The sequence below is a fragment of the Clarias gariepinus genome, chromosome 5 (assembly GCF_024256425.1).
Source record: "Clarias gariepinus isolate MV-2021 ecotype Netherlands chromosome 5, CGAR_prim_01v2, whole genome shotgun sequence".
Classification (NCBI taxonomy): domain Eukaryota; kingdom Metazoa; phylum Chordata; class Actinopteri; order Siluriformes; family Clariidae; genus Clarias; species Clarias gariepinus.
The window spans coordinates 17,867,192-18,010,302 of NC_071104.1; the positions used below are offsets into that span (position 1 = coordinate 17,867,192).

A 143,111-nucleotide genomic window follows, 5' to 3' on the forward strand; every position below is an offset into this window, starting at 1 on the left:
TCACACACAGACCAAACGGGGATTTATTTTTTTATTATTTAATTGATTATGGTGGCACGGCAGCTTAGTGGTTTACACTGTCGCCTTGCACCTCCAGGTCCGATTCCCGACTCAGGTCTTTGTGTGCATGAAGTGTGTATGTTCTCACTGTACTTGATGGGTTTTACTCCGGTTTCCTTCTTCTTTTTAGTCTTTCGACTGTTCCCTTACAGGGGTCGCCACAGCAAATCATCTGCCTCCATCTAACCCTATCCTCTGCATCCTCTTCTCTCACACCAATTAACTTCATGTCCACTCTCACTACATAAATAAATCTCCTTCTTCTTCTTCCTCTAGACCTCCAACCTTAACATCCTTCTACCGATATATTCATATTTTCTTTTCTGAACATGTCCAAACCAACTCAATCTGGCCTCTCTGACTTTATCTCCAAAACATCTAACAGGGGTCGTCCCTCTGATGGACTTGTACTTGATCCTATACATCCATACTCCAATTTCCTCCCACGGTCCAAAAGCAAACAGATTGGGATTCCATGATTGTCCTGTAATGTGTGAATGAGCGTGTGTGCAGTTCCAGGGTGTACCCCATTTCTCCTGGGATGGGCTCTAGACCCCCCACAACCCTGGATGCTGGATAAAGTGGTATCATCCTTGTGAAATATCACATTCACAAAGTTAAATGAATGTAATGAGTCCATAATCAAATTTTGGTTTGTTTTTATAATGAATTAAACTGTTACAGGAGACACTTGGCAATAAAAGGCAATAAAAACTTGCAATTTATTTCACTGTTCTAATTCGCCAGTGTAAATACTTGTAGTTCAATGTATTGTCTTTGTTTTGTATTGTTTATGTGGTTGCCTGACTGTCGAAGGAAAAAGTATAAATTAATAAATATATAACGGTTGACATGACATGCCAGTCTCGAGCTCGTCGCACAGCGTCTAGCAAAGCGGAGGACCAAGCAAGTTTGTCCCTTAACGTCTGCCGTACTTTACTCAGCGCGTGCGGGTTGCAAACATGATGGTTAGCATGTAATGCTGCTGTGGGCTAATATATTCTCCTCATACTGTAGTACGGTAAGTCATACTGCGCGTTTATAATACGGAGCGTCAGTAATTTTACACTAAATTAGCTCTGTATGTATTATAAATAAATACGCAGAGCTGGGTGAGAGTGAGGAGAAGAGAACAGAAGTGTTACTGAAGTGTGTGTGTGTGTAGAGTTCCCTGTAGGTGCTTCCCTCCGTCATGAGTGACCGTGATGATGAAGATGATGATGTGCCTCAGCTCTCGGCTGCGGCTCTGGCGGCTCTGCAGGAGTTTTACGCGGAGAGTGAAGCAGGACACTCGGCACTGAGACACAGCTACACTGTGGGCGCCGTGCAGGAGGACTGGGTGAGTGAGACTGCAGGCGCTTCACTTGTCCTGCTACTCCTTACACAGTGTTTTACATCCAGAGCTTCATTTTACTGAAAAATAATAGGGAATAAATTAACCTTGAAACATATAATTCCAGGTTTATATATTGTCATCTCTCAATTGTGACTTTATCCCAGGACATCTCAATAATATTAATAATTATTTAGAATTTAATAATTTAGAATTGTGTTTAACTGTAAATGCAAACCGTATATACACACTCTCATATACACACTCTCCTTACCAGCCTGTTGTTTTAGCCTTCACATTAAGATTTGGATTAAGTGCTAAACACTGGAGATTATGTAAGATAGTTGTGCATGAATGAATGCCCAGAAACTTTAGTGACAAGAGGCCATGTCCACACGTAGCCGTGTATTTTAAAAAAAAACTGATTTTTATCTGCGGTTTGGCTTTTTGTCCACATGAAAACGCAGTGTTGGTCGTTGAAAACAGAGTTTTTGAAAAACTTTGTTCAAATTAAGATTTTCCAAAACTCCGTTTTTAGTGGTGGTGTGTAAACAGGGGAAACGGAGATTTTGGCTTGTTGTGACGTCACCTGGTGTGCGGATGAAGTCATTGTGTAGCAATGTGTGTAATCTTCTTTATTTTACGTCAGTTTTGTTTATGAGGATATTTTGTGCAATAGTGGACTTACATACAGTAAGCTAGTGATTGTGTTAACATTGCTTACTGGAATCTTTACATGCGTGTACATACATGTGCAGTTAGTCACACATTATGTTAAGTTAATTATGTACTACTGTACGAAGCTCACTGCTGCTACATACAGAACTCCTAAGACACAGACCCTGCAGTCAGCGACAGCGGTTTTGGACTCGTCGGACTTCTACAAAGTGCAACTGATGATGACGTTTTGTCTGGCTCCCTGTTGATTAGGGATGTTCTTAACAGTACTGAACAGCGTTTTTATGTGGACAAAAGTATTTTTTAAATATCTATATATATATAGATATAGAGTCTAATAAATCATACAGGAAATTATTACTTTGTTATTGCTGCTAAAGCTGAATCTAAAGATATTGAATTTTAGCGATGTACTTATTTTTGCCTACATGTATATTACCTACGTGTTTGTTTTTTCTTTTTGGCTTCATTTTTGTTAAATAAATAATGACATAATGAAAAAAAGCTATATGTGGGTTTTTCCTTTAAGGTTATATTTGTCTAATACTAAGATCCACAATGATCAGATGATTTTTATTATGTTATATAGGTTCCTGTATATTAATATTAATTAAATTGCTGTTATTATTTTCTTATATTTCTAACCAGCGGATGAGCCAGTTCTGGTACAGTGATGAGACAGCTACACGGTTGGCTCAGGAAGCCTTACAGCAAGCAGGAAAACAAGGGAGGTTAGTTTATTTTTATTTTATCTATAAACATAACATTCTAAAACCATGTCTCTGGCAGGCAAGGGTTTTATAGTTTCTAAGTTTCCTTTAGCTTATTTAGACATTCAGAATAAAGGTTGTATACAGTATATGATAATATATTGATGAATGATTCCAGTTATGTTGCTTGTGGCCTTCAGAATAGCATGCATCAGTGCACCCAGCGTGTACCAGAAGCTGAAGCAGCTGGAATCTGAGAACCTAGATGGGTCGCATTGTGTGTCCGCCATGCTGCTCGAGTTTGACCGCCGATTCGCTGCGTATGGTGATGATTTCATCTTTTATGACTACAACAACCCGCTGTGTTTGTCTGAAAGTGTCCTCCCACAGAGCTTTGACATCGTTGTTGCTGACCCTCCATATCTATCTGAGGAGTGCCTGAGCAAGGTGGCACTCACAGTAAAATACCTTACCAAGGGAAAAATCCTGCTCTGTACAGGTTAGTGGAGTCTAGCTCAAACAAGGTTCAATGAAATCTTTCCAGAATTTTTTTAATTTCAGCCAGTGACTCACAATTCGCTTGATTTATGACATATTTTCCTTTGAATTTTAGGGGCTATTATGGAAGAGCATGCAGGAAGATTTATGGATGTGAAGATATGCAGTTATCTACCCAAGCATAATCACAATCTTGCTAATGAATTCAGGTGTTATGTTAACTATGAGTCAGGTCTCCTCTAGGCTTCGAATGGGACCATAAAGTAAAGCCTGTTATGAACAGTTCAGAGATTTGTTATTGGACCATTTCGGTTTACCATAGGGGTTTTATATTTTAATGCTTGAGCAACATTTTTATCATGATTATCATGAATTGTAAATATAATAAACAATAGAACCATGACTCTGTGAAAACAAATGCATTTCTGATACTTAATGTAGAAAATGTAGCACTGCCATATTAAACGACTCACATTCACAAAAATGCCTATCACTTTTTAGCTTAATCATATGCATGCGTGTACATATAATAATTCTGAATATGAATATGCAGAATATAGACATATCACCTATACAGTGCATTCAGATATGATACTATAATTCCTTCAGCAGCATTATAATGATATATGGTTTAGTAACCTGACTAACAATAAAAAAAAAAACAGGTTACATCAAATACAAGACTTTGGCTCTGTTCACACAGCAGACAAAAGTGAGCAATAACCAATTTGCTGACCAAATCTGATTTATTATTATCATTATTATTGGTTTTAGTTAGACTGTTCACAATATTTTCAGTGTGACCTGTATACTTTATTTGACATTAGTCTGAACAGACCACTTTCTTAAACTGACCTTCATGCGCAAATGGATGAACGGGTCATGAGAGCTTTAATTTGTCCTTAGATTCATCCTTTTTTTGTTTCAATGCATTCAAGTTCTCCTATGGTCAAGTTCAGATATTTCTTTTAAAATCTGTTCAAGCACAGAGCGGTTATGATACTAGCTTTCTAGTTTTGCTTGTACGGCAACATCACACCAATGTGTTTGTGTTTATGATGGCTGTTGTTACCTCACTATCCCACCAATTACAGTTATTATTTCTTCCGTCATCTTCCATCTTTCCTACTGTAAACTTGACTTGACAAAAATTGCATGGATTGTAATTTGATTGAAGTCACACTGGAAAAATAAGACCTAATTCACAACCACATATGGAACTGGGCCACATCAGAACTGAAAAGATCAAACGGCATGTGATGTGTGCTGTTTATTCTTTTGTTTTTTGGGGTAAACAAACACTCATCATTGTCTGTACTGCTTAATCCTGTATGTACAGTATTGTGGAGGCCTGGAGCCTAACCCAGGAGACTTGAGGCACAAGGCATGGTACACCCTGGACAGGGTGCCAATCCATCACAGGGCAAACACGATCATTCATACAGAACGGGCAATTTGGAAATGCCAGTTAGGCTTATCTGCAAGTCTTCGGACTGTGGGAGTAAACTGGAATAAACCCACCAAGCATGCAAACTCCATGCACGCAGACCAGAGGCGAACCCTGGAGGTACAAAGCGACAGGGCTAACCAAACAAACAGATTTTAGGGCACTTTTGTCCTGCAGTGTGAACGTAGCTGGTGTTGAAATGGTTTTTATTTTAAGCAGCATGTGCAGTTTGGTTAAACAGCGGCCCTGTGGTTAAGTTTGCGACTTTTTTCTCGCTTCTTGGGGTTGTGCACGGCTGTCCGGTTCCTCTGATTGCTCCTGTGTGTAGTTGTCTCGGTCATTTTCACCGGTATGCACGTGCAGCCTACCGGTATGGACTCGTAGCTCTCTGTGTAGGAACGTCGGCCTCCAACACACGTGGGTGAGCGGCGCAGCACGGCGGTGGGTACGAACACGGGAACACTGCGGTAGTGCTCGGTCTCCTCACCGCTCGGCCCCGACAGACAGCCCTTACACAGGCAGTACGCCTCGGGAATATAGCGGGGGTAGCGCGAGGGGTCGTGTTTCAATCTGGAGTCGGACAAAGAACTTGTGGTTTACTTGTGTTACTCTTAATTTAACTAATTAATTAATCAATCAAAGCGATAGAAAAGGAAGTGCACGCTACCTGTACGCCCACGGGGAAAGACTGAGCAGATTGACCGGGACGCTCGAGCTCTTGACGCGCTGCAGGAGAGCTGATGCTGAGGGGCAGCTCAGGTTCTGAGGCTCGGCTGAGAGTTGGAGTGTGTGATGGAAAGCGCTGAGAACTCCGACAGACAGGCGACCGAACCTCTGCTCCAGAATCTCCTCGGGAAGATCTGTACACATTCTCCGGTTTCTCTTCACTCCTCCGCGCGCCGCAGAGCTCAGCACAGCCAGGAGCAGCGCCACGAACACCTCGCCTCTGCGCATGCTTCTCTCCACACGGCACGGACACGCGCGCGTCTAGGAACTTTACCGAGTTCAACTGTGATGTGTCTATGAAGAACTTCTCTTCACCAGGCGTTCCGTAGCTTCTTCAAGCCGCTTTTCCCGTTTTGATGTTTTTTAGCGCATTCTTAGTTTCTTTTCAAAAACGTACACATTATATAAACTACTAAAGAGCGATATTCCTACAGTTACGTGCTTTTTTGACAAATCAGTGCAGTAAGGCTTCTGTTCACCAAACCCTAATGACGCTGCGTGAAAACTCCCAGACTGCCGTCAGTTTCTGTCAGTCGCGTCAGCAGGATGCTCTCTGCCAAGTTCTCTGAATTTAGAAAGGGTCGAAGGAGAATCAGACCTCGATGTTTACGGTCTAACGAACGGAGGAAATGCCTGTTTTCACCCCTTTTTAAAAAAAAATAAATTTTCCAAACACTGTAGCCTATAATCTAAAGCCAAAATTCCATATTTCAAACAGTTGAAAATGTGCAACAACAAAAAAAGAGAAAAAAAACATCACTTTTTAAGTTTAATGAGAATGTTATTCTACCCACCTGTTTACAAAAATAACATTATATATGAATTTACGAGCATTTCAAATATGTCTATCCAACAGTGTGTTCAGTGACCTGGAACAAGCATATTCCCTAATAAAAACTAGTTCATACCAATGTAGGATGTTCACTTAGTTACATTATGGTTAAACATGTACTACAGGAAACATTCTTAAATAAATACATATGCTGAGAGCACAGCACACAGACAGCCAGTCATTCTGGCAGCAGGTCGTCCCCCAACTCTTCGTCTGCAAACTCGTCTTCCTCTGTGCGCTTCTTTGCTGCAGTCTTCGGTCTTTCTATTTGTGGCCCCAAAGGGTCAACATAAGAAGCATCTGGAAATAGGATTGCAGTAGTGTGTTCATTTGTACATTCTCAGAAAGTGTAATATTGCCTTGGCAGTATACCGAGGTGTTCCCCATATTACATCTATCCTATGAATAGCTTGCAGACACATGTTAACAGGATAACATTGATCTGTAAAATCTGACATTGCAACAAGGAATGTGTTATGTAGCTGGGCCAGAAGCAAAAGTGCGAAGCTGACAAAATATACAGACTCCTTTAGCAAACGAGATCTCTAGTTCCTCTATGCTAAAAGTGAGTTACAGATTTACTGACAGCTTGGGTAAAGAATATTTAAATGGTAGAGTTAACACATAACTCCAGAAACAACAGAAAAAAAATTATAGCATAGTGACTCGAAAGCTAATTCAAAATGATAATACACATATAACCTTCCGATATGCACAGTTTATATTGTGATCTCCACTCATTGATCACTTTATTACAGTAGGAACACTTGTACCACTCATTTCTAATCATATGGAAGGAATGCAATAAAGAAATAACCTCCAGTGGATGGCAGGTCTGTGGATGGAAACACCTTGTTAATAAGAGACGTTGACTGGTTTAAGCTGACCGAAAGGCTTAAGCTACCTCCTTATACAATTGCAAAAGAATATCTCATAATGCACAACACACTGAACCTTAAGATTAATTAGTTTACAGCAGCAGAACGACCACATTGTACACCACATCTGTCAAGAACAGAACACTGAGGCAGCACTAGGCAAATGCTCACCAAAACTAGACAGGTGGAGAAAAACATACAGTAGCCTGGTCTAATGACTCTTGGTTTCTTCTGAGGCACACAGATGGTACACTCAGACTTTGGTGCTAAGAAAAGTGTCTCTATGGACCCAACCTGCCTTGTCTCAACAGTGCGGACCGGTGGAGATTTGGGTATAATGTTCCTAATGAGGTGCCTGTTGAATGTCTGAAAATGGAACAAAACAATACAAAGCCCCAGGGGGTCCATTTCTGGCAAGTATAAACACTGGAGCAATATGCCCTCTTTGGCTTTTAGGGTCACTAATGTACAGTATGTCCTGTTTGTGTATGTCATACTCATAGTTTACAGAACATTCCATGTGATGTCTAATACAAAATTCCAATTTAGAATCTTCTCAAGTTCAGCTGTATGAAAGATGTTACAGCTCACCTATTTCCCCAGAAGTGCTTGCTTCATAAGGTTCGTGGGACCCTGGAAGTGACCTCAGCTTGACATCTAGCCTCTCTCCTTTGGCACTTGCACCACGGCTGCTTTGCCCACTGTCTAACAGACACACGCAGAAAGAGGTTGAATACATGAAAATTATCAATGTTAATTACTGTCTGCACAATTGCTCAAATGTCTACTAAAAGCTGTTCGATTCATTTACAAAAAATAATAATTGAAAAAATAAAAGCAGGCATCATGGTGGCATAGTTATTGGTACTGTGGCCTAACACCTACAGGGTTGAGGGTTCAAGTCCCGCCTCTGGTCTGTGAGTTTGCATGTACTCAATGTCATACATTTGTCATTCTTGCGATTCACGTCTTGGAAGTCATGTCGTGATTGAGTTTATTACAGTCATTTCCATCAGACCTTAACCAGCCTAATCTGGCCAGATCTGTACGTTTATATGGCGGCTATTTAGGTCACTTCAAACTTTCCACAGGGAAGTTGATATGGCAGTTAAGAGAATGTTTTGTGCCACACTTAACTCTGTCTTACTTTAGTGCAGGTGTGCGTTTTACCTTAGAGAGGTAAAACATACAAATAGGAAGTGTTTGTGTTAAAGCAAAGACTTGGAACAGAAAAAAATTATATCTCAGTATTTATTGTGATATAAAAAACTGTATTTTTTACAATAAGTCACATGTAAGAAATTACATGTATTTTTATTAAAACAGACTGTGATAAAAAAAATATATTGCAAAGTCAAAGTTTTTATTCCCTGTTTGAAATATGTGAAATGTTAATGCAACATATGGAAATTAAACAAGATGTAAAATAAATAGCTTATACTAAATAAAAATAAGATATCAGTGAGAATGCTCCTTTAACTGGCCCCAACAGCAATAACAGACTGATTAATATAGAGTTAAAAACAACAATAAAAATGTAAACTAAACAAAAATAACAACAGGCTTACTTACTCTGACCAAAGAGTTACATTTTTACTGAGGTAAACTAGGGCGTTCCCAAAGTTGTCATAGAGAGAAATAAATACATAATCAAGTGCATATTGAATGTGTTTTCTTTTGAGGCAAATACTTTTCAGACGTGAAGGCATCTTGGCACAAAGAATAACAAACTCATTGTACTGCAGTTTTATAGCACTGATAATGAAGAATATTTTACACATTGTACTTTAATTAAACCTCCTGCCATTTAATTGTGACGCTATCCATTTGTGATTGCACGAAATGGAAAGTCATTTGGGCAGGGCTATACTATGAATGTAGGAGAGGAGAGATGCAAAAACTGTCCAGATTCACAGATAAAATGGATCATGTAACACAACATCAAATTATAGCAATATAAACTGTATTGCTTCATCCCAAATCCCGTTTTATAATATATCGATATACTTTAAAAAGACATTTTATCGGCAAGACCTAGTACAATTAACAGGTTATTATAGAGGATAATGTTCATATAATTCACAGTCAAACCTGAGAAAGAGGTGAGCATGTGAAAGCATAAACATGATAAAATGTTTTTCGGCAGGTAGCTTGCAATTATTTTTTCCACAAGAGGGGGAAAAATTTCAAAATCTAAGCGTTATACAACTAAGAGTAATACAATATCCTGTGAACAGAACGTAATGCTCACCTGGTTTTATATCCATATCTGATGTCACAGGAAGGGCCAAGAATTAAGGGGAAACATAGAAATATATAGAAATTAACTTTAAAATTATACTAAAATGTTCAGTGGCACCTACAGGATTCAGGTGCCAGCTTGAAACTACCTCACATAGGGTTCTCACACAAACATGCTTCATTCAGCTGACAGGTGGGAATTCAACACTGGGGACTAGAGCATGATTAAATAATTAACTTCGCTTAACTACTAAATTATTATAAAATTGCTTATAATATGACATTGAGATAATGTTAATTAAACTGAAAACAACGGAATTTCAACATTTATTTGTAGTTTTTATTTCACTGAACATCTGTTCCCACAACGTCCAACCTCTAAAAAAGCCAAGACTTTTCACAAAGCACAGGTATTGTATGTCGCTTTTACACAATGGCTGTCCCAAGTATTAAAGGATAATCTCTCATTCAATTTTCTGTTTATTTATGTTTACAATACTACAATGAATTGTTTTGTGTATCCCAGACACAGCAATCCCCCCTTTAAAAAAAGAATAGAAAGAACTAGCATGAGAATATCACTGTGTATGGGTGTATATATATATATATATATATATATATATATATATATATATATATATATATACAGTGGTGTGAAAAACTATTTGCCCCCTTCCTGATTTCTTATTCTTTTGCATGTTCGTCACACAAAATGTTTCTGATCATCAAACACATTTAACTATTAGTCAAAGATAACACAAGTAAACACAAAATGCAGTTTTTAAATGATGGTTTTTATTATTTAGGGAGAAAAAAAATCCAAACCTACATGGCCCTGTGTGAAAAAGTAATTGCCCCCTGAACCTAATAACTGGTTGGGCCACCCTTAGCAGCAATAACTGCAATCAAGCGTTTGCGATAACTTGCAACGAGTCTTTTACAGCGCTCTGGAGGAATTGTGGCCCACTCATCTTTGCAGAATTGTTGTAATTCAGCTTTATTTGAGGGTTTTCTAGCATGAACCGCCTTTTTAAGGTCATGCCACAACATCTCAATAGGATTCAGGTCAGGACTTTGACTAGGCCACTCCAAAGTCTTCCTGGGAAGGTTCACCACTGTTCCATGTTTTTGCCATTTGTGGATAATGGCTCTCACTGTGGTTTGCTGGAGTCCCAAAGCTTTAGAAATGGCTTTATAACCTTTACCAGACTGATAGATCTCAATTACTTTTGTTCTCATTTGTTCCTGAATTTCTTTGGATCTTGGCATGATGTCTAGCTTTTGAGGTGCTTTTGGTCTACTTCTCTGTGTCAGGTAGCTCCTATTTAAGTGATTTCTTGATTGAAACAGGTGTGGCAGTAATCAGGTGTGGGGGTGACTACAGAAATTGAACTCAGGTGTGATAAACCACAGTTAAGTTATTTTTTAACAAGGGGGGCAATCACTTTTTCACACAGGGCCATGTAGATTTGGATTTTTTTTTCTCCCTTAATAACGTAAACCTTCATTTAAAAACTGCATTTTGTGTTCAATTATGTTATCTTTGATTAACAGTTAACGGTTTTTCATGAGCAGAAACATTTAAGTGTGACAAACATGCAAAAGAATAAGAAATCAGGAAGGGGGCAAATAGTTTTTCACACCACTGTATGTATATATATATATATATATATATATATATATATATATATATATATATAAAACTTTTTGTTGTTGTATTTACAACATTGTGTTCGGGTCATTAATTCAACGTTATCCCAATGTTGGCAGTCAACACTGTTCCAACATCATTTTATTAAAATAATTAAAATTTTCATAAACAACCTGATATCAAAACCTAGTGTCCATAAATTAATGCTGCCACAATATTTTCAAACTTTTTTGTTGTGTAGCTGCTGCTCTATACCGATTAGCCTTAACATTACAATATGAAACATAAAGCCCAATATTGTTTATGTGCCACCTGGCAGCTTTGGTCCTTCAGGAGAGGTAACTCCACAAGCCATTTGAAGGTCTGTTAGAATTCATTTGGATTCATGATGTGTTTTTTTTTTGTCCAGTGCATCCCATCAATCAGATTGAGATCTGAGGAGGCTGGAGGCCAGGTCAGCGGTCCGCACTGGGCCCCAAGTGCGGTGGGCTGTGGTACACTGCGTGTTCTGGTGCCTTTCTATCATGGCCAGCATTTACTTTGTTTGGAGATTTGTGCTGCATAAGGTTTTCTGTGGGATTGGACTAGGTAGGCTGGCTTTTGGTCCCATCTGCCTGGTTGAGCCTTGAGTGTCCATGATCCTGTCTCTAGTTTTACTGGTATATTAATTATAATTTAATTAATCTGGAGAACTGTGTGTATTTTACGATTGAAGATTTTTATTTAAAAAAAAACTTTTAACTAGAACAATATGGCAGAAACAGCCACAGTCCTCCAGAGTGCATGGTCTTTGGACCAGGGCAGCTACTCTCTGTGATTCATTGCATCTGACAGCAGATTTAAAAATCAGAGAAAGTGTTGAACATTGCACACTGTGGAATAGAATGACTGACGTGTATGGAAAAGAGTGGTCCACTCACCACTGCTAGCACTGCCATCTCTTCGGCCTCGGGCACTGTTCTCCCTTCCTGACTTCACCCTCTACGAAGGAGAAAAAAAACAGATACAAAGCAGTTGAACAAGTAACACATGACTAATCAGAGATAAAAAAAAAAGGTCAGTGAGCAGAATACATATGCAATAAGGTGTGAAAAAAAGGATTAACAAATGCTGCTCTGACACTGCAGACGAGAACAGCACAATGAGCAAAAGACTGTGACATAGAAGAAGAAAGGACAAAATGTTCAACAGGAAAGGAGCTGCTGACACTCAACATAATTCCTTTCTCTGAACACACTTACTGATCCAAAAGTCCCTGTTGATTTGGAAACAGCTGTTTCTCATTCAAGTACAATTTCTCTCTGCTTTATTTTCCCCTATCAAGTCAGTACTAAGACATGACCCACTGACACTGGTACAAAAGGAACAGACACTGTACCTGTTCTCTGATCTCCTTCAACTTTTCCACTTTTTTGAGTTTGGTGGCATATTCTTGTACCTCTTTCAACCCCATATCTGTGCACAACCGCACAAGGAATCGTAGACCTAAATGACATAAAAACACACATGAAACTCAATACCTAATCGAGTGAAATGTTGAGAAGTAAATGAAGAGAAAATGGTCATGTATGTAAGTTACATTCTGCATTTTCAGGAAATTTGCGGTGAATGTCCTTATAGGTCTCGAGTGCTCTCTGATAATTTCCTGAATCAACCAATAAAAGAGAGAATTTGTGACTCAAGAAACCATGTTGAGTTTACTGGTGACTTAAAGCTGACAGAATTACATAAAAATTGCCATACCACTTCTCCTGTAGCAGCTAGCCACCATCAACTGCCATACAACATGATTTGGCCTAAAATTTATAATAACATAAATTCACACACGCACACACACACACACACATTCCATCAATCAATCTTAATGAAAGCATATATTAATTTCTACTTTCTGGTGCTAATAAACAATAGATTGGGGTTATCTATTATAATTTAAATATATTTAAATAAAAAAAAAATATATATATATATATATATATATATATATATATATAAATTTGATCATTAAGAAGTGATGGAGGGATTTTACTGGTTCCTAAGGAGACATTTGGGCACTACAGTAGCAAAGGACAGACAAAGGTATAACATTCAATATAATGAAGAATAACCAAGGGGTTAGGGTAAGGCAGTGGTTCTCAAACATTTTCTGTCATTCCCCACTTAAGGGGGTGGACGAATTTTCAAGCCCCACTTGTCAACAAAATGATAAGAAAATGGCCAAGTGTACTATTTATTGAAAAATTAATTTCTAAACCAGTAAGATAAAATAACACCAAGTTCAAAACAGATAAAATACACATGCAATTGTTATAACAGGCTTACTTTGTCACTTATCTAGAGCTTTCTTTCAAAAAAGTTAAGTGGCTTATTAACGTGACTGGGGTGTGTTGTCGATAAGTGTTTTCCTACTTTTTCTTATGCTGTCTGCTGCCAGCGGTTTAAGACACAAAACACACACGGGTCTCTCCTCTGCCCCACCACCCCCACCATGAATCCAAGCGCAACATAGGCTTCATCATGTTTTCTTTTCAGCTGGATTTTTGGTTGATTAGGCTGATGATGCTGAATCACCTGCTTATTTGTGGTCCATGTAACAAATGTATCCATTGACGTTATTATGCTCACTACATACAGTACGCTACTGTGTTATGGTCTAAAATGCCCCCGACCTAGGCCACGGATTGCCCACCTAAATTCATAGGTTTTTGGTTTACAAATTACAAATTATAACAAATGAATTTAATTATAAAGTAAGCAATATTAAAAAAAAAGGTTGTATAGGGGGCAAAATATATAAATTATATATTTTTTTCATATACAGTACCACATGTATATTTTTATATTGCTTATTTTATAATAAAAATCTTTTCCTGTAATTTTTCACCACAAACAATATTTATTTAATGTAATTTGTGATAAATAATTTGTTATTTGTACATTGACAAACCCCTGCAAAATAAATGTGCCATGAAATAATCATTTTGGGCAAACCATTGGGTCTCGACGAGTGTCACGTGCCTAGGGTTAATTATAATAGTAATAATATATTCGATAATAATAAACCTTTGAATGTCCTAATATAATATTTGATAGAGATTATGTAGGGGGGCAATCCGTGGCAGGGGGGGATTTTAGCGAATAACACCCGTTTGTGTCCACGGTAAAGTTAGTTTGATATTCGCATCTCCGAATTCAATTTCTGCGTAAATAAACCCGCAAATAAGTTACCCAGATATATTTCCTCTCTACATTGTGTTTAAGCTACATCCACCTTAAATTATACATGTTTAAAAGCATAAACACCATTATTCTCTACGGCACAACAAATGATTTAGGGATCATCGCAAAATGCCGCACACCAACAAAAAGCGTAGAACAATATTGGTCTTCCCTTCTGTTCAGCGCCTTAAGGATCAAAAAGCTACTTTGTTGCCACACTGGAAACTAGAAATGCCAGACTAGTACCGCCTGATAAAATATTAATGTTTCACAAAAATACAGAAACATCAGAATACACATAGGAATAAATGAAATGACATATATAATACCGAATGTTTCCTTATATATTGTTCCTCTGCAATTAACATGCCGACGTTAAACCGTTATTGTTGCACTATTCCACTGTTCCACTTTTTCTCTGATGTTATTTTAATTTACTTGTATTAATGATCCATTTCTTTGTGTGTCATTATTTAGTTTCGAGTGTCCGATAAAGAAAATAAAGATTAAATAAATCAATAAAGAAAAGCATGAATTAGAATAGGTACTTTCCTATTATTTTCCACTAATTCCCTCATTCCCTTCATTTCGCCCCACCTGTCATATCTGTATTCCCCACTAGTGGGGCGCGCCCCACACTTTGAGAACCACTGGGGTAAGGGTTAAGGATATGGTGAGGGTTAGTAACAAGTGCACAGAGACATTGGTGATTGGGTGCAAGAAAAAAATCAAGTGTAGGAGTAAAGTTTTTGTTAATTAAGCAACAAACGTTGGAAATTATATCCCACTTGTTTTCATCACAACAGTATTCTGTACATACAATGCTGTACTATATATTCAAGACTGCATTCAAAAATAGGCAATAACTTACTGGATAAGTGTTGCTCTTTCAAAATATTGAATTGCCTTTTCACAAAACTGGGTGTCAATATAATATGCTCCCAACCATTCAATTAAATGAATGTTTGATGGAAAGTATCTGAAAGACTGAGAATAATCAAGGCTTTAGTCATTTTTACTATACTATACTTCTACAGTTATAAAATAGAAATGTTTAAAACTTATTAATTGTTAATTAAGCTAAAATGTTTTTAAGCAGTACAGAGGAATTAAATTCTTACCTCATAATAGTACTGGAAGGCTTGAGACTTATCGCCTTCGCTGTCATATAGCTCTCCTAGTTTGGCCAGTACGTGAGGGTCAGTGGGGGCGACACTGATTAACTGCATGAGCCAATCAATAGCCTGGTGAGGATCTTCCAACATCTCATATCTAAGGCTACTTAAAGAGAACTAACTAGTTCAACAAAACCCTTGCAGTGCTACATTGAATTCAGACAAATATATTAAATTGGACTAATTGGACTAAGCATTAGTAAATATTTCTGAAATATGTAAATTGGGTAATTGCTAAAAAAAAAAAAGGATACAGATTGGCCACCTGATACATAACTTGCGCACTGTTCCTAAGGATGGCATGGAGCTTCAGGAAGCAGTCGAGGGCTTCTTCTAGCCGTCCTAGTTTCTTATAGGTCAACCCTACAGGAACAAAGCAAGCACTGGTCAACACAAAGCTGCCAATTCAGTCAGGTGAACAACAATGCATGCATGTTCCATGAATTGTACCAAAAGTCCATCAAATAGGTAACATTGATAAGAGAAAATTAGCCTCTAAAAACTTTAATTAAAGACCTAAATTATAAAGTGCCTCTGTGCAGGATGAGTCGTTCCGAAGTGCTTCTTTAAAAAATTCTGCTGCTTTCTCATAGTCTTGTTTCACGAACACCGTGTTGCCTTTATTAATGAGAGCAGCAGGATTGTAGCGGTCAGCATTCATGGCCAATTCAGCATAGCGATCGGCTTGGTCAAAATCCTTCTCCTGTTAGAAGTGAATTCACAGTATTTAATACAATATATAAAAAGTAATATATTGCAATTTAAAGAGTATTTGAAAACGCTCATATTCTTGTGTTCACCAAAAAATTTATGAGATTTTATCATTAATATACAAAAAGTAAGGTAAATTAAAATTATTACAAGCCTGTTACAAATTCACTCAAATTTAGTAATATGCAAACAAGTCACTGCAGTTTTTTGCAGTGTTTTTACATTATTTGAAAAGGCACTTCTTAACCTATTTACTGTACATTTATTTAAAGTCCCCTCAGTATCATGCAGTGACAGAATGCTGTAAATAAGTTTTGTAATAGTAACAACTGAGATCTGAGTGATGGTTCTTCTTCCAACAATGACCTGGAAATCAACCATGAAACCACAGGAGTGGACTTGAACCAAGTTAAACATTTTTAGACACTTTCTGAATGTACTCGTACCTCCAAGTCACTTAAACAATAAGCAGTAAAATATTTTATATTTAATATACTTCTTTATAATTTAATGTACATTTAAATAAATGTAATGGGGGAAATACAATCATGGTTTTGATTACAGGATGCCTTACAGTATATTTACCAAATCTGTCTTTTACAGAACTGACATATCTACAGTACATACCAAGAAGTAGAGAAAGGATAGGTTGGTAGCAGCAGCACTCTTCACTCGACTGTCTTTCTTCTCAAATGTTTTCAGTGTGTCCACTGCCTGCAGAAGAGTACCAGTGTGTCAGATAACTGTTGTATTTAGAAATACTTGCTTAATTATAGGTTTTCAGTGCCAACTATTCAACTTTAATACATGGTTCTAACATATTTACAAATCTTCAAGAAAGTAAGTTAAAGTGTAGAGTTATAGAGAATAAGAAACAAAAGCTGTTCTTGGATCAATTCCAGATTTGGGATTCAACTGAATTTATTTGCCACAAATGTGAGCAGTGAGAGGGGCATATCGCACCACAAGTTCACTCATTCAAAGATATAAACTGAAACAATACACACATACCTCAGCCTCAAAAGGCAAGCAAATGGAAATGCAGAAAAAGAAAAAATGTGGAACTTAAATATGTGAAACACTGAAGAAACAGATAATGGGGTTAAAAAAAAAAGATATGTGCGCTAATATGTCACATTCATATTCATCCATACAGTACACACAAGCTAGGTCAAGAACAACATAGCGGAGGTCTATTATCTCTTACCTGGTTAAAGTTCCTTTGTCTTAGGTAGGTGATAGCTTTGTTAATCTCGAGATCATTGGCCAGTTCCACATACTGCGAAGCTTTAACCATATCTACACACCTAGAACCAAAGCACCACATTCACCATATTCACCATTCAGGAATAAAAAACTATCCTTTGTTATAACTGTCTAATTGTCTTTAGCTCACATATAAATTGTTGATGTGCTGTTATTATTATTACTACTACTTCTACTATTATTAGCACCCGAAAGGAGGAAGTAGTAGTCATCTTGGCTAGTAAGTTAGTTTACAGTAGGTTACTTTTGCACAGCCCTGTATCATATTGTGCAGTAAAACTCACCAGTCAAAACCTGCTGCAAAAGTCGGTTCAATGGCTGGAGCAATAAGTTTTGCTGAAGTCATGATGTACTTCTCAGCTAAAGCTTTTCTACAACAGAGCAAATAATGTATTAATTTTGAAAAACATCAAATGACAATTCTATACTGTTCCAACCTAAGCAACAGACAGTATGGTCATAAAGTCTCCAGTTACTTCATCACCTTTAGCACCAAAGCTTTCATTAAATTTTTTATCATCAGCAATAAGCAACATTTGGGTTAGCTACAAGATGCAACATATTTAATATTGAATAATTAAAATGTTGTGATGTTTTATTTTTCAGAATTTTAAAAACTCTCAACTTTGTTTTTCTTTTCAGGTTTGAACAAATATACAATATATTTAATTACTGCTTCAAGGGCTTTATAAAAACCTTCCGATACCTTTCTCTTTCCATTTTTCGAAGCTCATCATTTTTGATCGCTTCAATCAGTAAGTTTGCCTGGGGGTCATCCTAAAAAAAATTGGATCACACTGTTTAATTTAATCAAAATCTTACTATTAGTTACAACTTATTTTAGCACTAACAGCAAAATAAGCTTTACATTCTTTTTAAGCTTACATTTGTAGAGATGTACTTCTCTTCGTCATCGATTCCCAGGGGCACAGAGATTAGTTTCTGGAAAGATTTTTTCATCATTTTACGGTCTCCAGTGGCATAGTAGCACAGAATTAAGTTGAAGCCTGTTTTTATGTTGGGACTCTCACTCATAATGTGTTCATAAGAGGTTATGGCATCCGAGTACTGGCCCATGCGTATGAATGCAACACCAATGTTCTGCATGATCTTTATTCTGTTGAATGCAACAGCAAGCAGTCAACAGCAAGCAGTCATTAAACAGATGTCACACTACACAGGGCACGCATACTAACTGATCTTTTTTTGAAACTTACCTCATCTCTGTGTGTACATTGGAGATTTGGTCTAAAGCCATACGATAAAATTTTATTGCCATGGGGTAGTTTTTCTGTTTAAAGTAGATATTAGCCATGTTAACTTTTAGTCGTCCTATATTGGAAAAAAGAACAAACAAACAAATATTCAGGTTAAAGATATGCATGAAACTTTCATATACTACCTGTCCAAATAAAAGTCACACACTAATATTTCATTGGAATGATTTTTGCTTTGATTACAGCCATGGCATTGTTTTACACATAGGCATATGCAATGTCACAAAAGAGTCGGACCGATGTGTAAAGTCTTTTCCATCACGTCCCAAAGATTCTGAATGAGGTTAAGGCAGGATTTTGTGGTGGCCAATCCATACGTGAAAATGATGCCTCAAGCTCCCTAAATCACTCCTTAACAGTTTGAGCCAGATGAATCTTGGCATTGCCATCTTAGAATATGCCTGTGTCATCAGGGAAAAAAAAAATCCATTGATGGATTAACCAATGCAACCTTTTGTCATAACACTTCTCCCACAAGCTTGTACGGTAGGCACTAGGCATGATTGGTATATCACTTCATTCACCCCTCTTCTTAGCCTGATGCGCCCATCCCTCTGAAACAAGATAAATCTGGATTTATCGGACCACATAATCTTTTTAAAATGTTCCATTTTTTATGCTCTGGGTCAAATCAACAGCTACACAGCTGTTTAGTCCCAATTACATGAGTTCTCTGCATTGTGTGTAAAAATGCTCTTATTTCCACTATTAAACATAGCTGTTTTTTTAACATATACTGTATATAGTTTTTTTTTATAATTTGCCTTCAGTAAGCATTTGAATGATAACACTTATTTTGGATGTATTTCTGACCACATTTCCGCCTCTAGGATAATTATTCAACATATCCTCAAGTTGTTTTAGTCTCCTTAGACTATTCTAAAAGAGAGTAACATCTTTGCCACAAGCACAGGATATATCCTCTGACATAGTTGTTTAAGAAATGAAAAGCTTCTTACTACAAGTAATTAAACCAAGTGAGTACTCACATACTCACTGGGTTAAATAATCTGTTGCCAGCTGAACCGTTTTAATCCCTGCAGTAATGAATGGCTCTTCTTGCTTAGGTAAATACTTGTGGTGACTTTGTTTGGCTGGGCAATGTATATTGTAGTTGATTACCATCTTGACTATATAATTTATATAAAAATAGGTATTTAGAATTACTGGTAACTTTTTTTAAATTAAACACTACACCAAATTGTGTTAATTGTGTTAGTAACATTTTATCAATAAAAAATCTATGATGTACTTTATTTTTTAGAGAATGTTCCAACACACTCTAGTAATTTCACAGTCTATACTGCTTAACCAGCTTAACTGCTTAACCACTTTTATCAATTAAAACATTAGCCATAACATCACCTGCATTGTTGAACATCTTGTTCTTCACAATGACCTGATAAGTGTTCAAGGCTTCTGTGTTCATATCATTGTTAGCGTACTGGTTTGCCAAATTAAACAGCGCCTGAACAACAGGAGCACAGTATTTATTAGTATTTAAAATTCAATATCATTTTAAAGTGGTTTTGATTAATAAGAAACAAACTCACTGAATAGGTTAAATCCAAATTGATATGATCTGCAGTGCCAGTTTGCTCTCTTTGCCTCAACAACACCCTTTCTTTTCTACCAGCTTCTTTGGCTTTTTCTAGAGCCTAAATGAACAACAAATAAAAATAAATAACAACAGTAGAGTAATTCAGAGATGCACATGTCAAAATCTACATCAATTAAATGTAATTATATGGTTACAGTAATTAAAAAGTTCTAATCCACACACTTTTTTTGCATTTAGACAACTCACTAAGCTTTTTAAAGTCAACTTTTTTACTTACCAGCTGTAGATCTCCATTTGCATGAGCCATACAACTCTCCTCAATTAAGTCATTTACTTTTTTTTCCAATATCTTAATCTTCTCTTCTGGCCTGAATTGAACATGAAAATGGTTCATAAATTCTTTATACTATGGGCTGCACAAATGTACACTACCAGTCTAAAGTGTGTACACACTTAAAATCCAATTGTTTTTCTTTAGTATTTTTAGTTTGTATATTCTATAACAATACTGGAGACTTTAAAGTATCTCATATGAAATGTAATTCATTTACAAACAACAATTAATCAATCATTTGTTATTTTAAGACATAATAGTCAGCTGCTCTGAAATAGTTATTGTAAGAACAGTATTGTCAAGTGCATTTGCAAAAAACATCCAGCTCCATTATAAAGATCATGCCATCAAAGAAAGGCCAGACTTTCCTCTGCTGCAGTAACGAAGTTCATTTAGAATGACTACCCTCAAAAATTACCAAATAAAAGCACCTGAGATGAAAGCTGTTAAAAAGCTGTGGTCTGCCTGGGATGTGTGTGGTGACTGGGGACAGTTCCACTTTACCATAAAGGCAGTCCAGCCTAGGACTGGAATTTCCTACTTTCAAATACAGAACTGGACTCTATATTAACTTAAACACATCTTTTGTTTATATTGAACTTTTAGATGGATAACACTGCAAAATAATTCCTTCTTTCCATTATTACCCAAATGATGATAGTTACCCTGTTGAGTCTGGTACCTCTTAAGGTTTCTTCCTATTGCCATCAATTGCTTGCCACCATAGCCCTTGGCTTGCTTATCAGGCACAATCTGATCATTTTGATTCATAAATATTGTTTCACTCATTTCCATAATTTTCTATTGATTCTGTTAAGGTGCTTTCAGCAAATAAAAATTAATTGAACTAAATTAAGGCTTCACAGCGCATACTGTAAGTAGCAGACGCATCTCAATATCAACTGTACAAAGGAGAAGGTTGTTTTGGATGCCTTTAGCATTGTTTTACAACGCAAATAAATATGCATATGGAGTATGAAGTTCACATCAATTAGGCGTAAGAAAAACAGAACAGATAACACACGTGTCTTCAGTTTTGGCTTCTAACGGTGGAGCTGGCCCTCTTGATTGTCCAAGTGGATCAAAAGTGGAGCCTAAAAAAAAAGAAAATGTTTGCAGTCTCCAACAAATCAGATACAACCATATTCCCAAGTAAAAATTATAAATGTAGCACTGCATGAAATTCCATAAACAAAAATTTAGCTGTTATATCAGTTTAAGAAGTAAAATTTGTCATTTTCACACTTACCTCGAGTCAAAGAGGAGGAGTATCCTGCTGCACGCACTGCAGTCATGGGACGAGCAGCCCCATCCTTGAGTAAAAAGTAAGATATAATCAGACTTTGACTTTCTAAATCTAAAAAGAAATTAAGAAAACATAATTAAAAAAAAAAAAAACATCGCACTAGAAAGTGATGTTCTTACCGGCACTGCTCCAGTCATAGGCCTTCCCATTGAAGAACCTATAGCTGTTCGTAGCTAATAAAGAACAAAGAAAAAAATAAACAAAACAACATTTAAAACTAAATAAAATATTTTGCCATACTATGTCTGAAATGTCAGTTACTCAATTTTAATTTTTATGTTTATATACCGGTTGTATTTAAGTGGAGGCACACTGGCCTATTTGTTAGCCCTGTTGCCTCATTTTTAGGGCTGGTTGCCGGCTGATTAGTCTTTCTAAATTGTATCTGTGTGTGCCTGTTGTTTGCTGGAAAAAAGGGTTCCTCAACAGTGTATCATCCTATCATCCCATTGTATCATATTATTGCTGAAATGCAGCACTTCTTGCTCATGCAATATTACTTACATATTCTTTAATAGATTTTCTCTACTCCTGTGACATACAGTGGCTTGCAAAAGTGTTCTGCCCCTTGAACTTTTCCACATTTTGTCACATTACAGCCACAAACATAAATCAAAATTATTGGAATTTCACGTAAAAGACCAATACAAAGTGGCATACACGTGATAAGTGGAACGAAAATCATACATGATTCCAAACATTTTTTACAAATTAATAACTGAAAAGTGGGGTGTGCGTAATTATTCAGCCCCCTGAGTCAATACTTTGTAGAACCAAAGACTTTCTTCTTGCCACTCTTCCATAAAGCCCAACTTTGTGCAATAGTTGTCCTATGGACAGATTCCCCCACCTGAGCTGTAGATTTCTGCCGCTCGTCAAGAGTCACAATGGGCCTCTTGGCTGCATTTCTGATCAGCGTTCTCCTTGTTCGGCCTGTGAGTTTAGGTGGATGGCCTTGTCTTGGTAGGTTTACAGTTGTGCCATACTCCTTCCATTTCTAAATGATCGCTTGAAAAATTCTCCGTGGGATGTTCAAGGCTTTGAGAATCATTTTGTAGCCAAAGCCTGCTTTAAAATTCTCAATGACTTTATACCTGACTGGTCTGGTGTGTTTTTTGGACTTCATGGTGTTGTTGCCCCCAATATTCTCTTAGACAACCTCTGAGGGCATCACAGAGCAGCTGTATTTGTACTGACATTAGATTACACACAGGTGCACTCTATTTAGTCATTAGCACTCATCAGGCAATGTCTATGGGCAACTGACCGCACTCGGACCAAAGGGGGCTGAATAATTACGCACACCCCACTTTGCAGTTATTTATTTGTAAAAAATGTTTGAAATCATGTATGATTTTCGTTCCACTTTTCAAGAGTATATGTCGTGGCAAATTTTTTGTGTATTATGCCAAATTTCCAAAACAAAATCAATAACTACTCAAGCACTGAAACAGCAAAAGAGTTTATTGCAGCCAAAAGTAAATGGACAGCACTGGGCCAGCCAGACAAAAGACAAACAGACAAACTGTGAAGCTGTCTATCTCTCACCTCCTCTAACTTCCCTAATTTTACATGGTTTATATACCTTCATTTAACACTTACATCATTGTTTGCTCCTCCTTAAGTCAAGAAATCACTTAATATTTATTAGATGTAAGCCAATTTTGCCTAGGTTAGGTTGGTTAGGTTGATGTAGCGCCTCCCAATTGCATAATCTCCTTTTTTCCTTTTTTTTTTTCATCTCATATTTATTTAAGTCTGGGCCTACGAAGTCTTATGCTTTCCCTTTTTTGGAGAAAATTTGGTTTGTTCCTGTTTTTTGACCAGAGCATTGACCACCACTGGTGACTTGAGGTTTTGTTGAAGCCGCAATCAATTTTTCTGAAATTTCCTCATCAAGATGTGTAAGTGTTTTATTTTCATAATTATATTTAATTTTTTATTATTCTCATCACAGTATATTTTGTCTTATTTGTTTTTAACTGTCCATTATATATTTTAGAGATTTTAGCTATTTTAGAGATTTTTAGCATTTATAGAAATTATTTGTCCATTAGTACTTTAACATATGTTCTGGTTATTCATTTAGATTATGCTTATAACTAATTAATTTAACAGATTATTTTAATGATTTTTTCCCTTATATTTTAACTGAGATAAGCATTGAAGTATATTTAATCAGCTTAAATCTGATTAAAGTATTGAACTGACTTTAATCAGATTAATTCAATCAATTGATCATGTTTGTTAGTATTTAATTTTTGTCTACGTACTTATTATTCCCATATTATGTGGGAATATAAGGTTAATTTAAACAATCACATTACTCTAATCATTGCATGATTATTTGCCAGTTTTGAACTTACACTACTAAAATCAAGATTACATGATTACATGTATACATATATGTATATTACAATATTAGTTTAATTTGGTTACTGGTTGGTAAAGAGATAATTAATTTTTTAGTTGTGCATGTTGCAGTATGCTTTGTTTTGTTATATTTCTTTTAATATGTGCAAATTGCATTTGTTTCATATATTTATTTAATATATATATATATTTTTATTATTTATTGTTCTAAAATATTTATTGTTCTAGTTCGCAGGCAGCGCTCTTCTCGTCCATCTTCTCGTCTAAGATTCCTTCTGGGAGCAGGTGGCTACACCTTCCCTTACCCAAATCGTCACAATTTGCGTCTGATTCGAGCTCTGATGGGCGAGGATGATGATACAGCTGAAGATCAGTGATCAGATTATAAATACTTTAACAATTTACCTGATATACTTCTTATATTTTTCTTAACAATTTGATAAATCTGATCTTGTTTATCTGTTTTTCAAAGCAGAAGTCTGGCTTTTTTGCACTTTGTCCCAATTAAAGCAGAACCGAAAGTTTATTTTTATATTTTGGATCACTGCCTGCACTTTCTGAATTTTCCATTCCAATAAAGTTGCACAACTTTTTTGCACTCTGTGTGTACGGGTTGTTCTTGGGTCACACTTTGCACATTTTCTTTAATTTACATTACCCAACCATCGTTAATCATCTTAAGCGTAAACGTAGTAAATATTATTAGTATTATTATTAAAGATTACAGGTTATTATTTTTCCTGATGTTAGTTTTCTTATCTTATTGCTCTATTATCTAACTCCTGCCTTCTGCCTGCATGTTTTTCTCACTTCCTCAATTTGTCGTGCAGGCTGCGAGGATTAAGGCCTCTTGAACTAAGGCCTTCTGGGTATTTGGTACCTTCCACTCAACTTCAATTATAGTTCAATAATTTTTTTCCACATACACCACTTTGTATTGGTCTTTCACGTGGAATTCCAATAAAATTTATTCATGTTTGTGGCTGTAATGTGACAAAACGTGGAAAAGTTCAACTTTTGCTAACCATTTTCTTTCTCACCTTTAGGCGTCTTTCAACAACCATGACTGTACTCCCGTTCTCCACTATACTGCATGTCATATATCCTATTACCTAACATCTTTTAATGTTTAAAATGTATCTATTAATTTAAATTTAATTATGCTACTTACGCCAAAAGATGTTCCTATGGGTCTTCCTCCGGCAAGAGCGGCAGGATATTTTGCAGTCATCTAGAACAAATAGGTTGTAATAAATATCTATCACACATGCGCTCAATAACAAGTTGCCAAAAATAATTCCCAATTGCTGACGAAACTAGTTTGAGTCAACCTTTGCTTGGGACATTCATCATCATGTTGAAAGTAAATGTTAGAAAATGGGTCAATTGTGACCCTGGAGGGATTTAAATGGTCAGCAACAATACTCAAATAGATTGTGGCATTTAAGAGATAATTGATTAATATTAACAGGCATAAAGAGTGCCAAGGAAATGCTCCCCACACATTAGACCACCTCCACCAGTCTGGACTGAAACAAGGTAGGTTGGGTCTATGATCTTCTCCTGTTGTGACCCATCCGCGTATTCCTAATAAAGTGCTCAGTAAATGTATATTATGGTAGCATGCTGTATATATAACACAGAAGTAGAAGACTACACACTATGCTGTACAACATTTATGGATAGATGGATAAATAGATAGATAGATTGATAGATTTTTTTTAATTAAAAAAGTAATCATTATATAAAAACTGCATTTTGTATTTACTCAAGTTATCTTTGTGTAATATAAAATTTTTTGATGATCTCAATCATTTAAATATGACAAATATGCAACAAAGAAAAAATAGAAAGGTGGAAAATATTTTTTCACAGCTTGATATTCTCCCCTCAAAATGAGTACATGGAAAAGAGGTTGTGTCCAAGCAGGAAGGCCAACTGAAAAGCGTTTTTCTAATTAAAAGTCCTAACAGATGCAGATGCAGAGGATGCAGCTCTAAAATTCTTAAATATCTGTAACTGTAGTAAGCAAATGTTTAATTAACGCAGTGGATCTTACAGGTGGTCGTCTTCCATGGCTCGTCCTCACAGCTTGCTGAAAGCCAACATCATTGTCCAGCTCCTATAGAAAAAAATGTTATAAAGGTATAAATAACTTACAATTTAATAGATGTGTATTATTTGTTTTAGATCTCTACAGATTGTACACGCAATGCTACACACACTCACACACCTCTGAGTCGAATGTGGGATTGTAGTCATTATAACCTGAATACAGATCATCTTCATCCTCGGCCACGAGATGTAAATTCTCCATCCTAGACTTTTTCTAAGAGAACAAAAGCAAATAAAATCTGAATATACACAAGACAGATAGTCAGTCAGTGGTAGCCGTTTTATAACCTGAAATCTCTGAAATCAATCAAACAAAAGGAGCGCCATAGTCTAGTTATTACACATGTAATAAACGTGTAGGTTAACACACCATATTAATAGGTCAGTATTATTGTAAAAAAAAAAAATCTAAAGTAACTTAAATTAGCTATGTTCTAGACAATATTTCGAGGCGTCGTCGAATAAGAGAGCAAAAACAATTACCTCGCTAATTACCACTAACTATGGTCACTAACTTTATCACGCATATCATGCACTATTATTAGTATAATAATACCAGCTAGCTACTTTAGCTCAGCAGAAGGGCTAGCTTGGGTTGCTAGGTAAACAGCTAATACCACCCTGTATAACCTAACCTTAAGCTTATAGGGTTACATGACAAAAGGAAATTCAAATTATTTAAAATTATAGCTTTACCCGCAGTCTTTATTATAAGCATGCAGCTTACTGTCCAACAATAAAAACAACCAAGCTAAAGCGGGCACGCAGAGCGAACGTTGCGTCGTTGCTAGGCTACAGAGTGTACTTGATGTGTGTGCGCGCGCGTGTGAGCTCTCGCGCGGACCCTTGTGTATACAGAGCTTGAGGAATGCGTTTATATTACTATTTCATTATTTGTACCTTTTCTAAAAAAATAATATATATATAAACACTCTTAAAATATGTTTTTTGGCGGATTAACAGTCATTTAAACATATACTATCTAAGATTAAACTACTTTGGTACTTGGAGGCTTCCGTAGCTTCCCTAGCGTACCGCCTGTAAGCACATGACTCACGAGACAGAGCTGGTGTTTGGGTTGAGAATGAACTGAAGCTAATTTGTAGTTGGTGTTAGTAACTGTACGTCATGGCTTCATCTAAAGGCAGAATAATAACTATTGTAGGAAGGTAAGAAGGATAACGTCATTTTTAGCATAGTTAAGTAAATATTAATTGCAAGCATTCGAGGTTCAGTTCCTGAATCCTGCAGCTGCCCCTTTAGACTTTCTGCTCGACCTTTGATTCGTATTCACACTCGGCAGTTCATTTAAAGCGTGTTAGATAACAGTTTCAAGTACAGTCCTGATATTATCTCATATTGTGGTGATGATAATACTGACAGTAATATGGGATTCCTACATGTAGTCTCACTTACTACAAATACATTTTAACACAGATCTCCCTGTGATGTTTATTTTACTTTTTAAAAACTTTAAAACATGGTTTTCTCTTTCAGTGGGCTAATTGGCCGCTCCTGGGCAATGGTGTTCTTAAGTGGAGGATACAGTGTTAAAATCTATGACAATCAGCCAGGACAAGCATCAAGGGCCATCGCAGAAATCAGGTCTGTGATAAAAGTAGGGAAGTCAGTTGTTCTCCTGTACAGTTGCAGCACACACATTAGTTTTAGTTGAAACACTGAAACAAACAGCTGAACAGAGGACAGACTGGCTTTAATATTTAACTTCAGTGACTTGATAATTTGTCAGCCTTATTCCTAAATACTCACTCACTTACTCATTGTCTATACTGCTTTATCCTATGAACAGGGGTTGCATGGGGCCTGCAGCCAACTTCCATGAGATTTTGGGCACAAAGCAGATATACAGTAACTCCCGAACCCTCATTTCTGTGGCGGTTACTTAAGGGGTCGTGGTGCCAGCATGACGTCCCATTGTCTTTGAGCACTTGCGGGTAAAGGAACCTTGCTCAAGGGTCCAACAGTGGCAGCCTGGCAGCATCGGGGCTCAAATACTGCCCCATACTACTAATTGCATTATTTATAAATTGTCTAGCCTGGTTGCCGCAGATTGACAATGTTCTCCTAAATCTAGTTTGAAGTCGTAAATCTACCCTGCCAATAAAAGTTTGATACAATAGTACATTTTTGGGATGGGAATCACCAGTTACCATTCACTCATTCACTCATTGTCTATACCGTTTTATCCTGTATTCAGGGTCACGGGGGCCCTGGAGATAATTCCAGGAGGCTTAGGGCACAAGTCAGGGTACATCCTGGACAGGGTGCCAATCTATCGCAGGGCACACAAACATACTCTCACACACTATGGGAAATTTGGGAATGCCAATTAGCCTGATCTGCAGGTCTTTGGACTGTGGGAGGAAACCGGAGTACCCGGAGGAAACCTACCAAGCACGGGGAGAACATGCAAACTCCATGCACACAGAGACACAGACACACTGCCCGGGAATCGTACCCTGGAGGTGCAAGACGACAGTGCTAACCACTACATCACCGTGCTGCCCCAGTGACCACCTGATACAATATCATCACGATACCTATGTGTCTATTCGATTTTTATTGTGATACTATGAGTATCTTGATTCCATAAATATCCCGATTTAATGTTAAATTTTTTTCTAATATGTAGCTCATTCCATATAAAGTTAGTTTTTTCACTTACAAACCAAGAGGAGTGTTTAAACTATAAAATTTAATTTAAAAAAAAGCTACATTTTTATGAGTAGCACATATCTTTGTTATGTCATCTGCCATAATTCTTATTTATAAACAAACTTTAAAACATGGGCACATAGAGATTCTAAAGTGCAAGATTTTTAAGACTAATTTGCTTGTGCGTTTGATACAGAACTGTTTATATCTGAAGGTGATTGACTGATCACCAGTCATGGCCTATAAAGCTGAAAACAAGCCAATTCTGGTCACTGACCAATCGACTGTCATGTCTCGTTTTTAAATGTAAAAAAAAAAGATTTTAGAGTCATTGTGGAGACACAATAATCTCCCCAAATTGCAAAAGAATTGAAATACTTAACTTAATTGATCTTCCGCTTATTTCTAGTGAATTTACTTATCGTGAGTATATTAGTATTGGAAGTCTTATTTAGTGATTTTAAACTTTTTGTCTGTAGAGGGGGTAGCAGCACATATTGTCATACATATCTGATTCAGTGTCATTGGCTTTTACCAAGGAGCACAGCATGCTTGATATTAAAGTATAAGTTAACATTAACAGGTAATAATAAAGAAAATACATTGCAGGACACATTAGGATAAATATTGCCGTATTAGACTTTGCACTACTTGTAGTACAGTATTAATGCTTCTTAAACAGGTATGTAAGAGGTGTGGACGAATAAAATGAGATGATGGGATACTATAAACCATTAGAGTCTTTAGAACTCTGTTTGCATAATAAAAAATAGATTCCTGTAGCTCAAAATCCCACAAATATTGTTAAAATGGTGAAGACCATAACACTCAGTAATATGTGCATCATTCTCATACTCATGTCCTATAACATTTAACAGGAATTGAAAATATTAACTTGTCTTTGTATTTGAGCAGGAAGCAAATAGAGGAGCTTGAGGAAGCTCAAATGCTTAGAGGAAAGCTGAGTGCCTCAGAACAGTTGAGTCTCCTGAGCAGTCATGATGATCTTTCACAGGCACTAGAGGGAGCATTTTTTGTTCAGGTAAAGAACTAACATCCTAGACAAGTCCATTAAAATGTCTGTTAGTTGTTCTGGTGTGCAAGTCCTGACCAGGAAATAATTTAAAGAATTATGAATTCCACTGGGTTAAAAACTGTGTATACAGTGCTAGTGTATAGTGGGATTTCTAAACTCATAGTCAGTTACCATGTTTTGCCATGCTGTTTGACATTTATTGCTATAGAAATCCATAAAAAAAAAAATTAATGAATAAACATTTTACTTTGGTGTGGTGTTATTTAAGCATTTTATTTTTAACAGTAGAAACAAGTACAATTTGTTGCCAAATAAAGCTGACACCTAGAAACCTGTAGCGATGTAAAAAAGATTATGCTGGCACAGAGATGGATCATAGAATAAGAATTAAAATGAAGTATTAAGTAGCTAAAATTTTGCTTTTGTTTCTGGTTAATGCCAATGCGGAGAGATGTGTTTGGTTGTATTACCAAGCCAGATTACTTATGTTCTTATAGTAATGAGAGAAAATAAAATTCTCAGACAAGTTTGTTTGGTTAAAAGCATGTTTCTAATGCAGTCTCAGAAATGGTCAGATCCTAACAGAAAATGAAACAGGTTTTTTCTTAGCATCACACAAGGAAGAGTTTAGGTTTTTACCCTTTAGGTTAATAAAAGATTTCAGACTGTGATTGGAATGTAAGCATTCTTTTGAAGCTAATCTTTAACAGCATGCACAAATGTGTTAGATAATCATAAAAGAAATCAAATGCTATAGAATATCACTCACTCACTCATCTTCTATACTGCTTTATCCTGTATTCAGGGTCATGGAGGCTATAGAATATTATTATTTAAAAAATTTAAATGCTGCAAAAATAAATGTATTAAATGAAAACAGAAATGTTTTTTTCTTACTCTAGTTTCCCTAAATGTGCTTTATTTATATGTTGAAGTTTTCTTCAATCTAAATATGGTTTGCTTCTTAGGAGTGTGTTTTTGAGGAACTGAAGGCCAAGCAGACTGTTTTCCAGGCTGTGGAAAATCATGTTGGTGAGGACACCATCCTCAGCAGTTCCACCTCATGTCTGATGCCCAGCAATGTCTTCTCTCTTGTCCAGAACCCAAAACGCTGTATTATATCCCACCCGGTCAGTGAAATTTACACTGTGACACTGTATTTTGTAAAGGAATCCTCAGGGGGCTATACAGTAGCGGGTGGGGTTGTTACCTTACACTTCCAGGGTTTGGGTTTTGATCCTAAGCTTCAGTTTCTGCTTATGCAGTGAAACTCACAGTTCTGCCTGTGAGTTTTGATTGTTCTCCCTGTATCTGTAGAGGTTTTCTGGGGGTACTCTTTTTTACCTTCCTTAAAACATGCCAGTAAATGTATGGGCTATGTTAAATTGCTCCCTGGTGTAAACACATGAAGTGTGTTTGATTCACCATGTTGGACTCCTTTTCCATTCCAAGTTTATGTACACCTTGTACAGTTTTCAAGGTTTCTAAAGTGTCTGTGTTTGTATGTCTCTGTCTGTATATGTTTTAGGGATTAGCCTGACACATGGAAGAGGGCACAAACCAGCAGCATCTTATAGTTAAAAATGTCACAATTGTGTCTGAAAGGCATTTTTCTCCTAAGGGAATGCCTCTGTTGCTATGATAAGTGTGTTTCTTTTATTTTACAGGTCAACCCACCCTACTATGTTCGTCTGGTTGAGCTGGTTCCTCACCCTGAGACCCTGCCTTCAGCTATGGATGCAGCTTTTGAACTGATGTCTGAGGTGGGGCAGGCACCTGTACGTCTCAGGAAGGAGATTGATGGCTTTGCACTAAATCGTGTCCAGTATGCCATTATAGCGGAATGCTGGAGACTGGTTAAAGTAAGTTCAAACAGGACTGCTATGAACATTACATCACACTGATATTTAATAGTACCTTTATCTTCTTATCTTTCCATATATGTGACTATTGGCAGAGTCAGCCAAAAAAATATATACATACTTGAGGAAAAAAGATATTCTGATATATATATATATATATATATATATATATATATATATATATATATATATATATATATGATAAAATATGATACTATTATTAATGAGATTAATAATAAATTATTAATTATACATTATCATAATATATGTGTATGCACTGTCTGTATGTTTAGAAAGATAAGAATTTAAAGGTACTATTAAATATCAGTGTGATGTAATGTCATAGCAGTCCTGTTTGTGTGTGTGTTTTCTCAGGATTATTTTTATAAATGTTAAGGACCCCATATTACCAGTATTAACAGAATGATGTAGGTCACTGTGAAAGTAAAATGCTACTGCTTTGGCTCACTGCAGATGTGGAGTTTAGCTATTATTACAGAGTAAAAAGTAATAAGTTTGGGCCGATATCTATCAGTGTGATGTTTTAAGAAAGCACAAAGGAAGAGGAAGAAAGAGTTTGAAAAAAAGTGATCAAGAGCTCAAAACAGACTCTACGGTGTTTGTTACAAAGCACACAAGTGTATCGTGTAACATTAGGAAATGAGAGATACCAATCTTTTATCTATCTTTCACTTGTGAAATTTGCCAAGCACTTTCCTTTGCTCCTACTGGGAATTTTGTCCCAGGTTAATGTGTACCCGAACCACCATGAATAGTAGACATCCTTTTTAAGAGTTGAAGCCCAATGTGGTCTGTGTACAACTCAAAGGTGTACCTTTAATTCTGTTTTTATGTACCACGGCCTAAATAAACCACGGGAAATTTAGAAACAGCAATAAGCCAACTCCACATGTTTTTGGATAAAAACGAAGTACACAGAGTACACATACCAAGCGTGGGGAGAACATGCAAATTCCATGCACACAGACCCAAGGCAAAAATCGAACCCTCAACCCTAGTGTTTGTAAGCCAGTGCTAACCACTGTGTCACACTCAAAAACTAATAATTTTCCTCATATTAGAATGTGTTATACTGTAAGGCCATCTCCAAACAATTTAAAATTTACTATTTTATGAAAAATAGAAAAACCACAAGAGCCACATTATCTGACCCACAGGCCTCTGTAATCTTTATAAATAAATAAATATTTATTTGCTTGAAAGTGCAATCCAAAATAAAGACTCAGAAATGTGGCATGTAAGAAAGGCTAGAAAAAGCCTGTTCTATCTAAAAAATATATGCCACCATAATTTTTTTTCAAAGTTGCCTCTGAACGAAGGATCTGGAATAATGTTTATTGGACTGATCAGATGAAGGTGGAGCTGTGTGGTCATCATGCACAATGCCATTTTTGATTAAAACCAAACACAGCACCTCATACCCACAGTGGAGAAGGAATGATGATTAGGGCTTGTTTTGTAGCAACAGACTTACAAACCTGCATAAACTTCACTATACAAAAATATTCATGAAACAAATATGGAGCCATCTGTTTAGCAGCTTAAGCTGGGCCGAACTTGGGTCATTCAGCATGATAGTGATGACAAGCAAATGAGCAAAATGACATCTGAAGAAAAAAAAATCATTTTGTTGGCCAGTGCATAAATGAATGCCTTTAAACATCAATTAAGTATAGCAATGAATGTGGTTAAATTTCTCCAAAAATATGTAAGAGTCTGATAGGCTTGTAAAGATGATGTTTACTTTACCTTATTCGTAAATATTGATAAATGTGGTTCTGAATTCTAGGGTGTCCTTCTTTTCCTCCACTTGGTTCTTGAATGTTGGTTTACATTTAGGAAGAAAAAAACATAGAAATGAAGTATCTCAGGTATATCTCATATTGTTCTAAAGTGTTTTTTTTTTTCATATTGTTCTAAAGTGTTTTTTTTTTATCTTTCGTTTGTTACTTGTGCTGTAACTGTGCTGCTTAGAAAGTAATGCTTCATCTTGTGTTCTTTGTGATGACCTGTGATAATTTGTCATTACTGCATGGAATTCGAGCCTGAGTTTGATTGCCAATAGTTCCATTTAGAAGTTCACATTGGAACTGTGTAAAGTTTACTGTTTTAGTTTACCTGTCTCTAGTTATGGGAAAGAGTAACACACTGATTCTCTCTTGTTACAGTTCTTTGTTCATGCCATGTTGTGATCATTTGTATATCTAAGTTATTGTTTTTTTTGTTTTTTTTTAATCTCAAAAAGCATCTCTTCCATCCTTGCAGGCAGCTTTCAAAATAAACAGGGTTGTGTAAGAAATGGCATAGAACAGAACTGACACTAAATAAGCCCTTGAGCTTAAACCAAGCTATGCTAATTAACTCGAGAGTAACGCTGATTGACCAGCTTGACAGGACTACCAGCTAACAATTTAAAATAGCTGCAATTCCTCTCACAGTAAAAACATATATCCTTGACAAAACATGTTTGAAAACAAAATGTCTAATAAGCACATCACTATATTAAAGCTCTGTTAATTAAACCACCTTTTGCTTGTAATATAGCACTCAGTTCTTTGAGTCTACCAACATAGCACATCCAGATTTTGTAATTATTTTCCACTCTTCCTTACAAAAAAAAAAACTCAAGGCATATCTCATAATCTCATAGCCCAAAAATCTCTTTACTATAAAAGATTGCCATGTGCAGGGAGTTACCATTATATTCCTGCACCTTTATTGTGGCTTTATACCTCTGTATTAATACACTGTGTAGCCAAAACAAGTTGCATTTCCAAAAAGGTCAAAATATTGGCCTGCATCAAACAAATAAAACAATTGAACAGATTGCTATAATAGTTGGAATTAGCTTAAGAACTGTCCAGTGTGTTAAAACCTGGAAAGAGAGTGTGTCAACTTTGAAGAAGGATTGTGGACAGGGAAAAAAGTAATGATCAGAATGCCTCACTTGGATGCTTGGGGAAGTTGCATTGTATAAAAACATTAGTAGAAATCACAGGTTTATTAGTGAAAGTAATCACATTTTTACACACGGTGCAACGAGAACTTACAGGAATTGAACTTACAGGAATTGATTTTAAATTTGGGCTCAGAGATTGTACTAGAAACAGTATAATTTAATGCAATACACTGTGCAGTAGCCAAAGAAAATGAGAGCATCAAAGAATTGTATATTGTAATGTAATGAATTACCTTTTTTTTGCCACATTTGTTTAAAACGTCCATCAGATTTGGCAGATGTTAGACACATGGGAATGTAAGGAATCTGGTTCACTCTGATAGCATGCAAAAGAACTTATTGTTTCTTCTAGTTATTGGAAACTCACAAAAGGAGAATTTGTTTTCTGAAAGAGGGCATTAGCCCTCTAGGGGCAAATTTTCTGTTTGTACTTGGTGGACATTTCATTTGGTTTTCATGCATACAGTCTGCAGCTGTAAATGTTGTACTGCAAGCACCATATACAACTTGTTCTAACTCACTATTGGGTTTTATAAACGCTATATATATCTTTTCTGTGTGTTTAATACACTGTTGAGGTCAGCTTTGGTTTGTGTGCAATCAGTGCATACATGCATACACTTACACGTAATTATATAGCCATATAGTTATTATTTAAGCAACCATATTTATATATGTATATTTATATATATGGTTTATACCAGATTTTAATAGGTGTTTTAGAACAGTAATCTACCTTCAATCTCTCCTGGTGTCTGATTCTACACTTTTGAGGTAGGCAGGTTGATGTCTGACACATAGGCTACCTGCAATATCACATAGTCACCACTGTGTTCATAATGAGGGAATGTTTAAAGAACGATTTCCTAGTGTATCTATTGGGCCTCAATTATTTCAGTCAAAGCATGTATCTCTGCATTGAGCCATTACCAACAAAGTACTACAGAGGTTTTGTATAGAAGGACTCCTATCACATGTTGCAGCTCAGGACTGATCTGCTGTCAGAATATTGATTTATTAATGTTTGATAGGTATTTTCCAAAAATGTAGGTGCCATTAATTTTGTATGAAATGAATCTTCAAACAATTTATTCAATACGGAACTGTAAGGTGATGGTTCATAAAACATTCTCTATTGTTATGACGTGCAAGAACAAATCACATTTGAGCCATTCATGCGGATATCCAATTAATACGAAGGATTCACAACGATACAGGGTTGCATGGGGAGTTCAAGGAGCCCTTCTTGTTGAGAGAGAGCCAGTTCTGGAAAGTGGAGCAGCTGAGAAAGCTGCCCGTTGCCTCCGGTGATTACGGCAAAGGAAAGGCCTCTTTTCTCGACTCCCACAGCCAGTCCGTCGCCCGGCGACCATGATATAACGGGTTCGTTGTTGCCCACAGGAAATGAACAAAGACCACCCTGTCTCCCCTCCCAGTCTCTTCCACTTTTACCAGGTCTGTGTCCAAGCTTTGATTTCAAGCCAGTCATGCAGCAGGTATCTGTAGCCTGAGGTAATCTGAGTGTAGAGTGGACCCAAAGTTTGGCACTACCACACTTCTCTCGATACCGTCCCATTGTTCCCAAGGCACAGAATTAGATGATGTAGGAAATCCAATACATCAGGACCTATTTTAATGCTCTTCTATTGGGATGAAAAGGAAAGACTGTCACTGTTTTCTACTCAGTCTGTGTGATCAGCATGCATTTGCCATGCAGAGAAAAGGCCAGAAAGTACTGAATAAAGACCCAGATAATCATTAAGCCTTAGAATCATTCTTAAATTACACCATTGTCAAATAAAGGTTAACATTTAACTGAGTCGTGGTGTTTTTGTGTCTTCAGGATAATGTGATCTCAGTAAAGGATATTGATCTGGTGATGTCAGAGGGGCTGGGCATGCGCTATGCTTTCATTGGTCCAATCGAAACTATGCATCTGAATGCACCAAATGGTAAGTATTCATGCTCTGTGATGTGGTTGTAAGTAAAAATCAGTTTCTTATATAAATTGTAATGGACATAAAATGGGCTTGTTTTCTCATAGGCTTTTCAATTAAAATTGATAGACTAGAATTGAGTTAACATGACTATTTGCATTACTGTGCGACTCATGGTGTGTGTGTGTGTGTGAGAGAGAGAGAGAGTGAGAGAGAGAGAGAGAGTGTGAGAGATTGCATGAGAAAGGGCGGAGGGACAAGGGTTATGTTCTGGTGGGGTCAAAATGTCCCTACGAGAATAGCAATGTCTGGCAGTTTGACCATGTGGGGACATTTGACTACCTTTTTTTATTTTTATTTTTTTAAATTAAAAGACCTATGAACGTTTCCTTTTTGTTACTGAGGTTTGGGTCCAAATTTGATTTATGTATAAGCATAGTATTAATTGTGTTTCACTAAAAGAAGCCCACATGGATAAATGTGTGTGTTAGTGTAAGGGATAAGGCTGTGTGTTGTGAAGGCCACAGGTGCATGCTGAATATCGGAAGGCAGTGTGAAATATGCAGGCTGGCCTTGCTCTGTGAAGCCATGTAAAAACAAGGCCCTCTTTTGATGGCTCCAAGTGGTTAGTCCTTGGAACCTTAATACTGAGTTCCAGGATATTTTAATGTGTTTATGTTTTTGTTTTGTTTAATGTGGGATTGAGTACTACCAACGATATGATATTAGAATAAGTTTCAATCCTACTCTAGCATTCAAGGTGTGTGATACTTACTTCAGGGAAAAACTGAAGATTTTGTTTTCACTTGCATTCTTGTCCCTGAGTAAGAGTCTTCTGTAAGCATCCAGGCACATCTGATAACCGTATGAGTTGCATGTCAAGGTTCTGTTCAACAAGGGTAAACTAAACAAGATAAAGCTAAGTCATTCTGGTTGTTACCCAGTCTAGACTGAGCAACAGATTAGAATTCATAGCTGCTCATGACGTTAAAACCTTTTTTAAACTTTTAACAAAGGAAAGTATTTTAATATTTAGCCATCTAAACCTTTGAATGCATTTGTTGTGAGAAAAAAAGATCAGTAGAGAGCATTTACTAAAACTGGGTTGGTTTGACATGCAGAAAGTTATAACAGGGTTGTGTAATAATATTTATCTCTTCTCCATATCGCCAGGTCTTGAAGACTACCTCGGACGTTATCGGCAAGGCATAAGAAGAGTTCTTTCTAGTTTTGGGCCTATTCCTGAGTTTGATGGAGAAGCAGCAACTAGAATCAATAAAGTGTGTGCACACAGTCAAAAAGTTAATTCATCGATGAATTCCATGAATAAAATCTTTGTTTTATCTTACCTTTTCTTATCTTCTTAGGAGATCTGTGAGCTTATTCCAAATGACCAGGAACATCTATCTGCTAGAAGAGAGAGACGGGATCAGCTGTTGATGGGACTGGCTAAGCTTAAGAAGTGAATGGCTACTTCTTAGCTAATCATAATTTCAATTTAAGAAACAAAGAATTATTTAAATGTAACTGAGCCAAGAATACGGTTTCAACACCATCATGTTTTTTCTCACTGTATATTTGATTCTGAATTAAACACAGAACCTAAGACTAATAAAGTCTGTCATTTGTTTTGGTATTCCATTCCATTTTGTTTTGTTTTTATAAAGCAAGCTTAATGATACTTGGGATTAAAATAAAAGTAAACTGGAATGTGGTTGGTAAAAAAAAAAAAAAATCTTTATCCTTATGCTATATACTAAGTAAGCATTTTGGAATTTTAAGCAGATAGCCTAGCTCTTTACACACGTGACTTACTTACCACATGATTTAATTGTCAGTTGCTGTAAATGTTTCCCTCAGCACAATTTCAACACACCATACAATGCATAGAAATAACACAGAAATAACACTTGAGATGGCAAGTTTATTGTGTGATACCAGCACCACAAATCTGACATGGGTCAAACCATTTCAAAAAGATAGGCATTAATTTGCTGTTTCAAAAAGATAAACAAATGAGTGGTGATAATGGTGTGAACCATTAACCATATATAAGAAAATCAGTTTATTTTAGACTCTTGTTTATTTAAGCATTCTTGTGCTAATGTTAACTATCACATACTGTATAAGAAAGTATGCCAGAATCCTTTATATATATATATATATATATATATATATATAGATAATATCATGGTGAACAAACAAAATGTTCAATATTTATGCCAAGACAGGTTAGTTGGGCAATACCAATGCCTTTCCAGTTTTAGTTAAATAATGAAACTATTGTTAGGTAATGTTGTAAACTTGTGTAAAGGTGCCTTTGCTGTGTTAAATGACATCTGCAAGCATGTATTGTGATGTAAAGATGATACTAAGCACTGAGTACACACCTAGCTGTTAAAGCCCGAGAATGGCTGAGGCCCCGCCCCCTGGCGGCAGGTGCAGCCTCCTTGAGGCATTAAATCAGTGCAGTTCACGCTGCTGCTCATTACCACCGCTTTCTGCGTTGCTGAATATGGGTGCGCACTCCTTTACTCTTTAAACACAGGTAAGAGGGAATAAAGTTTCTACGGTTTTCCATGTGAAGAGTGTAAAACAGCTTTATACAGCTTTTTAAATTTATACAACTGTCGGCAAGGATTTATAAACCTTTTAAATTCTGTTGACTAAAACCTATTTGTTAGGAATTGATTTTCGTACTCCTACTTAAAGAAACATTAAGTTTGTTTGTTTGTTTGTTTGTTTGTTTTAGAGTTTGATACATTGTCTCCATTTGTTGCGTTTGAAAACAGGAATGGCGCTAAAGTAGAATGAGGGTAAATCCGGATAATCTAAGTTAGTATTTTGCGCGTTTTAATTTCACGTTAACATTTTGAAACCCTCAAGATGAGATCTGATCCTGTTAGAAGGATAAGATCTGAGTTTCACACGACCAGTCTCACCGCTTAGCCCTCCTCGGACCAAAACTCCTGATTTTTCGTCTTTACAAAGCATAATGTACATGTACGACTACAGTATGTTATCTTCTATATTTAGCCTCAATTGTTTTCCCTTACTTACTTCATATGGGTTGCGTGTTTATTCTCCTATTTTAATAGAACCTGTTTGTTCTCCTATTGTATTAGGACCCTTTTTGAAAAGGACTTTTTTTTTTAAGAGATCAAATAGATTAAAACATAAACGTGTAGGCAACAAAGCAGTAATGGTTTTGTTCACACAAAGCACCATAAGAGAACATAAATGAAAATACAAAATAGTTTTTTTTATAAAATGTTGAGTAAAGCCAATGTGCTGGTAAACACCTTCGTCACAAATCATAAAGAAAGCTCGACAAAACAAGTCCAAGATCAAGGATGTGTTTATGTTCTTTTACATAAAGGGTGTAATTATAATGGATTGGGTTCCAGACAAAACTAGAGTGAACCAACACTTTTACAAATAGGAACAAGAAAAAGGCCATGGCTGTGGGAGAATGGTATCACTTGTCATCATGATAACATGCCGGCATTCTCGGTGAAGAGTGAGAGTGGCTGATAAACTCATTACAGTACTTGATTATCATCCCTATATATTTTATCTATTTTATCTCCAAAATCAATTGTGTACTCAAGGAAACGTATTTTGCATCTGTTGCAAAAGTAAAGATGATACTGTAGACATACTAAAACAACTATCAGGACAGGAAGTAATCAGAAGGGTTTCATTAAAATAGGTTTACAGTATTAGTCACATTATCTATTCTCTATACCTTGCATATATTTTATATCATGTATGCCAATCATTGTAAAAAAAGGGTAATTAATTTTGTAACTTGGGGTATGTTTATGGAAAAGTAGGGGAAGTTGCCACTTTTTGTCTACTTGACATTTTTATTTATTTACTCATTCTTTTATTTATTAATTATTATTCCTTTTTTTTTTGCCTGCAGGGTTTTTGTTTAACAACAAGCAAGATGAGTTGGGCAGCACTGTATAGTCAGCTAGGAGGAGTGAACAAACACTCCACTAGCCTGGGCAAGATCTGGCTCTCTGTTCTTTTCATTTTTCGAATTACCATTCTGGTGCTGGCTGCTGAGAGTGTTTGGGGGGATGAACAATCAGACTTTACTTGCAACACACAGCAGCCAGGTTGCAAAAATGTCTGCTATGACCACTTCTTCCCAGTTTCTCACATCCGTCTCTGGTGCCTACAGCTGATTTTTGTTTCGACCCCAGCTCTACTGGTGGCCATGCATGTGGCATATCGCAAGCGTGGTGTCAAGAAAGAACTTCTTGCATGCAAGGGTGACAAAGCGAGGGAGGAAGACTTGGAAGGTCTGAAGAAGAGACGCTTGCCTATTACTGGCCCACTGTGGTGGACCTACACTTCCAGTTTATTTTTTAGGCTCCTTTTCGAAGCTGGCTTCATGTATGCACTCTACTTTGTCTATGATGGCTTCCAGATGCCCCGTCTTGTCAAGTGTGAACAGTGGCCTTGTCCAAATAAAGTTGACTGTTTCATTTCACGACCAACAGAGAAGACGGTTTTCACCATTTTCATGGTGGGATCTTCAGCTTTGTGCATTGTGCTCAATGTTGCAGAGCTGGTCTATTTGATCAGTAAGGCATTGATGAGATGCTTATCTAGGGCCAAGAGGAGGCACACCTACAGCCATCCATCAGACATGTCCAAAGATGGGGCTCTGTTGCAGAACAAAAAGAATGAGATGTTGTGTTCATCAGTTTCTTCGGAGTCCAGTGATGGCAAGTCTGTATAAAAGGTCCAGTGTTTTGTCGAGTTGAATGTGATTTATTCCCTTAAATGACCATTAATGTCATTAAAAAAAGCATTAATGCAATGTTTCTACTTCAGCAGTACTCGATTCCGTTTTTCTTGAATAAACGCACAAGGCACTTGGTCATGAGTGTCTAAACATTTAATACTGGTTAAAGTGTGGCCTTATTTTCTACATCCTACGGTTATCATTCAGTGACACCTAGTGTTTATGAAATACAAATTAAATTAACTTGCTGCCTTTGCTCTTGAATGTATAACTTTCATATTGTTTCATGAAACAGACACATATCTATGCAGTAGATTTAAGACATTCTTACCAATCCAGTCTGTTTTGGCAGGCAACAGTACCTTTTATAGACAGACAGGCAATGATTTCATGCCTTATTTGCAGAAAGGTCTGTTTTAAGCTTAGTCTCTTTTTGTGGATGTATTAAAACTTTGAATACAGTGTTTTTCTTTAACTGTCATGATTGTTTGTTAAACATGAAATGGATTAGATGTCTTGTACTCGCACTATATGACTTTATGTTGTACTTTAACTTGCAATGATGCAATTAGTCATTGTGGGTTTTATGACTGTATACACATTTATTTAAAAAAATAAATGATTGTGTGTAAATGATTTTGTAGTTGTGTACTCTTATGTAATATAAATTGCACTTTTTATAGACATAAAGGAACAAAATTTGGCAGTAGTTTTAATCTTTGCTGGTAAATGACTTGAGTAGTTGTAAAATAGCTTTCGAGTTTTTGACAAACTACAATCATATAACACAGATCACTAAAAAACAGGAGGTTCCAATATAGCAAGATATTTCCTTAAGGCAGCAGGCATATAGGACTGTAGAGGAGATGCTCCTTTTAAATCCTATTTAGAATCTGTACCTCATCCTGTACTGTATCTGTGGCAGGAGATCTTTTTTATCTAAATAGCTATAATATCACATTTAGAATGTTTTAGAAGAATTGCACAAATCAATGCAATCTGTTATGAATAAATAAATGTATGTTGGATGTATGGGTATCAAATGGCATTTAGTGGTAGAACTTCTGTGAATTTTGCATAAGATTATGTTACTAGGATTCCAAGGTGGAGCTTCATAAAGAAATACATTTTAAGAAACATTTTAAAGGGCATGAGTAAAAAAAGACATGTTGGTTTATTTAAGTGACATTTTTGCATTTTTTTTAAATAATGAAACTGAAAATAAATGGTTAATTAATTGATTAGTTGAATCTGGTTTAGGGAGCGGAGAAAGTACTGCAACGTGAAGGACATGAGCAAGATCAGGAGCAGGGATGGGAAGCTGTGCCACAGAGCTCTGCAGATGCTCTAAGGCAGTAAGAGAGAAACTGGGCCAAATACAGAAGGCACTGAAAGGAATATTAACTTTTTTTTGTATTTTTTAGTCATTTAGATAAGTCCCCTTTTATTCATTCCTCTTTTATCCCACTTTATCCTGTGTACAGGGTCATGGGGGCCCTGGAGCCTATCCAAGGAGACTTGGGGCACAAGGGTACACCCTGGACAGGGTGTGAATCCAATCCTAAGTAAAAATACAACAAAAAAAAAAAAACACGTGGCAATTTGGTAACACCAGTTCACCTGATCTGCATGTCTTTGGAATGTCGGAGGAAACTGGAATACCTGGAGGAAACCCCCCGAGCCTGGAGGTGCAAAGAGACAGTGCTTACCACTACGTCACTGTGCCACCTAAAATCCAGCAAAAAAAAAAAAAAAAACAGGGTACTACAGGCAAATGGCATATTCAGCACTTTGTTTTATTTAGATTTATAATAATTTGCATTCTATTTATATTATTTCCACATGCATCAACCAAGTTTTTAAACATTTTACCTATTCATGCATAAGTATTTTAATGTCTTAGAACAGCCTTAAATGTTAAAATGGTCGAATAAAAACAGTATTCAAACTTTGACATTTGGCAACCCACTGGACAAGCATTACCAGAGGCACCTTACTTTACCCTTGTGTGGTGTTTATCTTTTTCTTATTCAAACAATGAATTTTGTGTTCTGTTGCATTTATTTATTTATTTTTTAATTCAACACAATAAACTTTATGGTAAAATACTCAACAGATGTTTACTTCATCCTGATTACAAGCAATATACACAGGATGGTTAATATTTGCCCTTTACCTTTGTTAGATCACATTTATGAATTAAAGTGCTACTCGTTTTTTGTTTATATTTAATAAAACGTAATCAAAAAGAAAATAAATTATCAATTTGAGTGGGAAAAAATTCAACAGATTTACAAGTTTTTCTTAACTGTTGATTTTGATTTACTCTCACTCACACATGAGTCCTGCAAATGAGTAACTGCCATTCGTGTTGGACCTGGTTGCATCCTCATCACACTGGCAGCCATGTGAGGTGGCTTAGTTCTTGGGCAAGAAGACCAATCAATTTCACAATTTTTTCACTGTTCACTGTCAGACTTTGAATTTTCAGAAATGTGATCCTTAATGTCATCATCAAAAGCATCTCTCTTTTCAAAAACAATTGCAACGCACTCTGAGTAGAGAGTCTTTTGGCCATGTTGAGCAGTAGTGATAAGGAACCACATTGGCAAAGCTATATTTATTGCATCTGGCCTTCAATTTGGGAAATGAAAAATGGGGTAGAATATGGGCAAATAAAGGTTGGTTCCCACAAGACAAAGGGTAAAGTGTGTGGGAATGTGAGAACAGACAGGTGTCGGTGCTTGAATTTTGCAACAATGTTGTATGACAATGTTTGCAACCTTGACAACATGGCCAAAACACAGAACTCACACTCTCTCTCACACACATACATACACACATACTGTACTAACAGCAGACCAAGACAGCAGAAGGACAGAGTGGAGGTGCAGGCCCCAGGTCCAGTGGACCTGAACATCCTGTATGTGATAGAAATGTGTAGGGGAGTGTACAGGGTGTGGTCATTGAAAATGTGAACATGTGTTCTAATATATTTGGTTTTAAATTCATCAGCTGTTCCATTTCAGCACTGTTCCCAAGTATATTTATTACATTTTTAAAATATTATTATACCTACATCATTTAGTAAACCAATTCAAAACCAAGTTGTTTACATTGACTTTACACTGAGTTGTTTACACTGAGTTTACACTGAGTTGTTTACACTGAGTTGTTTACACTGAGTTCACCCTGAGGTGTTTACATTAAGCTGTTTACACTGAATTGACCCTGAGTTGTTTACATTAAGTTGTTTACACTGAGTTTACATGAGTGGACAGTGAGTTGTTTCCACCGAGGTGACAGCCCTGCCCCCTGTGGAGCTGTTAACCTCTGTTAAAACCAGTAGGTGGCGATGTTCTTCAATTTATGCTGGGGAAAGCACAATGACTTGTAGTTAATGTTGCCCGGTATATATTTTTATTAAATAAAAAGGCAGGGAAAAAAATCTATCTGTTATAAATATTATTACCAATCTGAGGTTAAGAGGCTTAAGAGAGTTTAAGTTCATGTTGCTTCAGTGCGGCCCGACGGGTGTTCATGTGCGCGAGCGAGTGGAGGGGGGCGTGGTCGCGCGCGCCGGGTCTCACGCTTCGCTTCTTCACATGTCCTGAGAGAGGAGAGAGGCGCGATGGCCTGCAGCAGATTCTGCCGCGCTTCATCAGTCACCGACTCCACACCCGACTTTTCACTGAACATTAGCCGGCTCCGCTCACACCTGGCCTCGAGTCCACGCCTGAAAAAAAAGTGTGTGCAAGAATGAACTGACCATCTCATTTCAAAACAGTTTGGTAAGCTGGGCTGGGAATTTCGGGGCTGGGGGAGAGGGGAGGGCATCTGCCAAGTCTAATGATAGCATCAGTGACTATCTGCAGCTCTGTTTGCCATCTACAAGCTAAGGTATGCTTAAGTCCAGGCACATGTCACATTCTGAATTATTTAAAGTCTGTGGCCTATTGATGATTATTAAATAATCCCATAAAATGTTTTAAACAAGAATTGTTTTTGTTAGGGCCATACAGGAAAGGAACAAAAGGAAATCTAGTACAGTCCATTTAGTCATTGTTGCTCTCACATCTATAGTGTTAAAAAGATTCCTTTCTAAAAGTGTAATTTTTTAGTATTATTTACTTATTATTATTATTTATTTGTTAAGTTAAACCCAATAGGTGGCTACAAGTTAATTGTTGTTGCTAAATTATGTAAAGCTTAGAAAGCAAATAAATACATTTCTTAAAATATTAAATATTACTTGACATGTATGTACAAAATCTGATAGTTTACAGACCAAATAAGATAACAATTAACCAGCGCTAGTAGTAGTAGAAATGATAATAATAATAATAATAATAATAATTTTCTTTAAAGGACACTCATGAGAAATTTAAGTTTTTCCTATTGCTAACACACCAGATCTAACAGATTGCTTCATTATTAGTTTAATGTGATTTCTGGACTTTAATGATTAAAAATGAATTTATTCTTTTGATTAGCCTAAAATATCAAAGGAAGAAAAAATTATTTGTGGAGTTGTCTAAAAAAATAAGTATATTAAACAAAACCTCACAAAATGTGAATTATGTTAAGTTCCTTAATTATTTTGCTGCAGTGTAATAACATGCAAAACTTAGTTGATGGGTTTGTCTTATGTAGTAAAAGAAGTTGCTGCCGATGGTCTGTGATACAAATATAGCCATACACTTTCAGAACAAAATAGTGTTAAGTTAGAGTTCGGTATGTTATCATTACCTTCATAATATTATTTTAAACGTACTTAAGTCTGTTTGTGCACATAACTCTGGTAGAAGTGTACCTCATGGCTCTCCACAGCAGTGTCCACTCTGTGTGATCACATGTTTTTCGAACATTATATTGTCGATCTCAGCGCATACCTGCTGAGCAGTGAAGCGAACAGGTGAGAGAGAAGCACACTGTGTGTATGAGTATGATATAATATCTATATGAATGTGTGTGTTTGTATGTGTGTGTGTTATTGAAGCAAGGGAAATAGTCGGAGAGAGAGGGTGCATAACAGGCTTGTAAAATGCTTGAACCATTTTACGACTTTAACAGTTAAGCACAGTAACTAAAGTAGTCTAAAATATCTCTAATTTTCGTATTTCACTTCTTATTCTGTCTTTGTTTTGTCTAAACAGCAACTGATTGAACAGACCACAGTTTATGCAGAGAAGTGAAATTCTTTGGGAATTAGTGTGGAATGATTATGTAAGTCAAGTTTGCTGAAATTATTCGGTGTATTTTAGTTGTAATAACGTAATCAGTTCAGTTTAACAGGGTTGCTCAATATATTCTGTTAATAGTTAATTTGATGTTTGTTTAGCCCATATATATTTTATCACAAGATAACCCCATCCTCTTTCTTCACTCTTGCCCTCTCTTCTTGGGCATGTTCCTTCCAGACTGTACTTTCTCTTTAGGTTAGAAATTGTAAAGCATGGGTGACTGGAGCTTTCTTGGACGGCTGCTGGAGAATGCACAAGAACATTCTACGGTGATTGGCAAAGTCTGGCTGACTGTCCTCTTCATCTTTAGGATCCTGGTGTTGGGAGCAGCAGCAGAGGAAGTCTGGGGTGATGAACAGTCGGACTTTACCTGTAACACGCAGCAGCCTGGTTGTGAAAACGTTTGTTATGACGAGGCCTTTCCCATTTCACACATACGTTACTGGGTGCTGCAGATCATCTTTGTGTCCACGCCAACGCTCATATACCTGGGTCACATACTGCACATTATTCGTATGGAGGATAAGCACAAAGAGAAGGAGGAGGAGCTGCAAAAGGCAGAGACTAACCTGGAGGAGAAAGAACTCCTGTATAGAAATGAGGAGGGGGGCAGAGGAGGTGTGAAAAAGCCATCAATCAGAGATGAGCATGGCAAAATTCGCATCAGAGGTGCCTTGTTGCGCACATATGTGTTTAACATCATTTTCAAGACTCTGTTTGAGGTGGGTTTCATTTTAGGGCAATATTTTCTATATGGTTTCCAGCTCAGGCCTCTGTATAAGTGTGCACGGTGGCCCTGTCCCAACACTGTGGACTGCTTTCTGTCCAGGCCCACAGAGAAGACCATCTTCATCATATTCATGCTTGTGGTGGCTTGTGTGTCTCTTGTGCTGAATTTAATAGAGATTTATCACCTTGGATGGAAAAAAATCAAGCAAGGTGTAACCAGTGAATACATCCCTGAGCATGAGTCCATAGCCCATAGTGACATGGTGGAGAAAGGAGCCATGCCTGCTGCGCCCAGAACAGACCCTGCAACCCTTAGCTATCCTCCCAAATATACCAAGTTGGCTGCAGGTAGCACAACATTCCTGCAGCCTGGGTCAGTTCCCGTAGCAACAAAGTTTAAGATTGAGCCACTGCATGAGGAGCCAAACTCTTTCTACATCAGCAGCAACAATCACAGGCTGGCTGCTGAGCAGAACTGGGCCAATCTGGCTACTGAACAGCAGACTCTGGAGAAGAAGGCCATTGCTCCCTCTAGTTCCTCCTCCTCCTCTGCCTCTTCCTGTGATAACAAGCACCGACCCAGAGACGCTGCTCTCACTACCAGCATTCCCAGCTCAAGTGGTGGCATTTTGAGTAGTGGGAAGTGTGAGCCAGAGGAGAGTCACGTCATCACTACGGTGGAGATGCATGAGCCACCGAGCGTGTTTCCTGACCTCCGGTGCATGAGTAGAGCAAGCAAAACAAGCAGTGTAAGAGCAAGGCACAATGATCTGGCTGTCTAGTTACCATCATTGCACAGCACTAATTTCAATACATACAGATTAGGAAATGCAAAATCATAATATAAAAAATAAATTAGAGTCATTTTGCTGGTTGGAGTCTAAGGTGGTTCAAAATCAAAACACTGACCACTGTGCAATCAGTGAGTTTCGGTGCTGACATATAACACTTGAATGTGTCTGATGTTACGTGGCAGTTCTGTGATATAATAAAAGAGTGCTTATTCAGGTTCACATGTTAGGTATTAAAGTATTGAACAATAACCACATTAATAAAAACAATTGTAAACCTGCTCATAATGCAATTATCAATATATAATAATAATGTGGCAACAAAAAAAAGTTTCAGTTAGTGTTCACATCAGAACAGGGAAAAATGTGATCTCAGTGGCTTTGACATTGGCATGATAATCAATGACAGATGATCTGGATCGAATATACAGTATTAGAAAAATTACTGATCTCATGGGATTTTCATGTGCAAGAGTCTTTTATGTACATGGAAAGGTGCAAAAAACATCAAGTGAGTGGTAGTTCTGTGCGTAGACGTGCCTTGTTTGTAGTGTGCTAAACAGCTTTTAATTAATATATAAATGAGTACATTTCATTTCCAGTATTTGGTAGCCTTTCTTATCCAAAGTGACTTACATTGATTTCATTTATAAAATGAGCTGTTGCTGGGATTGAAATCATGACCTTCAGATAGTCCAATGTCTTAATAGGCGAGAGAGAGAGGCATCTTATAGTTAAGGAGACAGTAAGATTACTCCAAAAAAAACAGTATTCTTAAAAATAATCAATAAACAGAGCTCCCAGAGCAGTCATTTTTAGAAATTATCCTAGCACTGTGGTTCTTAAATAGCATATTTCATCTAAAAAAAAGTTGATATTCAGTCCCTGATTGTCATACAAATGACTTTTGCCAGGACTGATATCTTTTTCCATCTTTTCACGCGAAAAATTAAACATGTCTAATTTTTTTGGCGCTCCTTGGGAAGCCTGCGGACCCTGCAGAACTTTGCGGAATGTCGGCGGGCAATCGTGGCGCCTCATGGTGCCTAACACTGCATCTCACCGCGAGTCAAACCGCATAGATGAGATAGGGGTATTAATAATTAACAAATTATGGGCCAAACTTCACTGAGTGATGATGGTAGAATAATTATAAAGGTCTTGACTAAGACAACATGCATGAGGAATCACAAAGGAGTTTTTATTTTCTGCAATGGAAAAGTACACTAACTAGTTACTTTTATCAGAAAGTAACGCTGTAATGTAACTGATTACTTTTAGATGACAGTAATTTTGTAATTGTAATTAGTTACTTTAAAAACACTGCTGGTGTACTGGCACACGCTTTCAGTAGACAAAAGTATTAAAATAACCATACCACAGTGGTGGTATGGTTAACACAATTATTATTCAGCCACCACCGATAGTACTTTTTCGATAGTATCGATTACACAGATTTCCAACTATAAATGTGCTTACTGGGACTGATCTATTAGAATTAAATTTCACTGATTAACTGATTCTGGTTATTCATCTTAATTAGCTTCTTTCTATAAAATTCTTACAGATTGCTAACATAGCATATTATTCAGCTTTGCATTATTGACGAAAGTATATTTATTTCCAAATTGAAATTGAGATCACAACATATATAGGGTGAAGAAATCAGGACACACATTTAATTTTAAAAGAGTAGTCCAGTAGTACTATAATTTTATGTTTTGAAATTTCTTAAGCTCTCTTTTACTGTAGTAGAGCTGCTCGTAATCTCATAAAGTATGACCCTAAAGCCAGCATCTGCCTCTGCATTTGACTCACACAATTAAGATGGGAATATTTTGTGAACAACAAGACGAAAAAATTATATCAGATTAATGTATTGTAGTTTTCTGTCTAAAGGAGAACACAGTTTAACTGATCTAGACAATTTAAGCTACACTTCTAGAATAGATTTTAGAGGTTTAACATATCTTTCGGTTTGTCATCAGATACATATAATAGTTTTAGTACATTTAATGTGGATTGTATTGTGAATACAATGGTACATGTGCCATTTTACATTTATTTTGAGCTTAGTCTTGCCAAAATGCAGTTTTCAAAGGAATTGGTTGATAACAAAAGATATTGATATATAAAGATAAACATATATATTTTTATTATAAAATTTATTGTAATCATTTTGTGATTGGGAAAAAAATGATTTTCTTTAAGAGCATCTAAGATACTACAAGTCTTGAGTTACTTTTCGGTCCTACTCCTTAGTGACTAGTGCAGCTGTTTTAAACAGGGGAATGCTCTGGGCTTTGTTATAACCTTGACAAAGATGGGTCATTCCTACAAATCACACGCAACCAGTGCAAACCACTTAAACATTAAAAGGACAGAATCTCATACTTTACTACCTTAAGAATGCAATCTAAAATGAATACGCATAAATATTATATACAAATATTTAAATATGGGTTTACTCCTAAGCCTAATCAGACTTTAGCTTGTGACAGGTCTAAAAACATTTAAATCAAAACAAAAGTATTATATGTAATTTACTTTCCCTATTTTAATGTATAAACCACAGTGTTACTTTTTTTGGTCCTTAAAGTTTACATTTTAGTAAATAGATAAAGATTTGCACATATGAGTAAAACATGCTGTTCAGTGAAAAAGGATCCTTAAAGGAAAATGTCTTAATAATATTGTGTTAAAGACAGTATTTCTCAAATAAGATGACATCAAATGTGATATAAAAAGAACTTGTAGGTTACAGGTATAGACTGAACATGTTTTGGTTTTAAGACTGTTAGCCTGAAAGGCACGCAGAAAAGACAGATATGTATTACAATAGAAATTTTTACCTAGGTCACCACCATTTTCCATTCATACCAATAAGTAATGTACTTAGCTGCAGCATTTTATTTTAACGTTCATATTGTGAATGATCGATCTATCTCATTCGGAGCAAGACAAGTCAGGGAAATTAACCCCATGCATACACTCAGAACAGCAGCGTGTTTAAATGCTGTCTTAAGACAAGTGCCTTGTGATATACTTTCTGTAAAACATGTTGATGTAAATGTTCATTTACCTCAATTGTTTACAAAACTCTTACTAAATAAACTTTTTGTACAGTACAAATTGATGTTTAACATGATTTTTTTAGTAGCTTTAAAGATCTAATTCAATAGAGCGAATTATTGTAAAAGGGACAACTAATCAGCTAACATTTCAGTGAATACAGAGTGAGAGATGAACCAAGCACCAAAGAGTGCTACAGTAAGTGCAGGCAGTTACGCAGTTGGAGAAAGCAAATGTACAGAAAAAATATTTTTTAAGATGTTAATTGCACCCCCTCTGATTCCCCCGTCTGCCATACATGACAACACATACATGAAAAGAGAGGAACTTGAATACAACCGTAACATTGTTAGGTTTCATCTCCATTACATCAAATTCCACAAGTGAATAAGAAGTTTAGGGTCATGCTAGTGATTTGTGAAAGAGGCAAATATGACACATTGCAATCATGGTCTTTGCTCTTCATATGTGTGCCAGGAAACAATTCAAGTCAGATCAATTAGCATTCATTTTAGCCTCATTCAAGCTGACAAACAGGAATTTAAGACAAGGAAAAACAGAAGGAAAGTCTTATTTTGTGCATTACTGAGTATCTCCACTTATTTGTCTCTCCTTAAATTATATTACTTAGTGTAAGCAGTTTGTCAAATGACCTGTTTTGGGGTAAAAACTTTGAAAGCTGCAGTATGTAGCCTATGCTTAACACCCTATCCAGTGTATATCTAATACATTACAATTATACGTAAAACAGTCATTACACAGAGGTCAATATTGCAATGAGAGAGAGCGGTAAATAAGCTTGCCTGTAATCCAGAAATTACAAAGTGATCCAACAACTCTCATCCTCAATACATAGCAGGTCATCAATGCTTATTCAAGATTCAAAGACCTTTATTAATCGCAGAGGAAAATTGCTTATCAAACCTATTAAAGTGGCACCACTACCTCAATATTATCCAAGACTTTTTCTTATACCCAACAGATACAAAGTTAAATATTTACTATTACAATCTAAACTGAAGTAGTTTTTTTGTTTAACTGAATGGCTGTCAGACATTTAAAGGTGCTAAAATATTTTATTATCTTTGTACATCTTGGTCCTGTTTGCTGCCTGTTCTCCTTAGAAAGATTGGTCAGGACATTTAAGATAAAGCCCAGCTTGAAGTCTCAGCTATTTTTGTCCTATACACTTCTCTGAGCTGTGGATCACTCCAAACATTTCTCTTTGTTTCTTTTGCATCTAATGTCTTCCTTACCTGATTAGTGACTCAACGAATCATAGTTGTGCAATAATCTGTTTTTAATTTTTAAAATGGATTTTGATAATGATCGATACTTTCATTTATGTACTTTCATGTATGCAGTTTCACAAATTCAGACCATTCAACCAACAAACCAAACCTCCCCCTCCCCAACACACACACACGTACCCATGCATGCACGTACGCATGCAAACACACACAAACATAATCACATACACACTTATACACTCCAGCATTAATATTATAGCCTATTTTATGTTCCCTCATGACATTTAATCCCAAAAGTCAGCTCAGTTCAGTTTGTAACACTAAACAATGTGGAAATGTTCAAGGAGGTGAATAGTTGTATGATGGCTCACCTACCAGATGCAGATGTTCCCTTGTTCAGTGTTCTCTGTGCTTTGCCTATGCGTGTCTCCAATTTAATGCATCTGAAGGTTCATTTGGACCTCTTTAGGTATTTTTGTTTTCTGAGCAACACTTACAAGGCTGGTTTATTCCAGCTGCTGAAAGGCATACTGCTCACCCTTCTATGTTTATGTTAAATGATACACCTGTGAATGCTTCTGATTTCAAAAGTATGCTTGATCAGCACACTTTTCATGGGAGCCAAGGACTTCCATAGCTTTAAAACCATAACCCAAGAGAGAATAGAACAAACAGATAAATAATAGGCTATTATTTTAGACTTTAAACTTCAAACCCTTTGGAACAAGTTCAACAAAAGATATGCATGACAAGAATAAAGCAACTAACATAAAAAATGTCCTACTACTACAACTATACCCTGTATTATATAATACATTTTTTTAATTGTAGGCATAGATTTCTATAGGCCTATTGCATAATGCTTTTTCAAAAAAAAAAACTTATAGTACTGGCAATTGTAAATTTGTGAAGTCACACTGTATTGTGCAAATGTTGTTATACATAGTTATTTTATGACTTTTACATTATGAAATTATTACAAAAATGTTTAATATTTACAAGCATTACATTTACATGAAAATAAATTTCATAAAAATGTCAGTAAATAAAGCAACATATTACAAAACAGATTTATACAAAAAAGGTTTTATCATATTAAACATCAATTTTGTTTAGTTTATGACTGTTAACTAGCTTTATGGTAATTTTTTTTTTACATAGAAAGGTTTAATTTTGTTATTTTGAAGGCACCTGAGACTTTATTTTGCACACTTTACTTTATTTGCACAGGACTTTTTTATTATTTGATTATATGATATACCACTGGCGTTTTACTTCTAGGGAACACTTTTACTTTTTACCCTTTTAAAAGTACTAGCATCCCTTTCCCATGTTTCATATGCTCAGTGTCTAGACACCTAGGATGGAACAAGAGCCCCTAGTTATTTTAGGAGTGATGGATTAAGACAACAGTGACCACAGAAAACAGTAACAAGTGTTGTGTCTTCTAAATGTAACTCTTCATATTTTCATTTTCATATTTTATTTTCTATTGAGTCAAAATGAATAAGAAACACAATAAGAAAACTGCAAAAGTATAAAAAAGGAGAAAGAGACTTCTTTAAAAAACAGTAATTCAGGAACAGAGCAGTGAAGCAAAGTTATCAAGGTCGGGTAGGGGATGAGGACCTGAGCTGTGGATACATGATGATAAGTGGGGGGTGTATTCAGTGACTGCAGTGTGTCATGCGATGGCCTGTCTGTTAATGATAACTATGAAGAGAAGTGTCTATGTGCGGCTGTGTAGCTCCAAGAGGAGAACACACAGGAAGTTATTTATAGCTTTAAAATTGCCAAGAAAATTTGATGGGAAGTTTTTCCATTTCTTAAAACCAATATCTGAAGGATTGTCAATTAGTTTGATAATTAGTTGCTATACACATTATACTGTTTAATATCAGCCTTCCTTTAATAAAGACAATTGAAAATGTTTTTCAAATGTTTTATTTCAATAATTATTGAAATAATACAGTAAAGTATGTGTGATGTTCTGTGATAGACCTGTAGCTCCTCCAGAAAATACTCTTACCTTAAACCCAGTACTCATAGGATAGGCTTTAGATCCACTGTGACCTTGACCAGGAAAATAGTCGTTACTGAAGAAATTTTATTCACACTGCTGACCAAAAGAATTGCACACATTAATATTTTGCTTGATCGTCTTTAGCTTTGATCATGGCACACATTTGCCTGAGCTTTCAACAATCTTATTAACTTAGGCAACATTTATTTCCATCCAGAGTTTTTTCCAGCACATCCCAAAGACTTTTAATGGGATTAAGGTCAGAACTCTGCGGTGGCTAAATCAAGTGTGAAAATGATTCCTGTTGCTCTCAGAAGCACTCTTTCACAGTTTAAGCCTGATTATTTTGGTGGTCAGTAGCAAATTGAATCCTCACTAACAACTGGTTTTCTTATGGACACACAGCTGTTTAGTCCCAAATCCCAAATACTTTCACTATTAAACATAGCTGTGATTTTTACTGTTGATTTTTTTTATAATGCAACTTCACTAAGCATCTAAGTGATCTCTGATTTTAATTAGCCTATAATATCGTGTTGATCCGTTCTTATCCCAGTTCCAGCAATCTCCTTAGTTGTTCTCCTTTCTTGATTCAGGCTAATAATTTGACCCTTCTGAAACAATGTAATAGCTTTTCCATAACTACAGGACACATCAGACATGGTTGTTTAAGAAGAAAAAAAAAACACTGCATCAGTTAGTGTTAAAAGAAGTGTTGCTAGCTGAAACTTATTAATTGCTGCAGTAATTATCCACTGTAATACTCCTAATAATTCACCTATTTAAATCCAAACTGTAGTTATTTTTATGTGAGTCAGACAGTGTATGGACAACAACTAAGGGCAATATCTGTAAGAGAAAAGGTTTAAATGAAAAACTTATTTATCAAAGAACATGCATGGTGGATTATGTCAAGTGTTAAGAATAATAAGAAAACCAAACAGAAACAGCACTCTGTGCCGTGAAAAAGTACATATATTTTTTTTTCTCCTATTTATTTATTTGCATATCATTTAAGTGTGACAAATAAAAATCAATACTTTTTCACGGCACTGTAGATAAAGTTAATTTTGTTAAGTTCCAATAAAATAAAGGTACGTGTTTAATTTTCAAACTATTTACACACAATTCTATTTAGGTCTGTCTGTCAGTAAGTCTGTGCAGTGTTATACAACAAATTAACATTAATTATAGTTCTTTGCATCTTACATTTTACTCAGGGCAATATTTTTACACATTGAAGCGGTGTATATACTGTAGCCACAAAGAAACTACCAAAAGTGTGCTGTAACAAAAATGTGAGAAATGCAGTTGTCATCCTTTCTGGCCCCCCACTGTTGTGTGTAGCAGAACTCTCTTTTGCTCCCTGAACACACATAGGCACTGCATCTCCCCCTCCCTCACCCACTCTCACTGTTGTTTTATAATTAAATGGTGACATTAGTTCATATCATGTGATTGTGAAGGGATTCATCGGACATTAGTGGGCTTAATCGCCCCCTATAGTTTGCCCTTGTCTCTGCCATGGCTTGATCCCAGTTGACCCTGCTGAGAGCGGCACTTTCATTATGTGCCATGAAAGGTTTGGGGATTGAGCCTAAACAAAAACCCCACAAGGGTGAAAAAACTGTTTTTACGCCCACCCGCCCTCTTGCTAACCTGGCTGTGTGCTCGTTTTGGTTTAGATCAATAGGACAAGTTATTGAAGTCTGGCCAACTTTAACAAACAGGAAAAAGAAAGCAAAAAAGCTGTCTCATTAAAAAGACACATAAGACATGAAAAAGTGCTTTTAAAACAGTTTACTACTGTACTAATACGGTCAGCTTTCCTATACTGTCTCCACTGTGAAGACAAACCCCTCATTTTGACACCCTCTCACAGGGTCTCTCACAGACAGCTAGGACAGCAGCCAACCCAGACCTGCAATGCACAGGTATGATGCACAGTTATTATGCTTAATAGCAGGCACCAAAATTTTTATATCACCATTCCATAACATGCCCCCCCCCCCCCCCAACCAAATGTCAAAATACACACTCAGTAAAGCGCTCCACCTAGTGGACAATTATTTTAGAACTCATTAGATGTGCGCAAACTCATAAAGGCATAGTGTCCAGTCTGTTTTATTGGTTTGGCTCACTACTACAGCACACTGACAATCTGACTCCAAGCGACTTTACCTCATTGGTAAGTAAAGTCATTTACCTTCTTTGAGTAAATGACGACAAAATCTACCACTGTAGAAACACTACACTACTCTGCTACAGTAGATATTACTGAACCCTGAAGTTATCCCTTTCAATACTGCACTTGGTAATATACAGTATGTCCATTCTGTGTAGTGCTGTGAATGTGCTGAAGCTGTGCAAAGGTATCTCACACTTGCACAATCTCAGGGTTACCATTAGCAGTCCAGTCAGATGTTACAATCCCAGATTAGGCTTTTTTTTTTTTTTGGAATTAAGTAGGTCTGGATCACAGGCTGGGAGGCAACCAAATAAACAGTCAATATGTGGAGTTAATAAAGGGCTAAGTTTTAAAGGTACCCTTTTTTGCTGTAAAAACTCATAAACTTTTTTTAAGAAGTCAGTACACAATACAAAGTTTCTAAAGGTCATTCAGACAAGGTCACATGCCAGCACAAACATTTCCACACCTCCTGCTCCTTCTTCACACACTCTTCAGCATTCCATGACCATCTATAAATAACACAGGCAACACATAACACCACATAGGTAACCAAAGAGGTTGTGCCAAAACAGTATGTTGATTACAATACTAATATTACTGTTAGGTTTAAAGATTATTGATCATTTAGAGATATACAGTATCTTTTGGTCTAATGTGCATGTAATGCCTATTGATGATTTATTCATCTAGTTCATATCACATTACTTATTCAGAGATAAACAAGCAATTAATTATTGTTCTATTTCTATAACTATTTAACAATCAAAACACACATAAAGCGTGTAATAGCTACTGTTTGTCAAATCGAGTTTGAAGCAGAAGCTGATGTGCAAATTCCCAGATAACTCGACAGTAGAAATAAATAAAACCTTTAATTCTTTATTTGATATTGTATTGAACAGCTAGAAAAGATTATTTGAATTTACTTAAATAGCTGGATTTTAAACAGATTTTTAGATTTTAGAGACCGAGATTCAACATAGGCAAAGATTTTGAAATTTACTTTGCTGCCAAGCACAATAATTAGGTTTGTCCTCATCCAGTTGATTATGTGCTTGAAACATTGACAGTCTACTGTACTGTAATTATCTGAAAAGAGCCAAGTACACTATTTGGTCAAAACTTTGTGGTCACCTGACCATCAAACCCATAGAGTATGTGGGGCTTCCACAGACTATAGCCACAGTAGGACACAATTGTATAGAAGTAGTTCCCTTCACTAGAACTAAGGATCCAAACCTGTTTCAGCATTACAGTGCCTCTGAGCACAAAGCAAGTTTTCAGTTTCGTTTTATTTATTTTTTTCCATGACTGAAAGGAAAGAATTCAAGTGGCCTACATAAAGCATTAAACTGATTCCTATTTAGCACCTTTGGGATGAATCTGAACTGCAACTGCATGCAAGGTCTTTTCTCCCAACATCAGTACCCAACCTAATAAGAACCTGCTGCTGAAGCAACACAAATTTGCACAGACAAGTAGAGAGGTCATCAAAGTGAAGACCAACTCCATATCAGTGCTCATAACTTTTGAAATAAGATGTTCAACAAAGCTACTGTATATGGAAGGGATGTTCAGATGTACACACCTTTGATCACCAACAAATATAGTATATGTCATTTTGTTGTCTTGTAGGATTATATGTGATATATTAGAATATGAAAACATACAGAGGCCCAAGAACTCCCTGAAAGATTCTCAAAATGTTCAGGATAACATTACTTTGGGACATCATCCAAGTCTGCACTATTGTTTGGTGACAAACATATAGCCTTCATGAACTTAACATGAGTAGCCTCATTAATTTGCTTGTAAAAAAAAGTGCTGGTTTAAGTATCTGAGGATCAATTACTCAAAAGAAAACACAAATGACCACAAATTATTAAATATTAGTTAAATATTAGATTTCTCGCATCCAAAGCAGTTATAGTTAATGAAATTATCACAGATCAGGAGTTTGATATACTCTTTTTATCAGAAACCTGGATTAAACAGGACGAGTATGTAGCTCTAAATGTAGCTAGTCCTCCTGGAGCTACATACACCAGCCTCGGTTAACTGGTAGAGGAGGAGGCGTCGCAGTTATTCACAATGATAATTTGACTATTGTACAAAATCACTGACACAAATTTAATGCATTTGAAATTCTTTATAGTAACATACAAGTATTTAACTATATTAAGTCAGCTCAGTCGATTCCGCTAATTGTCATTTACAGACCTCCAGGGCCGTACTCTGAATTTCTTAGTGAATTTGCAGATTTCCTCTCAAACCTAGTCGTTTCTGTAGACAAAGTGTTAATTGCTGGAGATTTTAATATTAATTTTGAGAAGACTCTCTGAGAACAGAATTTATGTCCATACTGGACTCAGTAAATCAGTGTGTAGTAGGACCCACTCATAAAGCAGGTCACACTTTAGATTTAATAATATCCTTCAGATTAAAAATAAGAAATATAACCACAATTCCACAGTCTGAAGCTATCTCAGATCACTGACAATCTTGTCTCAATTAAAGTGTGTCATAGTAATAATGTACACACAGTGCCGCGCTACCACATTAAATGTACATTCACATAAAATACCACACAGAGCTTTATCAATAATCTCCCAGAGTTATCAACTTTGATTGGATCGCCATCTGACTCCACAGCACTCGATCAGGCGAATGAAAATTTAGAGTCAACATTTCATTATACCTTAGATAATGTAGCTCCAGTTAAAAGAAAAATTATTAGAGATAAGAAACTTGCTCCCTGGTATAACGATCACACGCACACTTTAAAACAGACCGCTCGGAAATTAGAACGTAAATGGTGTGAAACTAAATTGTTAGTATTTTAAATAGCATGGAAGGAGAGCATCCTGAACTATAGAAAAGCTCTTAATGTAGCTAGATCAACATATCTCTCCACTCTTATAGAAAATAACAAAAATAATCCTAGATTTTTATTTAATGCTGTAGCCAAATTAACCAGAAATAAGACCACTGCAGAAATCTCCACAACAACATCATGCAATAGTGAGAACTTCATAACCTTTTTTAATAATAAAATTGTAAATATTAGGCATAAAATTGAGGCTTTGAAACCGAACAATGTAATTAATGCAGATGTTAATCTAGCCATGTCAGATTGGAACCTAGAATACTTTACTTCCCTTGAAGAGAATGAACTAATTTCACTCATCTCTTCTGCAAATTCATCAACCTGTATATTAGATCCTGTACTGTCACATTTTCTTAAACAGATAGTACCAGCAATAACAGAACCCCTGTTGAGAATAATTAATTCTTTACTCAGCATTGGTTATGTTCCAAAATCTTTTAAATTAGCAGTTATCAAACCAATAATTAAGAAACCTGACCTCGACCCCTGTCAGCTGTGCAATTACAGGCCAATATCAAACCTCCCCTTTATCTCTAAGATTCTGGAAAAGATAGTAGCGGAGCAGCTATGCTCATATCTACATAGAAATGGCATACATGAACTGTATCAATCAGAATTTAGGCCTCATCACAGCACAGAGACAGCACTCGTTAAAGTAGTAAATGACCTTCTATTGGCCTCTGATCAGGGTTGTGTAACTATGCTTGTATTACTCGACCTCAGTGCAGCTTTTGACACCATTGATCACACTATTCTTCTTCACAGATTAGAAAATGTAGTAGGAATTAAGGGTACAGCCCTCTCCTGTCTCAGATCCTATCTGACCCATCGTTATCTGTATGTAGACTTAAATGGTGATTATTCTGCATGTTCTCTAGTGGAGTTTGGCGTTCCGCAGGGTTCAGTTTTAGGTCCACTGCTTTTTTCCCTTTACATGCTTCCTCTGGGCAACATAATCCGTAATCATGGTATTAGTTTTCATTGTTATGCTGACGACACACAGTTATATGTCTCAGCAAAACCTGATGAGAAAAAACAGCTTACTAAAGTTGAGCAATGTGTGCAGGACATAAGTAATTGGATGCTAATTAACTTCCTTCTGCTTAATCCGGATAAGACAGAAGTTCTAGTCATAGGACCGCATACAGCTAGGAGTAAAATTTTAGATCATACCGTAACTTTAGATGGCCTTTCTGTTCCATCAACTGCACCAGCAAAAGACCTTTTTGTGATTATTGATTCCAGCTTTTCATTTGAAGCAATGTAGATAATATTACCAGGATAGCATTCTTTCACCTTAGAAATATTGCCAAGATAAGAAATATATTGTCGCTAAACGATGCAGAAAAACTAGTTCATGATTTTATCACCTCTAGGTTGGACTATTGTAATGCCTTACTGTCTGGTAGTTCAACTAGGTGCATAAATAAGCTTCAGCTAGTCCAGAATGCAGCAGCGAGAGTCCTCACTAGAACCAGAAGATATGAGCACATCACCCCTATCTTATCTTCACTGCATTGGCTCCCTGTGAAATTTCGCATTGATTTTAAAATACTACTCTTGACATATAAAGCATTAAATGGTATTGCGCCGCAGTACCTGAGCGAACTGCTAGTGTCTTACAAACCGCCACGCGTACTTCGATCAAAGGATGCAGGCTGCTTGTCAGTACCGCGTATTATGAAAAAATACAGCTGGGGGCAAAGCTGTTTCTTACAAAGCCCTAAAATTATGGAATAGTCCAAATAGTGTTCGGGACTCAGACACAGTCTCAGTGTTTAAGTCCAGGCTAAAAAACTATTTATTTAGCCAAGCATTTTTATAAATAGATTTGCCTTAGGTAAAGGAGCAGATCTGGGGGACTCATGGACAGAGTATTATGGTGAACTGATATGTTTAGATGCTGTCTTCCTCACTCTCATTGATCACTCAGGTTTGCTGACGGTGAGGTGATTGTTTGCTTTACATCTCAGGAAGCCCTCATGTTTGTGTTTCCTTCTGGCTCTCCCTTTTAGTTATGCTGTCATAGTTAGTCCTGCCGGAGTCTCTGCTTGCACTCTACAGTTAATATACATTCACATTATACATTGTGTGACTGTGACCATACCTAACTGCCATCTCTCCTCTTCTTCTCTTTCTCTTCCCTCTCTCCCCCTTTTACTCTTTCTCTCTCTCTGTCGAGCTACACATGTCGTTCCTGAGCTGCCAGTGATCCAGACTCCCTCTGCCCTCCGGACCTGTCTGGCCTCGACTGGTGTTGGCAACTGTTTCTTTGGGGACTTGACAGTTCGATAGTTCAGGACTGGAACTTCCTACAAGTCCACCTGAGTCTTCAATAACTACCTGGACTCCATATTAACATCAATTAACATCAGCTATTATAGCTGACCTGCCTGCCACCTAACACACTGTATAAATGCAGATCATTTACTGCTTTCTGTTTCACCCAAATGAGGATGGGTTCCCTGTTGAGTCTGGTTCCTCTCAAGGTTTCTTCCTATTACCATCTCAGGGAGTTTTTCCTTGCCACTGTCGCCCTCGGCTTGCTCACCAGGGACAAACTGACCATTTTGATTCATACATATTCACATTTCATACAAACTTAAATAGTTATTTTGATTGTGTAGAGCTGCTTTGTGGCAATGACAATTGCTAAAAGCGCTATACAAATAAAATTGAATTGAATTGAATGAAGTGTCAAGTCCCTATGGTACTTGTTTTTGTGTGGTGGTGTTGATGTAGGGCAGTTTTAGTCCAAAATGCAGATGACTTACCTCGTAAGTGGCAATTCACAAGTTGGAAATATTAACGTTTACATTGGTGCATTTGACATATGAAGATCAAAAACACATCCAGCGTTCTTTATCAAGCAACAATTTAAACTGTGGTTTATGTCCCTCTTAAGTTTTTGTAAAATCAGTATTATAAATTAAACAAGGAAATGGGTGTGTATGGTGATCCAAAGGCAAATACATGTATATAAATAATAACTTAAATGCAAGAATTTCTGCATTGATTACTAATTGCATAGTTTGGAAGCTGTGAATAATCTTAATGACATATCACACCCTAAACTAGAAACGAACTTTTAGTTAAAAAGTCTACACCAGTTTTACAATTAGGAATTTTAGGTTAAGATTCCTGGTTGAGGATTAAGTTAAATGCATCTATTATTCTAACAAGTTAAGTGCTCATTTAATGACAATCTGGAATATTATACCAAGTATTTACAACATAGGACTGTTTTGTTTATCAGAATTAGATGGAGAGTGAGTTTTTTTCTGCTCAGTTGCTCTAGTGAAACATGTCAGGGTAGTGACAATTACATGCACACATCTTAAATGTGTCTTGTGACTGATGAATACTTCAAAATATTAACTATATTAATAGTATAATTAATATTAATATATCTCTATATCAATATATCTTCTTTAGGTGTGACGTTTGATGATCATTAGGGTTAAGTCTGCTGTGTTAAATTGATGCAAGGGGCTAGCAGGTGGCGTAGTGTAAAAAGATGATCGTCTTTTAATGTTTTCAATTCAGTCCTGCTTACATTGACATTTGGTCTAACAAAATTTCCTGCATCCCTCAGAACAAACTGCAAATTCTCACAGGTTCAAGAAAATATGTTGGTTCCTCAGGTTCAAAGCGATGGATTCATATTGTGTGAAAGAAGGCTCATTAAATCAGTAGAATTCCAAAAGGTTGTCTTTGTAAAATAAAGAAAATGACTTTTAATTAGTTGGTAAAAAAATAGAATTTATAAAAACAGACAATGAAGAAAACATAAAACCATTTAAACATATAAAGCTGTTTCTTCCTTTTATCTATAAGAATGATTTTAATGATCAAAACTGTCCTTTGCAGATAAACAACTTTTTCAATCACAAATCTCCCCCGAATACAGTACAAATGTTCTGTTCTACTATTAACAAACGCCACTGCGGAATCAACAACGCACTTTTTGTCAAGTGCTTTTGTTTATTTCAAACGTAATAAAGAAACATCCAAATGTCAGTTAAGTTGGAAGGGGGGGGGAAATCAATACACATTGGGGGTAAAAATAAAGGAATTATAGAACCGAGTGCTCAAAAGAATAGCTTCACACTAAAAAAAAAAAAAAAAAGTATAATATTAATACTAACGAAAAGCCTGCTTCAAATAAGCCTGCTCTGCAAGCCACCCAACACCCAAACTCCAAAAGAAAAGGTGGAGAGAGAGAGAGACAGACACAGATGGGTGGTCAAGGGCTGCAGCAGGCTTTAATGCTCTTAATGAAGGTGAGAGAAATGGCACAGCACACACACACCCGCACTCCTGTCAGAAGGACGCCAACACATTACAAACCGCAATAAATAAATATTTTCTCTTAGAAGGCTTGTTGGATTCGCGCTGAGGATGATTTATTTTATTTATCTATAGTATCTCAATGGTTTTTGTTTTACACACACACACACACACACACACCTCTCTAACAATATTTTCAGAAATATTTACAGACCACAGCAGCCCAATCTGGGCATCGTAGGTAATGCTACATCACATACACACAACTTCCTAACAAATGAAAAACAAGAAAAAAAATATACAAAAAAAAGAAAAAGCAGCAGTCTGTGGGTTGCTTTACATGTAAGCACCAATCATCAGACCAAGTCTTCTGGAAACGCTGATTTAGAAATCAGTATTAATCCTTAAACCCCTCAAGTCCTGACATACAGTATTCGCTTTGCTTATAACTGTAACGGGATCAGTGTGTTTAAAGGGAAAGTGACATGTAATGCGGAGGGTGCTATGGTGGCATACAAAGCCTCGGTTCCTCTTGTGCTAAATTCCCTCTTCCTCATGGCCACTCTCTCTGTAGATATCCCTCACCAGAAGCACTTGAGTTAGCAGGCTCTCCAGCACACACTTTTCGAGGGGATTTGAGTTAAACCACAGAGGACTGTCTGATGTAGAGTCAATCTCTGGCTTCACATAGAAGAAATCTGTCCTCTGCCTCACGGACTCAGGGCTGGAAAAAAGAAAGCAAGAAATTCATCTGAGACAGACTGTCGAGTTATTTATTTATTGTTTCACAAAGCAGAAACGTATGCTACAAGGCAGAGCTATTCACAGTTAATATATAAAATTATATATTAACTGTAAAACAAATGTATGGAGATGTATAGAGATTTTAATAAACCCCTGCATCAGGCCCACTAACCCTTATGCATTATCTGGGGCACCTTTCCTCAATCCCTCATATTACTCTCTTATTCTGATGTTCTTACTTAAAAGATGTGGCACCCTTGGTTTTTCTCACAGTATGTGGACAAAAAGAGTCAGTTCACCAATTTGAAATGCAATCAATGCATCAATGCACGTGAACAAATCCATCAATGCACGTGAACATTAGACTTGTCTGTAGTTACCATAAGGTAACTGTAGTAGAGATGCCATTACATTTTATAACTGGCTAAAAAGGCCAAACAAAACGGCCTGAAAGGGTGGAAAAAAGGTTTGATTATGGCTGGTAAAGTGTACATGGTGCACAGTTTTTCCTGTAACACTCTGTTATAAGATGATACACTTGGATTTAATGAGACTCACCACTTAGACAGGTAAAGTTCATACAAGCGGCACTCGTGTTTCTTGACAGGACAGCGAGGGAAGCCTTTCAAATCATCGTTCTGATCAAAGTTTGATTCACTTGTCTCTTTACGCCTCCTCTTACTTGCTGTTGGTTCTGTTCACATGAATGAGACAGATTAAAATAACGACTCAATCCACAGTTGATGAAGGCAAGCAAACTTAAAATTTCATTGTTAGGCCTGTTTAAAAAAAAAAAAAAAAAAAAAAAAAAAACTCAGTGAAATTATAAGTAACCTTTGTTTTAGTGTTTAAGAGAACACTAAAATAGAATGGTAATTAATAAAAACCTAGCAAACAGTCATCAAGAGTTAAACAGCACAACAACATAAGATAATTTTAAGAAATCTTGGCGTAAGACAGGAGTAAACTGACTGCAATGAAACATACCATGCTGATCCTGTGAGATGGAGGGGATGCAAATACAGACGGTGGTGCCATGATCATGAGGATTAGATGTGCTGGGCCCATAGACGTTGCCAAAAGAGAGACGCATGTGCTGCTCAACTGTGCGCAGGCCGAAGTATTTTGTGTTGAGATAGACGATAGAGCGCAGGAGAACTGAGGGGGAATGTTCTCCTAGCTGCCTGCTGCTCCACAGACACGGCTCCTCAACACGACCCCAGAGAGAGCCTAAACACAACATCACATTAACACGCGCATCCTCTAAATACACAGACAAAAGTGACATTATTTATGTGCTGTGTAATACACAGTCAGAATACAGAGGGGGAAACCAGTAAAAGGTGCCTCTTGTGAAAATAAAATTCAAAATGTCCTCATAGTAGTGAGTCAACAACTTTAGTTCAGGATGTGAACAGCAGTGGTTATAATCATTGGACACTTCTGAGTAACAGCATCATGAAACTACAAAAAAATGCCATGTGTTTTACCATCAGGAAGAACGCTAGGTTGCCAGCCTTTGAGAACCTTGTTTAGTTCCTCCTCGAACAAACTGAAGCATTGGTCATTAAAGAGGTCATCTGTCCTTCCTTTTTCCTGCAAATACTTTAAGTAAAGCAAGATGACATCAGGAAGAATAACAGTAAGAGTATGAGTAGTTATTGCATGATTGTAAAACAGGACATATAGTCAAACTGTCCCAAAACAGTTATTTATTTATTCAGAGGTGCATGTACAGCCAAAAGTACTGAGAAAAAGGGAAATTTGATGTTTTAATGACGCACTCACTCCTCTTAAAGGGGTCATACAGGCCTACATACACTTTTTTAATTAGAAATAATTGTTGGATCTAGCTGTGCATAGACCTGAAAAGACATATGCAGTTCTCTGGTGTCTCTTGCTCAATCCATGCCTGGATTGACTTTCATTTGGTTTGACCCAGGCCATGCTTCCAGAAGCTGAATATTATTTCACTAGTTTCAGTTATTTAGCACAACTTATCAGCCAGATAGACTAGAAATAATTATTGAAATCAGCTGTTTTGCATTCGGAAAGAACATGAATACATGGCAGATGTTATCTTAATACTTTTTGGCCCACGCTGAAGATCCTTCGATCCTTATTACTACTGTGCACATAAAATATTCTGCAGCATATAAATGAGACCTTAAAAAGACTTTAACTGAAACAAATCCTTTAAACTGCAACAGAAAAGCCACATGTATATGAAGCAGTCGCACATACCTTCTGTATGCTCAAGCAAAGGTAGAGAATGCTGTCTGGAGCGTAGCGTTCCCCATTGGGCCGACGAACCTCTCTGACAAACTGAGATAATGCTTGGCTCAGGTCTGCCGCACTCAGGGAAATAAGACTGCCTTTCAACCGAGATGGAGTCACTAGACACAGAGACAAAAACAAAATACATCGTCATGTAATCTACTCAATTATGCTGAATGGAAATTTAATTGAATTACATATAAACTCTACAAATGTTTCTATTCATTCATGAACGTTTTTTAAAATAAAAAGGTTTGTGTCCTCATAACTTTAAATGATCAACACTAAATGCTTCAGAATGTGAACAGCAATTAGGTTATAATCATTGGACACATTTAGTTCACCGGCAGCTCCTCGTGAATAAATCCCTCATGACCAGGTGGTGACAGATTTCTCACCTTCTTTGCAAGCACTCTTTTCTTCTGTGTCACTGGACTGTGCAGCTGATGATGCAGTCCATCTCCTCCAAGCGTTCAGGCCATACCTGGAACTCAGTGGGAAAGAAGCATCTGCTGAAAAAGACTCGGCTGACGAAGATTCTGTAGACGTCACATCTTCCATGGCCCGCCTCTTGATGCCCTAAATCATAATTAAATGTAAAAATTGGACAAGGATTGGCTAAGGACAATGACTTTAAAATAAAAAGCATACACACTGTAGTTTCTATTCATGTAATGTCCTCATAATAAAACATCAGCAATCACTGCACATCAGCATGTGAACAGCATATTGTTTATAATCATAGGACACACTTGTGAATAAAGCTTAACCTGCTCGTGAGTTAAGTACCTTCCTCCTTGTTCTGGTCCAGGATGTCTCCTCTTGCTCCTCACTGAGAACAGGCAGTAACGTAAAACTCATCTCTGTGTCCATCCCCTCTAAGGTGGCCACAGGCTCCGAGGCTGAGGAAAATGATACCTATAAATGACTTTATCAATCAATAAATTAATCAATAAACAATGACATGATGTCACTGTTTTAACAGTAGAGACAGGGCGCTGCTTTTTTCCGAGCTCCGTCTGACTGACCAAGTTTCAGGGTAATGGTCTAACTTTTTCGTCCTCATACAAAGAGTGAACATAAGAGAAGTATTTTATAATGCATTCATTCGAAACGCTTGTTATATCGCTAAGTTTTAATTGTTTTGCAGCTGCTAGGCAGCTATCCCATTAGCATTGCTAGTCGGTTAGCCCGACTATCACAACTTTGCCTACGTTTTTTCACACCGATTATTTCAGTTTTTAAACTCTATTTCGGTTGTGTGTCTGAGTGCAGGTGAGAATACATTGGAGCTGCACTCAGTGGACTTGGAGCTGGAGACCGTGGAGAAGCAGATCCGCAACCTGCAGGTGAAGCTGGCCCAGCTGGACCGACGGTCACCTGTCCCAAGTAAATTCTCGGCATGACAAACATGCGGGGTTGAGGTTCTCAGAGAATTTCTCTGCCCAGGTCCAACGCACCAAGGATGCAGCCCGCCCAGGTTTCCTTTACAGTCAAGTTTCAGGCCCCATCATAGTACAGTATAGTTAAAATTGCAAATTACTTGTTTTAAGCTTAGGACCAAGGCTGCATCTCAATACTAGTCTTACTTGATCTTAGTGCTACATTCGACACTATAGATCATAATATTCCATAGATTGCTTACAAAATCACATAGGTATTCAGGGACAGGCATTAAAATGGTTTTAATCATACTTGTCTAATCAATACCATTTTGTAGATCTGTTGTAATGCCGGTAAAGTATGGGGTCCCACAAGGGTCAGTTTTAGGACCTCTGCTGTTCTTAATATACATGCTTTTTATTTGGGTAACATCATTAGAAGACATGGGATTAGTTTCCATTGTTATGCTGATGATACCCAGGTATACATCCCAACAAAACCAGACGAAAAAGTTGTCTAGACTAACTGAGTGTGTCCAGGATATAAGTAATATCTCTGTCTGAATTTGGTAAAAGTTATTGGTTATCCAATCTCTTTTACCAAATTCAGACAGAGATATTACTTATTGGCCCAAAAAACAATACACAACAGTTCTCACAATTCAACATGCGTTTAGAAGGATGTACAGTACTGTTACTACCATCTCGACAGTGAAAGACCTGAGTGTAATATTAGACAGTAACTCGTCCTTCGAAGATCATATTCCCAATATCACAAAAACAGCCTTTTTCCACCTTAGAAATATTTTCAAGCTTAGGAACATTTTATCCATATCTGATGCAGAAAAGCTAGTTAATACATTAATGACCTCAAGACTGGACTATTGTAATGCATTACTAGGTGGTTGTCCTGCATCCTTAATAAACAAGCTACGGTTAGTCCAAAATGCAGCCGTCAGGGTTCACAGGGTTCATCAAGAAAACCCATATAACCCCAATATTATCATCCCTGCACTGGCTACCTGTTCAGTTTATAACCTAGCACCTGGTAACTCATCCCTGTGCTGAACTGGTTTTCATGTTAATTTAAATAATGTCTGTTATATTTAACTTTCAGCTGCATAACACACATGATGTTATATAATTTCTATCCGTTATCACCCAAATGAGGATGGGTTCCCTGTTGAGTCTGGATCCTCTCGAAGTTTCTTCCTATTGCCATCTCAGGGAGTTTTCCTTGCCGCTGTCACCGTCACACTTGCCTCGTCAGGGACACTCATTATTATCTAGACACATTTTTCCCCTCACACATACACACATTTTTTTTTTGTGAAGCTGCTTTGAGACAATGACCATTGTTAAAAGAAATAGAAATAAATTGAATTTAACTGTTTTAACCCCTTTTGTACCTTGAGGAAGATCTTTTTCCAGATCCAGCTCAGGATCATACTTGTCTTCCTCCTCTTCTTCCGAACTGCTGCCAGAACTTTCGCTATTCACTCTCTCCTTTTTAACCACTCCACTCTCCTTTTCACATTTGATATCTAAAGACAGATAACCATAAAATACAATTTCTTAAAATTTTGCCATGACTGTTGCCTTTCTTCAAAAAGCAGTAATGTAATGGGTATTTATTATTTATGAATTACATATCTGAATATACTGAGACAAATGCTTTCTTTTTTTTAATGAGTCATTATCACATATGGATAAAACTGATATTTAGAGCAATGTAATGGAGAATGCAAACGTGCAATATTCTTTCAATCTTTAAATACATGTGAACAAACATTCCTGCTAAATGTTTGAAAATTAAAGTAATATTAATTATACTAAGAAGGGGGGCACGGAGGCTTAGTGGTTAGCACTGTTGCTTTGCACCCTCCAGGGTCCAGGTTAAAATCCTGCCTCTGTATCCCACAGTCCAAAGATAAGCAGATTAGGCTAATTGGCAATCCCAAATCGGCCAGAGTTTGATTGCCAATTACGAGCACGAGTGTGTATGTGTGCCCTGTGATGAATTAGCGACTTGTCCAGGATGTACCCCGCCTCATACCCCAAGTCTCCTGGGATAAGCTCCAGGCCCTCCCGCAACCCTAAATACAATATTAAATGGTATAGACGATGAGTGAGTGAGTGAAGTACAAAGACAGAAATGTGTGGTTTTCAGTACCGATCAGATGATACCTATAGTGCATGTATCCAAAACAGAACACATACACTGCAAGTAACTACTGGTCACTTATATACTTATATGCATATTTATATATTGGTATACACAAAAATAAAAAGAGAGAAAATGGTGAACCTTTCAGATTTAGTTCATTTTTAAACTTTCACCCAAAAGACAATGTTTCTGTATGTTGCATCCCGAGTCTAAACTCTCTCACAGACAGGTTTAAGTCTCAGGTTTAAAAAAAACTGAGGAAAAGCTTCACACCTAAGCTGTCAGGTTTCTTATCCTCATCTGCAATCATTTCAGCCATTGCTAACAGATCAGCTTCGAGAGGATCGGAGGGAACCTTGGCTTTGAGCTCATCTATGGTCTTCACAATATGCTCAGCACTCTGTAGTGTGGTGGGGAGGAACACTGGCACGGGTATCTGAGAACAGCAAAACCACACACAGTCTCTATGACTACATCACACATTTGTGGCTCTCTCATCAGCAGTAATAACTTATATTTATGTTATTTTTAGGAATTGAAGTAATTGAGAGAAAAGCTCTTACAGGTACAGGTATTGCAAAGGAAGTGGGTGTGGCCTGAGCATAGAGATTCATAGGAACTGGAACATAAACAGGAACAGGAATTGGAACAGGGATGTACTCCTTCACCAAGCCCTCCAAGCCATCTTCTTCTGTAAAGACAAAACCATGTGTGTTAGTTTGAGTCTACAATTAACACATGTATGGGTCGCATGCTTGGGTACTTTGTATGCAACACCATCTACCTGTTTGCAGTGATTTGCTCTGCATATGCGGTTTGCAGTATGTAGCTTTTGTCATGGTGAGAGGTTTACAAAGAACAGCTTTATTCTTTACATCCTTAACAATCCCTCCTCCAGCATATGACACAGGTCCCTGATTAATCACCTGCAAGGAAAAAGAGTCAGAGAGGGATTCCTGCAATATACAGTTGTCTGAATAGATTGAGATTATACTGTCTCTGTGCTTCTTTCTCCTGTAATCCATCAAGAGTAATCAAGATGAAATGAGTAAATTAATTGACTAATACTCACAGTTAATTTTGATGCATGTGTCTGTCCTATTATAAGATAAAAACAAAACAACTATTAGTTTTATTTAAAAAAAAAACTTGTAAAAAGATTCTTTCTGCTAATTTTATTAGGATTTATTCTTTTCTTTTTTTTTTTTTTACCGAAAGTCGTGTTTTCTGGCCCTTTTTGAGTTGCCATATTGGGCTGATTTTGCTGGAGGTAAAATCGGAGGAGACACTCTTGGTCACAGAAGTGCTTCATCTCAGCACGCCATTGCACAGACTCGGTCAGATTTCCCTGCACCTTACAGCAGTCACAGCGTGCCGCCTGGTGGACAAATAAAAGAAGACAACCTTAAAAAAGCAAAATAATAAGGCATAGCATATAGACAGGCAAACGTATAAATCCTGTGTCCTCATATTATAAATGAAATCGACACCATGGTTCAGAATGTGAACAGCAATTTAGTTATAATCATAGGACAATTTTAAAAACATAATTACTAATTAAAAAAATGAACCACAGACCTTGTAGTACCAGTCATGAAACTTCTTAGCACAAGTTTCACTGCAGAAGTCCCTGCTGACACCATCAATCTGTTTGGTAACTGATTTTTTGCACATCTGAGTGCAGTGGTTGCAGGTGACACATTTGAGGCCTAGACGTTGTATAAAGTCCTGCTTGAACAACAGCTTGCAACCTGAATCCAAAGAAGATTCGGAGATGCTTCATTAATCAAGTAATTCAAACAACAGCAGTGGCTCTTTCATAGTATAAAAAATAAAGTTACTCTTCATATAAGTTTATTAACTTTAAATCATATAATCATATTGGAGTTATTAGTTTATTTGACTTAGATGAGTGCGATCTAAACTGCAAAACAAACAACGTAGTAAATAAAGAGAAGCAGAGCCTAATATTTGAACAGGTGGTTTATGTTTAGAGGTGCGGTTAGATTTACAGTATTTTTTTCCCCTCAAAATTCTTGAACAATACCTCATAATGACAATGTGAAAGAAGTTTGTTTGAAATTTGGGCAAATGTATTAAAAAAAGAAAGAAAATGAAGGAAAAATAAAAAATAAAATCACATGTACATAGGTATTCACAGCTTTTGCCATGACACTCAAAATGAAGCTCAGGTGCATCCTGTTTACACTGATCATGCTTGAGCCGGTTCTTCAGCTTAATTGGAGTCCACCTGTGATAAATTCAGTTGATTGGACATGATTTGGAAAGGCACACACCTGTCTATTTAAGGTCTCACAGTTCATGTCAGAGCACAAACCAAGCCATGAAGTCCAAGGAATTGTTTGCAAACCTCCGAGACAGGAAAGTATCGAGGCACAAATCTGGGGAAAGGTACAGAAAATTTTCTGAAACATTGAACATCCCAATGAGCACAGTGGCCACCATCATCCGTAAATCGAAGAAGTTTGGAACCTCCAGGATTGTTCCTAGAGCGGGCCGCCCAGGCTAAGTGATAGAGGTGACTAAGAACCCGATGTTCACTCTGAAAGAGCTCCAGTGTTTCTCTGTGGGCAGAGGAGAACCTTCCAGAAAAACAACCATCTTTCCGGCAATCCATCAAACGGGCCTGTAAAGTAGAGTGGCCAAACACTCCTCAGTAAAAGGCACATGACAGCATGCCTGGAATTTGCCAAAGGGCACCTGAAGGACTTTTAGATCATGAGAAACAATTCTCTGGTCTGATGAAACAAAGACTGAACACTGCTCATCACCTGGCCAATACCAACCCTACAGTGAAGAAGCACGGTGGTGGCACCATCAAGCTGTGGAAATGTTTTTCAGCTTGCACCTCCAGGGTACGTGTTTGATTCCCGGCCAAGCTCAATTCCCATCTCTGTTTGCATGGAGTTTTCATGTTCTCTCCATGCTTGGTGGGTTTCCACCGGATACTTCGATTTCCTTCCATATTCCAAAGACATGTAGGTAAGGTTAAATAACGTTAACCCCCAAATTGCCCGTAGTGTGTGAGTGTTTGTGTGTATGTGGATTGGCACCCTGTCCAGGGTGTACCCCACCTCATGCCCCAAGTCTCCTGGGATAGGCTCCAGGCCCCCCGCGACCCTGAATACAGGATAAAGCGGTATAGAAGGTGTGCGAGTGAGTGGTGCCAAAAGTGATTCAACAATGTATTGAGCAAAGATTGAATACTTATTGACATTTTTTTTTCCTTTTTTATTTGTAATACATTTGCAAAGATTTCAAACAAAGTTATTTTACGTTGTCATTATGGGGTGTTGTTTGTAGAATTTTAAGAAAAAGAATAAATTTAGTCCATATTGGAATAAGGCTGTAACAAAATGTGGAAATAATTAAGTCCTGTGAACACTTTCCCGATGCTCTGTATTACCTTACTTCCAAAAGTACCTTGTTATAAAAAGTCTGAGAATGCCTTACTTGGCTTGTTCTTTAAAAAAGTGACAGTTAAAAGCTTTAGTTTTAAATTGGCAGTGGCATTCTATTCACAATCAACTAGATAGGCTTTCAATTAAATGGTAAAATAAAATGAATTGAAAGGTACCTTCACTACAGAAAGGCCTTTTGACTCCTGAAAACTTGACAGTCTCATGAAGTGTCTTCTCTTCCTGGCAGTACTCACAGAAGGTCACAATACAATGGAGCTTCTTATAGTCCTCACAGCACGTTTTACTGCAAAACTGGTACACCTTTTCCTAAAATCAAAGAGTAAGAACATGACAATCAAAGTGGAGAAAAATAAATTGTCTGTCGAAACATCTAGTTCATTAGAAAAAACGATAACAAAACCCCAGAGTTGGTGGATAACACTACCTCCCACTCCAGAATCTCTGGTTTCAGGCTGAAGGAGCCACGACAGTAGTTGCATTTCAGTTGGATGTTGCTGGAAGCTGAGGCAGGAAGTTGGCCATTGGCTGATGTTTGTATGGTTGCGTTCTATAAAACAGGAAACATTGAAATTGCCCAGATGTTCCAAATGTGTGATTCTAAAATTAAGGATTCAATAATGGCCCCAAAAATCCCTATATTTATTAGAAGTGCTTTTATGAAGTGAATAATAGGCAAACATGGTCACTTCCATAGGTGTATGAAATGTTTCTACTTTTGTCTCTGTAAACCACCACAATGGATTTTAAATGAAGCAATCAATATGTGACTGAAGTGCAGTCTTTCAACTTTAATTTAAGGGGTTTAAAAATATTGCATTAACCATTTAGGAATAAATGCCATTTATAAATGGTTCCTCCATTTTCCCAGGCACAAAATAATTTGAACAAGCTAACAATTATAATTATTAGGATAAGGATTATTTTTAAAACCTGGAAACAAAAAGGTGGCAGTGAATGACTGACTGCAGCTTAGATCTTGCAGACATCACCAAATACGTCGTTTCCTGCCCTGTGCTTTTTTGCCAGAATTTAACTGCACCTAGGGCTGTGCAATTAATCGAATTTCGATTTCGGATCTCAACGATCATCCGCACTTTCGCCCTTCCAGAAGCCCGAACTCTCTCACTCTATACTGTCAGCAAAGAAGTTGCGCATGTGGTATCTGATCGCATTTAAAAATCAGCGCGAGTGAAGATGGCAAAAAAAGAGCAGCCACAGAAGTCTTTGGTCAACAAAAGAGGTAGAAGCAATTTTGTTGTTTGGGAACAGTTTGGATTCGAAGAAGCGGACGTGGATCAAAAACATATCAGGTGCAAGATTGTCTACATGGTTGTCTCGACACTATTAATAATAATTTATTATTTATAATTTATTTATAATTCATTTATAATTTTATTTAATATTTATATTTTATTCATTACTTGTTTTTAAAAGATTGTGGAAGTGCACTATATTGTTAATCTTGTTTGCCTTTATTTGTCTTAATCTGTTTTAAGGAGAATTCACTATTCTGTTCAATAAATGCAACATATTTCCAAAGTCAATAAGTAATCGTGTAAAATGATCGTGATTTCAATCATGACCAAAATAATCGTGATTATTATTTTTTTTTTTTCCATATTTGAGCAGCCCTAACTGCACCTGCTTTTGGTTGCTGCTAGCTTGTCGGCCTTTCTGCCTTCAGTTTTGCCTTCAGTAAATGAAAAGCAGCTCAACCAGGTCGGGGACAGGTGACTGCCTCACCCTTTAAAGAACAATCCACTTTTTCTTGTTGTTTTTTGGGTACGTTTTGGGTCATAATCCACGTGTCCTGTCAGATTTGTAGCATTTGACTGATCTTAGCAGAAAGTATAGCTCTATGAGCTTGATTATTCATCCTGCTATTTCTATCAGCAGTCACATCAATAAACACCAGTGACTCAGTTCCACTGGTAGCCATACATATCCATGCGATAACACTACCTCCATCATGTCTGATGTTCATTTTGGAACATGACTTCTTCCTTAAATTCTCCATATACTACTCTTCCAACAATTCTGGTAGAAGATAATCTTTTGTCAGAACAAAGTTGTATCTGGTCTTTCTGTTTTTCAGTGTGACCACTGGATAGCACCTTGTGGTAAATTGTCTGTATTTACATTCATTAAGGCTTCGGTGTTCTGTGGCCTTCAGTACTTTTTAGCTTGCTGATCACTCCAAACCTTCTTTTTAAAAACGTACCAAGTTGTTGATTTAGCTTCTCCTAAAATTTTTCTTTCTGTCTGATAAATCTTTATTTTTTTCAGCATCCTTCACTTAGCTTATCCAGGGTTCCCGTAAAATTGCATTTGCTAGATGTTCAACATGTGGCATCAACACAACCTTTTATTTATTTAATAAAATAAAAAAATCCCAAGAAACATGCCACAACTGGCAAAGTTTCTGCTTATCAATGGACTGCCCAATTACTTTTGAAGGACTTAGTAAAAAAAATATATATATACAATTATCAGTTAATGCAATATTTATACAAACCCTTTTTAATAAAGCTTAAAGTTGACACCTTAATAAAAATCTTCATTTCAAGTCGCTTGTGATGGTGTATAGAAGGAAAAATATGAAATTTGTGTACCTGAAATTTTGTGACACACTGAGAGCTGCAGAAGTTTAGGACTTTCCCTTCAGGTAGTGTCGCCTGGTACTGAGGTAATGCATTTCTCTTACAGAAATGACAGGAAGGCTCAGAGACTAGAAGAACAGATGTAAAGTGTCAATACAAGCTATGTAGGTGTTAAATATGTGAGTTGACACCATTCCTGAAACCAAGATACTGTTAGCATCCAATAAATATTAGATGGGCTCCATTATATTTTAGTGACGCACAAATAATTTTCAAATAAAAAAGCATTAAAACACAACTAAAATTGTAAACCATTAACATTTCGAATGGCAATCGAACTGGCCGGAAGCATGCCTGAGGCCTTTCCCATCGTAACCCAAGCGTTTACAACCCCCCCCCCACCCCCCTCAGCCTCAAACCTTGTGATTATACAATGGCAGTAATCAACACTGTTTCTGGAGATTTAACTTCCTGTAGAATTCAGGTCTGACCCTAATCCTGCATACCTGATTGAGATAATCAGTCCGCTTCATTAGCCAGATCAGCTCTGTTAGATTCGAGCTAGATCCCTAATGAATTCTGCAAGAAAGTAAATCGCCACAGACTGACTGGTCACAAAAAGACATCTGTTCACATATCAGAACAATATACTTTCGACTTTTATAACATTACTTACTGATATTGCTCTGCTAACATACAGATATACCAGAATAGTGGTAATGTTAGCACATAGCCAACAGGCTAGTTCACTGTCAGGAAGTTAGCCCGTAAACGTAAAATAATCTTAAAACTCTTGAAAATATTTACATCCAAAGACATCATAATATTATTATAATGATGATGATGATTATTATTATTATAATACTTAAAAACCTAAAAACATTTACTGAGTGCACATAAATAAAACAGGACAGCCTACAGGAGATATATAACAAAACAGGCGACAATCAGTGGTTATCCCCAAAGTTGTTATGGTACTTACTTTGTGCAGCAGCTGAAACTTTGCTTTTATTCATACAGGATGAAGAACAATAAGGCTCCATTATTCCAGTGGGCCCAATCCCATGAGTAACATCGAAAGACCTGCACATCACCTTGCATCCACTACACTGTGTCATCTTTCCATGTGTCTATGAGAAATTAAAATAAACTAATAAATAGAATCGTTTAGGGTAGCATTTTATTACCAAAATCTTCGCTTAAATTAGATACATTCTTGGCATGTTTCTTAGTTTACAGGTTTTGAAAATTAGTGAAAGGAGGAAACAGACCATCTATAATTAAGAATGCAATTTAATTATTTGTCACATGTACCTCCCTTAAACGCTTGGGCCACCACACAGTTTGAGGGGTATTCATGGAATTCAATTTTTTACAGTTTGAGGGGTATTCGAAGAATAATTAGACTAAAACCTCCATCATTGTGTTTTTTAGGGAATCAGTTATTGTGCTGTAATGGAAATGATTAGCACAGCCTTTTAATTATTTACTAAGATGCAAAGAGACACGATGAATGGATAGTGGAAGTGGCCAAATCTTACCCCATGGATTAGGAGGTGGCACTCAGACACAAAGATCTTAAGACAAAGAAAGACTATGTTTTGAAGGAACATGTGCTGCAATGTATTTATGTTGTTAGAAGGATCATCATCAGTTACCTTTGCATCCCACTATTGGTAGTTAAATTGTAAATGAATTATTGGTTTATATTTTTAGAAAATAAAAATCACATTAAAATAATCAGAATACATTGCAGACAGGTACAAACAATAAAAGAATGCAGGAGTGGCAATAAAGGTCAGAAAGCCTTTAAAAGCTGTCTAATGCATGCCTCTATATGCACGGACAAAAATAGATCACGGATATTACTGTTTAAAATTAGCCACATAAGTTGACTTTACCTGTTTATAGTCCCTGACACAATTCTGACAACAGAACCGTTTCTGCTGCCCATCAATGAGTAAGAAGTGATTTGCTGTGGCTCTGCTGGGAAGGTAGTTCCCACACTGCTCACAACAGTTCATGACCAGGCCATTAGCCATACGGTAACGGTTAAAACAGGCATCACTGCAAATTTTATGGGTGATGTTCTTGAAGCTGACTTCATGACGAATCTAGAGAAATTAATAAGACACAAATGGATTTTCATATAGAAACAGACATGTGACAAGACAGACATACAAGTAAAATTCATATACTCATATTATTATTATTATTATTATTAATACATGACCTAAAATATGTTCACAACTTACATGAGACTATATTATAGTACATTAAATGGAAACAACTAAAAACCTGTTCACTGACCTCTGTGAGTTTTCCACAGACAGTACATTTAGTTTTGAGAGTGTTTTTCGGGGGATTCTGTTTATTTTCATATGCAGCCAGACAACCGGTGCTGCAGAACTCCTGAAATGATTCACTCGAGTCCACCTGAGCCACGATAGTTCCTTTCATACTAGTAATATCCCTAGTTTTATGAGAAATTACATTGGGCAAGTTGATTATCACAATAGACACATGAGAGAATAATATGAGCACAAAACATGAGGTCACATCATTTAAGTCTTACTTCTTGCACATGGTGCAGCTCTTTTTGGGTGCGGGTTTGTGGGAGAAGGCAGAAAGGCAGGTCGTGGAACAAAACAGGTGGGACGAGCCTTTGCGCTGATATGCAGTCTGACCTTTCTTTAAAGGCTTTTTACAGTTAGCGCAGGTGACCTTCATGGTGCGCGGTGGCTGCTGGGAGCCTGAGGAAGACTGGCCTGGTGCTTTGGGAAGAGATGCTGTAGGAGAGGGAGAGTCCACTCCTGGCTGCTTCTGATTGCGGGGAAAAGACGCAGACTGAGAGATCCAGGAATCTGAGAAAAGTTTAAAATTGACTTAAGAAGGATGTTCTTTATTATTCAGGAAGATGACATTCTGTTAGATAGCTAAAATATTTGTGATGTTTAGTAGACTTTAGATTAGATTTACCTTTGTATACGAAACCCATTTAAACTACAAACAAAGGAAAATTATTGATAACATATTTCCAGTCCAACTTTTAAATCCATTATGTGTAGAAACAGGAATAAAATTAATTCATGCAAATAAAACAGCCTTGAATAAAATCCAAAGCAACAATAATAAAAGCAGTGTTCCGTTCACAATAACATCCTCTTACTTTAATTAACTTTAATAGGTTAACAGAAACTAATGAATTTTGTTATTATTTAATATGGCTCCATAATAAATCAAAAATAGCATGCATGTTTTTGATGATCTGCTAAACAAATAACCAGCAACTGACTTCCAAAAGAGTAGTCTATGCATTACCAGATCTCTGGTGAGTCCCTGTCTCGCCATTTTGAACTGGCTGGGTAGCTGAGTTAACACGTCCTGGGTTGAACGTTGGTGAAGGTTTGCTGGCTGCCCCTTGGCTCTGCTGGGCCCCAGGATTTAGGCTGAATGTGTTACTGATCTGCAAGCCATTTTCAGCAGCTTCCATCTCTCCACTGGCGTCTGCTTCCTCGTTCCCCTTCAATGATGTTACACTTGTGATTTTGAGGTTCATGCTTTCCTCATCAGATGGAGCTGTGGATGTCTCTGCAGACGTCGACATTGCCACCTCTGACGGACATGACCCTCCCAGTGTGGTGACGCTGGCGATTTTGATTTCCGAGTCTGGTTCCGTGCTGCTTAATGCTTCTCTGGTCTGACCTGAGGCCAGCGAGGAGGAGGAAGAGTCTTTTAGCTCTGAATCTTCTTCGTCATCTATAACAATTGGCTCAGTCTGGCTTTTGGGAGCCATGGTTGCAGCAGCTGTTGAGGAAGGAGAAGAAGGAGTGTTGGAGGATGCTGTTGCTGTGGTGGCTGGCTCTGCACTGTCTGTGGTCTCAGCAGGTGCAGGGTTGCTAGAGGGGCTTGGTGCTTTTTCCCCCTCCTGAAAGCGAGGCCCCTCCACCAGCACCACGTCATCATCGTTATCCTCTGGAGCCTTGGATACGCCTGTTGTCATGACACCAGTTCCTTGATGCTGCCCATCTGAGCACAGTTCTGTTAAGGGTGTGGTTTCCATGGGCTCTTCCTCCTTGTTTAATCCTTCCTCCACATCTGTCCTAGGCTCCAACTCCCCATCCATCGCTTAGGTAACCAACCACCTGTTACCACAAATAAAGTAGTAAGGCATTCACCTGGAAAAAAGAAAGAAAGAAAAAAATATATTACATAATAAGATATATAATAAGAAATACATACATAATGAGAAGATTCCTACACAAATATTTTGAGGTTTGAATTCTATAACCAGTCAAACACAAAATATTATTTAACTCAGCCATCTTCTTTCACCTCGTGCTTATAATAATAAAAATAATAAATACTGTCTCAGACACATTTTTCTATCCTAATTTAATGTTCTGAATGCTCTTGTAACCTCCTTATGTTAATGATTATTCCTGCAACCCCACATATGTATCTTGGTTACTTTGCATCTATGGTTACCATGGTAATAAAAGCATCAGGAGACAGTTCCTGTCAATGCAATCTGTAACAGTATTCACTATGCAGCAGCAGGTCGCATGCATTATGTGCTAGAAACAAAGGATTACCCCGTATTTGCTTAATTAATTGCTAACAGACAATGACATAATATTCAGTTTTTCTATAATCACCTAAAACTGCAAAGCTTCCTAATGACACATCCCTCTCAGTTAAGGGAACCACCTATGCCAAGGGTCACGGTAAAGCAGACAGGATGCTAAAATGGCTGCAACAACAGCTGTCATCAACACGCACACTTAAAACTATTTTTTAAAAATAGTTTTGTGTCCACAAATTATCTGTAACATCAAGTGATTCTATTTCCCCCACACACCTTCAGATTTCACATCCTGCATCATATAGTCCAGCCGACACACAAATGGTTTTACATTTGTGAGTGTATAGTATGTCTGGGGTTTTCTGAAATGTATGTCTGGACACTGAAATGGCTGTTCATGGAAATTGTATGACTAGCTGCACTAGATTTTTAACAATTTTATACAAGAAAAAGCGTTTAAAGCATGCACTTCTAGAGCCAACCAGCCACGGCGGTCTCCATTCCACTCTAAAGCTCACCTGAATTTGTAAGTGATATTGCTTGTTAGAATGCACCTACATTTATTCTACCCATTACCTCACTGAAAATTATTAATGCTTTTTTTCTTTTTTCGAGACTGTGGAAAAGTCAACACAATAACAATAGCTTAGGAATGCTAGTTAAGTATCTTTACAAGCTAAATACTATATTGATGCAGCTATGCGTGATTTTGACATGTTTATATGTTACACACAGTTTAATCAAGATGCTACACATCACAATTGCCTCAGTTAAAGGAAATACGTAAAATTTCATTTCCACTCCACACGCTGCAGCATGCTGCAAAATCTCCAAAGCGTTACAAAAGGTGCCTGCACCTGGTTACGGTTGCTAAGCTACGACTTGTTAACCATTCTTTAGGGAAGGAGTTAGGTCAGTTAACAGACAGATGCTATAAAGATTTTAATCTGGCTGCAGTAGTTAAGACAGAATCTTACCTAGGCTGGTAATCTTAGCTACTTCAGCTTCAAAAACTTAAGCAAGTCACCCCGAATAAGGGCGTCTGCCAAATGCCATAAATGTATTCAATTAAAAACTTAATTGTAGAGTAAAACTATTTAAAAAAAACAACAACAAAAAAAACCTTTTTTTTAATGTCTAAACACTCTTCCAAAAGCAACAAGACAACCTCAATACAAACCGAGCTGAATTCCAAATTATTTTAGTTTTCTGTGTTTATACATTACATAAGGTGATGCAGTTCATCGTTCGATATTAAATCATATTTGATTCACTGGTACAAAAGGTGCAACTTGTGTGTGTTTGTGTTTTGAAGATGACACACAAAATAATCCATTACTTCCTCCATGATAATGCTAAAGGCACCTACAAAGAGGTGCAAAGAGATGATCCAACAACTGTAGATGAATTTTAGATAAAAAGACACATATGATCTTTTACAAAGAGATTGCAAGTATCGTTAGACTGATCACATCAGGTGTGACTTTTTCCACTAGTCTACTTTGCATCCTTCCTGAAAGACACAGCTAATAGCTGCTGGATTTTACACAATAGACGAAAGGCAAACCATGGTTATTTTGAAAAAATATCTAAAGGTAAGGCTGGCACATCAAAGAGAAATGACAAATTAGTTTAATCAATTAAACAGAAAGCACCCCAAAGGGTATGCCAAAATCAGTCAGATCAAATCAGCCAAGACATCAGTCAGAGCTGCCACGTCACGTTTTACATCCCTATATCATGCTGTATTGCAGATATTGCAGAGGCCTCAAGCTTTACCTAAAGCTGACCTCACACAGAAGCAATGTGGCTAATCTTAGCTACTACTGGTGGGATTACTATCGATCCTACTTGATTTAGTTGATTTCCTGTGCATTTTAAGAGCTTGATTATGAAAAAATGGCAATCTATTTTAACCACTAAAAGTTTTTTTCTGCATATCTGGTCAACTGCTGTGTGGCGAAAACATGCACAAATCTCTTTGTACAACAATCAAGAAACATGCATGCATATATCAAGATGTAAGTACAATGTACGTAATCTATAACAAATTCCACAACCCTCATTCCTTGCAAAAATGCATTTATGCAAGTTTAGCTGATACTCATGACACTTCAGCAGTCCCGCTGAGCTAAATCAATCTAAACTTTTTATAGTTGTCTATTTACTTTTTCGCACACCACTACAGAATTATGGTGTACCCATGCTGTGTGGCTGAATTGATTATTAATCGATCATTGATTGGTCTACTCAAACAAAGTACACTGTAAACAGAGCACAAGACTACAGGAGCGTGCGATAGTACAACAAGGTTGTATTTAATAACAAAATAGCTTGTGAAATGTTCGTGAGCATATGACTGTTGAACAGTCTGATAAACTCTTATGTTTTGAGCGCTATTATTATTGAATGCAGCCCTTCTGTACTAACATGCACGCTCCTGTGTGTTGTTTAAATTTAATTAGGGAAAATTTTAAAATCCTTTTTTTTTTTATAATTACTGCAGTGATTAATCTGTTTCATCTGATGCAGTTAGTAGATGTAGAGTAGATGTATCCCCTGGTCACGGAAAAGACGTTTCTGGGTTTCACAAAGTTCAAACTATTGGTCTGCATTAAGCAAAAAAAGCAAAGAGAGATATTGCTTAAAGTACTGGAATCACATTTGGAACCTTTAATGGAAGGTCGGTGCTGAAGCATGAACTTGGTGGAAGAAAAATCATGAATGTTTGTTGTTGGAGATCACTTAACACTTAAATGTGAAGCTGCATCATGAAAAATGGACAGTAGAAATCACAGCTATGTTTAATAGTGAAATGAAAAGCAATTTCACACACAATGTGACAAGGCTGAACAGCTGTGTGGACATAAGAAAACCACTTGTTACTGAGGATACATGTGGGAAAAAAAGCTTCACTTTGCTATGGAGCATAAAGATGGGACTTTGGATCAATGGAAAAAGGTTATGTGGTCTGATGAGTCCAGACTGACCCTATCCCAGTGTGATGGTAGAGAATGACCAGGTTATCCCATCAATAGATTTTTTCGTTTAATTCCCTAATGCTACGGGAATACTCCAGGCTGACACTGCCAAGATTCATCAGGCTCAAATAGTAAATAAGTGGTTCTGGAAGCATGAGAAATCATTTTCCCATGTGAATTGGCCACCAGAGTGTGCTGACCTTAAGCCCATTGAAAGTCTTTGGGATGTACTGGAGAAGACTTTACGAGGTGTTTCAACTCTCCTGCCATCAATAAAAGATCTCAGCCCAAGCATTTATTCAATTCTGAATGGAAATAACTGATGTTGGAATAAAACGTTGTTGAAAAACAATGCCAATGTGAATGCGTCATAAAGGTCGTCCGATAAAATAATAGCATGTGCACAATTTTTTATTATATAGTTTTGGGCGGGTAGCTGGGGGCAGACAGCGTAACATGCTTCTCTAAAAACAGCCTCAAATTTAGTCATAGACTTCACCGCACAACTGATTCTTATTCTGCTTACTTTAGATTAGCTTGACTTACCAAAAAGGAAAAAATAACTTTAAACGCTAATAAGTGTTTGAGCGAAAATCTTAATCTCACTGCCTGCTAAAGGTCTCAGTTCTTGCCCAGTTCCTTTCAGTAATGACTGGAACAAGCTTTAAAATACAGAACATACTCTTTACATGTCTATACAACAGCAGTAGCTGTGACAATATTTGAAAGCAATCAATGATGCTTTACATCTCTCCAAAATAAAAGCGGTTTAACAACAGACACATCTACTGCTACTGTTAGTGGAACATTATGTTATGGATGTAAAGTCTTGAAACGAGCTGGGGGGTCAGACGAAATTAAAAACAGAATCAATAATCGTTACGTTCATACCACGTGACCAGTAAACCGTCTGGGACAGTGTTTCAAAGAAAACCTTCCGTCCTTTGAAGTGTTCTCTAACTGCAGCATTTGCAGATAACTCAAACCTGGGAACGGCTCTGGTTTCGTCTTAAGAGGAAACAGTGAGGCCCACTAGGGCTGTACCCTTCACTGTGCACTCGAGTGCAAGTACTTTGGGACTGGACCAGGGCCGCAGCTCCACGGCCCCTACAGCACGCGCTACACTAGATTCCCCACCTTTCACACTGAGAACGGCATCAAGCACACCACCGCCTTTCATGTAACACCTACACATAAGGGCGCCGACTCGACTCGACTCTGGAGTGAAAACGTGCGCTTCACAGGCAGAAGTGTGGCCGTGTTTCAGTCCACGCTGTTCCCACCCCTGGCCTCTCTGGCGCATGCAGCCATTGGATTAGTGGAAGTGGAGGGAGGAGGAGAGCCTGTGAGACTGCGCCATTGTTATTAGCTACAGAGAAACGTCGCAAGTTATTCGCGAATAATCGTAGCATCGAGACAGCCATCAAGTGCACGAACGACCAGAAAAATGTCCAAACACTTTAATTTTCACAAACCATGATCAGTATGGACTCTTTGTTATAGTATTCTGGCCAGATGAGTAGATTTCTAAGAAATGTTATAAAAATAAGCATCATCAAAGCAGTCATTCGTATAACAATACACTGCACACGACTTAAAATGAGTTATTGTTATTACTCTTGAATTAACATTTAATTCGGAAGTTACCCCAGAGCTTTTACCCCGGGCAATCAAAAGGACATACACGTGGCTACCTGAGGGGGCGCTCGACACCCCCAGAGCATCAACTATAACGCCTCGGCACACAAATTTATTTTTAAAAAAAATCGACCAGATTATTACAAGAAATACCGAACCGTGGAAGCACTGAAGCATGCATAATAATCAGCCGGGAAAGTAAAAACCGCTCCCTAACTGAGCAGTAATTCCCCCCTCAGTGGGTAGTTATGTCTCCCGTCCGCCATTAGAGAGGCAGAGAAACAATACGCGGACGCGCAGCGGCAACAGCACCCTACCACGGCAGAGAGGGGGAGAAAATCTCAGGCGGGGTAAAACTGCCTGCCTCTCTCTCCTGGCTAAATTAGATTAAAGAACCACACGCAGGTGAGCCGAATCTCGTCTTTAAGGAAGAGCTAGACACTACAGACTGTTGAGAGAACTTTAGCCAATTAAACACAGTAGCTATAGCATCAAAAACCCGCCAGGGAAAATTCTTACCGGAGTAGAGCTGGAAACGATATAGCGCCAGTTTTGTGCCTTGACATAAATTCAGACGCGCATGCGCGAAAACGTACGGACGTTCCAGGCGCGTGGGAGGATACTGCCAGCGAGGTCCTTGCCGCTCGTTATCGCGCATGCGCACTGCTCCCCGATCAACTTAAAAATTGAAATCCAACAAAAGAAGGCACATCTGTCTGTAGTCTATCACGTGCACCGTTGCTATAGTGATAATACCGTACAGTTACAAAGACATGTAATATACCATAAATTCTAAAAATCACCATTATTTGAATTCCATGATGAAGTCTTTGTTTAAAATGTTGTTTAATACAGTCTTTTGTCTAAATATATCCACTGTTTTTTTTTGTCTGCAATTCTCTTAAAATGCCACTTGTGTGTTATTTTCAGATTTTAAATCTGTAAGTGCACTTGAATGGTTCCATACGTTCTCATGTCAGCTTTATGATTAGCAGTGCCTTGGGGGAAAAGCATGGGAACAATACATGCTCTGTAAAACTTCTGTTGGTAGGATTGATTTCTACATGAGATCAGAGATTTAAAAAAAAAACCTGCAGTACACCATTGAACTGCAGAGAGGTAGAGAGGTGTCAAAATATGGCAACTCACGTACAAAACAAAACAATTTAAAAAAGAATAGAAAATATAGTTGCAAGCAACGTTGATCAGGCCCAAGCACCTGCACCACTGCCACCTGGGTGCACCAGAAAGACAGTGGGCACATGCATTTAAAAAGGAAATACCAATACCATTACAACATATTATATAACTATATAATTATATATAACAAAGAAAGTTATTAGCCACTTTTTGCCATACGTTTAAGGACTTTCCATGGCTGAATCGTTGGAGATATCAAACCCCCTTAACAATTTTGCATCCTCAATGTCTTGATCCTCATATTGGCAGCACTGGTAGTAGGAGTAGATCAAATTCGCACACTATGATGTCATAGTCCTTGGGCCCTAATAAGAGTATCATGCAGTTTATGTGGTATAATCTAACTTACTACATGACACTCTCATGTCTACGTGTAACTTTTCTCATAACCCCGGTTATCGTTTAACCAGGTTACACTGCTTAAAGTTCTAGGTTGTATGTATGTCAATAACAAGTACATGCCCATCAGTATTTGTCACTGTGGAGCTTTTATTCTGACAGGTTGGGAACTCGTGTTCCAGGTGCGTCCACGTTTCTCGTCATGGGTGATTTACGAGCTTCTGCTCAGTTTAGTGACTGGTGAAGGCGGCTTTGTTGAGGATTGCTTTCATGTAACCTAAATTATTGTACGATTTTTTCCCCCAGCCCTAAATGCGGATGTGATTTTTAAAAATCTACATATATGTTCAAGCAGAAGTATAATGCATTTCTTTAACGTGTCGTTTTCTTTAAAATGATTCGAGACCCTCGCTCTTCACCGAGACACAGGAAGCAGCGGAAGTCATGTAGCAGTCTTACCGCTGGAAATACGTGCGGAAAATCTGTAAAAGTTAATCCTTGAATAATGTATTTAATTTTATTAAAGCTTGTTTGATCCGTGGTTTAGGTGTAACGCTGCTTATAGTTAACTCGGTAAAAACCTGCCCTTAAACACAGGAGCTTATTTTGAAAAGAATCAAAGAGTCGATTCTCAACCGACTTCAGGATGAATTAGCCGTTATTACTGGCAACAATAGTGGCTGATTTTGACTGAGCCGCGTTTGTCTGTTAACTGAAAGGTTCGTGGTTCGAGCCCTTACAGTGACGTCACAGTGTTTCTTTTTCTAAAAAAAAATATATATATATTTTTTTTAACGGAACGCAACATTGCTGCGCAGGAGACCTTGGCGGTTAAAACACACATTCAAACAAGACAAAAATTTATGAGAATAATTTTCCTGCAATTACACTGTTGGGTCATTACTTCAATGCAAATTACTTCATTCTATAGGCAATACAATAATCAATCATGTTCTAACTAACTACAGTGTTGTTTTTACTTAGTATGACATTTAATAATCGGCCTGTATGTATACAAAAGAAAGCAACAATATGACATTGCTGCCTTTTTTTTAATTTCTCCACTCTGCTGACTTTGAGCTCTTTCTTTGTACTTATAATTAATATTATTCTGTAAATTAATTTACAGGTGTAATTAGAAAGAGAAATGCATGGGCCAGAGTTAAGCCATGGGTCAATTAGCATCTGTCTTCAAGCTGCATTTGGCCCTGGGTACAATATGTGTTATAAATATTACACACAATGGTATAGAAATACTGTAATGGTAAAAATTTATAGAAATTTCTGGCAACACCTTTTAGAAATATTTATTAAATAAAAGTTACTTAAATACATGTAATGGTAAAAATTTTGGCCTATATTCTAAATTAAATTTATATTCTATTTAACTATTTATCCTATTTTATTCTATTTAAAATGTTCCAAACCTAATGTTAACATAAGCATCAGCAACCTAATACAGTTTCATTAAGAATTGTCAGTATATAAAAATATAAAAACATACACTTAAAAAAAAAGTATGTGCACACCTGATCATCACTCTTACATACATGGCATCTCATTCCAAATTTAATTTAATGTTGCTGTTACAATAAGCTCCACTCTTCTTGGAAGGTTTTTCAAAATACTTTGGAAATGGGGTGACAGGATTTGTGTTTATTAGGCAAAAATAGTGTAAATGTTGTCAGGCACTGATGATGGGTAAGGATGATGGGTGTTCCAGAAGGAGTTGGGTGTTCCAGCCTGAAGTCAAGTCTCTGTGATAGACATTTGAGTTCTTTACTTAAACCCTACCCCACCAATGAGGTCGCTTTGTACGCAGGGTGTTGCTGATCTGGAACAGATTTGGGCCTCTTAGTCCACTGCACAGGGTGCCGTATATCAAGTGGACAAACCAAAATACCAAAACTTCCAGGGAATGGAAGTTGTAGTTTTTAGCATACAAAGACATTGTGCATTATTTTATACTTATTTGTGTAACAGTCTGTATACTCACATAAGAGTGTAATGATCAGGTTTCCTGCATACGTTTGGCCATATACTGTCCACTAGGTTTAACTACAGTGTGTCCTAAAAGTCTTCATACGTAGGTAAAATTAACATAATTTAGACATTCTTTGCATATCACCTGTTGCCGTAACAAAACTTTATTATGAATTGGAGAAAAAATGTCAGTCACCTGAAGGTTTTTTTTTTTTTGTAAGCTTTGTAAAGTTATATTTCACAAGAAAATGTGCTAGTTTCCCCTGCGTGTTGAGTGGTTTTGGACACACTGTATAAAAGCTAGGTAACTTAATGCATACTTGTAGATTCCTGTATGCAGTTATTTCCCCAGTCGCTAGGCGGCAGTAATTCGGTTGAGTCAGGCTAACCATGAATATCAAAGCGGAAATACGTCACCGGTCCTTTTTTCCTCCGAGGCGAGACGTACAGGGTGGGTGAGATTTTCGGTGTCCGGATTTGTTAAAAAATATATTTAATACAGTGTGTTTAAAGGATTTACTCACTAATAAACATTAAAAGAAGCGTTTGTGGTGTGTTTCTGCGGGGTAGTGAGGTTATTTTGATGCAGATTAACTGCGTTATGGAGTATCGTCATGTTTGGCTAATGGAGCTAAGCGCAGCTCGTGGCCATGTGCTAGCGACTCAGCGCGCGAGCGTCTTAGCCTCAGTTCTAATCATGAGTTATTATTAGTATTATTTATTATTAGTGCAATGCATATAATATACAAATGAATGGTTAGTTACCTGGTGCACTAAATGTTAACGGAAATGTTACTAAATTTGTTGTGTTTAATCTGACAGTGAAGGAAAAATGCAGATCTTCGTGAAAACCTTGACCGGCAAAACGATCACCCTCGAGGTGGAGCCCAGCGACACCATCGAGAATGTCAAAGCCAAGATTCAAGACAAGGAAGGTTGTTATTATTTTTTGTATTATTAAACGCAGTTCTATTGTCTGTTATGGTGACAAAATAAGTTGATTAACGCCACTGTCCTGCTCCAGGCATCCCTCCTGACCAGCAGCGTCTGATTTTCGCTGGAAAGCAGCTGGAAGATGGACGCACACTGTCTGATTATAACATTCAGAAAGGTTTGTGATGTATTTCTCAGCCTGCTTATTAAACGTATTAGTCTGTAAGAACTTCGAGGAAGTATCGGATTGACAAGAGCTCTCAACTTTTTCGTGTTAAATTCAGTAAGGACTCGAGACGTGACACTCCCCATTGGATATGCTGATACAAGTGCTTTAAGAATCATTTCATGCTCTTGTTATATAAACCCCTTTTTAACTGTTTTAAAACTTATGCAGTGTGATCGTGCCATACTTTAACTGTAATAAATCACTCTCCGTTATGTTTAACAGCAGGGAAACTTCCCCTAAATAGTTTTTCCCAAATTCAACTTAGTTTCACATTATCCTCGAGTGATCATTGATATTAAAATTTGTTAAAAATTTGTGTTGAAAGGTTGTTTCTTTATGCAAGGGTTTAATTTAGCTGCTTAATTTTAATGGTTAATTTACAGAAGGTAAATTTGGACTCTTAGGACATTCAGCATGTTAAGACAACACAAGAAAAGCTAAGCCTTATTTCTGTTAAAAACAATGGATCATATAAAAAAATAGTTTGAACAGGCAGATTGTTGTACATCTCTACCAAAGAGCCGTTAATCATTCAGACTTTAATACACATCAAAGTTTAGTAAATGAAGTAGTAATTTGTTCTTGTTTAAGGACTTGTTGCAAAAAGGGTAATGAGGTGAATTTTTCTTGTTGTTCAGAGTCCACCCTCCACCTGGTGCTGCGTCTGAGAGGAGGGATCATCGAGCCTTCCCTCAGGCAGCTGGCTCAGAAATACAACTGCGAGAAGATGATCTGTCGCAAGTAAGTGCATTGTTTGCTTCAAAAATATTATAGATTAAATTTGTGAGGTAAATGGTAGGTTATAGATTTTTATTCTGTGGGATTTAGATGATGAATGTATGTATTCCATGATGTATAATACAAGATTTTTCTAATTTATCATTGATAAACTGACTGCTTGTTTTATTTTCAGATGTTACGCACGCCTTCACCCTCGTGCCGTCAACTGCCGCAAAAAGAAGTGTGGACACACCAACAACCTGCGCCCCAAGAAGAAGCTGAAGTAAACTGTGCTTGAAATAAGTGGCGACTGTTTAACAATAAAATGTTAAAGAAATTGGTGGTGGCTCAGTGTCTTTTAAAAAAAAAAAATTAAGCAATTAAATTTATAGAACCGATTGGTTTAGCAATTTCAATCTCTAACACGCGCAGCATTATAGATTCTTTTTTATTAATGGGGACTGCACAACCTCAGCGCACAAACTTGGATTTCTAAGTTGTTAATGAATAATATTCAAGGGCTGGCAAATCTACATTGCATGCATACCAGTTTCTAGCTCAGTTTTTTTTCCCTGCTGTAAGCATAAGCAAAACAGGAATCACCATCCTTTCTATTAAATCTGCATAATGCATCAATGACATTCCCTACAAAGAGGGTAAGCCACAGAAAGTGCTATAGTGAAGCATATTCAGGAAAAGTTGATGGAAAGGGGAAGGTGGTAGGAAAATGAAATGAGTACACCAATAAAATCACCAGCTTAATATTGTGTAGGTCCCTCTTGTCACCTAAAGAACTGAAACATCAAGGCATGTACTCCACAAGTCCTTTGAAGATGTACTATGGTGTTTGGCACCAAGGTTTTAGCAGCAGATCCTTCAAGTCCTTTAAGGATGAGTTCTCTTTAGTCAAGCACATACCACAGATCCTCAATCTGATTGAGATCTGGGGAATGTCAAGAACATGTCAATAGACTTTGTCATGGTTCTTAAACCATTCCCAAATGGTTTTACAGTGCATCAGGGAAAGAGGTCACTGTCATCAGGGAATATTTGGTTTGCAACAATTTTTGGTGCATGTCAAAGCAACATCCATATGAAGACAAAACATTGACCAGTGCATCACACTGTCTTCACCAGCCATTCACTGGAGCCATTTATTCCACAGCAAAGCAAGGAACACGCACCCAGTCATCCACATGATTTAAAAGAAAGATTATCCATCATGCCAGGCCACCATCCTCCATTGCCCCATTGTCCAGATCTGACGTTCACCTGTCCATTGTAGGAGCTTTCCGCAGTGGACTGGAGTCAACATGGACACTGATCCATCTGTAGCAAATTAAACTACAGTAGCATGTCTATGGGATAGGCTAGCCTTTGTTTTCCAAGTGGATTAATAAGCTTTTGTACTACAGGCTTGGGTTACACAAGGTACTTACTAACCACTGTATACTAGGAACGTATTAGGAGACCTATCAAATCAATCACCCAGCTTTTTAGCCATCAGAATGTGTCCCTTGTTAAAGTGTACCAGATCCTTTTGCTTGCCCATTTTTCCCTCCTTCCATTACATCATCTTTAAGAACTTACTGTTTACTTCTAACGTAATATATATAGCCCCCTTAACAGTTGTTACTATAAGAAGATAATCCATGTTATTCACTTCACATGTCAGCAATTATGTCTTTTTCTAAACCAATGTACAGAGTTGTGTAATAACATTAAACACAATCCTCACGCTCAGTTCAAGCTTTCAAAACATTTTTATGAGGTTATAAGTTTGGTTACTACAAAAGGATGTTTTTTGTATTTTTTTATTTTATATGTTAAGTTGTATGTAAGCTACTGGCAATTTAGGAACACAAACTAGAGTAATGTGCATGAAACCGGGGTACCTGGAGGAAACTTCATGCTGAAAGACCCAAAGTGGGGCTCGAATCCTTAATCCTGAAGGTGTGACTCCACAGTGCTAACCACTACACCACCATGCCACACACTTTAGAACATGATTAAGGTTATGCTGGTGTAAGGCAGATTCAACCTGCATCAAGTGGCTCATTAGTAGGCTGTAGTGTTTCTGCTGGGGAGTTTTTAAATAAAAATCTGTGTGAAAGCTCTGTTTGTCGATAAAAGTAAAACTCCCCAGTGTAAAAAAGTATTTTAGATGAACACTTCATGGACTTTATGCAGTCCTCATACTATTCCAGGTTTAGCAAGTCTAAGGTTGTCCACAAGAGGGCGCCATTAAGAACAAGTACTTTTTGTGTAACAGTAAGTGTACGTAATTGGCTTTTAAAATCATTGATTACTTTAAAAAATATTACTTTTAAAATAGTTTCTATCCTGTAGTAAGTATAATGTTAAATTAATATTATAATTTTAGGTAGTTTTAAGCTCGCATCAGGTCTATGGCTTGTTTGCCCTGCACGTGCCCCTCCTTAAAATTCATGTTAAAAATGTGATCTCTAACTTTACCTGTGCTGCTCTAAGAGTGCATCCTCATGTCTGACCCTTAGCTCATATAATGAAATAATTTTTTGCCACATAAATGGCAGATTGGTTAATGGCATAAACCAGCTGATCCTTTTAAAATGCTGGTGAGTTTATTGCAAAAATAAGGGTGCATATGACATCACCGTTCATAAAAAAATGCTTGAGTTCAAGACGTTCATCATAGCCATGTAGCATCAATATGCGTGAAGGTCAAGGCTGACAACCACATGACCAAAGTATCCTCTTTTGTGTTTTACTCCTACTGTAATCTCTTCAAACATTCCATGCAAGGTCACAAAGCATTATTAGTAACTTATTTAGCTCCCAACCCACGCACAATAACCAACCAGGACTACACATCTAATTTACAAATAGCCAACAAATTTAGTTACATTGTTGTACACATCTTTGAGTTTTGGAAAGAACGTACACTGATCAGCCATAGACATCAACACTGATTATCACCACGGATCCCAATCTGTTCAAACACTCATCAAATAAACCGAACAAAAAAGTCTAATCCACTGAGGCCCAACCCACAACACTCAAAGGATCACTGCCTCGTGCAAGACAACACAGCATGCTTCCAAAGGTCTTGTTGAGTCATGACATGAGAGGCCAGAGCTGCCCAGATAGCACAAGGGGAACCTAAACAATCTTGGACCTAATTTTTTGCATTGTAATTTGTAATGTCATGGCTCATTGGTGTGATGTGTTTTTTTGGGTGTTCACTATTTACCTCTATCATTAATATCAGATAGATATAATTGACACAAAAGTAGATTTGGGCCATTTTCTAAATAACAAAGGTCATTTAAACTAGGTCATCCATATTTAGAAATCACCTGATCATAAGTTTTTTTTTTTTTCGAACTCCAGAAACTGTTTTTATTTATTCATTCTAAATATGGTCACCTATCAGACTCCTCAATTAATTCCTGCTTCTGGAAACATAATTTACATATTTATAATTACAGTTACACTTACTGTTGTTTCACAAAATCTAACGTAAGCGAATTGTTTTTTTCAAGCCTGTGATTTTTTTTAAGCCATCTAAAAGATAAACATTTTATTGTAATAATCACACAAATCACTAAATAATCTTCATCTATCTGTATTTAGAGGAGAGTATCGCATCAGATGGCTGTATTTCTTCTGTATTGCACAGACCTGAGTAACTGGATCAAGTGAGCAAATTTTATAAATGTATTACTGTAAGTCTAAAGAACCATTCATGATGCTCCTCTTTTCTTCGTTAAATATAAAACCATATCTCTGTGCAGTTGCATTATTTATAAGTTTGTAAGGTGCTAAATTAAAAGGTTCTACTCAAATAAAATCAAATGTTAGAGTATAAAGCCAGGTTTGCTTTTGTCTACGCTATGACAAGTGACCACTTTAACTCAAGAGTCAACAATATCTGCTTAAACAGTTTTAGTACTTTAAGGACATTCTGGATTTCCTAGGGTTAAGCCTATATGAAAATATCAAATTCAATAATTTAAAAAATATAAAATATATGCATTTATATTATAGTTATGTTTAGGGAAAAAAAGCAAATCTTCCATATAAATAAAACTAATGAATATATCAGCAGCACCATTAATCAATGACAAAAAATCTAAAATATTAAAATAAGCTTATGGAAACATATGTACATTTTATTTGAAGAGGACGCCAAGTTTTGTGCATCTCTCGCTCTCTCTTTCATTGAATCACACAGTAAGGTAGCAAAAAAAAAAAACAGTTGTTAAGCTACTATGAACAGTCAGGGGAAAATAAAATCCATGTTGTCCAGACCACTGTTTTCACAACAATCTCATATAAACACAGGTATAGTAACTCAATACTGGTTGCAAAATGCCCAGTCTAAACTTCATCTTAATCTATACTGATCATATAACAATTCTCCATTATTAAATAATGTGACAATTATCTCAGCCAAAATATTTAGATTCTCTTCATAAATTTCGGACACCCACATAACTAAACAAAAAACTCAAATAAAAAGTTAGCATTGTTTAAACAGCAAACCAAATACACTAAAAAAAAGAAAAAAAAAAGTGTATGAGCAAGGATTTATCAATTAATACGAAGGGTTATTACAAGCCTAATGAGAAACGGAGGCAAGATATTTTGTTTTGAACAAAACGTATAATCAGACTTGGTTCCTCCAGCCTCTGAGCAGATACTAGCCCTTAAAACTGATAACCAACACAATATGCTTAGACAATACTTACCCTGTACTGTTGAACAAACCCAAGAGTGATATTACATTTTCTACACAAAGAATCCTACACTTTGCCCCAGAGTTCCAAGTTTATTGTAAAACAGCCAAATTCGGGGGAAAAAAAAAAAAAAAAAAAAAGGACAGGGAATTAACTTTGGGGTTTAAAAAGTCCAGTCTTATCTTGGTCCCATAAAAAAAAAAAAAAAAAAAAAAACTATTAGCAAGAACAATTGACACCTGCTCTCTATTTCACACACTAACTCTTCTTCAAACACACATGTGCACACAGATTTAAGGCAAGTACAAGGTAATAAGATAGTAACATAAAAGAACAATGGGTAAATCTGGAGTGATAAATTATTGTATTTAAAATAAGAAAAACCTTTACAAACAAGATTTACAAATGCACTTTTACAAATGCCTATTCCTCCCAATTGTTTTAACAATGTCTGGAATTACAGACTATTAAAAAAAATCCTGTAAAACTCATAAAAACACTTCTGATACGTTGATGAATGTGTATCCTGGAGTCATACTCCAAAGTCTGCTGTGAAAGACTTGCTACTGTATTTGGGCCTTAATTTCCAAGCCATTAAACCAAATATAAACCACCATCCCGCAATCTGGCATGTCTAGTGACAAAGAGCAGAAGTCTGGGAAATTACTCTTGTCTCTTAGCATGGTTAAGATTCACTGATGACCTTTGAAGATCAGAAAAGGTTGATCATCATGGTAACTGGACTCTGTATGCACCAATGAGAAGTTTGACCTGTGGAAGGACATTAAGAGACAAAAAGTTTCTGGATAAAATCATTGATCTAAAGAAGCTCTTAGAATGTTTGTGTGTCAGACACTTTTGTAATGTTCTCACCTTTGCTGTGGGTGACTCGGCTAGGCGAATAAAGAGTTTGTTGATTCCGTGAACAGGGTTGAAGGAATAAATAAAGTGGCTATCCTGTCAGGAAAAGAACACAATCAGCTAGACTGGAGACAGCACCTTCTTGTTAAGGAAATACAGCTTTTAGTGCCACAAACAAACAAATAAATAAATGAATAATAATAAAAAAGACCTGTGAAAAAGGGACTTACAAGGAAGACAGGTAACTGGAAATTGTCATTAAGGATGACAGCATGGACGCTACAAGGCCCACAGAGCCTGGCTGTGATCTCAGTCATGAAGTTAGCATGAAAGATGAAGAGAAGGATGCCAGATCCTGACAAAAGACACACTATATTTATTACCTGCCTCAGAGTTAATGGACTCTTTATGGGATTGATGTTTTTTAACTTCATCATGTAGAGTCCTACCCTCTCCAGGTAAATGCTGTGGGGGTTTGTAACTGAATTCCAGTGATAAGTCTGGTCCCTCACATAAGCGATGACAGGCCAAAGGAAACACAGGCTCAAGCACAGCAAAACGTGTCTCAAAATATGCTCTGATTGTCGCCTCTGCCACAGTAGATAACCTGGAAATTATACATTCAAAAGAGAAATATTGATGTAAATTTCAGAAATCTCAACATGATTAATTATTCTGTCATTAGCCCTTGTTTTAACAACACTCACGTCTGGATATGCTCTTTGATGAGGTCATGAACAATCATGTTGTTGCTGAGCTTGGCAAAGTGCAGGGCTGTTGCCTTGTGCTTAGAGAGGATGTTGCAATCAGCTCCGTACTCCAGTAGTAGGCGCACTACATCTGCATTGCCTCTCCTACATGCCTAAAAAGGTCAAGAATAATAAACAAACCTACTCATTTGTAAAAGCTGGAAGACATGAAAACTACTAAAACACCTAAGTCTAAGGAAAACAACCAAATAATTATCATACAAAAGAATCATGATTTGTAACAATTGATTTTTCTCCTCATCATTTTTTACAATCTTTACCTTCATAAGAGCTGTCTCCCCTCCCAGTGTCTGAGCATTTAAGCAGGACCCTGCCTCGAGAAGAATGGCCACAGTGGTAAGGAAATTCTGAACAGAGAAATAATTATGAGGTTATTGCAGACCTTTATATGACTGTAAGTCACAGTGAGAGACATGAACAGATGTCTTCAGTGGTGAGTGTAAAGCAGCAGAACAGCTGCAGGACAGTTTTAGCAGCAAAGCAATAATTACCTTCTCAGCAGCATGCATAAGGGCTGTAGTGCCGTTCCTCTGACGCCCATTAACCTTCACTCCCTTTTTAATCAGCAGCCGTAGGATATCATCCTGTCCACCTGCAGCAGCCAGCATGCACAGAGACATACCACTGGAGTCCTGCAGGGGACAGAGTGGGCCCACACGCGTGCACAGACACCCAGAAGGAGAACAGAAAAAACATGCAGTTAATGTCAAAACGTTTTGCCACCCAAAATGATGGATAATATTCAATGACATTACAGAGCAGAAAGCAGTCACACAAATAAATGCAATAAAGCAATTACAATACACGGACATACAACTGCAAAGCTTTTCTCTATCATCTCATGAGTTGAATACAAACTCATCACTCAGTGCTCAGTTTATAAACTCGTATTAAACATTTCGATCCCCGGGTGATGCTGTAACCTCTCGCAGCCGGAGGTCTAGAGAGAGCTGATTGGCCGAGCTCTCTCAGAGGGCAGGGATGAGACGTACTTAGTGCTCCCACATTAATCACAACTCTACAGGGCGTCAGGAGGGGGGGGGGGTGATGGACGTTGAGCGAATAGCACTGTCCTCCGAGTGCGTTACTCCGCCCCCAACGGTTAAAAAAAAGAAAGAAAAAAAGATGCAGTCGGCTGGCATTACGTGGTTCAGAGAAAACGCGTGATAGTCTTTGGCCCTCCTGACTGAGTGGTAGTAGTACCTTTAATGTGGAAGCCCCCTAGTGACGGGGAGGAATTGGACACGACTAAATTAGGGTAAAAAATCCGGTAGATGGTAATTGCCCAAGGAGAAAAGAAGATAAAGCACAACTGATATAAAAAAAAAAAAACGGGTATTTTTATTTATGTGTACTGCACGTACACACTGCTGTACTGTACAATGCATGACCTGTAATATCCCTGAACATCCCATCAAGGTTGCACTAAAACACATTTGCTTATGCCTTACGTAGGTTGAAAAACAAAACAGACTTTTAGTAATGTATCAGGCTCTTTCAACATGATCCAAATATTACCAGCGAGTTTATGAATAATTAAATATATTGGCCAAATTATAAGCACAAGCAAACAATCATCATTCTATTAACCAGTATCTTGTTGGCAAACTATATGTGTATTGTTTACTAAAACTGTGGCATGGCTAATGGATGGCACTTCTGTCATTAGAACTAAAATGTTGTAGACATGTCTGACCTCCTGGTCCAGATTATAGTCCTCTTTGGAACCAAGTGCACGTTTCACAGCCATATAATTCCCATTTTTTACAGCATCCCGTAACTCCGCTGTGTGACAACAAAAATAAAAAACAAAAGATATTTACAAAGAAGTGAAAGACATTGATAATGGATAGGATAATTTTTCTGAAAAAAATAATTGTATTAGAGTGGGGAGTGTGTGGAAAAAAACTCACTGGGAGTTAAAGTTAGGGGGGAAAGGTTTTCATCCTCTCCATTCAAGTGTCTTTGAAAGTCTTCCAGTGTCATCCAGTCCAACTTCAGCTCAACTCCAAGATTAAGAGAAGGTGGTCCCCTGTCTGTTACAGAAAGCCACAATAAAATTTAAAATGCACTCTGCAGCACTGCATGTTCATACAAAAATTGAATTTCAATCCTGATGCACCTTAAGGACAATTTCATAACTAAGAAAAGATACTTCAGTTTAGATAGCCACTGAAACTTAGTTGGTATATAACAATATACTGCTTAGTGGTTAGCACTGTGGTTTTAAAACCTACAACTTGAAATGGAGGTTGAATCGAGGGGTTGTTGTTAGGGCTGAACAATAATTTGATATTAATATATATCGCGATAGAATTTTTTTTCAATAACGGTGATATGATTTTTAAACAAATTTCCGATATACATTTGAATATATGAGCCAACGGTTTTTCTCTCTCTTGCGCTGCGGAATTGTAGGTAATCGTCTCCCCTGCTGGGTCTTAGTGCGCGTCTCTCACTGGTATAATCAGCATCCGTGCACGCGTTTACTGTTTACTATAACACTGTGACCACGTGTGTGTGTGTGTGAAACATATTTAATTCGAACTCTTTTCGAACTGCTTTCTCACGCACTAATAGGGGTGGAGAAAAACACTTGGAGGAAAGCGCTAGCCACTCCTTCCGATTGCGCGAGCTCACAGATGCCCCTGATTGGCTGTAGAGCCGTGATTAATGTGGGAGCGCAAGTACCTCTCATCCCTCCCCCCTGAGAGAGCTCGGCCAATCAGCTCTCTCTGTGCCTCCGACTGTGAAAGAAAAACAGCATCACCCGGGGTTCGAACCAGCGATCTCTGGATGATAAAACCCACACATATGTTAAATAGAATAGATCAGGTGTAGCTGCTGTACATGAATAATGCTAAAGCTATAGTGCATTTTAAAAATTTTGCAGATAAATTAACTTATTAGCTGAGTTTATTTTTGATTTACGTATAATAGTTAAGTATTTTAAGTGCAATTGAGAGTACTTGGCTCATTCTATGAGATGCAGTAAGTTGTAAAAAAAAAAAAAAAAAAAAAAAAAAAGGTTTATTATGTTGGCTTATTAGGGCCCGAGCATTAAAGGGCGCAGGACCCTCTTATTTTTCTATTTTTTTTTTTCCCCAACCTTTTGGGCTTTTTGAGGGTCTTAATATGCTCAAAAACTCATGAAAATTGGCAGACAGGATCCCACATGAGATTTTGCTGCAAAGTTCATACACACCTTCACGTAGACACACAAAACTCTGTATACATTTAGAGCTCATTACGCCGAATAACTTTCACACTGCATGTCATGTGTGTATGCACACATACACAAACAAACTCATATGTATAATTACACATCACAAATCAGCAATATATCTTCTCCTTACAGCTGTGACATCGGATGTTCACTGACAGGAAAGTCACAGAGCACTGAGGCCAACAATTGTTTAGAATGACAGCTTAAATGAATGTAGGAATAACTTTGTGAAATAATTCAGGTCATACACAGACTGTAGAGCTGGGCTATATATACTGTTAGTAACCACAACCTCCATAGACTATTTCAGCACAGCCAATCCATCTACAGGCAAGTTTTGGAGAGTGGGTAGAACCAGGAAGAAACTGACACATCACCTCTTACTATGAAACTGAGTGTGAAAGGATTATTCAGAACAGCAGCAGTGGGTGTAAAGCCCTGTCAATACAAACCAGGCGTTTTGTTAGAGCGTTCCAGGGGGTCCTGAGAGTCCTGATTGTCATCGCAGGTGATAAGAAGGCGGGACTCACTATCCTCCCGCTTCTTCCTTCTCCTCTCCTTCCACCTTGAGTCTTCAGAAGACTCTGCAGATGCCATTGCGTCCATCACAGACTTTCTGTCCAGCCTATCTAACCGGGCTTCCTCTGCCAGTCTCTGTCTCTCTCTCTGTGCCTCTTCCATCCTCAACTTTCGTTCTTTCTGGGACTCTTCAAGCCTCTCTTTCCTTTTCTTCTCCTCTTCCTCAAGTCTTTCTTTCTTTCGGCGCTGCTCCTCTTCTTTCTGCTCACGCTGTAGATCCTCCTTTGTCTTGGCCACAGATTCATTTGCCCTGTCACTCTTTTCTGACTCCTGTGTGGTCTTTTCCTGTCTTTCATCTGTCTCCATTCCAACAGTTCCTGAAGATGAATAACAAAGAATATCAGTGACAAACAAATGTTGTTAGCCTTTCGGCTGCTCTTGTTAAAGGGGTCACCACAGCGGACGAACTGATCCGCACACAACATGGTACATGTTTTACACTGGATGCCCTTCATGACACAACCCATTCATTTTATCCAGGCTTTGGACCGGCACTGCAGTGGCTGGAGATTGGGCACTGGGTGGGAATCGAACCCGGGCCTTCCGCATGGCAGGCGAGAAACTGACCATTGAGACACCAATACCCTTATACCCTTTAAAGAACCTATGTGACTTACCTTCCTTTGCCTTTTCAGCCTTGTCAAACTCAGGCTTCTGCACGGGAGACTCTTTCCTCGATTTTTTGTCAGTCTTGATTGGATTCTGCAACATGACACAGGACCATAAATAAACACAATGTCTTCAAGCAAACTTGTCAACAAATAAATAAATGTCATTTACCTTTGGTGTTGTATGAGCTGGTGTTTTCCGAGGTGCGCGATCCTTAGCCTCACAATTGAGCAAAAACTTTTCAAAAAGATTATTAGCAGCACCCTTCTCCCCGGCTTCTTCCTTCGACTCCTTCGGCTCCTTCAGCTCCTCCTCCCTTGGCTTGCTGTTAATAGCTAACACTGTAGAAGATGAAGAGGAGGAAGATACAAGTAAATCTTTTTGAGGAGCAGAGTTTGCGTCTGGACCTTTAGCCTTGTTTTTTGCTCTTGCTGTTACACCTGCATCACTGGAGTCAGGTTCATCATCACTGCGAGATGATTTGCTGCTGCTCTTACTGCTGGCCAGGCTCTTCAACTTATTTAGGCCACTCTCTCTGAGCAGCAGAGTCGAACCGTCAGTCTTTTTGGGGTGAGCCACGTCCTGAGCCACGTCTTTGAAACCTTGCTGCTTCAGTTCAGATTTGTTCTTCTTCTGTTTTGCCTTGGAATGGTCACTCCCACTTTCACTTCGAGCAGACTTTTCTGTGGTTTTGGGAGTTGAAGGTTTTGTTGTAATACTAAGGTTGCCTGTTGAAGAAGTGTCATCAGTGTATAATTCTGAGGGCGCATCACTTTTGTCTGTCTCATCATCTGAGGTCACAAGTTCCTTTTTTGACTTGACTCTCTTTTTTTTCCTTTCATCAACATTTTCTTTCTTTTGCTTTCCTCCATCCTTGGCTTTGATTTCTTTTTTGTGTTTCTTTGTAAGAGCATCCTCATTGTCATCCTCTTCCTTTTCAACAGCTTGCTTCTTGGCATCTGTGCCCTTCTCTTTCTTAGAAGATAGTGGTGCAGGAACCCTGTCCTCCTCTTCATCAGACTCGGGAGCAGGCAATGGTTTGTCCTCCTTCCGTTTCTCCTTTTTTTTCTTTTTCTTCCTATCCTTCTCAGACTTTTCTTCCTCCGAGTCCTCTGCGTGTTTTCTTTTTTTTTTCTTTTTCTTTCCAGGCGACTCCTTCAGTCTATCTTTATCGCTGTCACTCTCAGAGTTTGCATCAAATAGATCACTCTTCATAGGCAGCTTCTAAGGAAAACCATAGAAATATTACACTGTTCACAAATATTAAGTCAGTTATTATTGTGCAGCAAATTTCTCCTTCATATATTTCTTAAGTTATGTGGGAAAATATCTTATGAGTCTCACCATGCTGGAGTCTTTCTTAAATTTTTTCTCAGACAGAGACCTTTCGTAGGCCAGCAGCACCTCACTACAGTCCTCCAAGTGAGCTTTGGGCTCCCAGGTATCATCATCTGATGAATAGTTCTTCCACCGCACACGATATAGCACCTCTCCCTAAAAAATTCCAAAAAGCAGTCAGTTAATTAAATATAATGCATTTAAAAATAAACACATCATTAGGATTGTTTTGCATGTTCAAATATTTTGCACTGATGCAACAAATATTAAGCTGACATTTTGCTACACAGGTGAATATCATTGATTTTCATCAATCAACATGTTGCTTAGTAACAGTAACAACTCATCTGCCTGTGTTTCTGGGCAGCACTTGAATAATCACTACAGCTTGATCACAAAGAGCTGCATTCATTTAGATCAGAGTGGGTGAGCCTGCTTCCATGTCAGTTGCATCACTGTTTCCTCTTATTACTTATCTCACTTGTTACCCTATTGGAGCCTCTATATTTTACTTTATCTTTTAATTATTAAAAATAGGCCCCAATATCTACCATCTGACTAAAGTGATATACTTACAGATTAGGCCTATTCCATCTTATATTTGCATGTATGAGCTTATTTATCTTGTACTCGTACAATGGAGCCAACTGTGGTAATTAACGTCTAATAAACAAGGAAAGTAAAAGTGTGTTGTGTTGGGGTGTGTTGTCTGTCACACAATGCCAAAGTTGTAGCCAGAGCCAGTCTGTTGAGACTGGAATGGCCGAGCTGGCTCAGAGTCCTTATTGGCTGTCTCCTGTTTCATTACTTAACCACTCTGTTCAGAGACGACAGGGTCGATGACAACAAACAGAGCAAATACCAGATAGCATTTGCCGCGATCTGTTACATGATATGATTGATAAATTTTCCCTTGCAGGATAATTTTTACAATTTAGATTTTACCATCAGTTTTACAGAAAATGAAGTAATGGGACTGCTTTAACAAAACAAGAAAAAAACTCGAGTATCTTGATTAATATATATATTTTTGTACTTTAATTTAGACAAGGGATTTATTCTTTGGTACTTTGCTATAAAATAAAAACAAATCTTAATACTGCATTCGTGCAAATAAACTGCCATTAAACCCTTTTATATCCATGTTATATCATAACAGCTTTTCTTTATATGTTTGGTGTTTTTAAATGCAACCTGATTTGCATTAAAGCAGGAACACAGACTTATGGCATGCATGTACACCTAGAGCGCTGATCTAGAGTGCTGATCTACAGTCACTGGTTCAATAGGAAGGACAGTACACTAACTAGAACAAATGCTGTGCGTAAAGTATTGGATTTTACTCTCATTGTTGTTCAACTGGAAACTCACATAACTATAAAGCAATAGTGTTTGAGCAGCACATACAGGGGAGCACAAAACACATGCAGTTGAGGCATCCCTTTAATGCCTTGCATATCCTACTTCTTCTCCAATTCTCTTTTAGTCCTTCTTTCGTGTTCATCTTCATTTCTTGCATTCTTTTCCGAGTTAAGCAGATCTAGGATACTTGACAATGCACAGCATACAACAACTTACTAATGAAAACAAAAATCCAGACACCAGTTTTCTCACATTGACTGTATGTTACTAAAGTGGGAAACACCATAACGATAAAATAACCCGAGATAGTAGTGTACACTGCAGTTACACAATAAAATATTAGCATGACATCCAAACAGGGCTCGAAATTGCAACCATTTTGGTCGCACATGCTCCCGAAATTTCATCTATGTGATCTCAAAATGTATTTGGGAGCATTGGTGCAAGTGCATGTAATTGTTGCTGTGCGACATGTTTGAATTTCTCTACAAATTAAACAGATTAATACGTTAACAGTATGTATACGTTTTGTGCGCTGAATGCTGATACGATGACGTTCTGCCGTTGAGATTTTAGATTGGTTAATAATAGTTGTCAATCACTCAGTCAGGTGATGGCGCTAACTACAGCGGGGAAATTAATTTAAAGAGGTGTAGAAGAGGAAAAATAAAAAGAACACTGACTGATTTCTTTTGCAAACCACATAACGTTACAAAGCAGCGAGAGCTTAGTCAAACACAGTGAGAGTGCCAAACACAAGAAATGTAGGAACAAGTTTGTAGCAAAAAGTTCAGTTTCAACAGGTTCGATCATTGAGGCTCTTAATCGCCAGGATACTGCCAGCCGCTCCACGCAGTTGGCAGAACTGAGTGTAAAATTTAAAACGGCATACACTATCGCCAAAGAAGAGCTCGCCTTTACTAAATTTAAACCCATGTTGCAGCTAATAAAAAAAAGAACGGTATTGCAATTAACATGACATGCAAATGACAAGTCATGTGCCAATATCATCGGCGTAATAGCAGATACCCTCCGTGAGAAAACTGCAGTTAAAGTATCATCTGCCCAGTACATCTCATTCATGATCGATGGAAACACTAACCTGTCTGTCAAGGAGTGCGTGATTGTGTATGTCCGCATCCTGCTTGGCGGACTGCCCACAACCATCCTCGTCGGGCATGTTGAGGTGGAACATGCTAATGCTGAGTTGTTTTGTCTTCTTTTTTTCTAATTATTTAATAGCTGATTTGGTATTGCATATATATATATAAAATGGTCGTATATTAGTCTACTAGATTAATTTAACTTTTAAAAATTGTATTGAGTGTCTTACTGAATGTGTTTGTTGGATTATAAATGGATTTTTTTTTAAAGCGTTAACGATGTTAGACGCATTTAAACATGTATTAAACTAGTGGGAAATATTTTAGGAATCTATCCAGCCACTAAGTCAGCATTTGCTGGTCGTGGGAAGTCAGGAAAGCACATCATCCCATTTCACTGCATGCCTCATAGGTGAGCTGATAGTGACAGCTCACCTATGTTAGCAAAAAGTCCCAAGTTAGCAAAAAGTTATAGCAAACTAAATTTTCAGATTTGTACTCTATTTGCACAATATTTTAGATTGGAGCTTGCCCTACTGTCTGCTCAGAAGGATTCACCTTGGGTAGGCAATGTGTACAACCGGCTTCACTTAATTTGGAAGACTTATCACTTCAGCTCTAAATCCAGAAGGGAATTAAAATGCCTTGGAATCGAACTGGGTGTATCGGTGAACAATCCAAGTGGTGTCAAAGGCACAAGATGGTTGCCACATGTGTCCAGGGCATTGGATGTGCTCCTGAAGCACAAAGCATGTCAGTGTAAAGTATTAAAACTGTGTGGAACTTTACCTGCTCTATCATAGCTGTATAAATAATTATCTGCACAGTGCTATGTCTTACATGTATAGATATTGCTCATGTAAAGTGAGGAAAGGGAAAGTAGAAATTTATTGTTTTCTTCCTGGTAGATCAAGGAGACAATGGAGGATGGCTCATTTCTGGCTTTCTGCCATTTCTTGGCAGATTTATTTTCTGCCATCAGTAAATACAGCTTGTTACTGCAAAGAAATGATGTGATCCACCCCCCAGGTAAGCTTTACCTTGTTATGAAAATAATTATATCATTATTTGAGATGTATTATGTTTAGAATCACATTAACAGGCAGTCAGCATTGGGGAACCTGATCCTCAACATTAAGGCAATGGCTAAGAGGCCATGCCCAGGTGGAAAGCTGTCTACCTCAGGGCGGGGCGATAAAACGATAACGATATGTATCGCGATAGACACGTGATTGATATCAATAAAAAATGTGTTCAATAAAATGTTTCGATAATTTTTATTCTTTGTCGGAAGAAATCAGAGGTCGCGAAGCTAGTTTGGTTGCCGTCATGCGCACTCGCTCTGCGACCGGCATTAGGACCCTGAAGTAGTACGGTCGCGATTCAGGAAGTATAAAAGGAGACAAGATGGCGCTTCACATTCACAGTGTGTGTTGCTAGAACGCGGTGTTAGCTCCTCCGCTTTATTTCGTCATTTCTCGCGGCAGCGCAACAGCCCGTTAATTCATGGCCATGGGAAAGACAAACGAGTCGATGCATATCCATTCTTTTATTTTCTGTGTTGTCAGGCGATATTACAATCTTCCAGGTGGATTCCGTACTTAAATCAATCCAAAAACTACTAAAGGAAAACAGGTTCAGGCTCTATATTCCAGCTCATCTCACATTTCCGCGTTCACGCACATTGGACTGTATTACCCACAAATCAACCTCTCTCCCGCAACAGCGGGAATAATTGTGTAAACTCTTGCTCTCGGCGTGAGAGAGTTCTTACAATGACTCGTGTGGTTATCCTGCCTGTTCGCGCTATTTCCGCGTTTGGATTTACCGTCCACGCTACAAGGGCTAACTGCTAGTCTTCTGGTCCGCTTCCAGTTGCCCGTGACAGTTGCATAGGGAGTGATACACTAACGTCAATCATGTAACGGTATCACGTTTGGTTGCGCCATGCCGTTGTCTCATGCTGGTCTGCTGGATTCCTCTTCAAAAGCAGAAAATGCACTTATTTTATTACACATTAAGCATTTCTTACATTTTTTTTTGCACCGTAAATGTTAAGAGAAAATTGTTAAGTGTTCATTGTGACTTTAGACTTATGTTTACATTTTAATTATTTGAGTTTTCCATGGTTATTGACATTTCTGTCTAAATAACTGAAGGGACTATGATCAAAGGAAGGTTAAGTTTAAAATAAAAATGTTTAAATGTAATATATTTTTCTTCTGGTCTTATTTTAAATAGGTCGTAAAAATATCAATAATTATCGATATCGACCGATATGAAACACTGATATCGTGATACAATTTTTAGCCATATCGCCCAGCCCTAATCGTGATACAGTTTTCAGCCATATCGCCCAGCCCTAGTCCAACTTTCATGCAGCCATAAAAAGGCAGACAGATTCTAGGGAGCAGGAGCAGGAAATGCAGCCTTATTATATGTTTCGGGTACAACCTTTATAAAAGTTTTTCAAGCTTCAATTGAACATTTAGTTGATGGTCATACAGGAAAGTGTTACTGATCATTTTAATTTGTGTCATGCAGGTACAGTAGGTGTCTTGTACAGACAAGATATTACATGAACTGTAATGTTTTTAGTGTTGTATAGTAAAATTATATATGAGATTAACAGCATTTAGAATAATTTAATTAATTTGCAATGTATACTCTTCATTTTAATTTGTCAAGGGAGTTCCTTCAAAGAAAGGAGAGGCAGAGAATATGGCTAAGGATGGACCAGTCAGTCAGACTGCTCCCAGACTTCAGAAGCAGATAGAGACCACCGTTGCTGCAATAGTTAAATAGCTTTGTCTTCGATTTAGCAGCCTGCTTTGTGTTATTAATCAGGATGTGTAACAGAATATGTAAATGAAAAACTTTTGATAACCTACACTAAAATAATTAAATTACTAATCATAAAACTAATTATTTTTAAAAACATTAAAACATTATTTAAATATATGTGACCCTGGGAATATACACCAGCGACTTAAGACTGATTTTGTGGTCCAGTCACATTTATTACAGAAATGTCTTTTTATTGCTTTTTTTAGGTCAGGAGGAACATGGAGCAGACATTGCAGCAACCAAAGCGGTCAAATGCTTTCACGTGTTCAACCATGATGTTTGGCCAGAGACAGCAGAGGAGTTGGTTGATTATGTAATAGAGGAGGTCACTTTCCTGTTGGACCATTTTCAAGATGTACTGGAAATGTAATTCATTGGTAATATTCAAAATACAGACTTCTAATTGTTTTTGTTAAAAGCTTTAACATTAATAAAAACAACCAGTTACATTTGAATTGAACGGCTGTGTCTGTACCCTTGCCATGGAGGAGTTCCAGTCCTTGAAAACCCTAGTGTTCATGTATTTTAAAGACAAGAGCTACCACGGGTTATGGGAAGTCCTTCTGACCAAGGAACCCTATTCATCAGATTTACAGGTAGGCTAAGTAAACTAATGTCACAGTAGTTAGATTATCAATGTATTTTAGGCTAAGTACATCTACCCTGACAATGCAATTTAAATGATTTTTTTTTTCAGAACATCCTTCATCTAGTAAAGATCATGTTAGTCCTTTCTGTGTCCTCAGCGCAGTGTGAGAGGGGGTTCTCTATCCAAAAGTGCATAAAGTCAGACATTAGATCTTCATTACACCCCAACAAGGTAGAAGATCTAATTCAAATCAGCGTTGAGGGACCTCCTTTGGAAGCCTTTGATGCCTCAGCCTCAGTCAAAAGATGGATGTCAGAGGGACAGCGAGCCAGAAGACCGAATTTCAAATCCTGGCCACAGGATATGTAAAGCTTCAGTGATTTGTTGTAGCTGTTTGTTGTTAGTGTTGATTGGTGTTGTTTTCAAATAAAAGAAATCTGTTAATATACAATTTGTAGTTGTGTTGCTCATTAATTTTTGGTGGGTGCTTCTAAATTTTTGCTGGTGCTCCTAACTTTTTGAAGTTGGGAGCACCAGTGCTACCAAATTAAAAAAGTTAATTTCGAGCCCTGCCAAAGTAAAAACAAGGCTGGCTGTGAAGTAGGGCGGGAGCCCAAAGCAATCAGCTTGCATTTTAACAGAGCACTCCCGGTCTGTGGTATTGTGTCAAGTTGTAATACGATAGCCGTCAATGCCAGGTGATTCATAAAGCCTCTCAACAGGGAGGAAAATGTTGAGAGACATACTGACAAATTACAAACAGCTAAAGCCTTTTAAAAACCATCTCTACTGTTCGTTTACCACACACACTCTCTCCCTCACACACGTTAACACACTGCTTGTGTAAAATTCATTACATATTATTCATACACTCGTATGCAGAAAAGTTTAGAGCTTATCTGGGATACTGAATTTCAAGGTTGCAGTTTAGAAAAGTTAAAATTAATGTATCTTTTTGAGATGCAGCTGCGCCTCTCCGCTCACTTTCCATCACCCTACGAGCCACCCTCCCCCCCCCCCAAAAAAAACATGGCTATTACCACAAAATCTTCACAATGAATGCTGCAAACATTCATCACCTAAATACTGTATAATCATTACTATTGCTTTAGTGTGTCTAGATACATGAAGAAAAGATTTAATTCACTTATTCATTTATCGTTAAAAAACACTTTAGAAACTTAATTCATTAATTGACTGCTTTATCCTGTGCACATGGTACTTTATCCATCGCGCACGCATGCGCGCACACGCACAATATGCAATGTGGGAACACCATGTCTTTGGGCTGATGGTGGAAACCGGAGCACCTGGAGGAAATCCTACAAACACACACAGACCCGAGGTGGGGCTCGAACCCCGACCCTGGAGGTGCAAGCCACAGTGATAACTACGCCACCACGCCGCCACAAGCCAAACATTTCCATAGACATTTTATATTATCTTTTGCCTAGATAAAGATGTCGCAGGTGTTTGTTTATGCAGAATTTAAGGACGCCATGGATTACCCCACGATAGTCCCCCATGTCGGCAGGGTTTGCAAAAGAGAAGATGTTTAAATCTATTCACTTGCCTCTACTTTAAATCCTGACAACGACAACAACAACAAAAACACTTTTTTTTGGCAAAATCTCTAACAATTGCGTTCCGAAACACTGCACATTTTAAATCATGCACAGAGCGGGCAACGACCCAAAATAGTCACTGCATAGTTGTTTCCATAATAATCTGCAGCTTGTTGGCTAACGCTAAGTCAGGAAATAAAGTGACCCTTGAAGCTAGCCTGCAGCTAACGCTAAGAAAGTTAGCCAAGCTTACGTGGGTCAGGCTAACTCCCCATAACAAATGTTAGCAACAATTAGCTACAAAAAAAAAAAAAAGAGCAGCCTGTTTTCCTGCTCGCAAATTTGCAATTATTCCACAAGACAAAAATATTACGCGTGGATTATTTATGTCATGTTAAAGGAGCTGCTGCGCCAGCTAACAAGATGGCATCCTGGCTAGCATGATAGCGACTAGCCAACTAGCTTGCAGTCGTCTCTACTCACATCCTCCACTCGCATGTCAATAATCCTTTCCACTTCGTATACATCCTCTTCTTCATCCTGTTCGCTGTCCCCAGGGTCCGCTCTTTCTGCACCCGAATCCATCTGCATATGTACAAGGTAAAAACCTCTTTCGTAACTCACTACAAGAACAGCATCGCACAAAAAGAAACCTCGCCTAAGAGTACAACTCCTCCGGAGAGCAGCGGGAGCCGTTCTGGTTAAGCTGGACGCGGGAGCGCGCGCGGGAGCGGGGCGGGGCCTATGTGGGCGGGGCCTCGTCGTCCAGCACAGCGACCCTCACCGTCCTAGAGATCACACTCCGAGTGAAGAGTGTGTCTTATGGAGCACTCATGAGTAACACCGGTGAGATCCGTAAACTAAAAGTTTTAACACAGTTTGTTAATTTCACATACTTATTTATAGTTACATTGATAAATCGATGGAGAAAATAATCTAACTTTTCCTTAAGTTTAGCTCTTTTAGCGTCGACTCACATACATCGCATATACATATAAATCCTAGGTACAATAACTTTAGTTAATAAATGCTTACTATCCCTTGGGCCTCATATATCACCTATCCTGTACAGGGCCCCCGGGGAGGGGGCCCTGTACAGGAGGATGGTTGGGAGGATGGTGGCTGGTGGAGACTAATTCAGAACACTTTGGGAACGAGGTGGGGTACACCCTGAACGGGGTGCCCACTTAATATATACACAATATATGCCCACACAATATAAATTATTTGACTCGCAAAGGAGATGAGATCCTCCTAACTAGTGGAAGGGTTATTAAGGGGCAGAAACAAACAAAAAATGCATTAAATAAAAAAATAAATTTTTTTTTTTGAGTACTCAGTAATGACTGTCAGAAGGTTTTGGTTAATTTTTTCCGAAACATCTGATAGCAGGGTTGTTGCCAGTGTTGGCAAGTCACATATGAAGGTTTTTTTTAGGTTGCTGCAATATGTTATGATTTCTGTCATCTATCTAGTTATCTCTTTGTATTTTATCTCATGGTTTCGATTGTCACATCTGAAGCAGTAAATAAGGACAATACAGCATGCCGTTATTATGTTTTTTTCAAGTGGCTTCACATCATCCATTACAATACATTTGAGCTATTACTATCTACTTAGCATAATTTTTTTCTGCATAGTTATGGTCAGCTGACCATGGATTAGGTTAATGAATTTGGCTCTGAACTTCTAGAGAAAATATTGCACTGGCAGTAATTCCAAACTGACTTTACAATGACAAACTGATATGGCCTGTATGTTCATACTGAGCACTGACATTGCAATGGCAATCAACCCGGTATTTAATTACAATACATATATTTAGATATGGGTATGAATATGCTAGAAATCTGGAAATTGTTATACTATATATTTACTATTATGCAGCACCTTGCATTTTACAATTGGACAATACTGTGCACACACACACATACATTTAGACACACATTCACACACACACACACACACACACACACACACACACACACACACACACCAATAAACAAACAAACCAACAAACAAATAAATACACAGAAAACACACTAATGCACAAAAAGTCTTTATAAAAGTCATTTTTATAAAAATGTTTAAACATTCACAGTGCTTTAAGAACATCAAAATTAACTCATATAAAATACAAAAATATGATAACTTAAAAAGTATTCTGTTTACATACATATGCTGGCAAATGCCAAGAGCTACTGAAATAAAACACTTCACTATTTTAAGCCACATTATTCCAAATAGTTTTACACACAAGGAAAGGTTTCTTCACCACATTTTATAAAAATGTGGCACATTTGGCAAAGTAACGCTCTTTGTATTTAAGTACCACTGTGTGGCATTGCTACAGGTATTCACACTTTTTTATAGGACACTTTCTCCACTTCATTCAAAATTGTTATTTAAGTCTAGTGCTTTCCTTACATCTCTTAATTGTGGAAAGAAACTTAGCAAGACCATTATTACTTTTTTATTTTTCCACAAGAGATTCTCAGGTCCTGTTATACAGTACTGTAAAAGTGGATTTTTGCCCAATTAGAGAAACAGCTTCTTAAAATAAATTAAAAGTAAATGAACTGTCTTGAATGTGGGTTCAGTGTGTAATACAGAAAAGTCTTCAATATGTTGGCTGAGTCTGAAAGCTAGGACAAATTGGCACTGATCCGTATCCATTGTAGTCCTTGTCGTGTGTACTGGACTATATGAGCCATGCTGCTGTGTAGAGTCAGGGGACCAGTCAGTGTGTTCAGGTAGTTAAAAAACTCTAGATATAGAGAAAGAGGCAGACAGACAAAGTACCAATCAGAATGTATGTGCATATGAATAAGCCACAGGAACAAGAATATTTGCTTTATATTAAGTAATTTACTTCTATTTAACAAACATGTAATGAATATGTAATAAATGCATTTCATTAAAATAGCTCATTGAAATGTATTTGTGAAATTATCAATGGAACTGGAGCTAGTTTTATAACATATATAATGTATTTATTTAACGTACACCTCCTTACAAATTGATAATTGATAATTGATAACCCTAACTGGTGCAGTAAGAAATATTTTCTCATTTTTTAAAAAATATCCATTTCAGAGGATGTTGCTGTTTTTCAGAAGAGTCAAATTATTGACCTACATCATGCAAATAAATAAATAAATAAATAAAAATTAGGAGATTGCAGAAAGTACTGGAATTAGGTTAAGAACTGTCCAACACATTATTAAACATCATAAAACTAAAAGAATAGCGGGGTCGTCAAATTGACATGACAGAAACAAAATCATGAATAACTGTGACTGGATGGTGACAGTTATTCATGATCACTTAGATGGTTGATAAAATTGCGTTGTAAAAATTACAGTAGAAATCACAGCTATGCTTAAAAGTGAAAGTAAGAGCATTTCCACACAAACAGTTTGATGAGAACTTAGAGGAGTGGGACTAGACAGCTGTGTGGTAGTGATGGGTCGTTCATGAACGATTCGTTCTTTTTGAACGAATCTTTAATGTGACTCAGAAGAACGAGTAGTCTCGGAGAGTGAGCCGTTCATTTTCTACTGGGCACGCATGCGCAAATCATTGCAAAACCTCCGTAGGTTATGTACAGGAAACAGAATTTAGCTATTCTTTCTTAATGACTCTTCTACTCCGAGTCGTTTCCTTTTGTCACGTGACTTCCATAGACGCTGAAATAAGTGCAGTACACAGGAAACAGAATTGAATGGTTCTCCTCAATGAGTCTTCAAGTCCTGAGTGTGTTCCTTTGTCACGTGACTCCAATAGACACTTTGCGTTGCAATAGATTTGAAAGAACAAACGACTCAGACTGGAAGAGATGAGAGGTGAGCTACTAATTCAGTTTATTATAATATGTCCTTAGCTGCATTGTAATATTTTGATTACTGGAACTATAGCCAAAATTTGTGTATGTAGATGTATTGGGGGTCTTTTTATTGACAATGCAACATTTTATTTTATTTCTGAGCAAAAGAACGAAATGAACTAAATGAATCAAAAAAAGATTTGTTCATTTTGATGAACGAGATTCAAAGAACCGAGTTACTTAAATGTTTCAAACTTCCCATCACTATTGTGTGGCCATAAGTAAACCACTCGTTAGTGAGGCTACTCTGAGAAAAATGCTCTCAAATAATTTGTTAGGGAGCATAAAGATTTCAAGATTTCAGGCTAACATTATTTTGAACCTTGACAGAAATAAATTTTGGGTCATTACATAAGGTGGGCAAAACAATACCATATCTAATAGGCCGTAGTCAAAGCTTAAGAATGTCTAAATATTAGAGTGTGCAATTTTGTTTGCCAGACAGTGCATAATTTTATATAGTCTTAATTTAACCTATATCAGGTTCCTAAAAAAATCAGATACAAACAGATATGTTTAACTCACCTTTGTTTTCCTTTGCCAATGTGTCAGCTACCTCCCAGTACTCATAACTGTAAAGCACACTGTTGGTGATATTGAGGTGATTTGCTGCCATCTGGTGGATACGATTGGGAATGTTAATGAAAAGGGAGCCTGGCTGGAACCCAGTAAAACCAACAGGGGATATGCAACTTGGTGGCACATTTCCCCTGGAGAAACACACACCCAAGCACACAAATACAAGCACACAAGCACAAAGTGCACTTAATACCAGTTTGATTTCTTGAAAAAAGACAACAACAAAAACGTTTGATTTCCTAAAACAAAAAATATATATTTAAAGTAACAGTTTGAATTTTTCAAGTCTGTCTCAAATCAAAATCAAAATAAATATAAGCACATTACAATAATATTTAAAATCTTGGACGTTAACATTATTCCTGCTCTACACACCCACTGTGCATTTGATCTCCCAGAACACGAGTACCATTGTAAATAATCTTGGGCAAATGTCTTTCGGTGAAAAAATAAATTCCAACATTTGGCTGGGATGCATATTAAGCTTCTACAGTCTGACTGAGCTAAACTGAGTTGATATCCTTTAAAGTTATGGTGTAATCAATACATTTTTTTCTATCAACGAAAATAAATGTATTACCAATCAGAATTAGCGTCATATAATTTCACCCCAATTACTTGTCCTAATGCAGACTTGAAAAACCCAAACTACCCTTTTAATATCCAGGATCAATAAAGCCATACTTGGTGGTATCATTCCAGGCAGTTGGTGGATGAGGCACTTTTGGTAAAGTCTGTAAGTCCACATACAAGAAAATCAGTGTAAATAGAATAAACTAGTAAGCAGGATTTAATTTAAGATGAAAGTCATAATTATGCATGACATTTCAGGAATAATTACTTGTGCCAGAACCTACCTTAAAGTAGTCCGTCAGAGCTTTGGAGTATTTCAGGGCATGGTCTTTTTTTAACCGGAACATTTGCCAGTATAGAAGTGCAAGACAACGGAAACTACAATTCAGAAAAACAAAAGTGTTTTTATTATTATTATTATTATTATTATTATTTTACACACTGAGATGGTTACAAATCGATACAGTTTCAGTCGTATTGTATTTCAGTGTTTGACAGGGATGTTAGGCTTTCTCTCGGCCGCTTAAGGTAAGTAAGGATTCAGTCAATTGAGATCAAACTACTGAGGTAGTTAGATACTAAATTGCTGGTAAGGATGTGAAGCACTTTAGAGGACAGCATGTGGGAACCATCACTCTGGATAGGTGGTGCTATTTGTAGTCAATATTAAACATGGCACAAATAGTTGGATCCAGATGGTTACAGAGTCATATTTACCAAAGTACAGCCAGCTGCTTGTCCTCCTGCCTGGCTCCAGGGCTTGTGTGACTTTTTAACCTCATGGCATATCTACCAAATACAAAGCATATTCGTCTCTTAAAAAGACCAATGGCTGTGTGTGTGTATTAGTGAGAGTGTAGGAGAGAGAAAAAGAGAGAGAGAGAGAGAGTGAGGGGATGTTATAAAAAAAACTAAGAAGAGAAAGATGCGAAAGAGAAAAACAGCACTAAATTACCTAATGAGTTCCACCGTTTCTGCATACATTGCGTAAGGAGACTTAGCTTCCAAAGGGCCTTCCTCCATGGCCTTGCCACACTCCATGAAGGACAAAGCAGCATCAACATAATTTACAGCTTTCCCTAATTTATCCACCTGACATCAATCAGAAAAGATCAGCACAACAGAACAGAAAGTGATGGCGCAATGTTTAAATAAACTATGAAGTATCTTTAATAGCCATGCAAAAATATATATGCCAGTGCCTGTATTGCTAATATACCATAGCATCAGCTCGATGCTTCAATCTCTTGGCCTCATGCATGTAGTACTCTGCATGGTGTGAGCTAAAGGGGGAACGGGAGAAGATTGCTTTGTGATCTCCAGGGCTGTGTATTTAGTGGATATTACTAAATATATGGAAAAAAAACAAGTAACAGTGATTTTATTGATAACTCACACATCATTGTAAGGCACAGTTCCTCTGTAGGACAGTTCCTTTGCAGATGCAACCCAGGTTCCAGATGGAGGCTGAGTGTTTCCCGACGCCCCAGCAGATTCTGCTTCTATCTTGGGCCGAGTTTTCTGTATCTACAATGGGATTTTAAGGCATGAGTTCAGACCACCATGTGATGAATGTCAAATTAAATCAAATACAGCCCTTTGCTTTACTTCATAGCCACAACCCTCTCAGAAACGACAAAGCGAATCATGGATTAACAGGCAACAAGTCTTAATGATAGTGGTCCATATTTTTTCCATTTCATTTAGAGAACCTGGGATATCATACCTAGCACCAAGTGAACACTGATAGTAAAACTGTCAAGGGTGAAATTGCCTTTTTACCTGTGTTTTTTTCACACTAGACTCTCTGTCTCTTGGTTGGTTCGTATGTTGCTGGTCAAAATGCTGCATCTTTGAAGGATTGGAGAGAGGAGAGAGTGGGGACAGTGGCCTCTTGGTGTAGATATAATCCGCATGATGGCTGTGGTTTTAAAAAAAGAAAATTTTAGGTCTGGTTCAGCATGAGGTTTGCATGTTATTTAACATGAAGGATCTATTTTTTTGATTAGCAAGTAAGACCTGAAGACTTTTTTGTCAATTGCTGAACTGTGATGTATACATTTACATTTTTACCCAATAGGTTAGACATGCATATCAATGCACATTGTATACAAAATCAGTGTTTGTGCTCAAACATACTCATTCTGTTTGTTGTCAGGATGAACCTCCTGTTTTTCAGTATCAGGTGAGTGTGTGGAAACTGGGAGCTTTTCAGTGCGAATATGGCTTCTCTTACTTTCCCTTTGACCCTCTCCATTCTCAGCCTAGATGTACAACAGGATACACATCAGAGAAACAGAAATAGCTTCATTAAGTTCTTTGCATTATTCTTTGCTTCTTTGCATTATTGCAATCTTCTTATCTACTTATATTCTAACCTTCCGTTTGCTTTTGGAATCTCCAGTGTCTTGGTGGTACTGATGCTTCATGGAGGTCTTTTCTACAGCTTTAGCTGATGATGAGGATGATGATAAAGATGAAGTTCCTTTATTTGGGACCTCACTTGTGTTAGGGACTCTTGCCAGAAGAGAAAGGTCTATCTTGACAACCAGATTCCTCAGTCCTCGATGCGAGACAGCTGTGGACTTCTCAGTACGGCCAAATGGCACCAGAGTGTAGAGTTTGTGTTTGCCTGGATGCTGCTGCCCTTCATCCGGAGAAGCATCATTTGATGCTCTCAACTTAGAGGATCTTCTTTGTTCCTGATGCCTCTCCTTTGGTGCGGGTCTCTGGCTGGATGTAGAGTCCGCAGGGACTTTAGCAACATTTGGGGGTGGACTGGGCTCAGAGTCTGAATCTGAGGAAGATGTGGAGGAAGAAGAGGAAGAAGAGGAAGAAGAAGTAAAAGGTCGGCGTGTAGGGCGGACAGCGGGAGTAGGAGAGGGTGGAGATAGTGGAGGAGATGGGTTGGAGTCTATAACTCCAGGATTGGAGGAATGCTCTTCACTACTTCTCCTCCTCTTCTTCCTTTTCTGGTCCTCCCGCTCAGGTGCACTGCATTCAGTTCGGGGCTGATGCTGACTGTTGGTGTGGGGTCTCTGCTTGGGCTGTATCGCCTGCCATTCAGCATTATGCTCCTTCCTCCTCCTCCTCTTCTTTTCTCTATCTCCTTGCTCTTTTCTCCTGTCCTCTTCCTCACCCTCTTCCTCAGAACTCTGGACCCAGTGCTGCCTTGCTAACTGCTCCTCCGCCAGTCTCCTGTGTCTTTGAACTTCTGTAGAATGGACCAGGCCTTTTCCTTGGGCCTTACTCCGGCTATGTAAATCTGGCTCTCGTTCCCTTGGCTTTTGTTCCTTCTTAAAACTCTGAGTGCTGGGCACAGCTTCCTCCCTGGATTGTGTTTTTGGTTTTCTGTTGGGGCTGACTCTCAAGCTAGTTTTTGAGTGAGACCTAGCTGAAATTTCTGGGGCAGGCTGAGGTGGTGGCCTAGAGCTGGAATTGTGTACTGAGTGACTGTTTGTCTCAACTGTGGCCTTAAGTTTGGGTGTGGGGCTGGGATTTGTTTTGGAATTTATGCTCAATTTACTCTTATGATCCCTGGGTCTGTGCCTATGTTCAGTGCTACGGTCAGTGGAAGACAAGTGTCTGGCCTTTGTTTTAGGGCTGAGGTTGGAACTGGAGCTAGACTGGGATTGATGTGGAGCAGGACTAAACCTGGATTTTGACCTCAATTCACTGCTTTGGGATCTTGGTCTGTGTGGAGTCTCTTTGTGACTTGAGATGTGTTTGGAATGATGCTGTGGGAGGGCAGGTTGTCTAGAATCTTTCTGTCTAGAATTATTAATACGTTGAGTGTTATGGTCTGGTGGCAACCATGGTCTAACCTTAGGTTGACGCACAGGACTGGAGGTATATGGAGCCTGTGTGGAAAGTCTGGAGCTTTCCTGTTGAACCTGAGTATAAGAAGTGATTCTTGGAGAAGCAGGAGCAGAAGGGAGGCTAGGGCTTTTTGGAGGGTGAGGGGGTAAAGGACTGGGACTTCTACTAATTCTTAAGCTAGCACCTGGGCTTGGACAAACACTGGGAACTGGACTTGGCACAGGGGTAATTCCTGGGCTTGGGCAAGGGCTATATCCCGGACTAGATCCGTGACTATGCCTCGGGCTGTAGTCAAACTTAGGGCTGGGAACAGGGCTCTGGCTTGGACTGTAGCTCCCTCTTGTTCCAAGGCCGGAGTCTCTATCCCAATATCTTCCTGGAGATGGTCCTCTATCAGAATCAAAGCCTGCACTAGAGCTGTGACCTCCTCCTGGGTCGTGATCTGACGGTCGGGTTTTATGAACTTTCTCAAGCCACTTGTCCAGCTGCCAGTGTGTCAAGGATGGATGCTGATTCTGCATGAAGAACAAGAGAAAGCTTCAATGTACAAAAATATATAAAACATTACATTTAAGTTGAATATAAAAGCACATGTTAAAATAACATTGCATATTTATAATTTTACTGTAAAAACTCATGCTTTAACTCATTTTGCAATCTATGAAAATAAATCTTGTTGTATTGCAATGACATTAAAATAACGACATTCAGATAACGTTGTTAAAATGATAAAAATGTCCTTATGATATTTTAATAACTAAATTTAGTGATGTTATGATGGAGTTAGGATAAGGAGACCAAACATTTCATAAAAACGTTGCCACAATTAAATTGTACATGTCAAACATGGCAAGAAAAATAGAAATCATAAACTTGATACTAGACTGCAAGACCATACATACAGGAATTGGCATTTTGGGAATGTGACATGAATATCATTAATAAATTAATATTTTCTTCACACTTTAAATAGCACATAAGAACAAAACATTTAAAACAGCACTCTTTACAAAAGGCTTCAAACTACAATAATCTAAACCTGAAGTTAATTTTCTCCATACACAGTAAACCAATGCTTACTTTTATAACAGCTAAAAGCATATCTTAATTGTTTTTATCTCCAACAATGTGAACAATGTATAGTTATTAAGCTAAATCAATATAATGGCACAATAATCACTTACATAGGAATGAGGGCAGTCTACTTTTCCTGCTTTCCTCTGGTGGCTGACCCGTGCTAATTTAAACATCCACTGCTCTACTCAAACACCCCCCTTCCTCATCCCTCACTCTTTTTCCAGAAAAGACACTGCATCTCTTGTGCCTGCCCTCACTCTCCCCCACCCGTCCTCTCCAACCACCCTCTACCTGGAATGGCTTGTCGTTTCCAAGCTTTCGTCCTCAGAGACGCTCTATGGCTGCACACAGATGAAAAACACATGGCGTCCCCTTCTGTCTACTCCATGGGCTCACGTATACAGCATGTTCAGCAAGAAAAGAAAGCTGTGTCACATAAGCTCATTCATTCATAGAGTGGAGCAGGTCTCTGTTCTCAGAGCATGCAGGGTAGCAGACCCTTCTATGTTCCCCACCCCCTCAGACAATTACCTCTCCCTCCTCTAAAATAACGAACCGAAAGTACTGCCATACAGTTTGGCTTTAGGTGGCATATGTATTGCTCATGTGGTACATTGTTATCACATTTCGTACTCTCCATCTGATATTCTTCAGTACGTTTCCTGTATTTACAACAATAAGGAATTTTACTGTATCCTGTACCTATGTAGTCCAAGCAGGCTCCACATGTTGACATGACACTGAAACTCTAAATTCTCCATGGCCAGCAGCCCCTCACCCCCCTTCCTCACATTCCTCATACCCTACTCACTCCTCCGCATGCTTCCTTCTCCACTCTCCACCATCTATACCTCCAGTGCAAAATAACCTCTGCTGGTCAGTTCATAGAACAATTAGGGAAGACCCAGGAATAAAAAAAGAATCTAAAAATACCTCTTTGCTGAAGGTAAGCGGCAATGGCTGGCTAGGGATCTCAGGTTGAGTCTGTGCTTCTGGGCTTGGGCTGCGTGACCGCTGGCTACTGCTCCCAGACTCACTGGAGGAATCAGATCCTGAGGAGCCTGAGCTGGAATGTCTTGCCCTCCTGCCATGTGTGTGTATGTACTGCCCTGACAGGCTGTCATTCAACACCCACATACACATACACAGAGGCATAAATAATGATCCATGATGCAAATAAAGTTCATGAACATGTACAAGTGAACATGATGTATACAAAAATGCTGGGATTTTGAAGACTATGCAAACTGTGGTATAAACATTCACATTGAATGATTCATCATGTTGGATGACAAATACCATAAATACCTAAACACTTCATATTTTAATTGAATTAACGAATAAAACATGAAAACTTACTTGTGATTTTCAGACCAGGAAGCATTTTGATGGGGTCCCTTTACATAAAAAAAACAAAGTTTTACATATTTTAAAAAACTTTGATTCAGACACATTAATAACAGTTTAAGGTCAATTATTAGGAAGGACATAATATTATGGTGAGTCAAGTTGCTGTGACTCATATGTCAAGAGTTCATTGCTTGAAGGCACATACAGTACATGCACAATTACTAAACCGGTCTAGTTTTCAGAAAATGCCCTTCCCAACACACATCTAATGGATACTCCACACCCCAGAACAACACCAGTTAATAGTTCGGCTTTTAAAATAATTATCCATGTTGTTACAGACAGAAGGCAGTCTTACGTAAAAAAAAGAAAAATTCTGGAAGGAGCACAACTGACAAGCACTTACAAATAATTGTGAACAAAAAACGGAAAAGGGCGTGTGAGTGTGACTGCCAGACACTCAGCAGTTGAAGGGAGTTTTCCCAAAAACAAAAACTGGCCTAAACAGGAGCAAATGGAACAAAACTGGGGAATCAGGTTTCGATGAAGTATTCAGTACCTGGAACAATTACAGTGACATGAGTAAAAGATGCTGCAACATTATTCAGGGACTGATGACATCATCACAGTGCACTGTGGGTTTGTTTATGGCAAGTGTTTCGGCTGTTCTCGAGAAGTAGTCGCCACAGCAGGCCATTCAATCCGTACACAGGTTGGCACAGAATTTATGCCGGAAACTCTTACTGACACAACTCTCCAATTCTATGTGGGCTTGGGTTGGGGGCACTCGGAATAGAAACTGGGCCACTAATGCCCTTGTTTATGGTATATAAGTAGTACTTGGATATATGTTTTTGTCTGACTGGTCATTTGATTATCAAGGTTATACTGGGTATTCTCAAAATTAAGCCAAGTCTCATCATTCCAGGGGATCCATTTTCACCATTTTTATTTTTTTATTTTCTATCTGGTGACTGTGTTTGCTATGTGTATAATGTTGCATATCATGTGCATAACCCTTCAGCAGGAAACAGAAATGAGATCCTCACTTCAGAAACTATATAACCAACAACTATACATATATTCATAAGTGGTAATGGGCAAATGGCCAATGGGACAAAAACAGCTCCAGTTTTCTGGTGCCAAAAGTTCATATATTTTGCACAGTGGAAAAAGGCCCAAAGAGCACAGACATTAACTGTTTTACTGTACATACTTCTGAAAAGCACCCATACCTTGTCACTGTCATCCTCATCACTACTGAGCTTCAGGTCATCAGCAAGCATGCTGAAAATACCAAATAACAAGAGGTCAGGCAGGCATCAGTAACAGTATTTGTGTGTGAGAGCCAACATAGTGCAAAGTGCAGTTATGAGCTCAAATCTTAGAGATGTTCCATCCTAAAACACACTCATAACCACGCCTCTGCTACTTGAATTTGCATTGTGCTTTGGGCTGTCTCTGCTTGTGTTAATTTCCATAATAACTTCTGGAGGAGGACTGAGTCAGTGTGTATACCTTAACCTTACCATGTGAACGCAACCTCAAAACAGTAGTTGGTCTCAAGCTGTAAAATTCTTGCCTTTCCCTTCTGTCTCTTTTTCCTTCCTCATATTCATTCACTGCTTTGTTCTATCTCTATACAGTACATGTCTATAATACACAAGTTCATGTGTAAAAACGTAGATGTTTTTTTTCTTGATGACAAATATGATAACTATCCATTTAGAAAAATACCAATTAATAACTAATTTTGTGGTTATGATTCCATACTTCTCAGCAACAGGCATATAAGGTATCTCAACACACACATTTGATATACATACTCGGTTAAACATTTATTTATTTTCCACAGTTTCTTCAGTTTAACTGTTGGGTGTATTTTGCATATATTATGGGTTTACATATTTCAGTCTATTACAAATATAAATGGCAATCTACTACTAATCCATGCAGATATGAGCAGTCAAGCTTCTAAAGGCGAGAGTGGATGAGACATGCTTTTATCTCTTAACAGGGATCAAAGCAGCAGCCTCCAAGAGTAAAAGGTTACTAAGGTTATTTTTGGCTTAGTTTTAGAAGGTAAAGCATAAACTGTCTGTTAATTACTTTATAATAACTGTGCATGGTGTATGTGTGTGTGTGTGTGTGTGTGTGTGTGTCAGGGCCAATCTAGGATAGCATGCAGTGCTAGTGCATGAGAATATGCTGCCAGATCAGGTGTTATGTGTAACACTTACGATTTGTGAGGGGCCACACGTGGCATCCTTATAGGGGCATCGTTCCTTACTGAAAAAAAAACAAAAAAACAAGACAAAAAGAGAAACCTGTGATAATCAACATTTGAATCATGTGAAATCAAAATGTGATTTATATGTGCATAAAACACACATTTAAAGCTTGTCCAGACTGATATTAACACACACATATATGCAAAAAAAAAAACAAAATCAGACATCAATGAACAACATTGTAAATAATATGCAACATTACCTTGTTTGTGCTGAGTGTTGTGGCGTTTTCCTTCCTGCACCGAGCAGATAAAACATATGGTTCAGGAAACATATGGTGGCAGGTCATTGTATCAGGTGGTTACAAAATCATCATGCTGTCAGGTAAGCTTTGTGGATCTTCTGGGTCAGTGTTAGTTTAAGCATTACCATGTTCCTTATACTCACTTTTGAATCCGAATACAGGAATCGTTCTGTCCCCCCTCCTCCTGGGGGCTGCTGGGAAGGCCAGGAGTGGGTCATGTCCTAAGGGGAGAGATGGAAAAGGTCAGAGGTTAAGTATGAGAGGTCAGATAGATTTAAACACTGTGTGAAATACACTGTGTGAAATACATGCAAAGTAAAAATGCAGGATCTTTGCTGTTTGAGGTATTGGGACAGAGATGGCTTACAGACTTTTCAGGTATCTTTCAGTCTGCACATGTCAACTCTGGTTCATTTAAATCATGTTGTTCTGACTGTTGGCCACTAGAGGCCATACCAGGTGGTTTGATTCACAATCCAGAGCATCATGTAGTTTAAGCAGAGGATCAGATATGAGGTCATGTTTTTGCATTGGAACTGTCCTGCCCCTGTAGGGATGAAATAAATATGAATTCCTTATTCATTTGAACAGGTTCAAATTCAGATATGACTAGGAAGAGGTTTTTTTTGTTTCTTTTGGTGTATTAAAATAGATAATAACAGCATTAAACAGACACAGAAAGTGGCATGGCATTACACATTTACATTTAGGCATTTGGCAGACACTCTTATCCAGAGCGACTTACATTTTTATCTCATTACACATCTGAGCAGATGAGGGTTAAGGGCCTTGCTCAAGGGCCCAACAGTGGCAACTTGGTGCTTGTGGGGTTTGAACCTGGGATCTTCCGACCCGTGGTCCAATGCCTTAACCACTGAGCTACCCCTGCTCATTACACCGCCAGAATAAACCATTCTTTTACTATATAAACAAATAAAACTATTCTAATTCTATGCTTTTTTTATTATATTTTATCATTTGTAAAGACTTTCATAACGACTCTAATCGGAGGTGCTGTTAATCAGTGATTTTTGAGGCTGGTAACACTAAATGAACTCTTTCTCTGCAGCAGAAGAAAGTTTTGGTCTTGCCTTCCTGAGAAAGTTTTCACGAGAGCCAGTAAGACATGCAGCATAAGTATAAGCATGTGTTTTGTGTTTGTTATAAATCAATGTCTGTCTCTGAGCAAAAATAGCTATGTGTGTGTGTGTCTCTGTGTGTAATGAACAGGAAGTAGTTTTTAGAAAAGGTCAAGTGTTATCTGCTCTGACAGTGGTAGCTTGTCAGAGGAACAGATGAAAATGTGTGATATGAAAGGAATCAGGATAGAATGAAACAGATTTCTGCCTGTGTCCCATACTTGATATTTTAATTACCATGTATACAAGAAACTCTTACAATAACAAGCAAAAGTTCAGTATCATGGTATTTACCTAGACATGATACAGATGTATATCCAACTACCTAAATGCTAACACCAGCGCACATCCACATGCATAGATGTACACAGATATTCGTGTAAATGCTTCTAATCTAATCCTTCGACAATTTGATTGACAAGGACGCTTACTGATCATAAACGCACTTAATATCGGTCGAAGATAAAACAACCTATTTCCTTCTGCCTTCTCTAGCTTATCTTTAGAGCATCTCTCACACAAACACACTCCTCCCTGTGGAGTACAAGCTTTCCTCTTTCCACTTGTCCTCTGACTTCATTATGGCTCTGTTCTCTCAGTCACTAAGGACCAGCTTGTCCCTCTGTTCTAACAACAAGACTTCCCAGGTGAGGCTGCTCCTATGTGCTGTATTTCTGAAGTCTGATTGTTTACACAAAATCACCCACGGTTTATATAATCTTCTACCATGTCAGGTTTACACCTTTTATATGACACAGTTGAGTACAGACATTTTACTATGGTTACTGTAGACAGGGAAACTGTGCCCATACATGCTTACTCATAGGTCAGTGAGTAGGTTTTTAATGGAGCTCTTGGATCGTAAGTATCTTATAATAACTCCAAATAAGCTTAATTTAGTAACATTCATTAACGGAAAATGCGAAGAAAACCGCACCCACGCGAAAATACACACACACACATGCACACACACAGATGAATAGAAGATAGCAGGAATGCATGCAGGTGAGTGCTGGTTGGCCACAGCTGAGTGCAAGAACCACATGTACATTGCTGCAACACCTATGCACTGTAACACACACATTTAGCTCTCATTTGTCTCAGCATCTTACGGCTCAACATCCTGTAAGACAATATATACTTGCTTTCACACACAGCAGTGTAAGAAAATAGGGGAGGCCATGAGTGTACAGCAGGAATATCTTTTCTGATCAACATGTAATAGAGTCAACAAGGGCCTCACTTTAATTCAACAAGAGAATTAATCCTGGCAAGTTGCCCAGAAGTATACTATCTATATAGACAGAAAAACTGGTTTACTCCTCCATGCAAATTTCTACTTGATCCACTCCTCTATAATGACTGCAAAACATAGCTTTTATGTCACGTAACAAGACGTCTAGGAGTGGGAGTAGCACTGTGCATGGCAATATAAGCCAAAGTTATCTTTTAAATTAATGTTTTTACCAAGTTTTAAACCTAAATGATAAACAAGAACAAATCCAGGCTCTTGCAATCCTACAGACCTAATTTAAAAACAAAAAACTAACCTGCCATGGTGTGTTGTAAATATTGCATATGAGGCTGGGAAATTAATTAGGGGGATCAATAAACTTTTTTTTTGCTTGTCATGTAAAAGTAGCATCAAGTTCATTAGCAAGAGTTTGCTTACTGCACGGCAGGGCATACAAATGGACCAAAATAATCTATGATAAAAGGATATGCTACTGTTTCCTATAACAAAATACTATTTAAAAATGTAGATTTGCAGTCGAGCAGCATTGCAACAAATCAAGGTCACTGGATGTGCCCAGTGTTCCTGGGTTCAGCTTTAGATCAGCTGTGACCCTGAGCAGAATAAAGCAGTTTCTGATAGGAAGTATGAAAGTTTTGCAGTTAGATATGTCTGGTATCTTGCTACAATTTTATGTTGATTGCAGCCACAAGCCAATCACTGCCAGCCTGCAAACGTAATGTAGATAAGGTCTAAGATTTTCATATTTATAGTTTAAAGGCAAAAAAAGAATACAGTCCTTAGAGTATAATGTTATATGTTATGATCTTATAATTTCTTTATGATGTTAGGTTTAAAAATAAGCACCCATTTAAAGCACAAATTTTAGAAACAATATTATCTAAAAATCACAACTGAACAGAAAATATGCACAAAGCTGACCTCTGCACCAAGGCTTATTAATGAACTTAAATGAGTGCCGCTGAAAGTCTCATATCTAGCATCTCAAATGGTATCTAGATTTAAAACCATTTTCATGTAATTTGTTTAGTTTTATTTTTTGTCACTTATAGATGATATGGTACCTAGTGGTACCTATTTATAAGTGTGTGTGTGTTTAACCACAGATACAATGTGCTAAGATATGTAAGAATTCTTTTAGAATAAAAAAAAAACAAAAATTAAATAAATAATCCTTTGCTGCTTCATATGATAACCAACAATCCACCAAATGTAGTAATCATACTACATACATTAGACCCTTCAACTCATCATCTTGCCATTATCAGGACTATTTATCCCTGAAGTTTTAAGTCATAGTGTGTGTGCAAGCATGGGTGTGGGTGTGTATATTTGTGTGCTTCATGATTAACAGCACTGGCAGGTCACATACAGGTGGTTGCTGTGGTGTTAAGGCTCCAAGATGGACTCTAGCGAATGCTGTTCTGGTTGGGGTGGAGATAATTGCAGGACCTGGATAAAACTTTGAAGCCTATTTTCTACACAAATGAGATAGATTGTTGTTCATCTGCATGTTAAATATTAGAAATGCATAAGTAGGACCATAAGTTTCATGTGTGGGAAACACTGTCCATGCAGGTCTTTACGATTTTTAGAAATGTAATAGTAGATTTTTATTGTTGTCAAGATTTAGAATCAACTGTTAAGCATGGTTCACCATAACAAGCTGTTCTTAAGTGGTGCAAGAAAGAAGCCCTTCGCTTAGAGCATCTAAAAGTCCAGCCTAAAACTCACAGAATATTAACTATGACTGGGATTAACTACAACTGTTTGGCAATGATAAGGAGCTGTACCTAAAAGGCATCTTGATACCTGCTGTATCTGGCATGCTTTATGCAGTGACCTGCTGTATTATACAGTACAGTGGTTGATCAGTGGTGCTTGGGACTGTTGGGAGAAAACTTTGCCACAGAGCTTTTAACAAGTCATAAGTCTAACATGCTTCCAAATCTTCCAAGAATATCTAAAATCTATGTTTTGCAGTCATTATGGAGAAGTGAATCAAGTAGAATTTTGCATGGAGGAATAAACCAAGATACTACAAAAGGTGTCTCCAACCTTGTTACACATTACAGGAAATGACTCATTATCGTAATCTCTCTAGAATGCGTGGAGGATAAACATAAGCACTCATTTATAAGGCCATGAACAGGAGCATAAGTACTTAATAACTAGACAGTAGTAACTAGAATAACTAACCAGTACATCATGACTTTTACTGAGAGAGTGTGGAGAACTACTTACATTGTGACATAAAAACAAGTCCCACTTACAGTGATGCCCTTGTAAGTGGAAAAATAAAGCCTAAAGTCATTTACTGAGTCATAGAGAAACAATGACTGATGATGAGCATTATAATGTGGAAGTTACCCAGAATGCTTTGATGTATCCCATGGTTTCTTGCTTCATCTCATCATGCATATACACTAACACACTCGTTTTATTCTCTGCTTTCTCAACACCCCCAAACAGCTGCGTTTATCCACTTCTGTGCATGTTTTTCTGTCTGAAAGAATGACTCATCTTTGCTGCTGTGACTAGAAGCCTGTACTGTAAGGGTGAGTCTGAGAGAAATAGCCTACTTATGTGTTTCACTGATGATGATTTGATCACTTACTCATCCAAGCAGATCCGCTCTGTCCTGCAGAAAAAGCCTCAGGGGGGTGATGAGACGAAGCACCTCTCCAACCTTCTTCAAAGTCTTCTTCCTCCAAGCAGGTGCTGATGTGTGTACATATCCAGTTCCCGACATCAGTCTGTGGAAACGCTAGCAGCTCTGAGCCATGCACTTCCAGCGGCTCCCGTGCGCTTTAGGCGCAGCTCCAAACGCGACATGGAGACACGCGGATAGCGATGCTGGGACACACACACACAGAGAGAGAGAGACAGAGACAGACAGAGTTATTCGGGTGGCGGAGAAGCACCAGCCCTTCAGTGACACAGCAGAGGAAGTCTCTGTTTGAATGTTTACATTTGAATATTTCAAACTTCACCTACTCATCCGCGCGCGTGGCCACAGAGCAAAACCGAAAATACAAGAGCTGCGCACAAGCACACCTTCAACCGGAAAACGGGTTCAACTGACAAAACCGCGGTAAACACTTCAACCCCAACACCGGTACTGTCTCAGCTCAGACAATACAGCGCACAACGCATGACCATAACTCCAAAGTCATGCAATCTGTAATGAAGCAACAGCTTAGCTGTATAAAAACTTTTTTTAAACACCATTTTAGATCAAATAGGATTTTAAGACTCGATGGAAATCATTCGACTAGGATGACAACAAATTCTAAATAGCTTGTTCCAGGAGAAGAATAAAAACTGTTCCTTTCTGCCCATGTCTAGTTTACAAAAGGGAAATCATTAAAGAAGACGCCTCGCTTACGTGTGATAAGTACCGACGCTCGCGCAAATTCCTACACGTTGCCACTTTTTAAAGCAAAGAACAGTAGGCATGATTCTGTTTTAGTCCTTTCAGTAATCCATCATGCTGCTGTAATGCGCTCCGCTGCTCCACAGTAAACAGAATTACACACGCACGCACGCACGCCTGCACGCGCACACACACACACACACACACACACCCTGTGAGCCCCATGGAGCGCGCGTGGGCAGGGCCACAGATACACTCCACTGAGTCCCAGTGCAGTGGCTGTGTCACAGCTGTAATGGGTCTGAGTGTGCTGTAAGCGAACCTACACTTATAAAAAGGCTCTTGGAAAATGTTTAGTGATTCACTGGTGGAATCCGTTCAAACTCTAGTAGACATGAGAACCTAAAATTTAACTAAAGCCCCTCTCACAAAGTCCCGAGGTTGTAGTTAGAGTGTAGATATTTAAATAGATTCACTAAACTGTTTAAACTGTTTACTGGATGTGTTTTTTTAACTTCCTATCCCTATCAACAGATGTTGAGATTTGGTTCCTTTATTCATTCAATCATTCATTCATTTTCCATGCCACTTATTCTGTGTAGGGTTGCTGGGAATTTGAGCGTATTCGAGGGAAACCGGGCGCAATGCAGGGGACACCATGGATGTCACCATGTGCCAATCCAATGTAGGACACAAGCGCACATCCGGTCATATTCAATTATATACTTAAGATGTGTTTCTACACATCATATTTGATGATCATGGGTCTATCACTTGGGTCACAGGGCCATGCTGTTTATACAGTTTACAAAATGCAGTGCAAAATGCCATGATGGGTTTTGGGAAGTGACATCTAAATAAGAAAATTCACACAACAAACCGGCTTAACATTACAGAACATTACATTATTACAGAATTATTATTTATAATGCAACAATGTGTCAGAGATAGACTGATTTTGTCCTGAACACAGATATAAAGTGACTTTCAGCCCACAGTTCAACCATTTGGGAAATGTTTTTAGTCTTCACTCCCCTCTTTTGGTCATGGTTTCACAATTCAGATAGAGCAGGTGCAACTTGTGACCTCTGAGACATTTTGTACCCTACTGAGCAAAGAGGAGGAACACACCTGGGTAGGAAAATAATCACTGAAACTAAGAACCCTCATGTTCAGGCACTGGGCAAGACAGAAAGTGAGAGTGCATACCAGAATATAGAAAATACAAGATCATAAAAGAGAGATAGCTTGAAACAGGGAGCTTGTGAAAAAAGGGGGGGGGGATTTTAGATATGAAACTTGAGCAGAGAAGCTCATTAGAATGCAAAGTGGATTTACAGGGTGACACAACAACACCATAGCGATTGCAGAAGATGTGTTAGCAATGCATTTGTGTTTAACGATGCCTGACGGTTTGTTCATACTGTATGATGCCACATCTTGACATTATATCTTGAGTTATGGCATTATTATATCTCCTACACATGATTGTGCAAGAGTGTGTTGTATGCATTCTGCATTGTTGTAAATCAATAAAGAGAAACATCTACAAAGAAGGATACAAATCTATAACAATGCTCTCAACAAACCTCTTAACATCTTACGCATGAACACACACAAACACACACACACACATGTTCTCTCTCTCTCTCTCTCTCTCTCTCTCTCTGTCGCTCCTTTCTCTCCTTGCATATATAGATTCTCATATATAACCAAAGCAAATTCCAGCATTATCACTGACACTAATATGACAATCAAAAACTAACTAAAAAATAGGAGGAGGGTCCTAAATGGGAGGCAAATATGATGTTAGAATATACAGTGAACAACGAATATGAAAGAGGTCATGTAGAAAATATACGAGTAGGAAGTCTTTGCAGAGCTCCCTTGGTTACATCTCCTGCTGATTGACCTGGGGGATTATGAGTAGTCTCTTGACAAGCCTGTTAATACCTGCTATTCTGCACTCCCGACCACAGGAGTGCAGGCTCTCTTGCCCTAACACCCTAGAGAGTCCTGAACCTCCACCAGTATCCATGGTGACCCACTGGGAATTTAGATTCCTCCAGGTATCTGGTCAGGTGATGCCATGGAGCATGCACATGTATGTCATGAGATACAGTTTATGGACTACTATTGCCAACACAGATTCCAGTAAATGGTACTACTAATTACAAATCTGCATCAGCTACACACACACACACACACACACACACACACACACACACATATATATATGTAGGCTCTACAAGTCTCAAACTAGACTGCTTTATCCTGATTGAAAAACCCTGGAATCTGTGGCATAGCATGGCAATAGTTTGCTTTCTACCTAGAAGATATGAGGTGACATATGAGGTGACATGGAGGGGATCCAATTCTGCTCCATCCAGACTCTCTACTGGTGTCCCACAAGGCTCAGTACTTGGTCCTCTTCTGTTCTCCCTCTATACCCTTACTCTTGGTAAGGTCATATCCTCGCATGACCTTTTATAGATGTCACACAACTCATTCTTCCTTTTCCTGCCTCAGACACACAGATTTCCACCCAGATCTCAGCATGTCTGGCAGACATCTTATCCTGGATGACAGCTCATCAGCTAAAACTCATCTCAGTATAACTATATCTCAGTATAACTGCTCTTTATCCCAGGTGATTAATCCCCTGTCAAGAACTTGTGATCTCCCTGGATAACAATCGGACACTTCTTCAGTCACTGCCCGCAATCTTGGGGTAACACTTTACAATCAACTGTCATTTTCCCCACACATTGCCAAGCTTACACACTTTTGTCAATTTCTTCTTTACAAAATCAGAAGAATTCGCCCATTTCTTTCTACATAGGCTACTCAGGTCCTAGTTTAGTCCCTTGTTATTTTAAGACTGGACTAGTGCAACTTACTCCTGGCAGGGCTGCCTCTGTTCACCATTCATCCTCCGCAGCTGATCCAAAATGTAGCTGCATGCATGTCTCACTTTTTACTTTCCCAAGTTCTCCCAAACCATCCCAATTCTCCACTCCCTGCACTGGCTTCCTGTAGCTGCCCGTATCAAATTTAAAATGCTGATGCTTGCCTACAAATCTAAAAATGGCCCAGCACCCACTTACCTTACAGCTATAATCACACCCCTCACTGCACCACGATCCTTCAGCACTGTTCGGCTGATCCCGCCATCTCTCGAGAAAGACATACATCTAGACATACATCTAGTTTCCTGGCACCTAGGTGTTGGAAAAAATTGTCCTCTAGATGTCCGAACAGCTAAGTCTCTTTAAACAAGGACTAATGATGTATCTGTTTCTTGAATATGTGGTTTCATCTTTAAAAAACAACAAAAAAACCTCCTCAACGGTGTTTGACAGTGTTTAATAACCTAGTAACCTAATACATCTATTCAATGATGAAAACTTTAAAGCACATTTGTAAGTTGCTCTGGATAAGAGCGTCTGCCAAATGCCTAAATGTGAATGTAAATTATTCTGATCAAGCTGGATTGGGCCAGACTGTAACAAATAAAGTGGTAACATGTATTCTGATAGGGCTACTATTCTGATTGTTAGTTAAATAATGGAGTTTATGTGAATGCAGCTAGTAATTAGTATTCATCATTATTTAAAAAAATCATTCATACTTTTTTTTTTATACAATTCTATTTTAAATAAGCTGACACGTACTGCATTCCTGCATGCAGTTTCTGTAATATTGTAGGTTAGATAGCGCCTCCCAGAGGTCACCTGAAGAAATAGCGATAAGAAGAAAGAAATGGAGCCTATAGAATATCTTGGTAGGAGGGGCGATGTTGGGTATTTTAATATCACTACATTGAACATCAGGCATGAAATATTATCTCTTGTTATAGGCAATAACCTAATGTGTTGTTGAATTTCTCAGACCCTTATACCTAGGTGCTTTTATAGAATAAAGTAATTCCGACCCTGAATACATGGAAATCCATCTGTGAAGGAAGAAATAGATGCTCGCTCTCTCTCTCTCTCTCTGACACACACACACACACACACACACTGTCAGTGATGTCATTTGCCAGAAGGTAAAGAAGCAGATGAGGCAAGTGGAGGGTAGTGCCTGCTAAAGGCGTTTTGACAGCTACATCGTTCCTGATCCTCTCCTGTGCAGAGCTCGAAGGGACAGACAGATTGCGCGATGCGCCACATTCAGACGGGCGGCTGCACGGAAAATGGTGGCGCTTAATTCAACAGCCGGCTGATAACCACTCCTTCTATTATTTTTTCCTTTATACTTACGCCTGGAGACAAGGGTATTTGTGGCGTTTGACCATGAATCCGGCAGAACAGACGGTTACATGGCTCATAACGCTTGGTGTTATGGAGTCTCCGAAGAAGAGCGTGTCGGACCCGGCCGCGTTTCTGCAGCGCGCGCTGAAGGACGGAGTCGTGCTCTGCAAGCTGATCGAGCGCCTGCGCCCCGGTACCACCGAGCAAGTAAGCGCCCTGACGCCCGCTAATCACCAGTCTTTCTCTGCAGTCGCGTTGTTGTTTTTTTGTATACACAAAAGAGCCCACTCTTTTCGTACGCATATTATTTTAGACCTTTAATAGGATGATGAGCGGAGTATGCTTAACGCATCCGCCAGGTATAAGTGAATGCTGCGGACGTGTTGGTGTTGAAGAAGCGCATTCGTGTTAAATCCTACTGCGTGTTTATCCTTAGACCATATTGTAGATATGTTTAAGAAACAGGCCTGGATGTATTGATTTTGCTGTAGGGCGCCTGTAAAAGCTAAAAGGCAGACAAACCTAGGATATGATCACATTTTGTCATGGAAAGACGTAGGCTCCCTATCTAGGCCACGTCTTTTGATCCTCTTTATTATTCCACAGTTAGAGAATGGATTATAATGGACTGCATTTTTTTTTTACCCATAAAATAAAACAGTCTAGTATTCAGGGTTATTTGCTGCGTAGTACCCATAACATACATTTTATGCTAAATGCTGTAAATGTAAATGTCACAGGTGGACTATTAAAAACCATTGTGCTATATCGTTTTGCAGATGGTTTATGAGTACACTACAGTGAGCTGACACCGTGCTCATTTTTCATGTAGCCCACTGCCGTTCTGTACACTAATATTTAGACCAAGCCCTGCATATGAGCACAATCTAATGACTGCAATGTTTTAAAGGACATACTGTAGGTTGAAGAGAGGTAAATTGGGGCACTTTTTGGCAAATTATCTCTGCCTTTAGAAAAACAACCTTCTTGTGTTTTAGGCTAGGTAAATTTTAAAGATATTTAAAGCAAGATTTTTACTTGAAGCCTATTCTGAAAGGAAAACAGTTGTTCTACATAAAAACTTCAAGGATCCCACACTGATAGTTAAGGAACAATTAAAGGGATCTAGATCAATTTGTATAAAACTAGACTGTTAATTAACTACAATGTTTTTAATTAAGCTATGTTAGTTATAATGAATGATAAATGATGCCAAAATATTCTTAATCCCTAGAGCCAACTCAGTATCAAAATTTTCCCAGAGAAATGAACTTTATTTCATTCAGTTGAAATAATAATTTAGCTAAAATCTTTCAGTAACTGCCTAAATAAATGCTTATTTAATGTTAGACTTTTAAGATGGCAAATAGGTTTACACTGATCCAATATTATATTTATTTAAAATGCTGGGAATATCCGGGTTGATATGGCATATTTTCTAATCCAAACCTCTGGCATGCTTTATGCAGTGACTGTTTATGATGGTTATTGATATCTTACCTGTGTACCTTCAATATTGACCTTTGGAGTTACCTATTAAAAGCAGATGCCACTCGTCATGGCTGTGGGCTTTTGTACAGCTCCATGAGTTTCTCTTAGTACAGTTAACCATCTGCTGTCATAATGCTGATAACTGACTTTCATACGATTGTCATAGTGGACCAACAAATGGAGGCATCATACCTCCCATGGAAAGATTAAATGTTTCCTGCAAACCAGACCCGTTCTGTAGTTGACATGAATTACATCAGATAAATGACAGGAAAAGTTTTTTTGAAAAACAGTTTAACTCCCATAAATTCAGCATTGATGAACATTATTCTTTTTCTAAACGAAAAAGCTATTCTGTCTAATGGCCTCCAAACTTTACAGGTATAATTTGAAGGCAATTGTTTGGAGACCATTGTTATTTAATTTATTTTTGCCTTTTGCTCCATCCGACTTTTGTTGCTCGTTGCCAACAATCACATTGTGTTTTGGATTAGAGACCGCTGACGAAACCATTTTGAAATGATTGAGAGCTGTAAGTGCGCATAGAGGGCGCTTGTGAGCACCTTTTTGTAACCTAAAAGGGGAAATAGGACACTCCACTGCATCATTTGTCAATTTGTACCTGCTACCGTAGGTCTGTGTAACTGGAAACATACCATTTAGGACAGAAGCCATGCCATCTTGATAAGTTATATGCACATAGCGCCAAAAACACATTTGTAACATTTTTAATTATAGACATAATCTGGGCATAATTAAGCCACAGAGAGCTAGATCTCTATGTTTTTATAGTACTAAAATAGACATTAAGTTTTATGCAGTTAACAGAAGTTAAAAGTGCTAAATAAAAAAATTAACAAAAAATAAAATTTATAATAAAATAATTATAAAAAAAGGAGTATTTTATAAGGAGAAGTGGCATGATGGATAATTGGTTAGCACCTCCAGGGTTCAAATCTTGCCTCTGGTCTGCCTGATTGGTGTGACTAGGGAAATGAATGTGTGTGCTTGTGCCCGTGGTGTCCCTCTTTTTGTGTTCCAGGCCTCTTCAATGCTAATTCAAATAAAAGAGAAGAGGTACTTAAAATAAATGGATGAATGTTGGAGACTGACCCCACCCCTTCAAATGATTACAAATAGTTTTAGATTACTATAAATATCTGCGAGTACAGCTAAGGGTTAAAATCAATGATTTTATTAATTTATTTTATTTCTATCTTTTAACATTGTTCGTTGCTGCAAAGGAGCTTTACAGATTAAAAATATGTAAATAAGTTCCGAATGTTTGAGGAAATATGTATAAGTTATGATTATCAGTTTGTCCATGATGAGCAAGCTAGGGATGACAGTGGCAGGGAAAAATCCCTGAGATGCCAGTAGGAAAAAACCTTTAGAAGAACCAGACTCAACAGGGAACTCATCTTCATATGGATGATTTCAGAGAGCAGGGATTGATTTGCACTAATACTTGTGTGGTCGGAGTTAATATGGAGTCCACTTTTATTATTGGAGGCTCAGGTACAAACTAGTTGGTGGGAATTTGAGTTCTAAGCTATTTTAGACTACAGTCTCAAGTCACCAGAGAAATAGTATAGCCTGTACATTTATTTATTATACAGTATATCCTACTTATAGCTGGAAACTTGTTAGAAGTACTTTTAAACATTACAAACTTAATGTTTAAAACTGAGCTATCAATAAGGTAATAGATTTTTTCCCCTAAATTGCTAAACTCAATACATAAAAGAATTTAACACTTCTTTTCAGAAAAATCTAACTTTATTAAAACATCATGTACATGATTTTTATATCTTTAACACACAGTCGTGTCGTGTCCCATTCATGATCAACTCGTGTGAATCTAATGTTGTGCATGTAATTGCTTAATTATGTTCATTTCTATGTATGGGGATGATGAACATCATAAACCTATTTGTTTAGCATTACACATTTTCGTGACTTTTTATATACACAGTATTCCTCAGCGAATTCCGGAAATAAACAAATCTCAGTATACATGTAAACCAGGCTGGCTCATGCTACCCGTTTTATTTTGCCCGCCTGATGAGCAGTGGATGCTTCCCGACCTGACTCCACGCTGCAGCGTCATTTCCGGTTTTCCTTCCTTACTTCCTAGAGTAGGCATTTAGTTGGGGTTATCGGTGGATGCGCTGCAGTCCTTCTTCTCTGCACATTCACGAGGAGTAGATAATTCGGATTAATTTTTGAATCAGATTTGTGACGGTTCAAGAGGGGAAAACCCGCACAACTGGCTCACTCGTTGTACCCTTTCCCCCTCACACAGGTTTTTCAGGAGCCCAAAAACGACAGCGAGTGTCTGAGCAACATAAAGGAGTTCCTCAAAGGCTGCGCTGCGTTTCGTGTCGAGGTAAGTGGAGATGTTGGGACACAATAACTGCTAAAATTTAGGACTGAAAAGCAGGGAGACTCTGGTGCTGAATCGGCAAACGATGTGAATAGCGGGATGTAGACTTAACAATTAACAAAGGAGTCTTGAGGACGGACGGAGACTGACAGGAGGAGGCACAGCCATGAACTAAACGCCACTAATTACATTGTTGATATAAAAATCAACATTTAATAGAATTTACACATCAAAAGGTTGACAGTGTTTATTCCTTTTCAACTTACTGATACACGGTTTCACTGTCGGGAATATTATACATAGTCATGCTTTGTTTATCGTTTGTGACGCTTTGAATTCAGTTGTGTAATTAGTTGTTCTAGCCGCTTCTAGTGCTTTTTAGTTATTAGTTACAAAATAACAACAGTTCCTCATGAGTTACTGATACCAGCATCACGCTGTTCCTCCCGTTATTAGTGATATATCTGCTTTATAAATCCTTTTTCACTCTTTTTTAGTTTTGGTCTTTATAGTGGTACTATATTTAGTCTAATGTCCAAATATATCTATTTTTGAAAATCATTAGTAAACCTTATTATTTGCTCCACAAGCAGGGTACACAATAAACAGTGCTCTAAATTGCCTTAGATATTGAACAGACAATTTTTAATTCTTCACATCTGGTTATACACTGATTTATTTATATATATATATATTTTTTTTTTACTGTGGAAGATTTATGAGTAATTTTAAGAATAAGTCTTTTGTGTTACTTGGAATTATGAATTGTCTTCACTGTCTGCCAGGTGAAACTCCTACCCTGTTGTTTATAGGCTTTATATACCCCTATATATTTCGTTAAGCAAGAATACAAAGGGCCAGATTGCAGCATACCAAATTATGCGCATTTATTATGGAGCCAGATGGGTTTGGATAGAGCCCATATAGGCTTCGGGAGTGTGGTTAAAAAAGACGGGGTTGAATCTGTCACTGGCTTTTCTATTATCTATGTAATGGCAAAAATGCAGATTGTAAATTTTTTATGATGATTGTTTTTGTTTGCTTTTGGTAAAAATGTTTTGAGGAGAGTTCTTGACAGCACATGTTTGAGCAGTTTCCTGAATTACTCACAGAGGAAGATATTTGCCTGTGCATGTTGTACTGTTGTTTCTTTTATGTGTAGGGTGTACCTGCTGTGTTTTTAAAACTGTGCACTGTGCAGGATGCTGCAGGATTCTCCCTACACTGCAACGAGTGCTGACACGTTGCAGTGTCCTGGCAGTGGCCGTAGCCAGCTGGGCCATGCACGCACAAGCTCCTCTTTGTCCATGATGAACACTGGGTTTAAGAAGCTAGTGTATTCTGCTGTGCATCATTGCTGTTGTATTAGATCACAACTGACTGTAAGACTAGCTAGGCTACCAATTTCATAGTCATGGTATGTTCAAACTGCTAGCAGTAGTTTGAATAATCCAAAATTTTTCAATTTCACACCTAGCAGTTAGTTTGTTTGCTAAATTCTGTGCTAGAATTATTATTATTTTCTTTAATATTGTCAATGAACTAAAATCAAATAAACCAAATTGTTTGGAAAAAATATGACAAAGCTGCCTATAGTAGAAGGCAGGTCTTGGGAGATTCAACTTACCTGGTGGTCACTTCGCTCTCTCGTTCTGTAAATGCACATAATTTTGTGTTCAGTTTTTGTGTTTAATTTGGCTCAGGTAAGCTGTTTGCTTTTATGCTTTTGTGACAAATTAGTGGAGGATTTTATGGTTGTCTCACAAGCTTTCGCATCTTAAGAATGAGTGATTGAATGTTTGTAGGATTTATATAGAAATATCACTGTACCTGGCAGAACAATTCATTATAATTTGGAATTGATCCAAACAGAGTCTAGGCCTTAGCAAGGTCAAACATTTGAAAGACTTGGGAGTAAAGACATCCTTGTGAAGTGTATTACGTGTTATATTAGGAAATATATATTGCTTTTAAAAATATATAAAAACGTGTGTGTATGTATCTATCACCTAATGTAAAGCAGGTTTATCCAAATATAAACGTTGCCTTTAGTAACTCCGCTGGACTTGGCTTACTTTGTGAAACTGTCATTGATAGAAATTATCTAGGCTTGTTGAAATAAGCCTGGTTAAAATTTAGCTTGCTCAGTGGTGAATCAGCTCCACAGATGTATTGCTTAAGAGAAAACTCGTATATGAAACAAACATAAAACTCATTTGGCTGCTGTATTCATGCCTATTTTATCACAATTATTTTTTCTTTTTCTATTTATTATTGATTGCTTGCTTGCTTGCTTGTGGGTGGGCAAGTAATACTGCATTGGTAATCACAGTTAAATAGACAAATAAATCATTTAAAATTATTTTGCTGCAATAATACAAGCACACTGTTTATTTTTTGTCTATTCATCCAGATGGTTCTTAAGATGTGTTTCCACTATAAATAAAAGCCCACATTTGCCAAGTTGTGATTCAGTTGTCATCTTCAAATCTGTCAATCTTCTCATCTATCTTACTGGTTAATCTGTTCCATTGCTACTTAAACTACAGTTACTTTGTTGCACAGAGTTTCTATGATGAAAAGGCCTTCTGATAATTGTGCCTTTTTGGATGTAGTCTGTTAGAATTACCCCATTTTGCAGCACTGCCTCAGATTAGCTTTTTTTTTCAATTTTTTTTTTTAAAGCTCAGTACATTTTAAAAATAAATTGCCTGACCAGAGGGAGTTACGTATTCTAATGTACCAGCAAATAGAGCCAAAACAATGCATGCCCGCTTAGGAAGAATCGGACACTGCTAATAAAGATAAGTGGCCACAATAAGACTATACTGCCTCATCTTGCTGCTTCATAGTGAAAATCTTTAATCAGTGGAAAGTAAATTTGGCAGCTGCATTTTATTTGCAACGTTACTGGAGCTTCGTGGAATTCAGCCATATTAAGCTTTCGTTGCACTTCTTAAACTCGACATTGCTTTCCACTTAATTTAACACTACAAGAGGGCTAAAGTATCATATAAACTCCCTTTATAAGTAAGAGATATTGGAATCCTTATTACTATGTCCAGAAAGTCAATGGTGGAATGGTGTGGATACTGAACACAACACAATCACACCATGTAGAGTAAGCAGATCACAGATGACCGATATTCTCATTTCCCATTAATCTTTGCAGTGAATTTACTTGTTTTAAACAATTTGCGCAATAAAACTTCTGCAACTGAAAGTTATAGATTAGAGATCACCCAGAGTATTTCATCCTGTCTGTCTTTGTCTTTCCATCCATCCGGACATAGTAATTAATTGATCCTGGTTGGGATAAAAACATTGTTTGAGGGAAGATTCTTTATATAAAAAGAAAGCCTTTTTGAGAGAATTATAAAAATATATAGAGAATTTCGAGAGTTATATTAATTTTAAACAATCACTCTGCACTTACATAATTATGAAAGGGACAGTGTGAGCATGTGTGTGTGTTGTGTCTAATATACTGTATAAATAATGCTCTATACTGCGGTAGTCTGTTTAGTGTGATAAAAGTATATACTGTATAATGTTATCTGGTATATAAAAAGGTTTTAATTTTATAAATTGCTTAAAATTAAAACAAGCTGCTCTTGGAAAATCTGGGGTCAGGTCAGAGATTAACCTGATGTTTCTCGCGTAAAATTCAATATATTGTGACAGTTGAAATGAGCTGCTCAATTTGTCTTTCTAAAATAGAGCTGGTCTCTAAATTTAGTTTTTTTTCTCTAGAAATCAGTAACTCCAACCTTCATTATTAAAAAACACAAAGAAAATGTAAAATATACTAATTTATATGCAAAAGAAGTTGAGTGATATATATGCACGTGATGTGATCTGTTTTATATGTGTAGTCAACTTTTATGGTAATTTTAATCTCTCTTTCTCCCTCCATAGCCGTTTGAGGCAAGTGACCTGCTGCAAGGTCTGAACTTCAGCAAAGTTCTCACCACATTGGTGGCACTCAACAAAGTGACTGCAGGTGTGAATCACACATCACTATAGCCTATGCAAGCAGTTTTCATATAAATCTTTACTGTTTAAACACAAATTTTGAGTTTGGTGTTAGCTTGATAGCAGATTAACACCAAAAATATAATTTAATTTTATGTGTTTAAAAAATTGGCATTAATCATTCCTGAACCTTTTTTGTGTTTACTTGCACTGCACCAGACATTGGAATTGGAAGTGATTCTGTATGTACTCGTCACTCTACTGCCCATCGCATCAAGTCCTTTGAATCTCTGGTCTCACAGACTTCACTGGGTCGATCGTCCAAACTTCTCCATAACCAGTTCCGAAGCTTGGTGGGTAGTGAGAGGCAGGATAAATTCTCTTGCATGATGGTATACTAAAGCAGCGATACACAATAACAATAGTGTATACAGTCAAACCTGATCATAAAACAAATATGCATTTCATCGGTTTTATATTTAAGAGTTTCCTTATTCACCAGGTTT

At 37.7% G+C, this 143,111-nt stretch overlaps 11 protein-coding genes and 1 long non-coding RNA gene across 20 annotated transcripts in view; 7 read left to right on the top strand and 5 right to left on the bottom strand.

Moving 5' to 3' along the window:
* The first annotated feature begins 930 nt into the window (after positions 1-930).
* eef1akmt1 (EEF1A lysine methyltransferase 1) lies at positions 931-3,697 on the top strand. The gene is made up of 5 exons (XM_053495779.1): positions 931-1,081; positions 1,226-1,399; positions 2,720-2,802; positions 2,982-3,280; positions 3,395-3,697. The coding sequence occupies exons 2-5, from the start codon at positions 1,253-1,255 to the stop codon at positions 3,520-3,522; spliced, it is 657 nt and encodes a 218-aa protein (XP_053351754.1). The 5' UTR covers positions 931-1,081; positions 1,226-1,252; the 3' UTR covers positions 3,523-3,697.
* A 113-nt stretch (positions 3,698-3,810) lies between these two features.
* il17d (interleukin 17d) lies at positions 3,811-6,089 on the bottom strand. The gene is made up of 2 exons (XM_053495781.1): positions 5,394-6,089; positions 3,811-5,296 (listed from the first exon to the last, which is right to left on the bottom strand). The coding sequence occupies exons 1-2, from the start codon at positions 5,678-5,680 to the stop codon at positions 4,960-4,962; spliced, it is 624 nt and encodes a 207-aa protein (XP_053351756.1). The 5' UTR covers positions 5,681-6,089; the 3' UTR covers positions 3,811-4,959.
* A 111-nt stretch (positions 6,090-6,200) lies between these two features.
* Positions 6,201-27,187, bottom strand: ift88 (intraflagellar transport 88 homolog). Of its 3 annotated transcripts, none has more exons than XM_053497061.1 (26): positions 27,088-27,187; positions 26,510-26,605; positions 26,336-26,398; positions 25,448-25,507; positions 22,023-22,076; positions 21,847-21,910; positions 21,622-21,691; positions 20,541-20,631; positions 20,256-20,360; positions 20,068-20,170; positions 18,643-18,757; positions 18,311-18,542; positions 18,132-18,202; positions 17,710-17,796; positions 17,367-17,466; positions 16,787-16,873; positions 15,965-16,151; positions 15,703-15,811; positions 15,395-15,545; positions 15,145-15,260; positions 12,798-12,850; positions 12,634-12,699; positions 12,433-12,539; positions 11,975-12,035; positions 7,754-7,867; positions 6,201-6,584 (listed from the first exon to the last, which is right to left on the bottom strand). In XM_053497061.1, the coding sequence occupies exons 2-26, from the start codon at positions 26,591-26,593 to the stop codon at positions 6,463-6,465; spliced, it is 2,472 nt and encodes an 823-aa protein (XP_053353036.1). In that variant the 5' UTR covers positions 26,594-26,605; positions 27,088-27,187; the 3' UTR covers positions 6,201-6,462. The 3 variants fall into 3 exon arrangements, with proteins under 3 accessions (XP_053353036.1, XP_053353037.1, XP_053353038.1); XM_053497062.1 differs by having other exon boundaries at positions 26,510-26,599; positions 27,088-27,178; XM_053497063.1 differs by lacking the exons at positions 6,201-6,584; positions 7,754-7,867 and adding an exon at positions 8,576-9,431.
* On the top strand, positions 23,444-24,874 carry LOC128524484 (uncharacterized). Its single transcript, XR_008360534.1, has 2 exons — positions 23,444-23,807; positions 24,505-24,874. It is a non-coding gene; the product is annotated as an uncharacterized LOC128524484 (long non-coding RNA).
* Positions 27,188-27,428: 241 nt separating the features above from the next.
* Positions 27,429-38,492, top strand: cryl1 (crystallin, lambda 1). The gene is made up of 8 exons (XM_053495738.1): positions 27,429-27,560; positions 27,889-27,996; positions 29,983-30,109; positions 31,072-31,233; positions 31,771-31,965; positions 36,789-36,897; positions 38,056-38,162; positions 38,250-38,492. Exons 1-8 carry the CDS (start codon positions 27,520-27,522, stop codon positions 38,346-38,348), a joined length of 948 nt encoding a protein of 315 aa, XP_053351713.1. The 5' UTR covers positions 27,429-27,519; the 3' UTR covers positions 38,349-38,492.
* An 884-nt stretch (positions 38,493-39,376) lies between these two features.
* gjb8 (gap junction protein beta 8) lies at positions 39,377-42,280 on the top strand. Its single transcript, XM_053496548.1, has 2 exons — positions 39,377-39,430; positions 40,811-42,280. Exon 2 carries the CDS (start codon positions 40,835-40,837, stop codon positions 41,636-41,638), a length of 804 nt encoding a protein of 267 aa, XP_053352523.1. The 5' UTR covers positions 39,377-39,430; positions 40,811-40,834; the 3' UTR covers positions 41,639-42,280.
* A 3,067-nt stretch (positions 42,281-45,347) lies between these two features.
* Positions 45,348-48,398, top strand: gja3 (gap junction protein, alpha 3). Its single transcript, XM_053497074.1, has 3 exons — positions 45,348-45,435; positions 46,801-46,870; positions 47,065-48,398. Exon 3 carries the CDS (start codon positions 47,100-47,102, stop codon positions 48,396-48,398), a length of 1,299 nt encoding a protein of 432 aa, XP_053353049.1. The 5' UTR covers positions 45,348-45,435; positions 46,801-46,870; positions 47,065-47,099.
* Positions 48,399-63,335: 14,937 nt separating this feature from the next.
* On the bottom strand, positions 63,336-86,532 carry zmym2 (zinc finger, MYM-type 2). Its single transcript, XM_053497203.1, has 23 exons — positions 86,457-86,532; positions 80,055-80,911; positions 79,309-79,597; positions 79,044-79,206; positions 78,635-78,847; positions 77,716-77,863; positions 76,746-76,861; positions 74,558-74,680; positions 74,289-74,439; positions 72,269-72,441; positions 71,903-72,068; positions 71,763-71,788; positions 71,475-71,616; positions 71,254-71,381; positions 70,964-71,126; positions 69,933-70,067; positions 67,931-68,043; positions 67,540-67,720; positions 67,109-67,260; positions 66,355-66,469; positions 65,852-66,094; positions 65,423-65,558; positions 63,336-64,844 (listed from the first exon to the last, which is right to left on the bottom strand). The coding sequence occupies exons 2-23, from the start codon at positions 80,857-80,859 to the stop codon at positions 64,658-64,660; spliced, it is 4,068 nt and encodes a 1,355-aa protein (XP_053353178.1). The 5' UTR covers positions 80,860-80,911; positions 86,457-86,532; the 3' UTR covers positions 63,336-64,657.
* A 3,345-nt stretch (positions 86,533-89,877) lies between these two features.
* On the top strand, positions 89,878-91,678 carry uba52 (ubiquitin A-52 residue ribosomal protein fusion product 1). The gene is made up of 5 exons (XM_053497206.1): positions 89,878-89,910; positions 90,282-90,394; positions 90,484-90,570; positions 91,260-91,362; positions 91,535-91,678. The coding sequence occupies exons 2-5, from the start codon at positions 90,292-90,294 to the stop codon at positions 91,626-91,628; spliced, it is 387 nt and encodes a 128-aa protein (XP_053353181.1). The 5' UTR covers positions 89,878-89,910; positions 90,282-90,291; the 3' UTR covers positions 91,629-91,678.
* Positions 91,679-95,469: 3,791 nt separating this feature from the next.
* mphosph8 (M-phase phosphoprotein 8) lies at positions 95,470-111,618 on the bottom strand. 2 transcript variants are annotated; one of them, XM_053497205.1, is made up of 14 exons: positions 111,395-111,618; positions 103,452-103,601; positions 102,279-103,328; positions 102,116-102,200; positions 101,372-101,815; positions 99,607-99,729; positions 99,390-99,478; positions 98,185-98,325; positions 97,954-98,040; positions 97,631-97,785; positions 97,373-97,530; positions 97,154-97,278; positions 96,936-97,019; positions 95,470-96,833 (listed from the first exon to the last, which is right to left on the bottom strand). In XM_053497205.1, the coding sequence occupies exons 1-14, from the start codon at positions 111,500-111,502 to the stop codon at positions 96,792-96,794; spliced, it is 2,841 nt and encodes a 946-aa protein (XP_053353180.1). In that variant the 5' UTR covers positions 111,503-111,618; the 3' UTR covers positions 95,470-96,791. The 2 variants fall into 2 exon arrangements, with proteins under 2 accessions (XP_053353180.1, XP_053353179.1); XM_053497204.1 differs by having other exon boundaries at positions 102,279-103,331.
* Positions 111,619-112,963: 1,345 nt separating this feature from the next.
* Positions 112,964-130,676, bottom strand: aff3 (AF4/FMR2 family, member 3). 4 transcript variants are annotated; one of them, XM_053496995.1, is made up of 20 exons: positions 130,513-130,676; positions 129,742-129,980; positions 125,098-125,277; positions 124,874-124,951; positions 124,689-124,722; positions 124,436-124,484; positions 123,431-123,482; positions 122,205-122,242; positions 121,779-121,962; positions 118,328-120,283; positions 118,089-118,213; positions 117,732-117,870; positions 117,346-117,476; positions 117,169-117,232; positions 116,905-117,041; positions 116,667-116,738; positions 116,234-116,327; positions 116,061-116,110; positions 115,323-115,507; positions 112,964-113,678 (listed from the first exon to the last, which is right to left on the bottom strand). In XM_053496995.1, the coding sequence occupies exons 4-20, from the start codon at positions 124,946-124,948 to the stop codon at positions 113,557-113,559; spliced, it is 3,507 nt and encodes a 1,168-aa protein (XP_053352970.1). In that variant the 5' UTR covers positions 124,949-124,951; positions 125,098-125,277; positions 129,742-129,980; positions 130,513-130,676; the 3' UTR covers positions 112,964-113,556. The 4 variants fall into 4 exon arrangements, with proteins under 4 accessions (XP_053352970.1, XP_053352968.1, XP_053352969.1 ...); XM_053496993.1 differs by lacking the exon at positions 125,098-125,277 and adding an exon at positions 130,122-130,305; XM_053496994.1 differs by lacking the exon at positions 125,098-125,277 and adding an exon at positions 130,118-130,305.
* Positions 130,677-134,443: 3,767 nt separating this feature from the next.
* arhgef7a (Rho guanine nucleotide exchange factor (GEF) 7a) overlaps positions 134,444-143,111 on the top strand; it is a 31,202-nt gene continuing 22,534 nt past the window's right edge. For 2 of the 3 annotated variants that reach the window (XM_053496801.1, XM_053496799.1), the window contains exons 1-4: positions 134,444-134,960; positions 138,550-138,633; positions 142,549-142,633; positions 142,825-142,958. In XM_053496801.1, coding sequence (XP_053352776.1) covers positions 134,796-134,960; positions 138,550-138,633; positions 142,549-142,633; positions 142,825-142,958 — 468 coding nt within the window. In that variant the 5' untranslated portion in view covers positions 134,444-134,795. The remainder of the gene's footprint in view (positions 134,961-138,549; positions 138,634-142,548; positions 142,634-142,824; positions 142,959-143,111) is intronic. The other variant, XM_053496800.1, reaches the window with a different exon arrangement.

Coding starts and splice junctions, on each gene's coding strand:
- gja3 (XM_053497074.1), top strand. CDS start 47,100: ATGGGTGACTGGAGCTTTCTTGGACGGCTGCTGGAGAATGCACAAGAA.
- gjb8 (XM_053496548.1), top strand. CDS start 40,835: ATGAGTTGGGCAGCACTGTATAGTCAGCTAGGAGGAGTGAACAAACAC.
- aff3 (XM_053496992.1), bottom strand. CDS start 124,948: ATGACCCACTCCTGGCCTTCCCAGCAGCCCCCAGGAGGAGGGGGGACA. Junction 123,483..124,435: donor CGTGTGGCCCCTCACAAATC/GTAAGTGTTACA, acceptor TGGTATTTTCAG/CATGCTTGCTGATGACCTGA. Junction 122,243..123,430: donor ATGAGGATGACAGTGACAAG/GTATGGGTGCTT, acceptor TTTTATGTAAAG/GGACCCCATCAAAATGCTTC.
- zmym2 (XM_053497203.1), bottom strand. CDS start 80,859: ATGGATGGGGAGTTGGAGCCTAGGACAGATGTGGAGGAAGGATTAAAC. Junction 67,261..67,539: donor AAAGAGTGCTTGCAAAGAAG/GTGAGAAATCTG, acceptor CTCTGTGTCTAG/TGACTCCATCTCGGTTGAAA. Junction 65,559..65,851: donor CATCTCACAGGATCAGCATG/GTATGTTTCATT, acceptor TCATGTGAACAG/AACCAACAGCAAGTAAGAGG.
- mphosph8 (XM_053497204.1), bottom strand. CDS start 111,502: ATGCAGATGGATTCGGGTGCAGAAAGAGCGGACCCTGGGGACAGCGAA. Junction 97,786..97,953: donor GGGAGACAGCTCTTATGAAG/GTAAAGATTGTA, acceptor TGACCTTTTTAG/GCATGTAGGAGAGGCAATGC. Junction 97,531..97,630: donor ATCAAAGAGCATATCCAGAC/GTGAGTGTTGTT, acceptor TATAATTTCCAG/GTTATCTACTGTGGCAGAGG.
- cryl1 (XM_053495738.1), top strand. CDS start 27,520: ATGGCTTCATCTAAAGGCAGAATAATAACTATTGTAGGAAG. Junction 31,966..36,788: donor AATGCTGGAGACTGGTTAAA/GTAAGTTCAAAC, acceptor TTGTGTCTTCAG/GATAATGTGATCTCAGTAAA. Junction 38,163..38,249: donor CAGCAACTAGAATCAATAAA/GTGTGTGCACAC, acceptor TTATCTTCTTAG/GAGATCTGTGAGCTTATTCC.
- ift88 (XM_053497061.1), bottom strand. CDS start 26,593: ATGGAGAATTTACATCTCGTGGCCGAGGATGAAGATGATCTGTATTCA. Junction 16,874..17,366: donor GACAAAGGAACTTTAACCAG/GTAAGAGATAAT, acceptor ACTCTTCTGCAG/GCAGTGGACACACTGAAAAC. Junction 16,152..16,786: donor TATCCTTTCTCTACTTCTTG/GTATGTACTGTA, acceptor CACTTCTAACAG/GAGAAGGATTTTGACCAAGC.
- il17d (XM_053495781.1), bottom strand. CDS start 5,680: ATGCGCAGAGGCGAGGTGTTCGTGGCGCTGCTCCTGGCTGTGCTGAGC. Junction 5,297..5,393: donor CTTTCCCCGTGGGCGTACAG/GTAGCGTGCACT, acceptor GTCCGACTCCAG/ATTGAAACACGACCCCTCGC.
- uba52 (XM_053497206.1), top strand. CDS start 90,292: ATGCAGATCTTCGTGAAAACCTTGACCGGCAAAACGATCACCCTCGAG. Junction 90,571..91,259: donor TGATTATAACATTCAGAAAG/GTTTGTGATGTA, acceptor CTTGTTGTTCAG/AGTCCACCCTCCACCTGGTG. Junction 91,363..91,534: donor GAGAAGATGATCTGTCGCAA/GTAAGTGCATTG, acceptor TTTTATTTTCAG/ATGTTACGCACGCCTTCACC.
- eef1akmt1 (XM_053495779.1), top strand. CDS start 1,253: ATGAGTGACCGTGATGATGAAGATGATGATGTGCCTCAGCTCTCGGCT. Junction 1,400..2,719: donor GCGCCGTGCAGGAGGACTGG/GTGAGTGAGACT, acceptor ATTTCTAACCAG/CGGATGAGCCAGTTCTGGTA. Junction 3,281..3,394: donor AAAAATCCTGCTCTGTACAG/GTTAGTGGAGTC, acceptor TTTGAATTTTAG/GGGCTATTATGGAAGAGCAT.